Source organism: Plecotus auritus (assembly GCF_963455305.1).
Source record: "Plecotus auritus genome assembly, chromosome: 8".
In the NCBI taxonomy this organism is placed as follows: domain Eukaryota; kingdom Metazoa; phylum Chordata; class Mammalia; order Chiroptera; family Vespertilionidae; genus Plecotus; species Plecotus auritus.
Genome location: NC_137782.1, coordinates 163088677 through 163215853, shown reverse-complemented (window position 1 = coordinate 163215853; position 127177 = coordinate 163088677). Strand labels below are relative to the sequence as shown.

General features: G+C 41.7%; 6 protein-coding genes across 11 annotated transcripts; 5 read left to right on the top strand and 1 right to left on the bottom strand.

Moving 5' to 3' along the window:
• Positions 1 to 20636: 20636 nt before the first annotated feature.
• Positions 20637 to 25780, top strand: LOC308256716 (uncharacterized protein; the record flags this gene model as incomplete). Its single annotated transcript, XM_080684970.1, has 2 exons — positions 20637 to 25488; positions 25767 to 25780. 2 exons carry the CDS (start codon positions 20637 to 20639, stop codon positions 25778 to 25780), a joined length of 4866 nt encoding a protein of 1621 aa, XP_080541096.1.
• Positions 25781 to 26609: 829 nt separating this feature from the next.
• On the top strand, positions 26610 to 31631 carry SPATA31H1 (SPATA31 subfamily H member 1; the record flags this gene model as incomplete). The annotated part of the gene is made up of 1 exon (XM_080684969.1): positions 26610 to 31631. The coding sequence occupies one exon, from the start codon at positions 26610 to 26612 to the stop codon at positions 31629 to 31631; it is 5022 nt and encodes a 1673-aa protein (XP_080541095.1).
• Positions 31632 to 32141: 510 nt separating this feature from the next.
• On the top strand, positions 32142 to 52815 carry ZNF512 (zinc finger protein 512). 2 transcript variants are annotated; one of them, XM_080686959.1, is made up of 15 exons: positions 32172 to 32278; positions 32564 to 32683; positions 32790 to 32848; positions 37310 to 37497; positions 37890 to 37985; positions 38283 to 38366; positions 39029 to 39153; positions 39691 to 39777; positions 40417 to 40515; positions 41354 to 41521; positions 45384 to 45572; positions 46952 to 47053; positions 47944 to 48006; positions 49326 to 49424; positions 51131 to 52815. In XM_080686959.1, exons 4-15 carry the CDS (start codon positions 37452 to 37454, stop codon positions 51440 to 51442), a joined length of 1470 nt encoding a protein of 489 aa, XP_080543085.1. In that variant the 5' UTR covers positions 32172 to 32278; positions 32564 to 32683; positions 32790 to 32848; positions 37310 to 37451; the 3' UTR covers positions 51443 to 52815. The 2 variants fall into 2 exon arrangements, with proteins under 2 accessions (XP_080543084.1, XP_080543085.1); XM_080686958.1 differs by lacking the exon at positions 32564 to 32683 and having other exon boundaries at positions 32142 to 32278.
• A 3876-nt stretch (positions 52816 to 56691) lies between these two features.
• GPN1 (GPN-loop GTPase 1) lies at positions 56692 to 78076 on the top strand. The gene is made up of 14 exons (XM_080685249.1): positions 56692 to 57355; positions 58752 to 58845; positions 60590 to 60629; positions 61433 to 61499; positions 63556 to 63593; positions 65754 to 65832; positions 66014 to 66108; positions 67290 to 67335; positions 68163 to 68309; positions 69000 to 69082; positions 71059 to 71098; positions 71887 to 71977; positions 74122 to 74229; positions 75989 to 78076. Exons 1-14 carry the CDS (start codon positions 57245 to 57247, stop codon positions 76069 to 76071), a joined length of 1122 nt encoding a protein of 373 aa, XP_080541375.1. The 5' UTR covers positions 56692 to 57244; the 3' UTR covers positions 76072 to 78076.
• On the bottom strand, positions 78074 to 124552 carry SUPT7L (SPT7 like, STAGA complex subunit gamma). Of its 5 annotated transcripts, none has more exons than XM_080685253.1 (5): positions 89136 to 89344; positions 85946 to 86556; positions 81846 to 82170; positions 80707 to 80944; positions 78074 to 79121 (listed from the first exon to the last, which is right to left on the bottom strand). In XM_080685253.1, exons 2-5 carry the CDS (start codon positions 86356 to 86358, stop codon positions 78859 to 78861), a joined length of 1239 nt encoding a protein of 412 aa, XP_080541379.1. In that variant the 5' UTR covers positions 86359 to 86556; positions 89136 to 89344; the 3' UTR covers positions 78074 to 78858. The 5 variants fall into 5 exon arrangements, with proteins under 5 accessions (XP_080541379.1, XP_080541380.1, XP_080541376.1 ...); XM_080685254.1 differs by lacking the exon at positions 89136 to 89344 and adding an exon at positions 124366 to 124552 and having other exon boundaries at positions 78076 to 79121; XM_080685250.1 differs by lacking the exon at positions 89136 to 89344 and adding an exon at positions 87980 to 88443 and having other exon boundaries at positions 78076 to 79121.
• Positions 88323 to 114696, top strand: SLC4A1AP (solute carrier family 4 member 1 adaptor protein). The gene is made up of 14 exons (XM_080685248.1): positions 88323 to 89202; positions 89401 to 89596; positions 91175 to 91297; positions 92062 to 92122; positions 92468 to 92607; positions 96563 to 96723; positions 97542 to 97611; positions 97946 to 98132; positions 101346 to 101457; positions 103842 to 104082; positions 109012 to 109098; positions 109918 to 109985; positions 111986 to 112055; positions 113307 to 114696. Exons 1-14 carry the CDS (start codon positions 88396 to 88398, stop codon positions 113354 to 113356), a joined length of 2373 nt encoding a protein of 790 aa, XP_080541374.1. The 5' UTR covers positions 88323 to 88395; the 3' UTR covers positions 113357 to 114696.
• Positions 124553 to 127177: the final 2625 nt, after the last annotated feature.

Genomic DNA, 127177 nt, shown 5'->3' with positions numbered 1-127177 from the left:
TTCTATCTCTCTCTCCTTTTCCCTCTCCTTTCCTCTCTGAAATAAGTAAAAATATATTTAAAAAATAATTATCACCTGCATAATAACTTATAACTGACAATTTACTTTCATACCCATTGCCTTCACAAGAACTTGTGAAGCTAGTGTTATTGTCTGTTTTTTTGTGTTGTTTTTTTCCAGACGGTAGTTTGTCCAAATAAACCCAGTTTTTAAAAAACAACCCATTTCAGGGTACCATGCTTACCCCAAGAATCAGCTTCAGTAATTCTGGAGTAGTGCCCCAAAATCTGTCTTTTTAAAGTGCTTCCCAGATGACTCTGAAGATCAGCCAAGTTTGATTTAAGGAACAACTGGAAGATCTCCATGCCTACATTGTTTGGAATCCTTCATTTCACTTAGTCACAGTGCCTGAAATTAGCATCCCCTGCAGCAGATATATTTTTGGTGAAGGAAAGGCCTCCATTAAAAGGATCATGGTAAAGAGTACCTCAGACTCATTTATACTTTCGTATGAATTATACTACAAGCTCGGGAACTGGGACTTGAAAAAAGTACCTCAGAAGGAACCCAGCTCATCCCTGTCCCCAAGACCACCACTAAGTACACAAAGCTGCTCTTGAGTGATCGACAGGCTTTCTCTGGAATGCCTCCAATGACAGGAAGCCCTCAGCTTTATCAAGTGGCCCACTCCAATGGTTTATTTGCAGAGTTAAGCCTGGCTGTACATCAGAATCTCCAACGGATGCTTTCAAAAAATAGACATTTCAGGGCTTTACCCCAAACCTACCCCAGAGCTCCCACACAAAGGGCTAGAATCAGCTTTCTTTTCTTTTCTTTTCTTTTTTTTTTAACACTCCCAAGGCAGCTCACCCACAGAATCACACCGAGCACTATTGGTTTAATATGCTGACCTTCTCTGAGATCAAAATAGCCATTTAGAGAGAGAAAAAGAGGGATGGGATTTGGCGGCACAGGACTCTCAGGAATGGGGAACACAGAGGGAGCATCTGATTTTAGGTTCTGTTACATCTTGTCTAAACTCCTGCCATTGCATGCCAACTAAAATGTTGTAAATCAAATCCTATTTTCTCATTTCCCTTTTCACTTTAAAATGTGTTATTTCCATCCATTTAAGAGACAGGTCTCTTAAATCAGTAATTATAAAACACCTAAATGGCTAGAGTAGTTTCTGTTTTTGTTTTTTTTCTTTATTGATTAAGGTATTACATATGTGTCCTTAGCCCCCCCCCCTTCTCTCCCCCCCGCCCCCGCTCATGCCCTCACCCCCATGGTGTCTGTGTCCATTGGTTAGGCTTATATGCATGCATATAAGTCCTTTGGTTGATCTCTCCCCCTTACCCCCACCCTCCCCTGCCTTCCCTCTGAGATTTGGCGGTCTGATCGATGCTTTGTCTCTGGATCTGTTTTTGTTCATCAGTTTATGTTGTTCATTATATTCCACAAACGAGTGAGATCATGTGATATTTATCTTTCTCTGACTGGCTTATTTCGCTTAGCATAATGCTCTCCAGGTCCATCCATGCTGTTGCAAATGGTAGGAGTTCCTTCCTTTTTACAGCAGCGTAGTATTCCATTGTGTAGATGTACCACAGTTTTTTAATCCACTCGTCTGCTGATGGGCACTTAGGCTGTTTCCAAATCTTAGCTACTGTAAATTGTGCTGCTATGAACAAAGGGGTGCATATATCCTTTCTGATTCGTGTTTCTAGTTTCTTGGGATATATTCCTAAAAATGGGCTCACTAGGTCAAATGGGAGTTCCATTTTTAGTTTTTTGAGGAAACTCCATACTGTTCTCCGCAGTGGCTGCACCAGTCTGCATTCCCACCAGCAGTGCATGAGGGTTCCTTTGTCTCCGCATCCTCTCCAGCACCTGTCATTTGTTGATTTGTTGATGATAGCCATTCTGACAGGTGTGAGATGGTACCTTATTGTCATTTTGATTTGCATCTCTTGGATGATTTGTGACTTTGAGCATGTTTTCATATGTCTCTTGGCCTTCTGTATGTCCTCTTTTGAAAAGATCCGTTGCCCATTTTTTGATTGGGTTGTATATCTTCCTTTTGTTAAGTTGTATGAGTTCCCTGTAAATGTTGGAGATTAAACCCTTATTGGAGATAACATTGGCAACTATGTTCTCCCATGCAGTGGGCTTTCTTGTTGTTTTGTTAATGGTTTCTTTTGTTGTGCAGAAGCTTTTTATTTTGATGTAGTCCCATTTGTTTATTTTCTCTTTAATTTCCATTGCCCTAGGAGCTGTATTGGTGAAGATATTGATTCAGCATGTGTCTTAAAATTTGCTACCTGTGGATTCTTCTAAGATTTTTATGGTTTCCCATCTTACGTTTAAGTCCTTTATCCATTTTGACTTATTTTTATGTATGGTGTAAGTTGGTGGTCTAGTTTCTTTTTTTGCATTTTTGTTTTGTTTGTTTTTTGTTTTTTAATCCTTACCCAAAGATACATTTATTGATTTTAGAGAGAGAAAGGGGGGGGGGAGTAAATGGAGAGAGAGAGAGAGAGAAAGAGGGAGAGAGAAGAAAGAGGAAGAAACATCAATTGGTTGCCTCTCTTATGTGCCCCAACTGGGAACTGAACGCACAACCTAGGTATGTGCCCTGACCAGGAATTGAACCCACGACCTTTGGGTATATGGGACAATGCTTCAGAGCCACACCAGCTAGGGCTAGTTTCTGTTTAAAGAAGTTTGTGCTGCCTGGCCAACGTGGTTCAGTGGTTGAGCATCGACCTATGAACCAGGAAGTCAAGGTTCAATTCCCAGTGTGGGCACATGCCCGGGTTATGAGTTTGATCCCCAGTATGGGGCCTGTGGGAGGCAGCCAATCAATAATTCTCTCTCATCATTGATGTTTTTTTTTCTCTCTCTCTCCCTTCCTCTCTGAAATAAAAAATATATATATTAAAAAAAATAAGTTTGTGCATCTGTGTATAGAAAGTATTAACTAAAGTATTAACAGTGAATTGCTTTATGTCTCATTTATATATTTCAATTTCATATATGGACTTAAAAAAAAAAAGGAATGCAGTTTCATTCTTCTGCCTTGTTAATCCTCTCCAAAAATTGAGGTGGGCCTTCTAAGCCTCCAGTGCTCCTGTTCATTTTTTCTCTAGATTTGGATGTGTATCCCTAGCATCATCTGCCCTTCCTTTACAAAGGCCTTAGCCCAATCCCTGCTCCTCTGTGCCAGTGATGGGTACATCTGTAACATTCTTCTTCATCTTCCTTTTGTAAGATAGGAAGGCAGGAATTCCGTATTATGCACAAGTTCCGTATCTTTCATCTCCAAGATGCTCATCTCTCCTCCTGTCTGCAATTGTTTACTTTTAACCTCCTTTTCTCAGACACTGGGAATCGAACCTGAGATCCTTTGGTGGCGGGCTGATGCTCCAACCACTGAGCACACCTGCCAGGGCTATTATTAGTCTTTGTTTCTATATTTTTGTAGATATTTTCTATGTAGAGACATTTTACTTACATTTTTATGTAGTCAAATCTATCAATTTTTATGTGTTTTGCTTGATTCAAGTTTTTATCTTTCTAAATAAATGTATTGAAATAAGGAGGCTTCCATGAGGGCTTGTAAATCTTTAGTTGTAGAAATATTTTTGATGTAAACTCCCCCACACTTTCCTTTTGAAAAATTTCAACTTACAGAAAAATTACAAGAATCAGACAATAAACACTCATATGCTTTCCCTAGATTCACCAAACATTAGCATTTTCACACATCTGCTTCCCTCCCCATTGAATCATTTGAGAGATAATTGGAGATATGATGACACTTGACACAAATTACTTGTGTCCCCTACGAACAAGGGCATTTGCCTACATAACTATAATTATCACACAAGGAAAATTACAATTAAGACAATACAATTATCTAATATACAGACCATATTCAAATTTCCCCAATTATCTCTATAACTAGTGGCCTGGTGCACGAAATTTGTGCATGGTGTGTGTGGGGGGGTCCCTCAGCCTGGCCTGCACCCTCTCCAATCTGGGACCCCTTGGGGGATGTCTGACTGCTGGTTTAGGCCCAATCCCTGTGCAATCCAGGACCGCTGGCTCCTAACCACTCACCTGCCTGCCTGCCTGATCGCCCCTAACCACCTCTTCCTGCCAGTCTGATCGCCCTAACTGCTCTCCCCTGCTGGCCTGATAACCCCTAACCGCCTCTGCCTCAGCCCCCGCTACCGTGGCTTTGTCAGGAAGATGTCTGGGCTATGTGGTCTAATTAGCATATTACTCTTTTATTAATATAGATTATTAATATATATGTTTTTATTTTCCAGATCCAATCAAGGATAACACGTTGCATTTAGTTATAGGTCTCTTTAGTTTCCTTTAATCTAGATGAGTTCCTCAGCTGTTTTCTTTCATGACATGGATATTTTGTAAGTCTAGACCAGCCGTGGGCAAACTACGGCCCGCGGGCCGGATCTGGCCCATTCGGCTGTTCTATCCGGCCCGCGGAGCCGAAAGAGTGGAGGGTTCTCTTGCTCTCCCCTCCGCTCCTTTACTTTGAATTTATATTAGTTCACACAAACACTGCATCCATGCTTCTGTTCCGGCCCTCCGGTCCAGTTTAAGAACCCATTGTGGCCCTCGAGTCAAAAAGTTTGCCCACCCCTGGTCTAGACCAACTGTTATTTAGAATGTGCCTCACTTTGGATTTGCCTGATTTTTCTTCATTATATTCAGATTAAATTTTGTGGCAGCAGTACTGCACAGAGGAGGCTGTGCCTTTATCAGCGTATCCCATCAGGAGGTGCCTGATAGCAGCCTGTCCCTTTAGTGGTGATCTATGTTTGATCATTTGGTCAAGATGATGTCAGTTAGATTTCTTCATATGTTATTCCTCAGCAGTCCTTCATCCAATAGTTTTAGCATCCACTGATGATTCTTGTGTGAATCAGTCATGACTATGGTCATTTTAAAATGGTGATTTTTCTATTTTTATCCTTCCATCTACATTTATTAGTTGGCATTCTTCTGTAAAGAAAGCCTTTCTCTTCCCTCCCTACCCCATCTACATTTGTTGAGTATCAGTATAGACTCATGAATTTTTGTTGCTGTTGTTGTTAAATGTGTTTTAATCCATTCCTGTCATTATTCATTTTAATGCTCAGAAAGAGAACTCATTCTAGCTGGCCCCTGTATCCTTGTGACATATCATATCCACATTAGTATTTAATACTCTTTGCTGTGTTTCTTTTTGGGAAAAAAATCCCCTTTTCTCTTATGCAAAGGGTAGCATACTATATTCTTTTTTGCCTTGTGTTTTGCTTAACTGAAAATCACTCCAGTTTATAAATCTCTTCTTCATTATTATTTACGTGCATGTATGTGTATAAGAATAATAGTTTACCCAGTCATCTCCTATGTAGGAGCACAAAAATGATGTCCCAGGTTCACCATGTACTTTTCCTAGTTCCAATCCTGGGAAAAACTATTTTCCAAGGAGCTCTAGTTGTTGTTACTGGAGATTGGTATTTAGAAGCCTAGGGGCTAGGTATGCACACTGCTACTGGTGTGTCCTTGCCTCTAAGCTCTTTCAGTAGAAAGAACAAGGATATTCATATCTATCTATCTATCTATCTATCTATCTATCTATCTATCTATCTATCTTTCTATCTATCTATCTTCCCCTCAGTTCCTTTAATGGACTCCTATTACCCTCAAAGTGTGGTAATAGATGTTATACAAAAGGTTATACAAAGGTATGAAAAGGGTACTACAACTACAGGGGTATAGAAAAGAGGTCTTCAGTTCTGTCTAAGAGGGGAGTCAGGAAAAAGAGGAAGAAGGAGTTCTTTGAATTAGGTCTTGAAGGATGAATAGGAGTTTTTGGGGTCAGGCTGAAGGCTTCTCTCTGCTCTTGCCTCATCTCGTTACAATTTCTGGTCTTGATAACTCCTTTCTATTCTTGCATCCAACCTGGAGGCTTCTGACTTTCACACCGAATGCTCTACTCCTCCAGGGTTCTTCCTCATTGATGACCTCACGTTTTCAGGCTTCAGTTCTCCCTGTCTTTCCCTCATAGGTGATTCCTGCAGTCCTGATGAGCCTCCTAATCTGGTGCTCCCTCCCAGAGGCCCAGGCACAGTGGGCTGCAGCTCCCTCTGTCTGTGAGACTGCCAGGAGCGCCCTCACTGGGCCAGGCGGGAAGTTCAGCACCAACCCCCTGGAAACCCTAGAGCTTGCCCTGCAGTGAACTGGTGTTTCTTTGTGGTGAAGCCCTGCCCAGCCCTGCCAGTAGGAGGTTTTGGGGCCAGAAGTAGATGTTGTGGGAGGAGAGGCCCAGTCTCCAGGGGCACCAGCAGCCCAGGGTGTGGAGAGTCTCTTTACTTTAGGGGAGTTCATGCCCTTGACCCTGTGGCCTCTACTTTCACTGGCATATTTTGATTTCAGAAGTAAAAAACTAAATGTCTTGTTTTGGAAAGTTAACTTTCCAAATTTAGTAGATCAGAGTCAGTATATCAGAAGTGGGACAAGATGGGTGGCAATGGGTTGTTCCCAACATCAGGTTTATTTCTTCCCTGACCCCCAATCCCATTTCATTGTCCACTGACCCAAACCTATTTCAGCATCTCTATATTCCCTGTCTCCAACACGTGGGTTCTCTCTCTCTCTCTCTCTCTCTCTCTCTCTCTCTCTCTCTCTCCCTCTGTCTCTGTCTCTGTCTCTGTCTCTGTCTCTGTCTCTGTCTCTGTCTCTGTCTCTCTCCCCACTCCAAAATAACATAAGGAGAGGTGGGAACTTAGATAATTGTAAGGGAAGAGGGAAGAAGGGAAGAAGTTATGTTCCCAACACAGGTCACCCAGAAAAAGACAGTCCCACTTAGGCATTCCAGGATCTTTATCAATAGAAAGAATGTTACATCTACACATTAGACCATGAATTTGAGAGTTGCAGCCCCTGCCCAGTATTTGTAAGGCGAACATGAGGAACTCTGGGGAGGGGGGGCTGAAACCCTTTACTGGTGGGACCCAACACATACTACAAACCCCAGTGTGTACATTTTAGATCTCCTTTGCCACCAGTTTTGATAAATCAAAGTCACCCTCTCTCATGCCAGCTCTTCAGTGCCTATGATATATTACTCTGATAGTAGAGAGCTGGCTCCCCCTTGTGCCTGAGAAATACCCAACTAATAGACACCCAGGAACTCGGGACAAAACCTCTCTGAAGCTCACGTGAACCTTTTTAGGCAAGGAGGGTGACTGCTAAGTAGCCAAACAGATTTTGGTTTTATGAGTAAAGAGTAGTCAACCTTTTAAAGGCTCTCTACATACCTGTGGGCCTCCAGCCTCTATCTGAACTCTCTTTTTCTTTCTTAGAATATCTACATTTACATTAGATTTTAAAAATATATATATGTTTTTATTGATTTCTGAGAGGAAGGGAGAGGAGAGAGAGATAGAAACATCAATGATGAGAGAGAATCATTGATCAGCTGCCTCCTGCACAACCCATACTAGGGATTGAGCCTATGACCCAGGCATGTGCCCTGACCGGGAATTGAACTGTGACCTCTTGGTTCATAGGTTGATGCTCAACCACTGAGCCATGTTGGCTGGGCTACATTAGATCTTTAACCAATGCCCTTTCCTCAACCACCACTGCTTCCATAGTGCCTTCAGACTCTCATCTCTTTGGTTTTCATATTCTGCAAACACCTCTTCCTAACTCTACAACTCAAGATGGGTAAAATTAGGAAAGGATCCTGCAAAGACTCTCTGTTTCTTTTTACCCACAACTCTCTGCCATGTGCCTTCACTGGGTAAAGTTCTCTCTCAGGTAGGCATCATGAGCAGGGTCAAGTCAGAGAAGAGACCCTGCTTTCTTGGCCCGGGGAAGGCAAAGCAGCCCTCGATCCTGTTGATGAGGCCAACATGTGAAGCAGCCCCACTCCCACGTGTGGAATGGATCTGATACAGAATCAAATTTCCCCAAGGCTAGATATAGGAGGACCCTAGAAATCCAGAAGGTTTTCTTTTTGTTTGCCAAGTACTTGGTACAAAGACATCAAGTGAATTCAATTCTTATACAATTGTATATGATATTCAGATTGTTATGAACAGCATGGAGGACTGCTCACCTTGGGGGACTTTAGAGGCTGGCTACACTCTGCCACTGTGGAGGAGACAAAGATGACTCAGATCTGACCTTTATCCCTAGGAACTCACAAGCACATGTAAGCAATTGCAATATGAGAAAGAGAGAGAGTTGAAGAGGGTTGGGACAACAGGCTAGGTGCAGAGAACTGCCAGACCTGTTTGGGGAGATTACATGATAGGCCAAGAATCAAGGAAAATTTTGGGAAAAGGTGGTGGAGGTGGAGTGAGTGAACACCCAAAGGAAACCTGAAGGATCAAATAGTTCTCATTTTATGCAAACTCTTTCAGAGCATTCAAAAAGAGGAACCATTCCTCAATTCACAAGTCTAGCATAACCTTGACACCAAAAAATCTGAAGAACACAAGAAGAGAGGAAATTTACAAGCTTTATCTCATTCATGAAAATAGGTAACAAAAATCCTATACAAACTATTAGCAAGTAGAATGCAGCAATATAGTTTAAGACAAATACCCAGTTAACTTATGCAAATGTGTACACACGTTAGTAATTATTAATAATCAGCAACATTTAGGTTAAAACCACAATGAAATACTATTACCACATATATCAGATTGGCTAAAATTAAAGAGCCTGACAATACCACATCTGTCTGCCATTCACCACTGGTGGAAATGTCAATATAACCACTTGGGAAAATAGTTTGCCACTGTCTACTAAACTTTAAGTTACATATACTCTATAACGTAGCAATTCCACTCCTAGGTAGATACCCTAGAGCAGTGGAAGGCAAACTCATTAGTCAACAGAGCTGCAGTTTGCCGACCACTGCCCTAGAGCAGGGATCCTCAAAGGATAGTCCCTGGACCAACAGCATCAGCATGAGCATCACCTGGAAACGTACCAGGAATGCAAAATTCCTGCACACACTCCAAATTACTCAATTGGCAACTCTAGGGTCCAGCAACCTGTATTTAACAAGCCCTCTAGATGATTCTGATGCATGTTAAAGCTTGAGAAACACTGCTATGGGGAAATAGGAATGTAAGTCCACCAAGGTACATGAACAAGAATGTTTTTAAGAACATTGTTTATAATAGTCAAACACAGAAAACAAGCCAAATGTTCATCAATATAATGGATAAGTAAGTTATGCCATGGTTATATAATGCAATGAAATAATAAAAACAAATGAATGTCAGCTGTGCAAAATAGCATGAATGACTCTCAAATATAATGGTGAGTAAACATATAAGACACAAAGAATACATTTTTATATACATATAGAAAAAGGTTCTTGTCAAACTCTACTTATATATTTTAAGAACCAAAACTGTACCTCCAGCCATAATCTTTTCTTAGCACTCTGGGCTGGCATATAACTAGTACCTGCCATATAATGTGTGCTCAGTATGACAGGTCTCATTCCTTATCATGATATTATTTTTATCTTTATTTATTCATCTTTTTAAGTTTTGTTGTTTTTTACTTAGGAGTAGGATAATTTTTTTAAAAAATATTTTTATTGATTTCAGAGAGGAAGGGAGAGGGAGAGAGAGGTAGAAACATCAATGATGAGAGAGAACCATTGATCGGCTGCTTCCTGCACACTCCCTACTGGGGAGCAAGCCTGCAACCCAGGCATATGCCCTTGACCAGAATTGAACCCGCGACCCTTCAGTTTGCAGGTCAACGCTCTATCCACTGAGCCAAGCCAGCTAAGGCTATCTTTATTTTTAGTGTTACAATCTTTATAGTGACTGCAGAGTATTTCATACTATGAATATACCATATTATTTAACCTCTTCCCTGTTGATGGGCTTTTCAAGAATATTACTTTGGTTGCCCAATATTTGGTTGCCCCAATATTTTGTCTCCTTGTTTGGGGGCTTTGGGTGCTGTTTTCTGGGAAACAGCACGGAACAGGTGGCAGCAGAGACAGACTCAGACTCAGAGGTATGAAAATTCTATGAGGTAAGAGACCATGAATGTCTTTTTCTAAGACCTTGTCTGCTATTCAAGTTATTTTTTTTAAATATATTTTATTGATATTTCACAGAGAGGAAGGGAGAGGGACAGAGAGTTAGAAACATCGATGAGAGAGAAACATCGATCAGCTGCCTCCCGCACACCTCCCACTGGGGATGTGCCCGCAACCAAGGTACATGCCCTTGACCGGAATCGAACCCGGGACCCTCCAGTCCGCAGGCCGACGCTCTATCCACTGAGCCAAACCGGTTTCGGCTCAAGTTATTTAATTGAGTTGATTTTCCAGGTTAACTTTTCTCTAAGAAAAAAAAAATGTTCTGGCCTGTTTTATTTATCTTTGTTAGAGCATAAATTGATTCCTTGCAAATTTTGTTTACAGTGAATTAACCCCAGAGAATCCAGTCAACTGGCTGTAATGACAAGATAAATGAGACCATGGATTCTGGAATAGGGTGATCCTCTAAGGTCATTTCATTTCCCCATGTTGACATCTCTTGTTTGTCTCAATGCAACAGCAACTAGGAAACGTGTCAAGCCTTAGAGTTAAGAAAGCATATAGCTCACATTTTCTAAGAATACCTACTTAAGACATCCTAGCTTTCTCAAATGTACTTGACCATTTTAACTTGTGATTTGGAACCTATGACACCATACCTGACCTCTAGGGAATAACTGGCTCCAGAGAAGATGCTTGTAGGGAGGACAGGCTGCTTGGGAGTCCTGCTCCTTTGAAACCTTGCCTCCGTACTCTCTACTTAATGACCAGTTTTCCAGCCCCATCCTAGAAGAGTCGTAAAAGCATTGGCTGTCAAAGCAAAGATTGCGGGCAGCTGCTGGAAGGAGCAGCGGGTGGGCCTGGCTCAGAGAGGAGACTCAAGCAGCATGCACGGTGACCTGTCAGGTTTACCTTGCAATGCCCATTGTGATGTCATATGGAGCCACAGCCTTGAGAAAGAAAACTGTTTGACTGAGAGGGGCATGGAGTTGAGTAATGGCGCTGACATGGGGGCTGGCCCTTCCACTGCCATCACATGTCAGTCTCCTACTATTATTTGGTCTCCTTGTTTGGGGGCTTTGGGTGCTGTTTTCTGGGAAACAGAGCACGGAACAGGTGGCAGCAGAGACAGACTCAGACTCAGAGGTATGTGATGCAACACTCTCTTGAAATTCATTGCTCCCTGCCCCTACCCCTGGAGCAATAGAAACTCCTACATCTTGGGCCAAGGCGGAAATTGGATGGGGGAAGGGAGGAGTTGGGATAGTGCTTTTGTATCATTCTGCTAAAAGCAACTAAACCATCAAACTCTCTCAGCAGCATTTCCCAACCTTTTCTGATGCTCAAACTTTTTTTTTATTGTCATAATTTGTCAACCCCCATAGGAATTTAAAAATCATCTTATCCCTTTTCCATAATATATGATAAGTGATTTTAGGTGAATAATATTATTATTTTCAGATTGTTCACTGCTTGTATATGGAAATACAACTTATTTTTGTATTCCATTGATATTGTATCTTGTAACTGCTAAATTAATTTATTAACTCTAATAGTTTGTGTGTATTCATTAGGCTTTTCTGTAAATAAGATTGTTGTCTGTGAATAGAGGTAGTATTACTTTTTCATTTCTAATTTGGATGTGTTTTATTTCTTTTTCTTACCTAATTGCTCTGGCCAGAGCTTCCAGTACAATGTTAAAGAGAAGTAGTGAAAGCAGTCATACCTGTCTTGTTCCTCATTTTAGAGAGAAAACTTTCAGTCTTCCACTTTTGGCCATGGTATTAGTTGTGGGTTTTTCATAAATGCCATTTATCATGTTGAGGAAGTACCCTTCTAATCCTAGTTTGCTGTATGTCTTTAAAAACATAAATGGGCGTTGGATTTTATTAAGTTCTCTTCCCACATCAATTGAAATAATCATGTCAGCTTTCCCTCTTAATATCATTATTATCATTGAAAAATATTTTTATTGATTTCATAGAGGAAGGAAGAGGGCGAGAGAGATAGAAACATCAATGATGAGAGAGAATCACTGATCAACTGCCTCCTGCAGGCCCCAAACTGGGGATCAAGCCCACCATCGGAGGCATGTGCCATCACGGGGAATCAAACCAGTGACCTCCTTGTTCATAGGTCATTGCTCAACCATTGAGCCATGCTGGTAGGGCAATCGTATGTATTTTAAAGTACATATGATTTTTGTTGTTGTTAATCCTCACCCAAGGATATTTTTCCATTATTTTTTAAAAAGAGTGGAAGGTTATGGGAGAGAGAGAGAGAAATACTGATGTGAGAGAGACATATTAATTGGTTGCCTTCTAGGAATCTATTCAGCAACAACATACATGCCCTTAGACAAGAATCGAACCCTGGACCCTTCAGTTCGTGGGCTGACACTCTATCCACTGAGCCAAACCAGCTAGGGCTACAGTACATGTCTTTTAACAATGTCTGTACTGATTGACTGTGAGTTTGTTTATATTGCCCAAGTTTGTCTCTTAGTTTTCAACCATTTAGTCTTATATTTTAGTATTCATGGCAATTTTTTATTGAATACCAGGTATGTTATATGTAAAGTTACTTTTCTCCAGACATTAGAGTTATTTTTGCTTCCAGAGTCATTTATAGTAGAGAAACTCATCTTAATCCAATTAGGGATTAAACTCATCAGAGGCTAACCTTCAATTAAAAAAGTTATTTAAACCATATGAGCTTTCGAGCCTAGTTTATTTCAGGTATATTCTTTTTTTAAGAAAATATATTTTATTGATTTTTTTACAGAGAGGAAGGGAGAGGAATAGAGAGTTAGAAACATCGATGAGAGAGAAACATCAATTCAACTGCCTCTTGCACACCCCCTACTGGGGATGTGCCCACAACCAAAGTACATGCCCTTGACCGGAATCAAACCTGGGACCCTGAGTCTGCAGGCCGACGCTCTATCCACTGAGCCAAACCGGTTAGGGCTATTTTAGGTATATTCTTATTCCTAGGTATAACCCTTTGGGAGTCTCAACTGAAAGTCTGAAATATTTATTAGGTGCCCTCTTCCTTGACCCCTAAAGTCATTTTTTGTTCATCTATCTCCATAGAACCACTGAGTACTTTGTTTAGCTGTTCAGCCATGGAATGACAATTGGTAAACGCTTTGAGGGGGAAATTTGGGCTTGCTTCTCTACAATTCCTTTTTTTCTCTGGGATCTTGGCTTCTCTGGTCCTTGATGCCTTGAAAGCTCTTCAATGACTTCAAATAGATGTTTAAATTTTTTTGGTCCAGTTTTTCTAGATGTTTTCATTTGGAGGATTCAAACAATTATTATAAACAGAAATCCTAGATTAAATTTTTCTCTCTCCATTTTCCCTCTTCTACTAGCTTAAAAGTTATGCACTTTGTTCCTATTTTTCCAGTGGAATTACAATATGCATACTTATCCAATTCTCTGTTCAGAAGTATTTTATTAATGCTGATAAACCCATCCTTTGAGGTTTTAATTTCAGTACTGCATTCTGTTTTTTTAAAAATATATTTTATTTGTTTTTTACAGAGAGGAAGGGAGAAGGATAGAGAGTTAGAAACATCGATCAGCCGCCTCCTGCACACGCCCCATCGGGGATGTGCCCGCAACCAAGGTACATGCCCTTGACCGGAATCGAACCTGGGACCCCTCAGTCCGCAGTCCGACGCTCTATTCACTGAGCCAAACCGGTCAGGGCAGTACTGCATTCTTAATTTTTAGATATATCATTGGATTTTCTTTCAAATCTGTCAGATAACTTTTTATGGTTTTCTGTTCCTTTTTTTTTTTTTTGCTTTATTTTTTTTTAAAAAAATAAATCTTTATTCAGATTATTACAATTGTTTCTCCTTTTTCCCCCCATAGCTCCCCTCCACCCGGTTCCCATCCCACCTTCTGCCCTTACCTCTCCCCCACTGTCCTCATCCATGGGTGTATGATTTTTATCCAGTCTCTTCCTGAACCCCCCCATACCCCTTTCCCCCTGAGAATTATCAGTCCACTCCCTTTCTATGCCCCTGCTTCTATTATATTCACCAGGTTATTCTGTTCCTCAGGTTTTTAATTCACTTGAATTTTAGGTTCACTTGTTGATAGATATGTATTTGTTGTTCATAATTTTTATCTTTACTTTTTTCTTCTTCCTCTTCTTTAAGAATACCTTTCAGCATTTCATATAATACTGGTTTGGTGGTGATGAACTCCTTTAGCTTTTTCTTATCTGTGAAGCTCTTTATCTGCCCTTCAATTCTGAATGATAGCTTTGCTGGGTAGAGTAATCTTGGTTGTAGGTTCTTGCTATTCATCACATTGAAAATTTCTTGCCACTCCCGTCTGGCCTGCATAGTTTCTGTTGAGAAATCAGCTGACAATCGTATGGGTACTCCCTTGTAGGTAACTAACTTTTTCTTTTGCTGCTTTTAATATTCTCTCTTTGTCTTTTTCTCTTGGCATTTTAATTATGATGTGTCTTGGTGTGGTCCTCTTTGGATTCCTTTTGTTTGGGGTTCTGTGCGCTTCCTGGACTTGTAAGTCTATTTCTTTCACCAGGTGGGGGAAGTTTTCGGTCATTATTTCTTCAAATAGGTTTTCAGTATCTTGCTCTCTCTCTTCTTCTGGCACCCCCATAATTCTGATGTTGGTACGCTTGAAGTTGTCCCAGAGTCTTCTTACACTATCTTCAACTTTTTGGATTTTTTTTTCTTTTTGCTTTTTCGGTTGAGTGTTTTTTGCTTCTTTGTATTTCAATTCTTTGACTTGATTCTTGTGTTCCTCTAGTCTGTTGTTGGGTCTCTGTATAATATTTTTTATTTCAGTCAGTGTATGTTTAATTTCTAGTTGGTCCTTTTTCATATCTTCGAGGGTCTCGTTATATTTATCGGCCTTTTCTAGGATATTCTTGAAAAGCCTTATAACCATGGTTTTGAATTCTATATCCAGTCATTTGTTTTCCCCCATTTCTTTCATTTGTGATCTGTTTCTTTGATGATGCATTTTCACTGCTTCCCTGACTTGGTAGGGTAGATTTGTGTGCTAGGTTTCCTATATGGCCCAGTGGGTCGGCCTCCCCAGTTAACCTGAGGTGGACACTCTTGGTGCACTCCTTTGTGGACTGTGTGTACAGCCTTGTTGTAATTAAGTCTTGATTGTTGTTGGTATCACTGGGAGGAATTGACCTCCAGGCCAGTTGGCTGTAAGGATCAGCTGTGTCTATGCTGGGAGAAGTTTGGTGCTGGAGACAGCCTTATAGGATTAGACTTGCCAAATTGCAATAGCCTCTGTGCTCAGCTTGGATGGGGTGGAGTCTCAGGGCGGAGCAGACAGTCTTGGCTTCCAGTCAGCCTTACCCTTGCACGCACGCGCGTGCCTTCAGACCTCTGCCTTCCCTGGCTCCCGAGTCTCCGCCCGAGAGTTCAGGTTCCCCCCGTAATAGCGTGGGTCCCCAGTGGCTCGCCTGGAACTGGGGTTCAGTACAGTCAGAACTGGGGTTCAGTGCGGTTGGGGGCTTCCTTCCCCCTTCTGCCAGAGAAAGTCAGCCAGGCTCTCAGCCATCCTTCCTCTCTGTGCGCAGAAAGACCCTTTGCCGTACCTCCAATGCTCTGTGAGCTTTTCTCTTTCCTTCTAGTTGTAGAATTTTCACTCAGCCAGGTTTCCTGTGGTTCGGGATGGTGTCCGTTCTGTCTTTTAGTTGTAGTTTTGAAATTGTTGTGCGAGGCAGCAGTTTAGGTGCTTACCTATGCTGCCATCTTGGTTTCTCTTTAATGTAATATACATTGTTGTTTCCTACTCTAGATCTGATGATTCCAATACTTGGCATCTCTATAGGTTTGTTTCTGCAGAAATAATCTATTCAATAAAATACAAAATTCATGGATTTTTTTTTTTGAGGCCTAGGATAAAGATCTTCCTTAGACAGTATTTCAATTTGACTATGGCACCATCAATCTAGGACCACTTTATTTATTTATTTTTTAGAATATATTTTTTATTTCAGAGAGGAAGGAAGAGGGAGAGTGAAATAGAAACAACCATGATGAGAGAGAATCATTGATCGGCTGCCTCCTGCAAGTCCCCCACTGGAGATTGAGCCCACGACCCGGGCATGTGCCCTTGACCGGAATTGAACCTGGGATCCTTCAGTCCACAGGCCGACGCTCCATCCTCTGAACCAAACTGGCCAGGGCTTATGGTTTGTATTTTTGAAATTTTCTTTAAAACGTTCTGTGGAACAACATAAACTGATGAACAAAAATAGAACCAGAGACATAGAAGCATGGAGCAGGCTGTCCAACCTATGAGGGAAGGCGGTGTGTGTGTGTAAGAGATCAACCAAAGGACTTGTCTGCACGCATATGAACATAACCAATGGACACAGACAGTAGGGAGGTGAAGGCATGTGCTGGGGGGTGGGAGCAGCCAGGAAGAGGTCAATGAGGGTAAAAGGAGACTCAAGTAATACTTTAAACAATAAAGAATTTAAATTAAAAAAGAAAAGAAAATGCCCTAGCTGGTTTGGCTCAGTGGATAGAGCGTCTGCCTGCGGACTGAAGGGTCCCAGGTTCGATTCCAGCCAAGGGCACGTGCCTGGGTTGCGGGCTTGATCCCCAGTAGGGGGTGTGCAGGAGGAAGCCGATCAATGATTCTCTGTCATCATTGATATTTCTATCTCTCTCTCCCTCTCCCTTCCTCTCTAAAATCAATAAAATATTTAAAAAAAAAAAAAAAAAAAAAAAAAAGAAAAGAAAATAAAGATTTTTTAAAAAGTTCTCTGTGCCCTAGGTAACAAAGAGTTTCTCCTACTTTTTTTTTTTTTTTTATATTCCAGTCTTACCTTCCACATTTTAATTTTTATTTTTTGTTAATCCTCACCAAGAATATTTTTTCCATTGACTTTTAGAGAATGTTTCTCCATTTATTCAGATCATCTTCTATGTCTTTCATGAAAGTTCTATAATTTTCTACATAGAGGTCTTCTGTAGTCTTGGCTAACTTAATATCTTGAAATACTCTATCATTTTTATTGCTATTATGAAGGACATATCTTTTATTATTTAAAATAATATATTTTCCTAGTTTGTTTGCTACAGTAGAGAAATGCTGTAGATATTCATAAGTTCTGATATTTGGGAACCTTGAATTCTTTTATTAGGTCTGGAGAATGTCTTTGATTATAATTTTGATTGCTTTAATACTTATTGGTCTACTCAAATTATGAGTAGACCAATAAGTATTGGTCTACTTTTGGTATTTTACATTTTGGTATTTTACATTTTTACTAAGAATTTAACCACTTTGCCCTAACCAGCCTGGCTCAGTGGATAGAGTGTCAGCCCTGTGACTGAAGGGTCCTGAGTTGGATTCCAGACAAGGGCACGTACCTTGGTTGCAGATTCCCTGGCCCTGGTTGGGGTGCCTGCAAGAGGCAACCAATCGATGTGTCTCTCTCATATCGATGTTTCTCTGTTTCTCCCGCTTCCTTCCACTCCCTCTAAAAATCAATGGAAAAATATCTTTGGGTGAGGATTTTAAAAAAAAAAGAATGTAACCACTTCATCAAGTATTTCTCATTTATTAAGGTATAATTATTTAAACTGTTTTCCTTCTCCTTCCTCTTCTACTCCAATTTCCAAAAAGATTTTATATTTCTTTTTGCCTTTTGCCAGGACCACTTTTATTTTCCTTTTGAGGGTTACTGACTACAAAGTGAGCTTAAATTAGTATTCCAAACCAGTATGAGGATAGACTATTGGATAAAATTCTTTGAGAAGGCTATGAGTTTTTCCCTACCTACTCAGAGGTTAAGCTTCATAAGCTCAAAGGATATTTGTTTATTTTATTCAGCATTTCCAGGTGCTTTTGTATTGGGGGATTATTTAGGTCTGTCCACTGTGCTAGGGGTATTCAACTGAGTAATAAACTGAGTGAATCATGTGGACATTCATGAATTCCTTAATTGTTGTGGAAGCTCTTTTAATATACTCTCAGAGACTGATGTTCTATTTTAAAGGAAATAAATAAAAAATTGTTTTAGGATTTGAGGTTGTAACAAATGTCATTTTTGCCTTTAAAATGACTGGGAACACCCTTGCAAAAACCCAGGAGTTTACTGACTACTGACTGGTTGGGAAATTCTGACCTACAGGACCAAATAAAAATGCTACAATTGGCCCTAACCGGTTTGGCTCAGTGGATAGAGCATCAGCCTGCGGACTCAAGGGTCCCGGGTTTGATTCCGGTCAAGGGCATGTACCTTGGTTGCGGGCACATCCCCAGTGGGGAGTGTGCAGGAGGCAGCTGATCGATGTTCCTCTCTCATGGATGTTTCTAACTCTCTGTCCCCCTCCCTTCCTCTCTGTGAAAAATCAATAAAATATATTTTAAAAAAATGCTACAATTGGCATAATGTGGCTTCTTCCTACCTTTTCAGCTTCATCTCTCATTACTTAGCAAAAGTGCACCGGACAATCATGACCTTCTAATCTCGGTGATGTTCCCACTTGCCTGAAATGCTCTTTCTTTACCTAAAAATCTTCTGCTTTTTCTCCAAACGCTAATACAAATGGCAACTTCTTGAGTAATTCTTCCTTTCTTTCCCAAGTAGTTAATGACTGTTCTTTGTATTCCCTAGCACTTATATTTCTTTTCTTTTTTTTTTTTCCTAGCACTTATATTTCTGTTTCAGCGTTTACCACACAGTATTATAATTTATCTCTTTAGAGATCTGATCTGTTTTCCTTATTAGTGTAAATTCCTAGAATACAGGGATCATTGTAGTCCTGGCACCCCACACAATACCAAGAACTTAGTAAGTACTCAATAAATGATTCATGAATAAATGAATGAGGTGGTAATTTTTGCTGTGATGATGGATGCCAATTAAATCAATATTTGTGTCTATAAGATAAAATGCACTGTCAAATTCTCTAACCTAGAACATTACCTGATTTTTTTCTTTTCTTTTTGTGCTTCTCTAGATTTCAAAGCAGCATAGATTGGAAAAGATCCAGCAATTCACAGGTCAGAAAGACCCTATGCTTTATTCTTATTTTTTTTCCCCCTATGCTTTATTCTTAAGCTCAAGGCTAATGACAGGTCAACTGTTTTTTAAGACTCTATCCTTTAATAGCTGGTGGAGGGCAGGAGGTTGAAAAAAATTATGTTAATGAAAGAAATGTGCTTATTCTTTCTAGCATCTCTACTTCAAAAGAGATGCAAATGGCTCCTTAATTCTTTCCATGCTTCCTTTCCTCATCTCATTTTGTGTAATGCTCAAAGTATCAGTAAAGAAACGTGGTGAAATTGGAGAATGGAGCAGGGGTAATTATCAAGAGTTTGGTGAGGAAAGTTTCTGAAACTCTTTTTTCTGTAATAGACATTGGATAGACTCTTTTGGAGGAAAAGATATGTATTATCACCTCTGTTTCCTCCACTCTAATTCCTATAATCATGATTATCCCTGCTCTTTCCAATGGCTTCCCTCTATACTACACGGTGAAGGCAGCATAGTATAGTTTAAAAAACAAACTTGAGACTTAGGTTAAACCTGAGCTCTACCACTAACTAGCTTTATAATCTTGGGCATGATTCCATCGTTGCTTCCTTATTTGCAAAATAAGGGGTTTGGACTAGGTGATGTCAATTGTCATTATATTAATAGATTCTTCACCTCTATTCCCAGCTCAACAGTGGGAAGAAAATCCCAGCATGGGTTGCATTAAAACTAACCTGACAAAGTGAGTAAAATCCATCTTCACTGTGTCTATTTTTCCTCTCTTCAGCCTATTCTACTGATAAACTATAAAAAATTAGGAGTAAGATACCTGGGACTCTGTTTTTCTTCCCACTCTATCATAGCTGTCTCCTTTCTAAGTTAAGTCTCTCTTTTTATTGGTTTCCTATGTCACTTCTATTACACTGACATACTCTTTTTCATCCAGCTTTTCAGGCTTCCCTGAGCGATGGACCCAGGAATGTATACTCTGTCTTCAACAGATCTTCCACCATCTGGAAAGTACAAGGTCAGGGAATGTAGTTTCTGAGTGGGGACTGAAGGTGGTAGAGCTTTTAAGAGGGAGGCAGGAAGGGAGTGAAAGAGAGAGGAAGGAAGATGAAGAAGGAGAGAGGGAGAAGAAAAAGAGAGTTAGTTAGTTAGATATTTTGGAAATAGGGGAAAGTTCTGGGTTTAAAGGAATTAAAAAACCACTGGTCTATTGATAATTTCTGACCGGAATGGGACAAATGTCTCTCTTTGTCCTAAAGGAGGAATTCTTTCCATAAGTAATTAACCTTTTGTTGTTATTCGTCCAAAATATTTTGCATTTGAAATGGCCATTATTTTTCCCCTTTTCTACTTTTCCTTTTCCTGTTTCAAAGCAAAAATGAGACTTTTCTCTTTATTCCTTAGATCAGCTCTTATGGAACCACATTTGCCTGAACCGCAGGATATTTCTTCCTCCATTTCCTGTGTTTGTGTGACTCAGGAGCCTATTCTACCCTTTTGTGACTGTAAGATGACAACATATTCTACTATGCCCTGCACCTCCTCTGGATCATCAAGCAACAACTCCAATTTGTCTCACTCTTCTGTCTTTTCTGAAAGAACAATCTGGCAATCCCGGAGCCACAGTTTACCTATTTTATCTAAAAAGCAACCACCTGTTTTCAAGAACCAAAGCACATCCCTGCCTCCATTTCAGCTCTCAGAGCTTGGGAAATCAAAAATCTTTCCGAATTTGGCAGCTCTTTCACCTTTAAGACCTCAAAGCTCTTTAATCAACTCTATTTTTGAATCCTCAGATTTCTGCAAGCAAGTGAAAACGAAGTATGAGAGAAGGACGAAGAATCATTTGACATCAGATCATTGGCCAAATTCTGTTTTCAAAGAGAGACCTCGAGTCCCACGGTGGGCTTCAACCCGGCTCTCTCCTTTGGCTAGGAGGGAGTTAGAGGGACATATGGCTTGGAAGGTTTGTACTTTGCAGAAACAAACAGTGCCTTTGCCTGTGAAGGAATCATGGGCAATGTTGAATTATTTAATTGAAGTACATGGAAGCATCCCTGAACCAGAGAAACCCCAAATCCAGTTATCTATGCCCATTAATCAAAGCACTGAGCAAAATATCAACAATAAATACCCAGACCTTCCATCATTTCAGCGCCATGTGAACACTGGAGTGGAATCTGGATTAAATAGAACAGAAACAAAAATTTCACAATCTCTTATCCCAGGTAAGCAGTCACAACCTGGCGGGGGCCCCCAAGTCCTTGGATCTAAGCTGTTAGTTACATCAATGGGCATTCCACCTCCCAAAAGTTTAAGAGTTGACATAATTCAAAAGGAAACCACTTTACTGGAGAAGGACCCAAAACATGTGCTAGAGCTTAATTTAGAACAGAGGGTAAGAGGTCTTCGAGAAAAAAACATACAGCAGCATGAGACCCAAGTGACTAATATGGAGTTGACTCCAAGGCTACCATATCAAGTCACAAATAGCATAAAGGTAACACCATTGGCAATACTTCAAGTCATGGATTCAATGGGGATGAACCCAGAATCACATTCAGAATTGACAGAATCTGTAGGTTTGTTTCCACAGTCAAATGAAGTTGTGAAACCAATAGAAACAGCGAGTGTAAGATCAAAACCTGCATATCATATAATTGAACCTGTAGAGGTAACCCCAAGGCCTCAGCATCAAGTTATAGAATCCATGACCTCAAGATTACTGAATCAAGTCACAGATAATGTGAAGGTAACTCCTGAAGCATTGCTTGAAGCCATGGATTCCATGGGGATAATTAAAAAATCACACCCATATATAACAGAATCAGTGGGAATGACCCCAAGGCTACAATATCAAGTTAAGGAGCCAGTGAAAATTAACACATTGTTGGACCATCAAGTCATACAACCAAGAAAGATGGGTAGAAGGCCACAGCATACAGTCATGGAAAATGTGGAAATGACCCCAGGGCCACAGCATAAAGTTATTGAATCAGTAGGCATAACTTCAAAGCCACAAAGTCAAACCATAAAACCAGTGAAAATTATTCCAGAACCAATATGTCAAAACACAAAATCATTGAACATGATACCCAGGCCATTGCATCCAGTCATAGATGTCATAAAAATAACTCCGGTGGCACTACTACAAGCTATGGATTGCATGGGAATAATTCCACCAGCACAGCCAGATGGTACCCCAGATTCACAGACTCATATTTCAAATTTGACCCTAAAGGCAACTCAACCAGATGATTTGATGTTTTCTAGTTCTCCTACTACTATTGATCCACATGGAATTAGAGAGTATGTGAGTGTACCTTCCAAGCTACCACCTAAAGTCATGGAATCAGTAGGGATGCCATCACTTCAATCCATACATTCTCTGAAGACAACCCCAAGGTTGGAGTCATCCATTGAAATAATCATAGAACCACAGTCACAAGTTGTAGAATCCCAGGATTTGACCCCAAGGCCAATATCTCAAGTCAAGGAATCTCTGGAGTTGACTCCTGGGCCATGTATTCAAGTGCTAGACTCCATGGCGATGACTCCACAACCATATCATCAAGGCACAGAATCTATTACATTAACCCCAGTGTCAACTCAAGACTTAGAATCTTCGAGGTTGACCCCAACGCATCAAATCCTGGAATATTCAGAGATGAGCCCAAGGCAAAGCCATCAAGTTATAGAAACTATAGAATTGAGCTCTGACATATGGCTACAAAGGAAGAAATCTGTAGAGTTGACACAGTCACATCATCAAATAATGGAATCTTTAGGGACAATCCCAAAATCACTGGGTCAAGGTACAAAATCTATGGGAATGAGTCAAAAACCACTGCATCAAGTTACAGAATCCACAGTAATGACTAATACACCACAGCTTCAAGGTGTGAAAAATTTGGGGGCAAAGTCAGTGCCAAAACTTCAAGTTATAGATTCTATGAAGCTATCCTCAGAGTTTCCAAATGTAAAATCTGAGAAACAGACCATAGGACCAGGGTTACAAAATATAAATTCTGTAGATATAACCACAGGTTCAATCCCACAAGTAGTAAAATATGAACAGCTGATTCCAACTGTGAACTCTATAGAATTGGCCATAGAAGTTCAACAGCAGAGTGTAAAAGCTGATAAGTTGTCCCCTATACCACAGTTGCAAAGTGGGAAATCTGTACAGTCATACCCAGGATTTCAGTTTCAAGGAGAGAAATCTATCCAATTGACCCTCGGACCACAACAGCAAAGTGAAAAATCTGCTGAGTTAGCCCAAGTACCACAGTGGCAAAGTAGGAAATCTACAGATTTGACCTCCAGTTCACAGTTGCAAGGTATGGAATGTGTTCATTTGATCCTACCACCAGGGTTGCCAGGTACAAAACCTGTGGAGTTGGCCCCAGGACTACAACAGGAGGATATGAAATCTGTGAAGTTGGCCCCAAAGCCATGGTTACAAGACCTAAGATCTGATGAGACAGACCGAGTGCTATTGCTTCCAAATGTGGAACCTCAAGTGGTAAAATGTAGGAGGTTGATTCCTGAGACACAGGTAGAAGGTATGATATATGAAGAGCAGACACCAGGGATACACATTCCAGGAGTAAAATCTGTAAAGTTGGTCCCCAAACCAAATCACCAAGCCACAGAACCTGAAGTATTGACCCTATGGCAAGCTTCAGAATCTTTAGGGATGATTTCAGAACCAGGATATCAAGAACCAGAAACAAAGTTGACCTCTGACATTTGTCACCACGAGAAAGAATCTGTGGGGTTGATACAATCATCTTTAGGAAATACCCCAAGCTCTGACAATGACATTTCTCATAAATTTATCTCAGAGTCACAGATAGCAGATACAAAATCTATGGAGTTAACTCCTGGGCATCAGTTGCCAAGTCTAAACTTCTCTGAGTTGACCAGAGGACCACAGTTACAAAATATGAAATCTGAATTTATCCAAGTACCACAGTGGCAAGATGTAACAACTGTGGAGTGGACCCCAATCTCAAAGTTTCAAGGTTTAAAATCTGAGGCACTAATACAAGAGCCACAGCTGGAAGATATGAAATCTATGCAGTTAACACCAAACCCACAATTGGGAGATGTCAAATCTATGGTGCTAACCCCTGGGCCACAGGTGGGAGGTGTGCAACAAGTGGAGCTGACTCCAGGTTCAGAACTTCAAGGTTTAAAGTCTGAGTTGTTGATTTCAGAGTCAGAGCTGGAAGATGTGAAATCTGTGGCCTTAACTCCAGGAGAATGCCTGAGATGCCCAAGTCCACAACTGGAAGGTGAGAAATCTGTGGAAATAACCTTAAGCCCACAGGTAGATGTAAAATCTGTAAAAACCACCCCAGATTCCAAGCTTCAAGGTATAAAATCTGTTCACTTGCAAGGTGAGAATTCTGTGCCTTTTGCACCAGGGCCATTGCTCCAAGAGCTTAAATGGCAGGGTACGAAACCTGAGGAATTGACTTCAGAGCCACAAATGCAATACATGAAATTTTTGGAAATTACCCCATGTTTAAAACTTCAAAGTTTAAAATCATTAGAGGAGACTCCAGATCCACTGCAATGTATAAAATCTGTGAAGTTGACCCGAAGTCTAAAGAGGCAGGTAGATATAACCAGAATACAAAAGTTTCAAAGACTAAAATCTGTGGATAGAGCACCAAGGCAACCATTTCAAGAGACAGCATTTGTGAATGTAAGTACTGAGACAGAACAGAATGGTGAGATATCTGTAATCTCACCAGAGCAGCAATGTGTGAATTCAGAGCAATTGAAGAGAGGGTCTAAGTCAGAAGATGGGATGTCTTTGGAGTTAAATCCAGAGCTAAACTTTAAAGATGGAAAATTAGTAGACCTCAACTTTGAGTTACAGTTGAAAGAAATGAAACCATTTGAATTGACCCCAGAATCAAATATTCAAGATGTAAAATCTAAAGAGTTTAAAGTTGAACCACAGTTGCACCAAGTGAAACCTTTGGTATTAACTTCAGAACTACAACTTCAAGGGATGAAAACTGTTGATTTAAAACAAGAGCCACAGCCTGGAAGTATGAGATGTATTCAGTGGATACCAAGACCCGAGTTCCAAAGTGTGAAATCTGTAGGGTTAAATCTTGGGTCACAACCTCAAAAAGTCAAATCTGTAGAGTTGAAATCTTTTATACAGTCAAGAGATGTGAAGTCATCTGAATTGACTCGAGGGCTAAAAACTCAAGGTGCAGCGTATATGGAGTGCAACTGTGAGCCACATTTGCAGAATGTGAAAACCCCTGAGTTTTCCCCAGGATCACAACTGCAAAAAGGGAAATTTTTGGTGTCAACATCAGAGCCACAGCATCAAGGTATGAAAAGTGTAGAGCTAAACCAAGAACCACAGCTTAGAAGTACAAAATCTGTTGAGTGGATACCTGCATTAGAGTTTAAAGGTATAAAATCTCTGCTAAATCTTGAGTTACAATCTCAATGCGTCAAACCAGTAGAGTGGAAAACTTTGATACAGTCAAGGGATAGGAAATCGTCATCTACATTGACTTCAAAACCAGAGCTTCAAGGTATACAATCTTTGGCATCATGCCAGGAACATCAGCCTCAGGGTTCTGATTTGAAACCTTGTTTACAGCTTCAGAAAGATAAACACTTATGGTCATCCCAAGGAACACAGCTTCAAGGTGTAAAGTGTCTTGAACCACAGCTTCTGGAGGTGAAATCTAGGGTATTAAGCCAAGGGTCACAAAGTGATAAAACTATGGAGTCCAGCTCTCTACTACACTTGAAAAGTGTCAAGTCATCTGAGTTGGCTCTTCAAACAAAGCTTCAATGTGTGAAATCTGAGGATTTCAATGTTGGGTCCCAGTGGCAAAGTCTAAAATTTTCCAAGTTTCCACCTAAGATAAAGTCCCAAGATATGAAATCTACAGAGTTAAATCCTAGCTCACAGTTGCAAGGTACAACTTTTTCTAAATCAACTAGAGGGACAGAGATTCAAGGTGTTAAATCTATAGAATTCAAACCTGGGTCATTGTTACAAGGTATGAAATCTCAAGGGACCTCAATCACAAGGCTTCAGGATGTAGAACATAAAAAATTAATCCCTGGCCCCCAGATGCAAGTTGTGAAATCTTCTAAGCTAATACCGGGGACAAAGCTTGAAAAAGCAATATCAGCAGAATTCACAGGCCCACAGTTGCAAGATATAGATTCTTCTAGGTTGCTCATGGATATAAAACTTAAAGATGTAAAATGTATGAATTTAAGGTCTGGACTACACTTGCAGAGTATGAAATCTTCTGAAATGATTAAAAAAAAAAAGCTTCAAGATATGAAATCTGTAGAATTGAAACCTAATCCAAAATTACAAGGTGAGAAATCTGACTTGACCCTGCGGGGGAAGTTTCCAGGTGCGAAATTTGTAGTGTTGGACTCAGATCCACAGTTACAACATATAAAATGTTCTGACTTGATCATGGGTATAAAGCTTCAAGATATGAAATCTTTGGGGTCCAATTCTATACCACACTTTCAAGATACAAAATCTTCTGAAGTGACAAAGCCTCAAGAAATGAAATCATTTTTTAACTCTGAATCACAGATACAAAGTAAAAAATCAGAGTCAATTCAAGGGACAAAGCTTCTAGATGTGAACACCTTAAGGTTCAGTCATGGTCCAAAGTTACAGGGTGGAAACCCTTCTGATTTAACCCAGAGGAAGAAGCTTCAAGGGGTGAAACCTGTGAAGTTCAACCCTGGACCACAGGGACAAGGTGAGAAATCTGATTTGACACTAGAGTGGAGGGTTCAAGATTTGAAATCTGTTGAGTTAAAACTTGTTCCACAGTCACAAGGTGAGACATCTGAGTTAACAACAGAGACAAAGCTTCAAAGTGAAGAATATGTGGAATTCATCACCAGACCAATGAGGCAAGATATGAAATCTTCTAAATCGACTCCAGGTACAAAAGTAAAAGATGTTAAATCTTTGGGGTTCAACTCAGCCCCACACAATAGGAAATTGTCTATGTTGACACGAGGCACACACCTTCAAGATATGAAATCTATGGAATTCAACTCTGGGGCAAAGTTGCAAGGTGCAGAATCCTCTGAGTCGATAAACCTTCAAATAATGAACTCTACAGAGGTCAATGATGGCCCAAAATTTCAGGTTGCAAAACCCTCTGAGTTGACCTTGGAATCAGAGGTTCACAGTGTGATATCTCCTGAGTTCAGTGCTGGAAAGAGGTGGCAAGATGAGAAATCTTATAAGTTAAATCCATGGCCAGAGCTTCAAAGCGTCAAATTTATGGTGTCCAACCCTGAGCCATATTTGCAAGGCGTGAACTCTTCTGAATTAACTTCAGTTTCAAAACATCAAGGTATGAAGTCTTCTGAATTGAATCCAGAGATTCAAAGTGAGACATCTATGGTGTTCAACCCTGGACCACATTGGCAAGGTTTGAAATCTAAATTGATTCCAGGGTCAAAGTTCCTAGATATAGTACCTATGGAATGCAACCCTAGGCTACAGATGCAGTGTGAAAATTCTTGTGAGTTGAATACAGGGACAAAATTACAATGTGTAAATTCTACTAGATGTAACTGTGGGCCACCCTTGCAAGGTATAAAATCTTTTGAATTGACTTCAGATACAATGACAACAGAGTTCAACTCTGACCCAAAGCTGCAAGGTGTGAATTCTTCTGAACTGAAATCAGGGTCAGAACTTCAATGCATGAACTCTATAAAGTTTAATCCAAGGCCACAGATACAAGGCATGAAGCCTTCTGAATTGAACCCTGAGCCAGACTCTCAAGGCACAAAGTCTATTTTATTTAATCCTGGATCACATTTGCAAAGTGTAAAATCTTCTAAATTAACTCCAGGGATAAAGTTTCCAGAAGGCCAAGTTTTGGAGAACCACCTTGGGTCACAGCAACAAGCTGGGCACTCCGTTTTGGATCCTCAATTAAATGGTGCAAAATCTGTGTTATATGTACCAGAGCCACTGTTTGAAGATATAAAGTCTGTGAAGATGAACAAAGAGCCATTGCTTTGTGGTGCAAATTCTATGAACTTGATTTCAGGCTCTGAGACGCAGGACTTAAAATGTGAGGTGTTTGCACTAGAATCATGTTTTCAAAAAGTAAAATCTGTGGAGTTAAATCCACGGTCAAATACTGAAGTGAAATCTGCAGAATTAACCTCACAGCCAACATCTCCATTCGAGCATCCTACAGTGTTGACTCATGAACAAGGGCATCAGGCTGTGAAATCTGTAGGTATAAAAATAAGGCCTCCTCAAGTTATAGAATCTGAGGATTTGAATTTAAGACAGGTATCTCAGAAGGGGAAATCTGAGGAGTTAACATCAGGAGAAGAGTTACAAATAGGGAATTATTTCTCTAGGCTTCTACCCAACTCTTCAAACTCAGTCATCTCAAGTTCTGTCAAAACAACATCTGAATTAGGTCTTTGGGATTCTGAGATGACAAAAGTATCAAGAGCATTGGATATAAAAAACCTTTGGACAGATATTTTGCAGCCTAAAGAGTCCTTTATAGATCCTGCTTCAACTTTTCCCTTGTTCTTTCATAACCAACCCTCTGATAAGACAACCAACTCTGTAGAAACCTCCCATCCTGAGATCTCATGGGTATATAACGTATCTAAGGAGAGGATTCAACTGAGGCAGGTGGCAGAGTTAGAGAACTCACTCCAGGGCCTCTCCCAACATCCATCACAAAGCTGGAGATCACCATCTAAGACCTTCCAGGCAGGATCAGGGGCTCGAAGAGGATTTACCTGGTCTGTTCTGGGAAGACAACAGAATGTCTGGGAGAGTCACTCCTGGAAGCAGAGACTTCCTAGAAAATATCTCTCCAATATGCTAATGTTGGGGAATGTCTTGGGAACCACTATGGGAAGGAAGCTTTGTTCTCAAACATCTTTAACAGAAAGGTCTACTTCTGATACCTGTCAATCTATTCAGAATTTATTTGGGGTTCCTGCTGAATTGATGGAATTTTCTCAGCGTCTGCTAGAGACAGGTCGAGGAACTATTTTTCAGGCTTCAATGGTCAAAAACTACATTCAGAGACATACTTCATGCCATGGTCATGAGAAAAGAATGGCCTTAAGGATATGGACACGTGGTTCTATGTCCTCCATAATACAGCAATACTCTGGAACTAGAGTGAGAATAAAGAAAACAAACTCAAAGCTCAATGATATACCCCAGGAAGTCATTCAGCACATTCCTGTTTCATACACAGGGGGTCAGCTTCCTGACCCAGTAGAGTCAGAGTCTTCCTTCAATATATTTTTCACTGTGAAAGATCCTGTTCCAGTGGAAGAGAGTGAGAACTCACAGAGAGATTCACAGACAAGGATTTTTGAGTCCCAACACCCACTCGAGCCAAGTTTTCTTTCCCAGGACAAGACTGACCTCTCAGAACAGTTCCAATTGCTAAAAGATCTGCAACTAAAAATAGCAGCAAAACTGTTAAGGAGTCAAATACCTCACAATGTACCTCCACCTCTTACTTCAGGTCTGGTCCTAAAATACCCTATCTGCCTACAGTGTGGCCGATGTTCAGGATTTAATTGTCATAAATTACAGACTACTTTTGGACCTTATCTTCTTATCTATCCACAGCTCCACCTTGTAAGCACTCCTGAAGGCCATGGAGAGATTAGATTGCGTCTTGGCTTTAGGTTACGAATTGGAAAAAGATCCCAAGTTCCAAAGTATTATAGAAGAGACAGGCCCTTGACACCAAGGAGCCCTGTATCACCAGCTAAAATCTGTAATCAAGCTTCCAAGAGTCCTACTTCTACAATGGATTTCCTGTCTCAGTCTTCCCAGTCTCCTGCTTCTGTACAAGTCCACATTAGCCGTGACTTAGAAGGAAAGACAGATATTGGAGAGCCTGGGCACTATGAATTCACTGAAGTTCACTCGTTATCAGAGAGTGACTCTGAAAGCAATCAGGATGAAGAGTGGACTAAAGTGAGAAGCAAAAATACCCATGATTCAAAATATCCAATGAAAAGAATCAACAAGAGATTTAGAACACAAAACAAAAACTTCTCTACAAACAGCAGAACCATAATACAGAGTCCCTCTAGGAAATTACCATCCCACTTGAAAGGGAAAAGAAATGGAGCATCTCCGACAACTACTGCCTCTTTAAAAAGACACCCCAAGAAATCCTCCCAACCCAAATTCATTAAACTGCTTTTTCAGGGACTAAGAAAGGCATTCCAAACCGCACACAGAATTATAGCATTTGTTGGGCCAAAGACTGAGGACAGGAAAAGGGCAGACCATTTGTGGTCAAGCAAAAACTGCCAACCAGAACAAAACGCCTCTGACTATAGTTTACAAGGAGATATCAAAAGAGAAAGGATGCCAGTTGTCAAGCTAAAGCCAACAGACCCAACCTCTGAACAGGAGAGCACGCTGTGGGAAGAATTAGAACAATTCTGCTCAGCACAACCACCAAAGACAGATAGCTCTTTCCAATCCATACCTTTCCCACTGCCCAGGTGCAGAGTTTCCCAAAGAAGTATCACCACAATCAGACATCCTTTGGGTACTGTTCAAAGTAAGAGTGGCAGCAGACCTAAGAAGAACTTCTACAGAAAAGAAATCTCTAGCCCAGAGTCCCAGAACTCCAAAAGAGGAATCGGAGTTCAGGCCCAAGGGAGAATCCTACATGATACCCCTAAGAAGAGAACCTCATACAGTCACCTTAAAGAGATACTCATGCCTAAGAAACCAAACCACCACAGCTTCCATAGGGAAAGAACCCCATGTAATTTCTCTGACAGGAGCCATAGCAGCCCCTCTCCGAGGAGACATCGCAGTCCCTCTCCGAGGAGACATCGCAGTCCCTCTCGGAGGAGCCATCACAATCCCTCTGGGAGAAGCCATCTCAGTCCGTCTCGGAGGAGACATAGCAGTCCGTCTCGGAGAAGACATCTCAGTCCCTCTCGGAGGCGACATCACAGTCCGTCTCGGAGGAGCCATCTCAGTCCCTCTCGGAGGAGCCATCTCAGTCCATCTCGGAGGAGACATCGCAGCCCCTCTCGGAGGACCCATCACAGTCCGTCTCGGAGGAGCCATCGCAGTCCGTCTCGGAGGAGCCATCGCAGTCCTTCTAGGAGGAGCCATCGCAGTCCCTCTCGGAGGCGCCATCACAGTTCTTTTCAGATGAGCCATCACAGTCTCTCTGAGAGGAGTCATCCAAGTTCCTTTGAGAGGAGATGCCGCAGTCCCTCTGAGAGGAGATGCCGCAGACTCTCTGCGAGGAGAAATCACAGTCCCTTTACGAGGAGAGGACATAGTCGTTCTGAGAGGAGCAGACACAGTCCATCCGAGAAAACCCGTGGAAGGCCCTCTGAGAGAACTCTCAGTGCCCCTAAGGAGAAACTCAAACACAGCTCGCCTTGGGAGAGGCCCAGACATACTTTTCTAAAGATTTCATGAGTTACTCAAATACCTTCTAGGGATCACACACACAAAAAGCCCCCCAAAGCAGGGCAAGTTTGGAGCCCTGAAGGAAGCAGATGAGATTTCCGCCCCCATTATTCATTTATTCCCTCAAGTCTTCACCAAGCTCGCCTTTCCTAGCTCCTTTCCTGCTCAGCCAACTGACTCCAATTCTTTGCATCCTCAGCAATGAAAGAGCTTATGCCTCTCTACCTTGGGGCTGGGACGGCGGGAATGGGTCTGCAATTTCCGATAAATAAAGGGGCAATAATTAATTTCCTGTGCATGAAGACCACTCGTCGTACTGGGAATGGAGGGTGGACATGAACAGGGAGGGAGGGGATCCGGAGGCCAGGTTAAGGCTCCACTCTCCACTGGGTCCCACAACACAATCCTGGGGCGGGGTCTCCGAGGTATTGGAGAGTGGCTCGTCACGTGACTCGCTTCGGCGGCAGCAGCCCCCTCGGAAGCCGCCAGGCGGAAGTGGGCGTTCGGGACGGAGTCGCGCGGCGCAGACTGCGCAGACTCCACATCCGGGAGAGGAGAGGAGAGCAGAAGTGGCGTTGGTCTGGCTGGAGCCCTGGGGTGAATTTGTTAGGCGTGGAGAGGGAGTGATGTCTTCCAGACTCGGTGCAGTACCCGCCGTGAGTTTCTCGGTTTGGCCGTTATGCTTCAGAGGGAGCGCTGTGGAGCCCGCGACACGCGGTCCTCGCTTTTGTCCCAAGCTCACTGTTGGTTTTATCAGAGCCCATCGCAGGCCCCACCCTTTTAGGTCAGAGCTACCTGTCCTCCTCTTTCTCCCCACTTCTCCGCTGCCTGTTCCTCACCACCTTGGATTCAGTTCGTCGCCACATTGCCATTAGTTTCTATTCTTTTTATATATCCAATGCCTCCCATATCCATTGTCCTCTCTTTTCTCCTCCCTTTAGAGCCTCTATCCAGACAGGGTTTTCAGAATGGGGAAGATGAAGGCTCTGGTGTTGTCACCTGCCCTAGGAAGATAGATCGGCACACTTTTCCTAAAAAAGTCCTGCCTCCTTCGGTTTGAGGTAGTTGCCCCGGGAGAGCTTCATGTCTTCTGGGCACTGGGGAATTGTCTTTTCTGGTCAAGGTTCAGAGATCCCTAGAATTCACTCATGTGCTTGCGTTTGATAGACTTCGGGACCCACATCCTTTAAGCAGCAGAGGAGCACGAGGATCGTGGGAACTAAGACGTAAGTGAGGTTTTCTGAGGTCCATTTATAATTGTGTCGCCGGCGCAGTCCTTTAGAACTATCTGTGATGATGAAAATGTTCTGTATCCGCACTGCCCAGTACTGTAGCTACTAGCCACCTATGGCTGTTGAGCTCTTGAAATGTGGCTAGTGTGAGAAACTATTTTAAGTTGCTTTTAATTTGAATTATCTTAAATTTAAATAGCCACCTGTTGCTAATGTCTACCTGATTGCACAGGGCAGGTCTAAACCCAGAGAAAAACTTAGCTTGCAGAAGTACGACTTATAATAAAAATGGAAGGTAGGACTCAGTGTAGCTCTCCATTTATGTACTCATGGGTACATTGATGAACATAGGAAGGAATAATAAAAATGACTCTAAGACATCTTTGTATTTTCAAACTATTTGGCTTCCAGACTGGTGTATTTTGTATATTGAATGTGCTAAGCTTTTACATATTAATGCAAAAAATAGTTAACTAGGTATTCATTGGAAGGGATTAATTCATTCAGATAATATTTACTAAATATCTATGTTTCAGACACCACTGACCTGTTTTCTATGACTACAGTGGTTTGCATGTTTTAGGATTTTATATAAATGAAAATATACATTATGTTGTCTTTTTGCATGATTTCTTTCACTCAGAATAATGATTTTGAATGAAAGGTAGTTTTTTAATACTGAGTAGAATTCCATTATGGATAGACCATAACTTATTTAGCCATCTACCTTGATGAATATTTGGGTTATTTTCAATTTGGGGGTATTACAGTAAAGCTGCTATGAACATTCTTTACAAGTCTCTGTGTGGAAAAATGTTTTTGTTTCGCTTGATAAATATCTGAGATGGTATTTATTTACTAGGATGGTATTTAGCATTTAAGATGGTTGGGTCATATGTCAGGAGTGTGTTTAACTTTACAAGACATTACTTGTTTTCCAAAACGGTGGTATTGTTTTACATTCCTGCCAGCAGTTTATGAGAGTAAGTCTTTAATTTTAGCTAATTTAGTGGGTATATAATGATGTTTCATTGTGTTTTTGTTTAATTTTTTATTTTTCAGTTACAATTGACATACAACATTATATTAGTTTCAAGTGTACAACATAGTGCTTAGACATATAACTTATGAAGTAATCACCCTGATAAATCTAGTACCTTTTCCTTCATTTCAAATGTGTTTCATTTCATGGAGCATAGTTATAATAGTTGTTTTAAAGTCTATGATAGTTCCAGTATCTAGATTATCTTGGGGTTGTCATCTCTTTATCATCTGTTTCTTTGAGAATTTGCTCACATTTTCCTGATTGTATATTGCATAATTTTGGAATTCTTAAGATTGTGAATGCTATATATATAGACTGTGTGTCATTTCAGAATCTTCTGGGAAATGTTAATGTTTTTATTTTAGTAGGTAACCTGTTTAGGTTCAGACCATAAGTTGTTTTGTCTTTTGAGGGCATTGGTTCAATATCAGTTCAATTCTTTGAGTCTTTGCTATGATGGTTTAGGTATGTTTTGTACATAAATAGCCCATGGGTTAGTCTGAGACTTTTTTGGGGGGTGTTTCAAAACTTGTTTTTTGCTCTCAAAGCTTTTGATACATTACATAGCTCAGGCTAAGCTGTGATTTCTGTGGATTCATACCCAAAATTATGGGATCCTTTTTTTTGCCTATCTCTTCTCTATGACTCCTCCCACCACACACATGCTCTATAGGTATACCTCTTCCTGGTTTCTCTGGCCAGAAAGGTGTAGAATCTATTGGAATTTAGATGGCCATCATGCTCTGCAAGTGGGGTCCACCCTTGTTGCAAAGCCACATGTGAGGGGCGAAAAACTGGGAAGCACACCCTCATTTTTTGACTCTTCTCCACAACCCACGTGATTTTATTTACTTTTCAGAGTCCAGAGTTTTTAGTTATAATCAGCAGGTATGGTGGGCTTATGCCACTATGCCAGAACCAGGACTTCTTTGTATTAAATTTATAATCTTAGAGCTCATGTGCAGAGAGCTGAAAATCATTCTACCCTTTTTGTAACAGTTGACATTATCAGTCCCTGTTATTTTTTCTTATTCCCATTTCCATCCCCTTCCTCCCAATAGACAACCATGTTAACAAGTTTGATATTTACCCTTAAATAGAGGGGTGGGCAAAAATAGGTTTACAATTGTGAGTATGAGTTTATTTTTATATTAGAGGCCCTATGCATGAAATTTGTGCAAGAGTAGGCCTCCTTCCCCCGGCTGCTGGCACCGGCTTCCCTCTGGCACCAGGGACCCGGGCTTCCCTTGCAGTCCTGGCTTTGTCCTGAAGGACGTCTGGTCTAATTAGCTTATTATGCTTTTATGATTATAGATAATTATTTAGTAATTATTATATTTTCCATTCAAACAACTATAAACCTACTTTTTTTTAGATTTTTAAATTGATTTTTAGAGAAAGAGAGAGAGGAACGGAGAGGGAGAGAGAGAGAGAAACATCAATGTGAGAGTGAATCCTCCATCGGCTGCCTCCTGCACAGCCCCTACAAGGGATCAAGCCCAAAACTCAGGCATGTGCCCTGACCAGGATGAAGCCCAACCAACTGAGCCACACCAGCCAGGGCTGTAAACCTACTTTTGCCCACCCCTGTATTTATGAACTCTTGCAAAATAGCTAGTGATATTTACATGTATATTTTTTTTAATTTACTGAATTGACGTACTATAGATCTTGTTCTGTTTCTCTTTTCATTCAATAGTATACTTTTTAGTTATGTTCATGTCTCTGTGTGAAATGGTTTATTACTTCTATCACATTTTACTTACATAGTTTCTTAAGAATGGTCACCTGTATTTCTTCCAACTCCCTGCTCCTAAAACTTCTATCTTTAATTCTTAACAGCTATACCTCTAAAGTGTTATCTTGAATATGTCAGCTTATCTTTACTACGAAACCTTAGTTCATGCCCTCATCATCTCATCCATACAACTTCCTTTATTCATTTTTCCTTTATGTATCATCTTCCATACAGCATCCAGAATGACCTTTCTAAACCATAAATCTAAAGTGGCTTCACACTTAGAAATCAGCCAAAGATCTTGTATGCATATGTACATAACCCATGGATGCAGACAGTGGGGCGGTGAAGGCCTGGGACAGGAAGGCCTGGTGGGCTGGAGGGGGTGGGGGCGAGGGGAAGGGGACATATGTAATACTTTCAACAATAAAGATGAAAAACAGCCGAAACCGGTTTGGCTCAGTGGATAGAGCGTCGGCCTGCGGACTCAAGGGTCCCAGGTTCGATTCCCGTCAAGGGCATGTACCGTGGTTGCGGGCACATCCCCAGTGGGAGGTGTGCAGGAGGCAGCCAATCGATGTTTCTCTCTCATCGATGTTTCTAGCTCTCTATCCCTCTCCCTTCCTCTCTGTGGAATATCAATAAAATATATTAAAAAAAAAAAAGATGAAAAACAAACAAATAAATAAAAACATTAAAAAAATAATAAAGTGGCCTCACACCTTGACAACTGTTGTCCTACCATATCCTGAGCCACCTAGAACATAATTTGCAGTTACTCATTAAGTTTGTTAATGTCATACTGACTTACTTGTCTTGGATTTGGGAATTTGGGTCCAACTGTATACCAGATTTCTTAGCCAGCTTAACCAAGACAAGATAGCACCCTTCCTTTAGCTATAGGAGCTAAGTGTCATGTTTCCTAAGTAAGATAGGGTAGCTCTGACATCAGGGTTTAGGGAGAAGGCTAAGGGAGAAGGCACATGGATCAAAATAGGGCCTACAAACTGTTCTTCTGTCCTTTCATTGTTTTTTCTCCAAAATATATTTTATTGATTTTTCACAGAGAGGAAGGGAGAGGGATAGAGAGTTAGAAACATCGATGAGAGAGAAACATCAATCAGCTGCCTCCTGCACACCCCCTACTGGGGATGTGCCCACAACCAAAGTACATGCCCTTGACCGGAATCAAACCTGGGACCCTTGAGTCCGCAGGCCAATGCTCTATCCACTGAGCCAAACTGGTTAGGCTCTTCTGTTCCTTTATTCTCAGATATATTACCTAGTTACTGACCCTCTGTCTGAGAAATAAGGAGACCTGGACATACCTGGTTACAGATCCAGGGGATTGTCTGGCCACAGAATACCCTATTATTTTGACTACTTTCTTTTCTTGGATGAATCTAGAAAGGAATGCCTTCCTGGGCTGCAGAGTATTCACTTATGTGAACAGCTTACTCTTTCTGGTTATAATGAAGTATAATACTAGTTGTATGTGTTGTGTTAGATTATTGTAATTGCTTGAAGATTATAATTTAAATTGTTTTTATTATCAGACTTCTTTGTTTTTACAAAGGTAACCAAGTTGGTTATCTTCTTAATGATATAAAATAATGAATAGGAACTTTATTCCACACCCTCCTTTACAGTATATATCTTTGTGTCATGTTAGTAGCAGGACCAAGTGCTCCGTAAAGGATAACAGTTTCCAGTACACTATTCCTCACGATGATTCCTTAAGCGGCTCATCATCTGCTTCGTCATGTGAACCAGTAAGTGATTTTCCAGCAACCTTCCGAAAATCTACCTACTGTATGAAGATGAGAAGGATCAAGCCAGCTGCTGCTCCCCATGTTGAAGGTATCATTTTCATATGTTTTTTTAAAATGTTTTTATTGATTTTAGAGACTAAGGGAGAGGGGGAGAGAGAGAGAAACATCGATGAGAGAGAAACGTCAACATCCATTGGCTGCCTCCTGCCTGCGCCTTACTCGGGATCAAGCCCACAATCTGGGCATGTACCCTGACTAGGAATCAAACCGGTGACCTCTTAGTCCATGGGTTGACGCTCAACCACTGAGCCAAACCAGCTAGGGCTATACCAACTTCTTTAACCATGTCACAGGCACTTCTGAGGCCTGTGCTTGCTAATGATCTTTCCCTTTGATGGTCTTGTGAGTGATGTTTTGAAAGCAGGCCCAGGTGTTCACTTCTATACCCTACTTAGGTCTTGTGTGTGTATGATATCTCAGGGTCAGATGGAGTATCAACTAAAGGAAAAAGGAAACCCAGGCAGGAAGAAGATGAAGATTATCGAGAATTTCCTCAGAAGAAGCATAAGCTGTATGGTAATGGTGTAACTTGGCTAGTTCTTCCCCCCTGGGTACCTGGGCTTTACTCTTTGAGGGAGAGAAACTTTAGGGTTTGGCCCTTGAAACACTTTTGAACCCTTTGAATTTTTAGGCAAGGCATGGCTTCCATCCTGCCTTATTTTACCCTCATTTTCCTTCTGTCATTATTTAAGGGAGTCAGTTGGCTAAGGGACTGGGGCATAGGGTGTTGAGGAGAGGAGGGAAGAGATTTTGGTACTAGAGAGGGGTTAGCAAAGGTGATATGTTGGGCTTCAAGTTTCTGTCTTGCGTCAGGGAGGAAGCAACGGCCTAAAACTCAGCCTAATCCCAAATCCCAGGCTCGTCGTATTCGGAAGGAACCACCAGCTTATGCAGCAGGTATGCTTTCTGTTGGAAGCTTTGTGGGATCTAGTTCTCTCATTCTGATTTTTGTTGTTATTGTTGGTAAAGGAATGATGTAGTAAAGCATTTCTTTAAGAAGGCACAGGTAATAGTAGCATGGGTTTGAAGGTCAGACAGACCCTTGTTCAAGTTTTGGCTCTTCATTAATTTTCTCATCTGCCTCAACTTAATTTCTGCAAGCTTCAATTTCCCTGACTCTAAATAGGGATAATAAAGGCAAGCAGAATTGTGAGAATTAAATGGGATAAAAACATTTAACAAAGTCTCAGGCATAGGAACCACTCAGCAAACTGGCTATTACATATTTCAGTATCCCATTATTAAATGCTGCTATGAAAAATGTTGCCTGTTGTCAGTTATATCTCAATAAAGCTGGAAAAGAAATGTTGCCTAGTTGTTTAAGCCATTGGGATTTGGAGGTTTCTTAGATGGTTTTTAATCATGGGGAATTGAGTAGAAGTTTCAGAAACTCCTCACTTGTCTGAAAAAAATTATTTCTAGAAGTTATAAACAATAGGAGTCTCTTCCCCAGGAAGGGGAAAAACCATTTTGTGATACTTTTCCTAAGTGCTGGAATTGTGCTTTTTGTTTCTGGAGAGTACCACAGATTATATCATGTTCTTTTATCTTCTTTGTAGGCAGTTTAGAGGAGCAATGGTACTTAGAAATTGTGGATAAAGGCAGTGTCTCTTGTCCTACCTGCCAGGCAGTGGGGAGGAAGACCATAGAGGGCTTAAAGAAACACATGGAAAACTGCAAACAGGTTAGATATTATGTGGCATTTCATGACTGTTATATTATGATCTTTTACCCAAAGTTTAGATATCTGGCACTGTTGGATATGCTGATTACCGCGGAGAAGAGGCAACATTGTCATAGGGAAAACAGGCTTTGGACTGTGACAGACTTGGGTTTGAATCTTTACTCAGCCACTTACTGGTTGTATAATTTAGCTTTTTATGCATGAGACTCATGTTTCCTCATTTATAAAATAGAAATAAAATTACTACTTTGGGTAGTTTATGAGAGGATAAGAAAGAAATAACATATGCTAAGTTCCTACCCCATTATTTGGCAAGTATTGGCACTCAGTAAATGGTAGTTTCTATTTTGTAAGAAATGAATTGCCTTTAATTCTCTTTCCTTGAGGATGTGACATGGAGTTTGTGGGATTTTGAGATTCATTGACTGTTGAGTTTGGGAAATAAAGGAGATACAGAGGACAGCATTTGAATGGGACTTTTGGCATTCTTTTTCTCTGTTGAATAGTCTGGCACTGAGCAGTATTTTTTCTCTGTAGGAAATGTTTACTTGCCATCATTGTGGGAAACAACTTCGTTCACTGGCAGGGATGAAGTATCACGTCATGGCAAATCATAATAGTTTGGTAAGAGTGTCTTCTGTCCTATATGAGCCTACGTGGTGTTTGGGTGTCTTAGATCAGTGGTCAGCAAACTGCGGCTCGCGAGCTACATGCGGCTCTTTGGCCCCTTGAGTGTGGCTCTTCCACAAAATACCACGGCCTGGGAGAGTCTATTTTGAAGAAGTGGCGTTAGAAGAAGTTTAAGTTTAAAAAATTTGGCTCTCAAAAGAAATTTCAATCGTTTTACTGTTGATATTTGGCTCTGTTGACTAATGAGTTTGCCGACCACTGTCTTAGATGAGTATAGATAACTCAGTGGAGATGGCTAAGGCTCTGGGGCTTTACAGGGGTGTGAGTAAGAAGACCCTTTCAATAGAAGACCTATGTACAATGAAACCTTTGTGGTGGATACATTGGTATTTGTGTGTTTAAGTTAGTCCCAAAGGTTCATATCCTGGGAGGTAGAGGCTTAGAACTCTAATTTCCGTTACATTCACTTTCTTGTCTGTCTAGGAGATAGAGAAAGCCAGGAGTCAGATAACATAGGCTTCATGGGCATCATCTTAGGTGCTAGTCTAGTCCTTGATTCTTCTATGATACAATTTTTTTCCTATATCTGTCTTTTCCATGAATTATCTGCTTGTTTGCTTTCTTGCTTTCTAGCCCATTTTGAAGGCCGGAGATGAAATAGATGAGCCAAGTGAGAGGGAACGGCTCCGAACAGTTCTAAAGAGACTGGGAAAGCTCAGGTGCATGCGTGAGGTAAGAACCCGAGGACAGCACCTCCTTCTGCCTGGAGTCTTAGGCCCATATCTTCCTGTTATTCTCTTCCATTTCTCCTCTTCCTCGCTTGTAGACCTGGTTCGGTTTCTGTACTCTCCAGAAACAGCATAAGAGTGGCTCCCGCTTTTCCAGGTCTCCTGAACTCATTAATAGGTCTTTATTTTTTTTCTTGTCTCCAAAAATTTATTTTTTCCTCTTTATCCTTTGTTTGAAGGGGTTTCTCTACCACCTTTCTTTGGTGTGACGAAGAGGCTCCTAGTAACCTCACTGTGAGGAACTTTGATATTACTGGGTCTTTGATATTAGATCATAGACTAAGGAGGAAGCTCTGACACAGAAGAGATGCACAGTTCTAGTTTGTTAAATGTGGACTGAACATTGAATTTGATGCTTGGTGGTAGACAGAGCAGCTGTTGGGCCAGGGACAAGAAGCGGGTGTGCCAATGGGAAATGCTAGGAAGGGTCTAGCAGCCGTGGGCAAACTATGGCCCGCGGGCCGGATCCGGCCCGTTCGGCTGTTCTATCCGGCCCGCGGAGCCGAAAGAGCGGTGGGTTCTCTTGCTCTCCTCTCCGCTCCTTTACTTTGAATTTATATTAGTTCACACAAACACTCCATCCATGCTTTTGTTCCGGCCCTCTGGTCCAGTTTAAGAACCCATTGTGGCCCTCGAGTCAAAAAGTTTGCCCACCCCTGGTCTAGTGACATCAGAGGGTCTATTTGTGTGGAGTGGTGGTTGACTGCCTGTGGCTGTGGAGAAATTTATGTATCATGTCAAAAAATATAAGATTATAGTTTTGGTTTCTCTCCTGTGTTCAGAGTTGCTCTAGTAGCTTCACCAGCATCATGGGATATCTGTACCATGTCAAAAAATGTGGCAAAGAGGCTGCGGAGCTGGAGGAGATGATCTTGAAGTGTCACCACTGTGGGAAGCCATATAGATCGAAGGCTGGACTTGCGTATCACCTGAGGTCAGAGCATGGGCCTGTGAGTACTGATTACTTTCCATACCCTGTTTGGGGGTATATTCTGTGGTAGCTGCTTAGCCCTACATCTTCCCATACATTCTTGGTTCCTCGTTTGTATACTCATTTAATTATGAAGCTTTTGTTCTCTTTTTCTTTTTCTTCCTTTGTTTTCTTATTTCTGCCTTTTGAATATTCTTAGCTTAGAGAAATCAAAGTTCATTTACTTCTGTACAGTCCAGGCAGAAGTAAACTCATTATTATTTTTTTAAAGCTTAAGGCATTCCCCCTTAGCTAGAAATTTTGTGGAAATCTGTCCGGCTGCTTTCTGTATTCCAATTTATTTGTGTTGACTTTTTTTTCTGATTACATTTCTACATTCCCCTTACCTCATGTTTAAGAGTTAAGTTTCAAGATATAATTTACATATGGTAATTAATATTCACCCTTTTGGTGTACAGTTATAAAAGTTTTGACAACTTCATATAGTCATGTAACCACCACCATAATCAAGATATAGAACAATTTGATAATCTTCCCCAAATTTCCTTATGTCTCTTTGTAATCAGTTCTTCTCACCATTCCCAACCCCTGGCAACCACTGACCTATTTTCTGTCTTTATAGTTTTGCTTTTTTTAGAATATCATGTAAATAGAATCATATAGTATGCAAACTTTTGAGTCTGGCTAATTTCACTTAGCATAATGCATTTGAGATTCATTTATATGTTGGCATGTGTCATTAGTTTATTCCTTTTAATTTGTGTCTAGAATTCCATTATATGGATGTCTCACAATTTGTTTATCCATTTACCAGTAGAAAAATGTTTGGTTATTTCCATTTGTGGGTAATTATGAGTAAACATGCTATAAATATTTGCTTAAAAGTTATTGTATGAGCCTTGGCTGGTGTTGCTCAGTGGTTTGAGTGTCGTCCCATTCACCAAGATTGCCGATTTGATTCTCTGTCAGGGCACATGCCTGGGTTGTGGGCTTGGTACCCAGTAGGGGGCATGTAGGAGGCAGCTGATAGATGTTTTTCTCTCTCCCTCTTCCCCTCCCTCTAAAACAATAAAAACAAAAAAAAGTTATTGTCTGACACTGTTGGTGGGAATGCAGACAGGTGCAGCCATTATGGAAAACAGTATGGAGTTTCCTCAAAAAATTAGATATGGGCCCTAACTGGTTTGGCTCAGTGGATAGAGCATTGGCCTGTGGACTGAAGGGTCCCAGGTTCGATTCCGGTCAAGGGCATGTACCTTGGTTGCGGGCACACCCCCAGTGGGAGGTGTGCAGGAGGCAGCTGATTGATGTTTCTCTCTCATAGATGTTTCTAACTCTCTATCCCTCTCCCTTCCTCTCTGTAAAAAATCAATAAAATATATATATAAAAAAATTAGATATGGAACTGCCATTCGATCTAGTGATCCCACTTCTAGGAATATATCCTAAGAGTTCTGAAACACCAGTCAGAAAGACTTTACATACCCCTATGTTCATAGCAGTGAAATTTACAATAGCTAAGATTTGGAAACAGCCTAAATGCCCATCAGTAGATGAGTGGATAAAAAAGCTGTTGTACATTTATACCATGGAATACTATGCAGCAGTAAAAAAGAAGGATCTCTTACCCTTTGAGACAGCATGGAGGGAGCTGGAGAGTATTATGCTAAGTGAAATAAGCCAGTCAGAGAAAGACAATATCACATGACCTCACTCATATGTGGAATCGAGTGAACAAAATAAACTGATGAACAAAATAGATCCAGAGACATAGAAGCATGGAACAGAGGGAAGTTGTGGGAGGGTGGGTGGGAAGAAATCAATCGAAGAACTTGTATGCATGTATGCATAATCCATGGATACAGACAATAGGGTGATGAAGACCTGGGGGGTGAAGTGGGGGAGGACTAGAAGGGGTCAATAGGAGAAAAAAGGGAACATATGTAATAATTTTAATAATAAAGATTAAAAAAAGTTATTGTATGAAAATAAGTTTTACTTTTTCTTGGGTAAATACTTAGGAATGGGATTACTAGGTCATCAGATAAATATATGTTTAATTTTATAAGAAACTTCCACATTTTTTTCCAAAGTGGCTATGCCATTTTGTCTTCTCACCAGCAAAGGGTGAGAATTCCAGTTGCTTTGCATCCTTCTCAGCACTTGCAATTGTCAGTTTCATTTAAAAAATCCATTCTGAGAGGTATGTAGTGGTATTTTACTGTGGTTTAATTTTGCATTTCCCTGATTTAATGATGTTGATCATCTTTTCATTTACTTACTGGCGATGTCAATCTTTAGTGAAGTATCTTCATTTGTGAAGTGTCTGTTAAAATCCTTTGTTGCCCTGACTGGTTTGCCTCAGTGGATATAGCATCGGCCTGCGGACTGAAGGATCCCAGGTTCGATTCTGGTCAAGGGCATGTACCTTGGTTGTAGGCACAACCCCAGTAGGGGGTGGTGTGCAGGAGGTGGCTGATCAATGTTTCTAACTCTCTATCCCTCTCCCTTCCTCTCTGTAAAAAAAATCAATAAAACATATTTAAAAAAATCCTTTGTTCATTTTATTATTGGAGTTTTTGTTGTCTTCCTATTAAATTTTGATCATATTCAGAGTTTTTTACGTATTCTGGACACAAGTCCTGTATCAGATGTGTTCTGTAAATATTTTCACCCATTCTGTAGCATCTTTTCATATTTTATAGTGTTCTTCAAAGAGCAGATCAAGTACAATTTATCTTTTTTTTTCTTTTATGGATAATGCTTTTGTTTTTGTATCTAAGATATTTTTGCCCAACCCAATGTATAATTTTCTATTGCTGCTGTAAAAAGTATCACCACAAACTAATGGCTTAAACAATACAACTATATTATCTCACAGTTCATTAGGCCAGGAGTCCAGGTACAATCGGTACAGGTGGCTCCCCGGTGTAGAGCCTCGCCAGCCTGGAATCACAGTTTCATTAGGGCCATTCCTTTATGAGGCTTGAGGGGAAAATCTGTTTCTAGGCTCCTTAAGGTTGTTTAAGAATTCAGCTCCATGCAGTTGTAGGACCTCATTTCCTTGCTTGCTGTAGGCCAGGAGTTGTTCTCAGCTTCTAAAGGCCACCTACTTTCCCTGGCTCATGGACCCTTCATTTTCAACAATAGTGTTAAGTTTATCTCATTCTTTGAATCTCTCTTGCCTCTTCTGTCACATCTCTCTTACTTAAAGTCAACTGATTATGGACTTTAATTAGATTTATAAAATACTTTCACATCAGCACCTAGATTAGTGTTTGAATAACTGATGACTGCAGTCTAGTCAAGTTGACACATCAATAAACCATCACACCCCTAATATGATATTGTCTGTTAATTGTAACTGAAAAATACATTTAACACAATTATACTTAGAATCACCAAAAATTTATCCCTTGGTTTCTCCTAGAAGTTTTATTGTTTTATGGTTTACACAGGGTTCTTACCCATTTTGAGTTAATTTTTGTATGTAATGTGAGGTAAAATGTACATTAAGATGGTGGAGCTCTGACTGGTTTGAGCGTCGGCCTGCGGACTAAAGGGTCCCAGGTTCGATTCCGGTCAAGGGCATGTACCTTGGTTGTGGGCACATCCCCAGTGGGAGGTGTGCAGGAGGCAGCTGATTGATGTATCTCTCTCATTGATGTTTCTAACTCTCTATCCCTCTCCCTTCCTCTCTGTAAAAAATCAATAAAATATATATTTAAAAAAAAAAAAAGATGGTGTAGCTTTATGATAGTGATTAGTAAGCTAATGAATAGCTCTTTTGCTATTGAGAGCAGAAAGGACAGCCTTTAATCGCCTCTTTTGGAAGACACTTCTCAGGCTTATGTTTTGTTTGCTATGTTTCATTTTTGCAGATCTTTCCAGGGTCAGGACAGCCAGAGTGCTTAAAAGAGATGAGCCTGGAGCCAAAGAGTGGAGGCAGAGTTCAGAGGCGTTCTGCCAAGATAGCTGTGTACCACCTGCAGGAGCTGGCCTCTGTGGAACTGGCCAAGGAATGGCCTAAGAGGAAGGTTCTTCAGGATCTGATACCTGATGACCGGAAGGTAAGGTAGAAACCTGTATTACTTTTGAAGGATTATGTCTGATACTATGCTTATTACATATAGAAGGGTAAATGCACTTGAGTGAGTGCACGATAAACAATATTTTGCTGCTGCTTTTTTTTTTTTTTTTTTTAATCCTCAGCCAGGGATATTTTTCCATTGATTTTTAGAGAGAGGGAAAGACAGAGAGAATTATTGATGTGAGAGAAACACATCGATTGGTTGCCTCCTGCATGAGCCCTGATCAGGGCCGGGGCCAGGGAGGAGCCTGCAACCAAGGTACATGCCCTTTGACCGGAATCGAACCTGGGACCCTTCAGTCCGCAGGCCGATGCTCTAGCCACTGAGCCAAAACTGGCTAGGGCATATTTTGCTTCTTTATCCTTGGAGATGAAGTACATCTGATCCAGCTCCAGTGTTTCGGATCATGTAGGTTTTAGAGAAACAGTATGTTTCAGAAGCTCCTTTAAGGAGCCTCTTAATTTTGGACCATTCCCAGAGGGTACCTAAATTCCCAAATTAGTTTTTGCTTGGTCCTTGCTTAACATGTTTCCACTTTGTTAGTTCATATGTAGTTTATATTTAACTGAGGTAAATGCTAAATGCTTGATTATGGTGTGTTGTCCAGTTTTTTCCATGGCAAAATTACAATTTTCCCCTTTTTAATTAGTGAATATTTTTTGGAGAGATTGAGACTATATAACTAACCTGTTTTATCTACTTCTACCCACTTACTTTAGTATCCATCAATGATTCAGGCTTGCGGCAATTATTACTGTGGTGTTTGCTTAATGATTTTTTTGTTTCTTCTACAATTATTAAGAGACACCTCTGTCCTTTTCTTCTAATTTGTCTTATATTAGTATAGACTTATGGGTATTTATTTTATTCAGTGGCCTGTGATTCAGTGCTATTGTTATTTATTTTGCTGCTCAAATTGTCCCAGATTTGGCCATGAAAAGCTCATTTTTACATTCCCCTATCATTTTTAAAAAATATATTTTTATTGATTTCAGAGAAGAAGGGAGAGGGAGAGAGAGATAGAAACATCAATGATGAGAGAGAATCATTGATCGGCTGCCTTCTGCACGCCCCCCTCCCCCACTGGGGATTGAGCCTGCAACTGAGATATGTGCCCTTGACTGGAATCAAACCTGGGACCCTTTGGCCTGTGGGCTGACACTCTATCCCCTGAGCCAAACTGGGTAGGGTAGTTTCAGGAACTTTAAAGGGTCTTACATATTACAATTTTATTTTATTTTTGTATATGAAGATATACTTGTGGAACTCCAGAATTACATAACCTGAAGAGTTGGGTTGAAACTTTTGGGGTGTTTTGGAAGTTGGATTCTTCCAATAAAATCTTTCTTATCTTGTAGTTAAAATATACTCGCCCTGGGCTACCTACCTTCAGCCAGGAAGTACTACATAAATGGAAGTCAGACATCAAGAAGTACCATCGTATTGAGTGTCCTAATCAGGTGGTTCTTTCTCATTCATTTATTCAGTAAATGTTTATCAGGCATCTGCTGTTGTTTCAGTTATTTATTCCTTTGTGACAAAGCCCCTGAACCTGAGAGACTTAACATCAATTATTTTATTTGTTCACAATTCTGTAATAATTTTGTCAGGGCCCAGGGTAGTTTTCCTGCTGTACATGGCATCAGCTAAGATCACTCATAGGTTGCATTCAGCTGGAAACTCAGATGGGACCTGAATGTCCAAGATGGCTTCTATGCAGCTAATTGAGCTGGAAGCTTGGCTCTGCACGTGGCCTCTCTCTCTAGCAGGTAGTTAGATTACCAGCAGAGTATATATTCTAAGAATATGAAAGTGGAAGCTGAAGATCTCTTAAGACCTAGTTTCAGAATTTGTTCAGCATCTCTCCATGGCATTCTATTGGTCAAAGGAGTCACAGTGCTAACCCAGATTCAAGGAGAGGATAAACAGACTCCACTTTTTGATAGGAAGAGTGGCAGAGAATTTCCAGCTATTTTTAATCTAACTTACCTATATATATAGTACTTCGCAAAGGAGTAGATATATAAGTAATAGAAGACATATTTGTACTAAACAAAGCAGATTTTTAAAAAAAATCTGTGTAATTTTGTATGTTTAAGTATCAGAAAAATTACCAGGGAAGGGAATATGTTAAGCTTTGTAAATAACTTATTTACCTCTTTATCTTTTTATTTTATTTTATTTTTTACCTTTTGTTGGTTTTCCTTTTTGCTGTTGTGGCTTGCATGTGAATTCTTTCCCTGTTTGGTTGTGGTACAAGTGTAAGGTTGGTCATAGTCAACAACCAGATTGCTGAGAGAAGGATGCTCTTTTGTATAGTCTTCACGTTGTTTTTTCTTCTTTTTTTCAGGGTTGTGAGGCTGTCTACAGTAGTGTATCTGGCCTTAAAGCTCACCTGGGCTCTTGTACTTTGGTTTGTAACTTTTTGAACTATTTATCTTAACATGACTTCTGAAATAGAAGAGAATTCAGTTTAGGTGAACAGCTAATTGTCCTGTTTTCTGTTATCTTCAGAGGCTGATTTAGTTTTTTATGTCCCAAAGAATCTTGGTCTATTTATTGGGTATATCCAAAGTGCAGAAAAGGCCAAGATAGCCATAAGTCATATCAATTGAAGAATTTGGAGAAAAATATATTAGTTCTGAATCCCAACCACACTGGACCTGACCTGTCTTATTGGGCCTTAAACTTTCTAGAGTCAATTTACATCCACTTATCTGGATTAGTGAAGATCCTCTAAATGCATCTGAACTATACTGGCCTCTAGAGGTGGGAGGTGGGATCCCTAGGTGTCAGGCTAAGAGTCATTCACCTCACTGAGTCTTTTCCATATTGACCCAGGTGCTCTACAACCCACCAGCCATGGGGATTGGTGCCACTTTCCAATCCCTTTTAGAAGTATCTCTTCACACAAAATGAACATCATGGAAACACAAAGCTTCAGGAAGGGAGAGAAGTCTCAGTTCAAGGCAATAAGAGGGTTGTAGGCATCTAAACCAGATCGGTCCAGGAATGCTTAAGAGCTTGGTCATCTTGATATTAGTTTCTTTTTTTTTCTTTTTTTTTTAAATATATTTTATTGATTTTAGAGAGGAAGGGAGAGGGAGATAGAAACATCAATGATGAGAGAGAATCATTGATTGGCTGCCTCTTGCACGCCCCCTACTCGCAACCCAGGCATGTGCCCTTGGCCAGAATCGAACCTGGGACCCTTCAGTCCGCAGGCTGACGCTCTGTCCATTGATCCAAACCAGCTAGGGCTTGATCTTAAGTTTCTGAGTCCTTAAACTTTGCGTTATGGATGATACTCTTCTAATCCTGGGTTTCTAAGGCACTCTTTGCAGCAATGGATTATATTGGGGAGAATTATACTTTGGTGCCTGTAGTAAAGTTCAGAAGTTTGATAATTTTGGGGGAGGAACCAAGAGAACCTTGGAAGTGAAGTAACGAACAAGAGAAGATAGAAAGATGTGACATGTCACATAATAAAAGTAGGAGGATTTCGGGTTGTGTTGAGGGGGTGGGAGGTTTTGGTAGAGAATTGCATTAGGATAGATATATAGTGGTGATAGTCTGCCCGAGCTGTTTTTCCTAAATATATTGCTGTTTTGGATTTTCTTCCTTCTTACCTTTGCTGAAGTAGAATCCCTTCTTTTAATCAATAACAGTCCCTGCATGTGGCCCAGGTATGTATTCCTGAGTTTGCCAGTAATACTCTTTTCTTTACAACAGGGAAACTTTGTGGCTGGAAAATACAAGTGTCTTCTATGTCAGAAAGAATTTGTGTCAGAGAGTGGTGTCAAGTATCACATCAACTCTGTCCATGCTGAGGTGAGGGTCCTGCTTTCTCACAGTGTTTTTCTTATCTAATAATATTTCCTTTTCCCATACATACACCATAAGAGAGGTGGATTTTGTTCTGTTTTTGTGGGCTAGGACAGTCAAGGAAAGTAAAGTGGTTACCAGAGACATTGGAGTTCAATCCAATTAAATCAGACTCTTGGGAACCAGGCTGAATTTACACCTCCTTATTTAACAGCAGTCTCTCTACTTCCATTTTCTAATATTCTTTTAAAAATATTTTTATTGATTTTAGAGAGGAAGGGAGAGGGAGAGAAAGATAGAAACACCAATGATGAGAAAGGACCATTGATCAGCTGCCTCCTGCATGCCCCACACTGGGGATTGAGCCTGCAACCTGGATATGTGCCCTGACCTGGAATCGAGCCATGACCTCCTGGTTCATAGGTCGCCACTCAACCACTGAGCCATATCGGCTGGGCTTCTAATATTCTAATGTCTTTGAGTGACATTAATGCTACTTAAAATACCTCCTAGAGCCCAGCTGGCTGATTGATTATTCTCTCTCATCGTTGATATTTCTATCTCTTCCTTCCTCTCTGAAATAAATAAAAACATATTAAAAGAAAATAATAAAATACTGCATAGAAACAAATATAAAGGACATTGAGACAACTGAGGAATTTTGAATATTAACTATTCTATCTAATAAAAGAGTAATATGCAAATTGACTATCACGCCAACACACAAGATTGCTGCCCCCATGTGGTCAAAGATGGCTGCCCCCATGTTACCACAAGATGGCCACCACAAGATGGCCAGCAGGGGAGGGCAGTTGGGAGGGACCAGGCCTGCAAGGGAGGTCAGTTGGGGGCGATCAAGCCAGCAGGGGAGGGCAGTTGGAGGGGACCCAGGCCTGCAGGGGAGAGCAATTGAGGGGGACCAGGCCAGCAGAGGAGGGAAGTTGGGGGCAACTGGGCCTGCAGGGAAGGGCAGTTGGGGGGAACCCAGGCCTGCAGGGGAGGGCAGTTAGGGGTGACCAGGCCTGCAGGGGAGGGCAGTTAGGGGCAATCAGGCTGGCAGGAGAGCAGTTAGGCATCAATCAGGCTGGCAGGGGAATGGTTAGGGGGTGATCAGGCTGGCAGGCAGAAGCAGTTAGGGGCAATCAGGAAGGCAGTCAGGCAAGCAGTTGGGAGCCAGCAGTCCTGGATTGTGAGAGGGATATCCGGCTGCCCGTTTAGGTCCAGTCCTACCAGGATCGGGCCTAAATGGGCAGCCGGCCATCCCTCGAGGGGTCCCAGATTGGAGAGGGTGCAGGCTGGGCTGAGGGACACCCCCCTCTCCCGTGCACGAATTTCGTGCACCGGGCCTCTAGTATTAAATAATAGCAATGTGTCCATGTTAATATTTCAAAATGTGATAATTGTAGTTACACAGAAGAACACCCTAGTTCTTAGGCAGATACATGCTGAAGTATTTAGGGATGAAGTAATATGTTGTCTGCAACTAACTTGCAAATGGTTCAGCAAAAAGAGGGAAGGAAGGAAAAGAGAGAGAGGTGAACAATGATAAATCTAGGTGTTCATTAAATTAATAACTTCTGAAGATTTGTAAATTTTCAAAATAAAAAACTCTGTGTTCTGCCCTAACTGTGCCTTTTAAAATTCTTCCCAAACCTCTTCTCTATGCTTTCCACTATGTTTTGACTGGATAGTGTTTCTGTTTTGCCTTGTAGGATTGGTTTGTTGTAAACCCAGCAACAACCAAAAGCTTTGAAAAGCTGATGAAGATAAAGCAGCGGCAGCAAGAAGAAGAAAAGCGGAGGCAGCAGCACAGGAGCAGGAGGTCTCTGAGAAGGCGGCAGCAGGCTGGCACGGAGCTTCCTGAGCCGGCAGAGCTGAGTCTTAGAGTAGGGAAAGATCAGAGGAGGAATAACGAGGAACTGCTAGTGTCAACCTCCTGTAAAGAACCAGAGCAGGAACCAGTGCCAGCACAGTTCCAGAAAGTAAAGCCCCCAAAGGCTAATCATAAACGAGGAAGGAAATAGGCAGGCAGTGTGAGAGCGCTCCTAGGAGAGTGGATGGATGCTCTTGTCACGGGGACCTGTGCTGGGAGGACTGAGTTATGGGGCTGAGTGAAGAGAAATGTACTCTTTCAGCTGTTTGTGAAAAGCTACAACTTTCTCAACTCTTTCCTCCTGTATAAATTTCACTGTTTTCCCTACTTATTCACTTTGACAACCTCCCTCCCCCAACCCTTTTTGGTAGGTTTTCCTGCTATTCCTCATTGGAGTCTTAATATTTTTCTCTTATCTTGCCCAAAGAGCTCCCTCTTAAGGCCAACTATAGGCCCCTCTTAAGACTAAGAAAACTGGTTGTTTTTTTCTTCCTGGGGTGTAGAATGTTCTTGGAAATTCCATTGATTTAGTAGTCTCCATCATCAAGTTTATAAAACAATTCCAAATTAATTTTTTAAAACCATACTGATTAATCATTTTGTATTTGTGCTATAACAAGCCTAGAAGCTAGCAATGTCACTCGTATAATAAGGTTACCCTCTTTGGAAAACAAACTTTATGGAGGTTGTTCTCTTAATATGGTTTTAGGATTGAAAGAAAGAAATGGGTTTAGGATGAAAAAGCTAGAACTTCCCTACACTAATTCTATTGGGAAGTGTTTCGTCTGCCCCAAGTAGCAGTGACTGACTAAACCCACAGGCATAAAAAAGCAGTCTTAGGAGTAGTGTGCCCCAAACATTAATGTGGCTGGAAAGAAGAAACTAGAAGAAGCAATAAATACTGCCTCACCTTACCTGGGGCTTGAGGCCTCCTCATCTGTCATTATAATCGGTGCCCTCCTAAAGTTTGTTTTGCCCTCTCAGTTCTAAGGATTGGGAAATAACCAGGTTGATTGCCCCTGATTTTTTTATACAGAATCCTAGTGTTCCTGGTAATGCCACTAAGATTGGTAGCCAAGGCACTTGTTCCTTCTCTTTGGGACTTGACCTCACTTGTCTACATCCCACTAAGTCCTCATCCCTCCTTTTAGTCAACCTCTGTCTAAATTTTCTGAGAATATTGCTGTCTATCCTCTTTTACGTGTGTTCTATCGTCTTTAATCCTGAGACTTTGACACCAGATATCGATATTTATCTGGAGTTGGAAAGAAAAATTCTTTTTCTGTACCTCATGTCTACCTGATGTCTAATGGGCTGTTAGATGTTTTGAAATAAGTGAAGGACATGGTATATCCACTGTACATTGTCATTTGCAGTTATGCTCTTAGAGCCCTTTCAGTAGATGAGGATTGTCAGGGAGAAGAAATGAAGAAGCTATATTAATTTCTGGTGAGTAAGACTTGGGAAATGTTTGGCAATGACAAAAGAAATAAATGACTCTGTTAGATTGATGTTTCCAGTTGTTCATTGACTCTGACCTGCTATTTGACTCCTTGCTGATACAGTATATGGGATAAGAAGATTGCTAGAGAGGGGAATGAGTTTGAAATAAGTACCAAATGCAGTTGTCTCAGTTGTTCTTTAGCCCCAAAAATCTGCTGGCTAAAATGAATAATTTGAGATTAAAGTGAATTAAGTGTAGGAAACTTGCCCAATCTCATGCCAGGCCCTTATAGGCACTCTTTGTTCTTCTCCTTTTTAATTGATTTTAGAGAGAGAAAGGTAGAGAGATTGATGTGAGAGCAGTACACCAGATGCACTATCTGGGATGATAGGAATTAAAACTAAACTGAGATGAGATAGAAGTTCTCCATCCTGAGTTAGATAATGCAGCCAGCAATGGTAGGAGGGGAATTAAGAGCAGAAGAGTAAAGAGTCTAATATCTCATCAGCCTGGGTATATATTTTTCTAGGGTTTTTGCATCCAGAGAGACTAAGGTTTCAAATTTATCTTGGATACCATGCTTTTCAAGGGCCATCTTTCTGTATTTTCAGCTCATGAATTGAAGTATTCAGTTTAAAGTACGTGCATGTTATCTGAAGTCTTATTTTCTGCACTAAAATTGCAATTTTATTATTTGTATACTAGTAAGTATAAGACAGCAAAAGTAATGAGAGAAAAGTGACAAAGCAGAAAATATATTGGAACAATAATAAAATCAATGGGTAAATTATAATCCAAGTAGGCTTTTATTTTTTAACAACAAAAACTTGTTTAATAAACTACATATATAACAGAAACATTATTAAAGCTAGAAGTTAAAGGTACATTGATGGAGAGTCCTTTGTTTAACCAATTTAAAGGAATCCATTTTACATATAAATAAGACTAAATTCAAGAAAATTATTTTTAAGTTTTTTTTTGTCTTTTTTTTTTAAAAAATATGTTTTATTGATTTTTTTACAGAGAGGAAGGGAGAGGGACAGAGAGTTAGAAACATCGATGAGAGAGAAACATCGATCAGCTGCCTCCTGCACACCCCCCACTGGGGATGTGCCCGCAACCAAGGCACATGCCCTTGACTGGAATCGAACCCGGGACCCTTCAGTCCGCAGGCCGACGCTCTATCCACTGAGCCAAACCGGTCATGGCTAAGTTTTTTTTATTACTAATAATTTCTGGAGAACAAAGTTGATTATATTTTCTCATAGAGGAGCAATGTTAAAATATGAGGTTTTATTAGGATTCAGCATTCAAAAAAAATCACTGATCTAACCATCATATAAGTGCAAAAAAACAACAACACCTACCCTAAAGGTCTACAGTAATTTAAAATACTATTCCCAGTTCTATTAAATAGGCCTAAATATATGGCACATAATAATTACAAACAGCATTTAATGTATTATTAAGTGCATATGTAGTAAGAAAATATATAGATGACCTAAAACTAAAGTACTTACTATATTTAACACTAAGTAATTTTACTTATCTTAGAATTTAGGATGTTGCTAGGGAAATAATAGATGGCATAAGACTTTAAAAGTTAACCAAATATTTAAAAACTTTGTTTTGATAACATTTTCCTAAAACAAGCAGAGGCATTCAGCCACCTCATTAATTCTTGAAGTATTTCTTCACAATAAACATTTTCAAAAGTAAAAGTTGATATATGTTCTCAAGTTACCCAAAGCTAAAATTCTTAAGGGCTGCATCAGACAATAGGTCACTCTGCAAAGTGTTGATCTTGCTATTTATTACTTTTTCACTAATGAAAACTATAGGAGCTACTTGGTCATTGGCACAAACTTTTTTTAAAAAGCTTAAAAACACTTTGCCTTTGTGTTCTGAGTTGGCCAGAAGGAATGAGGATAAACTTACATTGGTTGTTTACAGAGGAGAAAGCTCTTACTAGTAATAGTCAATCTGAGATGCTATCCTGAAAGGTGATTTTTCTATAAAGAAATCTGACTCAGCTAAATGAAATAAATCACACAACTATTTCCTTTCACTTCCTCAAGGTGGTTTTCTCAACCTGGTTTTATGTATGAGTGTCTGGCAAATGGTGTTAGGTTACCTGGAGGTTTGAGGAACATCCTTATTTACAAGAGCTAATTATAAATCTAAGGAAAGCTGGTTCACACAAGTATCTAATAGTATGGCTGCAAAAGAGCATCTAATCTTTCACACCAACAAGTCTTGATGGATATTTTACTGTAGCATTGAGACCCAAAAGCCTTCCTAACTAGGTTTATGCAGCACCTAAGGAATACTTCTCTAGTCCTTACTTAATCAGTGATATTTAGGAATTACTGAGGATTAATCTTGATTTGGGGTCTCAGTGAGCCGCGAGCATCCTGTTGCAGTAGTTGCCTCCCTTAAATTAAGCTCTCCATACACCACTGTTCCTGCCGCAGCTGTTGCTTCTGACTTTTTAACAGGCTTTGAGCACCTGCAACTCCTGGCATTGCTGAGATTGCTGCAGTTATTCCTTCTGTAACTGCTGGTTCTCTGCAGATGCCACAGCAGAAATCAGAAGTATGCCTCTCTGCTACCACCTCCAAGGCCTGCCCCTTCCTTTTAAAAAAACTTTGCTGCTGTTATGAATCGTAATGTAAATATCTGTGTTTTCCGATGGTCTTAGGCGACCCTGCTAGCAGTTCTCAACCTGTGGGTCGCGACCCACAGGTTGAGAACCGCTGCTGTAGAGCCACAGGGGTCCTCAAACTATGGCCCGCGGGCCACATGCGGCCCCCGAGGACATTTATCCGGCCCGCCGGGTGCCGCTGCCTGTCCTGCTTAGCCGATTTGTCCCGGGCCCGCAGTGCGCATAGGAGTTAGTTCATAGTTTTTTTTTTTAAACTATAGTCCGGCCCTCCAACGGTCTGAGGGACAGTGAACTGGCCCCCTGTTTAAAAAGTTTGAGGACCCCTGGAAGACCATCGGAAAACAGATATTTACATTACGATTCATAACAGTAGCAAAATTACAGTTATGAAGTAGCAACAAAAATAATTTTATGGTTGGGGGTCGCCACAACATGAGGAACTGTATTAAAGGGTCGCCGCATTAGAAAGGTTGAGAATCACTGATTTAAAAAAATTGATTTCAGAGAGGGAGGGAGAGGGAGAGAGAAACATTAATGAGAATCATTGATAGGCTGCCTCCTGCATGCCCCCTACTGGGGATCCAGTAGGCAACCTGGGCATGTGCCCATGACCAAATCAAACCTGGGACTATTCAGTCCGCAGGCCCATGCTCTATCCACTGAGCCAAACAAGCTAACAATTGTCCTTTTTAAAAGCCCCATCGCTGCCTTTTTTTTTGGCTTCCCTGGCTTCAAAAAATTATTAAACTAAGATACCATGTAGGGGGTACTGTTGGGAGTCCTCAGTAAACTTGAAGGAAGAACAAGTGAAACATTCCCCCATCGATTCTTAATGAAAATTTAGGAAACAAACGCACAATTGTACTTTAATTCACACAAGAAAATATTTTTGAGCACTTATTGCGGGACACGGGCATACAGGTAGGGGTAAAAGGTGAAGGACTGTAGTTTACAATTTACAATATGCATTCACTACCACCCCCTATGAAATATATTAATTTTAAAGAGAAGAAAGTTTTGGAGCATTTAAGTAATTTAGCCACGATTTACACTGCTAGCAAGTGGCAGAGCCGCAGTGTGAAACCCAGATTTATCTACTAGTATGACTTGGTGCACAGCTGGCTACAAAGGGCCACAAGAACAGACTCGGTGGTCAGGAGCAGGAATAAATTTGTCAGCTCTTTCACCACCATTTCGGTTTCCGAGGACGCTTCCGTGCGAGGAAACGCCCCTTCAGTACCTACTCTCTCCTGGAATCCTAGTGGTCACCCCCCAGGTGTCGGTGTAGTCCACTGAGAGTGACTAGGAGCTAGTGTCAGGGGCGTGGACATGCGAGGACGGCGTCCCGGTGAAGCAAGTTTCTTGGTTCAACGGGTCTCTGCACCTGCCCGGCAACCCCTAGGTTCTCATCCCACTCCAGTCCAGGCCCGTCCCCCTCTACACCCCCCGAGCGGCTTAACCCCCTCGCCCGGTTCAGCCCTAGCAGTCGGTTCTCCGGAGGCTCTAGTCCTGGCTCCTTTGGGGGCCGAAAGTGAGTCGCACTCTCTTTTTTGTATCGTGGGAGCCCTGCTCTCGGGATCTCATCTCGTCTGGTTCTCCTGCGAACCAGACCTTTGACCGTCCCAGGCCCTGTGACGGTGAGCTTTTCCTGGGCTCGCTCCAGTCCTCCCAGCGCCTCCACTCCCCCGGCATAGTCCCTAGTGGGCTCCTGAGCCCGGTCGGGACAGGAGGATGCTCTTCTGAGCCGGGGCGGACCAGACCCACTCTCTTTCACAGCCGCTGTGGCGGAAGTCTCTCTAGCCACGTGACGTCTCGATGGTCGAGTGGGCGGAGCCAGGAGGAAGATGGCGGCGTCCGCGCCTGCAGCCGAGCCTCAGGCTTCCGGGGGTCCTCGGCCCCCAGTGTGTCTGTTGGTGTTGGGAATGGCGGGGTCTGGGAAAACCACCTTCGTACAGGTGAGGTACATGGCGCGGGCGGAGTAGGTGTGCGCGAGAGGTGGTGGAAGGCCAGGAAAAGGGAGGGGAGGTCTTTCTGAGGAGTGGGAGGGGACCGGCGCGTGGCTTTCGGGGTTCCTTGGCGAGACCTTGCATCGTAGCCTGGGTTCATTAAGGCTCCTTGAGTGCCTACTTGGTACCGCTTACCACGTGGCACTGCAATTGTCCTGCCGACAAAATTGTTGACTTGAAGGCAGAGGCTTACAAGTAACAGGCGACTGATAGAGTAGAGAGTGCTACCACACAGGCTTTTGGTATAGATGGCTAAAGAATTACGTATTTCTTTTGCGCCTGTCATATTTCATGTGTGAACAAAAAAGGGGTCCTGTAATAACTGTAACCGAAAGTAACCTCACAGGGTGATTGGATCATAATTAGTTTTTAATTGAATTTATTGGGGTGCAATTGGTTAATAAAATTACATATGTTTCAGGTGTACAGTTCCATATATAGTTACATCATCTGTAGGTTGTATTGTGTTCTCCACCCCAAGTCAAGTCTCCTTCCTTCACCGTTTATCCACCCTTTACCCTCTTCTACCAACCCCCTACCCTTCTTCCCCTCTGGCAATCACCGTGCTGTGTCTGTGCCCATGAGTTTTGTTTTTTCCTTAACCACTTCACCTTTTTCACCCAGCACTTGCAACCCCACCTCTCCTCTGACAGTTGTCAGTCTGTTCTCTATCTGTGAGCCTGTTTCTATTTTGTTTATTTTGTTCATTAGATTCCACATATGAGTGAGATAATATGAATCATAAATTCTTAACTGGGCTGGTCTTGATGGGCAGTCACACCCCAGGCATACAACTTCTTTGGTAAAAGGTTTATATTTGTTCTAAGCAAGCCCTGTTCATTTTTGCGTGTGTGTGCATCTAGGTTAATTCACCTTTGAAATGCCTCTTTTTCAAGAGAGTTTGTAATCTTATTAACTATCCACTTTCTGCCTTTCTTTCTCCCACTTTATGTAATCTTACGTTACCTCCTTAATTCCAAATGCATAAGTAAAAGAAAGTGTAAAACTTTCATTCTTCGGAGCATTTGAGATCTTGCTGCCTGGTTATTGTTATCATTCTGAGTCAAACACAGGCAATGGGGATACAGTGAAAATGAGGTTGACAAGGTTCTGCTTTCATGGAACTACTGGTTTATTGCAGGTGATAGGTTAAAAACCCCACACAAAGCAAGTAAATAAGTGGTGGAGGGAAGAGGAGGCTCTGAAAAATGGGTAATAAATAAAGGTTGCATTACAACTGAGAGTTGAATGTTGGAGGTGATTATTTCAGATAGAGGGAAATGTCCTTTGTCCTCTTATCATGCCCTCTTTGTCTGGCTCTATCCGGCACCTCACATCTCTGCAGAGGCTCACAGGACATCTGCATAGCCAAGGCTCTCCACCTTATGTGATCAATCTCGACCCTGCTGTGCATGAAGTTCCCTTTCCTGCCAATATTGGTGAGTAAACTACCGTTTTGTATAAAGTTTCTTGGAATGGAAACCCTCCAGCCTGCCAGTTTTCAATGCTTTCATTTTTTTCTAAACTACCTACTTTCATTTCCCTTGGATTTTCTAGAATCCCTGAACAGGCTTCTGCCTTATTCACATTTTCTCTGTTTACTCCTTTCCCTTTGTTTCCTTTCTACTCAGCGTTTTTTCTCCTTTCTGACCCTGAGGTATCAGGCTATTGTTGTTTGGGAAAATGAAGTGGCTTCTCACTTCTAGGCCCTAAACCCTTCAGCAGGCTCTGATATATACACCTTTCTATTTAGTTTCTTTTCCCAAAGTTTAGTTAAGAGTATAAGGGTTCTTGTGTGGTAGTTCACTTAATGATTTGTAGGAACCTTGCTTCCACTCCCAAAGTTACATGGAAAAATATGCATAGGTATGCATATGTGCATTGTTTGGGGGAGACATTCTGTTATCGTAATAGAAATCACCCCACCGGTTGCTCCACAGATGGGCTCTGATCACCGGACAGGCCTAGGGACCCTATCTGTGCACAAATTTCGTGCACCGGGTCTCTAGTAAAAAGATAAGAATGGATGTGATCCAATGTCATGATTCTTCATAGGATCTAGGCTTCCTGATCTAGGCTATCACTGTGATAATCTTATCTCTTCTTAATCCTGGTAAGATGCTTATAACCCAAGCTAATAAAGGAAGGCCTTATATTAAGAAGCAGAGATTGTCTTCTGGCTAGTGTGGCTCAGTTACTTGAGCTTTATCCTCTGCACTGAAGGTTGCTGGTTATATATATGGCAAAGAATTTGGGGAAGTGCCGAAACCGGTTTGGCTCAGTGGATAGAGCGTCGCCCTGCGGACTGAAGGGTCCCGGGTTCGATTCCGGTCAAGGCCATGTACCTTGGTTGCGGGCACATCCCCAGTGGGAGGTGTGCAGGAGGCAGCTGATCGATGTTTCTCTCTCATCGATGTTTCTAGCTCTCTATCCCTCTCCTTTCCTCTCTGTAAAATATCAATAAAATATATTTAAAAAAAAAAAAGAATTTGGGGAAGAAAATCACCCATCATCTCACTTAAAGGATGTGATTCTAATAGTTGATGGGGGGGTAGGTTTATAGACTGGTAGATAGGTTTAGTTAGATATTACTGGATAAATTAATTCCTTTTTTAAAATCATGTCTGCATTACCTTTGTTATCAGTAGCAGTTAATAAGAAATAAACATTTTTTTTTCTTGATTTAGCTCCCTTTTTCTATGCATATGGTTACTGACAAAGGTATTTACGTGCATAAAACGTTTCTCCCTATCTCAGAACATCTCAACCGTAGCTTGAGAACTTGTAACCTAACATTCTTCATGGGTGACTTGACAGTTATCCTTTGTAAGGACAGAAACCATTGTGAAGCTGGTAGAAGAGAATGCTGACAAGAGAATACTAAAAGGCTAGTTTTAGTTTCTTGCTGATAAAGTACAGAACACCTTCTGCCCTTCTATTCTTTTCCTCACAATTTTGCTTCTTTTTCTATCACAGTTCAATGATCTTGGCTTAAAAATTACAAAACAAATTTGAAAAGTAACTCATGCATAGAGGGGAACTTATTTTTTTTTCCTTAGAGGAAGCAGAGATGACTTGGGAGACCTCTTGGCTTAGGATATTATTGGTGGAGAGCCTCAAGCTATATCGTTTCTTACCTAGTATGTGTTAAATTCTAATTATTTCTTCACCCTCTTTCCTCAGATATTCGTGACACTGTGAAGTATAAAGAAGTCATGAAACAGTATCCTTTTTACATCTTCTTCGGTGTTGACTCATCTATGGCTAGTTACCCTCTGAGTATTTTGCAGTTTTGAAGGAATGTTTTTGGGTTTCCTTGTGAAATATACTAGCAAAATAATTTTGATTATTTTAAAGTTATTAATTAGGAAAATGAAAGATGAATCTGGAAAGAAGTATTGTACGTGATTAGAAATATTCTTTGAGCTTGCGATTTTAGTTTTTTTTTACCAAATTCCCAGACTGCGGGCTGTTGTAATTAGAGAGCATAGATAATGAGAGGTTAGCTGGTAGCGTGCCTAGGACCCAGAAAGTAGTATTGTCTTGGAAGCTACATTCATTGGTCATCACCTCTTCAAACTGGGGAACCCAGAAATGAGTAGGATTACCTCTTGGTACATTGCTGTGTGAAATGTGTACTTTTCCTCTAGGTAAGTCTATGTAGGAAATTATAATCAGCAAGTTGCTTGATTAGTGAGGATCAGAGCAAGGAGTGTTATATAGATGATCTTAATAGCTAATGCTAGCAGGCTGTCATTGCCTGATGCATCTGTCTATTATGTTTTGGTTCCTTTAGTTTGTTCATTTTCCTGGCCATTGGTAAAACAATAAATAAATGAAGAAGACCTTGATGATGAATGTTTCCTATGAAGTTACAGCTGTGTGGTACATACTAAATCAAGGATTAGCTTGCCAATATTCATTAATGGACCACTAATATAATGTTTGTGTGAATGATATCCTGTGTATGAACTTTAACATCTGAATTCATCTATAAGCAATTTAAATCCTCAACTTAGTGTCTAGATATGGACTTGGACCCAACGGTGGCATAGTGACCTCACTCAATCTCTTTGCTACTAGATTTGATCAGGTATGCCTGTCTGTTTTCACTCATATAGGCATGACTGTATAAAAACCTGTGGCTCTTAAATACCTTAGTTTGATAATGTTGGGAAAGAAGAGCAATTAACCTGGGATAGAAATATCCTATCTAATAAAAGAGTAATATGCAAATTAACCATCACTCTGCTACACCCACAAGCCACGCCCACCAGCCAGTCAGGAGTGAGTATGCAAATTAACCCAACCAAGATGGCTGCGGCCTTGGAGTGAGCAGGAGGCTTGGGTTTCCCCTGGCAATGGAGGAAGCCAAGCTTTCCGCACACCCTGGCAGGCCCAGGCCTCCACTCAAGGCTACAAAGTTTCAATTATAGAAGATAAATAAATCCCAACAAAAATGGCTGCTGCCACGGAGCTGGAGAGAGCAGGAAGCTTGGGTTGCCCCCGGTGATGGAGGAAGCCAAGTTTCCTGCACACCCTGGCCTGCCTTGGCTTCCAGTCAAGGCTACAAAGTTTCAATTAAAAGATAAATAAATCCCAACAAAAATGGCTGTGTCCACGAGCAAGCAGGAGGCTTGGCTCCGCTCAAGGCTACAAAGTTTCAATTATAGAAGATAAATAAATCCCAGATACCAGGGCCTCTGCTTGGGTTGCCGGGGGGTGTGGCCAGCTTGCAAACCACCACAGGCCCCTCGCCCAGGCCGCCCCACGTCCCAAGGGAACCCCCACCCTGATCTGGGACACCCATCAAGACAAACCAGCTGGCCCCCACCCGTGCACCAGGCCTCTATCCTATCTAATAAAAGAGTAATATGCAAATTGACCATCACTCCAACACACAAGATGGCTGCCCCCATGTGGTCAAAGATGGCTGCCCCCATGTGGACACAAGATGGCCACCACAAGATGACCAGCAGGGGAGGGCAGTTGGGAAGGACCAGGCCTGCAAGGAAGGGCAGTTGGGGGCGATCAAGCCTGCAGGGGAGGGCAGTTAGGGGTGACCAGGCTGGCAGAGGAGGGAACTTTGGGGCGACCGGGCCTGCAGGAAAGGGCAGTTGCGGGGGGACCAGGCCTGTAGGGGAGGGCAGTTAGGGGTGACCAGGCCTGCAGGGGAGGGCAGTTAGGGGCAAACAGGCTGGCAGGGGAGCAATTAGGCATCAATGAGGCTGGCAGGGGAGTGGTTAGGGGGTGATCAGGCTGGCAGGCAGAAGCGGTTAGGGGCAATCAGGAAGACAGGCAGGCGAGCAGTTGGGAGCCAGCAGTCCTGGATTGTGAGAGGGATGGCTGACTGCCCATTTAGGCCCGATCGTACCGGTAGGATCGGTCCTAAACGGGCAGTCAGACATCCCTCGAGGGGTCCCAGATTGGAGAGGGTGCAGGCTGGGCTGAGGGACACTGCCCCCCGCGTGCGCGCCCCCCCCCCCCCCCCCCCGTGCACGAATTTCATGCACCGGGCCTCTAGTAGAAAATAAGTAGGCATTTTGGTAGACACAGAAGTAGGCTATGAGAGGATGATCAGTTTTATGAACACTTGACATTTAATATTTGGGACAGCCAGTAAAACAGAAATACAGGAGACTGTGTTTGTTTCTTAAGCCAAACACTATATTGGCTTATAGTGTTACCCTGAGGATGGAGTAAAGGGATGGGGGTAAGACGGGGTGAGATGGGCTAGCAGATATGGAACAGAAAAATAATGGGGCTTTTTTAACTTGTGACAAATAGTTATCATCATTTAAGTTTTCTCTGTCACCTTCTGTGTTTTAAGAGTGCTTTGTAATCAATTTTTTGCCCTGATGTCACTCCATGAGACAGGCTATTAACATTTTGTGAAGCATCAAGAGAAGTGACTTGACAGTGACAGATCAAGTCTTCAGCTTCTCAGACCCTTTCCCTGTGCTCCAGGGTGCTGCAGGGCTGCTGATGTGGCTGTTTCTGTGGTTCAGTGAGTTTATTAGTTGGTGTCCTAAGATTGAGAACACAGAGATTCAATAGTTGATGGTACTTATGAAGCGGGCCAATGGAGAGGGCCCTGTGATTTTATGCTGAAATCAGCTCCTGTTGTAATTGGCATCTTTTTCTTTTAGGTGATGAAATTTATTGAGAAGGCCCAGAACATGTCTAAGTAAGTGATTTCAGTTTAGCGCCTATTTATTACTCTATAGTTAACACATTTCTAGGCTTTTTTGAGAAATTTTGGGTTAGCATTAAGTTTTGAAAGAGTTTAGATTAAGATGAAACTATTAGAAGTGAAAAAAAAAATAGTCAAGAAAACCCTTAAGATGCTATATAGTGTAGAGCTAAATTTAATAGTATTGTATCCCCAACCATTTTGGTATATGCCCATGGTTTCTTAGGAGATATTTTGAAACTGTCTCTTGGGAAACCATATTTGTTGGCATTAAAATCTCTGAAACATCTTTCTAACCCTATTTAAATGAATATAATTTACATAAATCAGAGAGAATAATTGTTTTTTAATTTTAAAAGTATCAAAATATAAAATAAAATATTTGTTCATATTATTATTACCCACTGTTAATAAATTAACTGTTAATAGGTTTTTAATAGGTTTGCTTTAAAAAAAAAAAGAAAGATAATTATTTTGATAAAAAATATATGACCCTTATAAAGAATTCAACCTGGTGTGGTTCAGTGGTCATGCACCAGGAGGTCATAGTTCGAGTCCCCATCAGGGCACATGCCCAGGTTGTGGGCTTGATCCCCAGTAGGGAGCATGCAGGAGGCAGCTGATAGATGATTCTCTCTCATCATTGATGTTTCTGTCTCTCCCTTTTACTTTCTCTCTGAAATCAATAAAAATATATTAAAAAAACAATTCAAACCATACATAATTTAAAAGGCACATTTATCACCCACTAGAAATAACTATCATTACTATCAGTGACTATCATTTCATATGTTTCTATGCATATATACATAAGTAGAAGAATGGAGGGATAAGGTGTTTTGCAAAAATAGCATCATAAAAGAGGTAGTTTTTAAAAATATATTTTTTGAGCCCTAGCTGGTTTGGCTCAGTGGATAGAGTGTCAGCCTGTGGACTAAAGTGTTCTGGGCACACTGGGACTAAAGAGTCTGGTCCAGGGCACATGCCCGGGTTGTGGGCTCGATCCCCAGTAGGAGGCATGCAGGAGATAGCCGATCAATGATTCTTTCTCATTGGTTTCTCTCTCCCTCTCCCTTCCTCTCTGAAATCAATAAAAATATATTTTTAAAAAATCTTTCTTAAGATATAAACTCACATACCATAAAGTTCACTTCTTTAATTTATATAATTTAGTGGTGTTCAGTAGACTCATAAAATTGTGTATTGATTCCTACTATCTAATTTCAGAACATTTTTATTATCCCAAAAGAAACGTCATACACATTAACAATCTTTCTTTTTCCCAGCTCCTGCTGGCTGCACCATTTTACATTCTCACTAGCAGTGCATGAGGTTCCAGTTTCTTCACGTCCTTGTCAATATTTGTTATATCTTTGTTTTTTATTATAACTGTCTTAGTGGGTGTGTGGGTGTGAGGTGGTATCGTATTGTGTGTTTTTATTCTCCAACTTCTGATTTTTTTTTTTTAATTTATTGTCTAAAGTTTTACATATGTTTCCTTTTTCCCTGATTGACCCCGCATTGTGGTTTTGGTTTGTATTCCCTCAAGGATTAATGATATTGAGCATCATTTCATCTATTTATTGGACATTGGTATATATTTGTAGACGTGTCTATTTAAATTCTTTGCTCATTTTTAAAACAGCTTTATTGAGATATAAGTCACATTCCATGCAATTATCCCATTTAAAGTGTACAATTCACTGACTTTTAGTATGGTCACAGAATTGTGCAACCATCATCAATTTTAGATCATTTTTATCACCTCAACAAGAAACCCTGTATTCTTTAGCTATCACTTCCCTGTCCTATCCCCTCCCCTAAGCAACTGGATAGTTTCCCAAGAGATTTATATTCTGGTTTTTCTTATCTCATTTTTAATGCAGTGTGTTTCTATAACTATCACAGAGTCCCCTGTGATCATTTGCAGTAATTTATGGACTGCTGCTCTTATCCATTAGCATGAATATTGGACATTGAACAAAGCCTGGGGGAATGTGGAATGCATTTCAAAGATGACTGGAGGAAGATAGACTTGGCAGTGTGAAGAGAGCATTCCAATCTTGGATAACCAGTAGTTCGGTGTTTTGTGTAATGGGATATTTTCAGCATTGTACAAGTGTAATACTTCTTTAATGGTCTTTCTCGACACAGATATGTCTTGATTGACACACCTGGACAGATTGAAGTGTTCACCTGGTCAGCTTCTGGGACAATCATCACAGAGGCTCTGGTGAGTATTGTAGGTATTACTGAGAGCTAGACTGGATAAGTCTCTTTATTGTCTGGGACCTATGTGGAAGGGAGTTATAGAAGCTCTGTAAAGTGGTTCTCTCTTGCTAAAGAAGATAGGAAAAATTTGGGGACAGATCATGAGCCCTCTGGCTAAGGCTTTGATTATTTTGTGGCTTTAGGCATCCTCATTTCCAACGATTGTCATTTATGTAATGGACACATCAAGAAGTACCAACCCAGTGACCTTCATGTCCAACATGCTCTATGCCTGCAGGTAACTGATTATTGCTGGGCATGACATTACATCAAGGTATGAGGCCTCCTCTTCTTCTTTGAGTCCTGAGTGCTTATCCTTAGATTTGTGCGCATTCAGGTTTGCCACTCAGTTTAGTGGTTGTGAGTTGGGGAGGGGTCAGAAGAGAAAAGAGGCACATGTGCCCTTGGCATTCTGGGTCAGCAACTTCTCATCTTCCTCCTTGCTTGCTACAGAAAGAGGTAGTGTGTGAATATGAATCTTTTGGTAGTGGCTCCCAGTTCAATGAAGTCCAAGTCTAAATAAGACAGAGCTCCTTTTCTGTATTATGATAGAGAAATTATAACATGGGGAGAGATTATGAGTAAAAAGGTTTATCCATAATTCTAAAATACACAGGTTTGCCCCAAGTGTGGTACGATTAGGAGCAGGCGGACATACCTCACTAGGTTATGTCAGTACATTAGATCTAGGAGCAAGGCATGCCATTACTGAAGCTGAGAGAATTTGGTTTTTAAGGGTACAGAAAAGCCATCACCAACATTTGCCCCTTCTAGTATGATTAGGGATGTCTCTTATTTGATGCAAGAAATCCTAGTCCAAATAGAAATCTGATGACTGATGGCATTTGCTCATTAAAAAAAAAAATTTTATATATATATGTATCTTTATTGATTTCGGAGAGGAAGGGAGAGGGAAAGAGAGATAGAAACATCAGTGATGAGAGAGAACCATTGATTGGCTGCCTCCTGCACGTCCCCTACTGGGGATCAAGTCTGTAACCCAGGCATGTGCCCTTGACCGGAATTGAACCTGGGACCCTTCAGTCCACAGGCTGACCCTCTATCAGTCCACAGGCTGACCCTCTATCCACTGAGCAAAACCAGCTAGGGCCATTTGTTCATTTTTATATTAGTTGTTTAAAAGACAATTATTTGGTAAAAACAAGCAACCACACACACACCCACACACAACACACAATCAGTAGCAAAGCATTCTTACTCAAAGAGTTATGTGTGTGTGTTTGTGTAATGGTGGGGGTGGTTTTTCTCTTGGGAGAGGAGGACATGTGCCTTGTAAGAATGGATACCTTATACTTAGAGTCTGCACTCATTCCCCCTTTCTCAATTCCAACTAACTGAATGGTAAACAAGAGCTGAAGTGTTTTTACTAATAATGTCTTGATGTTTGATTTTTTTCAGCATCTTGTACAAAACCAAGCTTCCTTTCATTGTGGTCATGAATAAAGTAAGTGGATCCTTACTTTTGTGATTCAGTACTGTATTTGTTTTTTATCAGAACTTTGTGTTATTGGAAGATTTGGAATAGGTGGGAAATGCTATTGAGATGCCGGAGAGCAGATTCAAGCTTAACTGAAACAGTCATGGGCACTTCTAGGGAGAAGATCCAGTCAGATTGAGTATTTATCACTGACTTATCCAAAGTTATTTCAGCCTAGATAGAGCAGCCCCTCACTTTTAGGGTGTGGATTATCCCTCAGAATCGAGACTATGGGCGGAGATGGGACTGCTAGTCTATTGGAAGTGGCAACTAAAACAAAAGACAAAACTTCCCTGTTGGTTGGTAGCTAGGATACAGCAGACTAGTTGACTTTAGAGCCTGGGATGGGCTGGCATCCACTGTGGTCATGGTCACTTGGCAGTGGATAGTGAAGAGAACCTATACCTTCATTTAATTAACACTATACAACAGTCTTGGTTCTTTATGGCTTGTTGTAGTGGAAGAGGAACTGGGGAAAGCAGAGAAAGAAAATATATGAATGATTGCTTTCTTTATTTTTACTGAATTTATTGGGTGACATTGGTTAATGACACTATATACGTTTCAGATGTACAATTCTATAATACATCATTTGTACACTGTATTGTGTGTTCATCACCCCAAGTCAAGTCTCCTTCCATCACTATTTGTCCCCCCTATACCTTCTTCTACCTCCCCTCGCCCCTGAATAATTGCTTGTTATTATCACTACTTAATTAAAAAAAAAAGGGGGTGGATTATTTGGTGTCTAAATTCATCTCTGGTTTCTCATAGTTGGCTTCTCTCTGTTGCAGACTGACATCATTGATCACAGCTTTGCAGTGGAATGGATGCAAGATTTTGAGGCTTTCCAAGATGCCTTGAATCAAGAGACTACATATGTCAGTAACCTGACTCGTTCAATGAGCTTGGTGTTAGATGAATTTTACAGCTCACTCAGGGTAAACTTTTTCTTCTGCTCACACCGACAGTCTTCCCAGATAACCTCTTAACCCATAGGACTGGCTTTGAACCATCTTAGGAAGGAAGTTCATTACTTTTTGAAAAGTAAATTTTTAAATATTAACTTATTAAATACAGGAGGTTTATAGATGAATAGATAGAGACCCTACCCTCAGAGAGTTTATGGTCTAGTTAGAAGAGAAGGCTACACACAGAATTAAGAAAGATTGGAATTTGGCCCTGATGGTAGTCAGAGGGAAGATCACTTGAAATGAGAAGTTTTGGAGGATATAGCTTTAGAGGTATGCTTTGAAGGAAGGGTAAGATTTGTATAAGCAAAAGTGGGTATGGGTGGCAGAGCGTATGTTAATTGCCCAAGTAAAGGCACTGAGATACTAATTTTCATAGAGAACAGACAGTGGTTTGATTTGATAGAGAATAGATAAAAAGCCCCGCTACTCGTTCGTTCCTAATTATCTTTCTTGTTCAATTCTCTATTTTCCTTAGACCTATTTCCATGACTTTTTAGTAGACATGCTGCTTTTTGGTTTAGCTTTATTCTTTGCCAGAGAGTTCTTTAAGTATCTAAACTGCTTTATGAAGATTTTTATGAAATTTGAACAAAATAATGTACACCATTAAAAAATACACATCTGTTTGCTCAGTGGCATTAATGTTGCTTTTGTCAGGTGGTAGGTGTATCTGCTGTTCTGGGTACTGGCTTAGATGAACTCTTTGTGCAAGTCACCAGTGCTGCGGAAGAATATGAAAGGTGAGAACAAAGGAAAATTCTATTGTTGACATTCTTAATGACCCACAATTCTGATATGATAGCAATTTTGCCAGGCAAAGCTTTTTGGTTTTCATAGTATATATATATTACCTTTGCCATGTGTATGTGTATGACCACACTTAGGGGTAACTCATCCCCATTAACTTTTTTAAAAAAAATAGGAGTATAAAATCTTCATTGTATTTAATGAGTAAGAGCAGGCAGGAGTCACCAGACTTTTTGTGAAAAGCCAGGTAATAATTATTTTAGACTTTGTGATCTCTGTTGCAACTGTTCAACTCTGTCATTGTAGCAAAAAAGCATCCATAGACAGTTTATAAATGAATGAACGTGGCTGTGTTCCAGTAAAACATTCATTATTTATAAAAATAGGCAACGGACTTGATTTGACCCGTTTTCCACATTGGCTGACCCAGTTGTAGTTCAGGGATTGTTATATTGGAAATCAGCGAGCTGAACAGAAGACGCCTTAGTAAGCCAAATTGGGAGTCTTCATTATGCCAGCGGTCTCAGAGGAGTAGCCTCCAGAGCAGGGGTGGGCAAACTTTTTGACTCGAGGGCCACAATGGGTTCTTAAACTGGACCGGAGGGCCGGAACAAAAGCATGGACGGAGTGTTTGTGTGAACTAATATAAATTCAAAGTAAAGGAGTGGAGGGGAGAGCAAGAGAACCAGATGGGACAGCCGGATCCGGCCCGCGGGCCGTAGTTTGCCCACGGCTGCTCCAGAGTCTGAGCAAAGCAACATGGAGGAAACGTTCCCTTTATACCCCCCAGCCCCTTTGTCTCCTAAACATGGGGTTTCCGGACCTTTTGCAGGCTTCATAAAGAGCCCTGTGTAGATATTTTGCGGGAAGCTTGTAACCTGAGCACAGCCCAACTCAGTAGCCTTGAGCACAGTACAATTTAGATAACTAAAAGGCATGGGAGTAACCAGGGACACCAGCAGACTGGCTGGCAAGGCCAGATTATTGAGCTTATTTTCCTTATTATTCGAGCAAGCATGTTTCCAGAAGCCAAGAATAGCAGAGTTAATTTACAGAACAAAAGACTACCTATGCTTAGTGGGAAATTTCAAACGGCAGTTTTTACAGAATAGAGGTTACGGGAACAAGATTGAGTGCCTGTGCTTTAGGATAATAGCATGTATTGCTAAGGTCGTTGTGAGAATTATTTGAGAAAACATCTGAGCACCCAGTGCAATTGCTGACACAGTAAGCACATTTCATAATAAATGATTGTTATCATTTGTCATAATTAATATTGGATTCCAATCACCTAAAGGAAAGTGGAGTCAGAGCATGTAGATACTTCCCTTAGGTCTGTAGCCTGTTAGTTGCTGCATCCCCACATGCTCCTTTGGTCCCATAATTAGCAAGATCCTGACAAACACATTGTGGTTTTCAGACACATTATTTTGAGTTTGATTTATTAGATAAGGGGTGTGTGCGTGTGTGTGTGTATGTGTGTGTGTGTGTGTGTGTGTGTGCGCGCGCGCGTGCGCGCGTGTGTGTGTGTGTGTGTGTGTGTGTGTGTGTGTGTGAGCAAAGCCTTAGGAAAATACTTCTGTATCCTTTCATAGTTGCCCTGTTAAAACCACATAATTAAAAGCTAATATGTATTGGGCTTCCTGAACCCAACAGTCCTCGCTTCTTTTACTCCTCTCAAATGTTTATCCATTTGAATGCTAATAAGCTCATTAGTTAGTGTCTCTAGAGTTAATCTTTCCAGCTCAACAGTCAGACATTTTTCTTTTTTCTAGTTTCAGGGTGAGGACAGGTACCTTGGCTTTTAGTTCCATGGGGATAGGATTTCAGTGAGTTACACTTTGGTTATGCCTGACATTCAGTTAAGTAAGACCTTTTTTATTTTCAGAGCCCTAGGAAAACAGAAGTGATGTGGGGGCAGGCAGGACATACTTTAAACACAGCAATTTAGAAATTGTTTCTCTTTCAGGGAGTATCGTCCTGAATATGAACGTCTGAAGAAATCACTGGTAAGAGAGGAGGCTGTTTGTGTATTTTAGGGCCACTGAAAAAACCACCTCAAACCATAGGCTTATCCTCCTGCCATTAATACTTTCGTTTCGGCCATCAGTGTGTCTTTTAGATACTCGTTAATTTAAATTTGTAAATGTCTATGTGTGCTGTCTGGATGTAGAAAGGCCCCTTAAATTATTTTTCTTTTCTTTATTTGAAGTTTTAAAAACCAGATTTTTCTGCCCTGGTGAGGAAGCTCAGTTGGTTAGAGCGTCGTTCTGATATGCCAACAAATTGATGTGTCTCCCCCCCACCCCATTCCTTTCCCTCTAAAATTAATATATTTTTTAAAAAAGTTTTTTAAATCAGATTTTCTTGTTATATGTGCTAAGCCCTTATTGCACCCTATCCCTGCCCCTACTCCGAGGTCCATGTAAAAGCTAGTGGTAGAGTTCTGTTTAGGAACAGAGAAATGCTTCACAACTCTTATTTCAGCGGATCAGGTGTCTTGTCCCCATTGGCCGCACTGGGCTCCATATCACGGAGCCGTCCTGCTGTATCTACCTGAGGGGTCTTTTGTGTCCAGTTTCTGAAACTTCTGATTCAGTCTCCAGAGCCCTCCAGCCTGAACTGCTAATCTGGGCCCATACTGCTCAGGGTTTCTATCTCCATATCAGCCATCCCTTATCTGCCCCAATGTTTAGGTAGTCTCTGGCATTTGTATAATTGGTCATCTCCAGTCAGGAGGTACATCTAACTTGGGGCTCTTTTTTGAGTCTGATGATAGTTTTCTCTACATATACAGGCCAGTGCACAGAGCCAGCAGCAGAAAGAACAACTAGAACGCCTTCAGAAAGATATGGGCTCTGTTGCCTTGGACACAGGAACTGCTACAGGTATTGGAGGGTCTCTTGGTGTTAGGGACTGAAAGTGGATATGTTATTTCTACTCAGCAGGAAGATACTTATATTTAAGAGCAGAAAGAGAAGAGGAGGATGTTTTCCTTATGTAGGGTTTGCATATTTCTTATTAAATTTATTTCAAGGATTTTTTTCTTGTTAGTGTTGAAATTAGTTTTTTTGAACGATTATATCTTCTAACTGGTTATGTTTTTGTGCATTAGTCTTTTTATTCTGCTACTTTACTGACTTTTGAGTTTTGTCATTGATTCTCCAGGGATTTCTAGTTAAATGTGTATACTCCCACCCATCCACACTTATTGATGGGCTGGCCTTTAAAGGAGTGAAGTTCTATTCAGAAAAGCTGTTGCTATACTCCTAGTAGAGAACATGCAAAGCTGCTTGGAGGAGATGCTAGGAATGGGCTGGGTTGACCAGTTACGTGAACTTGCCTATGCCGTCCTTGTTGCACACCTCAGCAACATCAATTTCTATGTGCTGTGGTCTTTGGAATCACTCTTGAATACATGAAGTGGCAACTGTTAAATCTGTTGCAGAGGGTCTGCTGTACTTAGGTAACCTGTTAAAAGTTGGAGGAGTTCCAGTGAATTACTTGGGGGAATCACAAGTACAGCTGCGTAATTCTGAGTTGGGCATGGAATGAAGCATTGAAACCATGCCGTTGTCCGTTCTCAGGGCCAGGGCCACTTGAGCTTTGTGCCCCTTGGTGTTGCTGCTTTTTGACACTCTGTTCCCCAGCTCATCTTGCTTGACCTCTTAGGCAGCTGAAGAGAGAGTGGTCATGTCCTGCCCTGGCTTTAGGTTACCTGGCATGGTTTCAGCTTCTTATAGAAACCGACCCCTATAGGCTGACTCCCATGCCTAGGAATGACCTGATTATACTTTTTCCTGATTATTGGAGCCCAGCCCTATTGAGTTTCCTTCCCTAAGTAGGGAATTTGCCTCTTATTATTATTATTTTTTAAAATATATTTTATTATATTTAATCGCAGCTGTACTTGTGATTCCCCCATCGATCAGCTGCCTCCTGCACACCCCCCACTGGGTATGTGCCCACAACCAAGGTACTTGCCCTTGACTGGAATCGAACCTGGGACCCTTGAGTCCGCAGGCCGACGCTCTATCCACTGAGCCAAACCAGTTAGGGCATTGCCTCTATTATTATATTCAGTTTTCCTTAACTCGCCCCACCCATCTTATTTCTGAAGAATACCCTGGTTCCTCTACTCTGGATCATTTTACGCTGTGTTCTTTTCTGACCCTTTCTGAACTTAATTTCCACCAGGAAGCATCCTCGTTGCTCCACACTGACGCTTGACTCACTAGCACTCTGGATCTGCTCGAAGGTCTTCATAAGAAAATCCATAGTCTATTCCAAGCTGTCAGCTATTAAAAATGAATGAGCCTGACCAGCATGACTTAGTGGTTGAGCATTGACCTATGAGCCTGGGGGTCACAGTTCGATTCCCCGCCAGGACATATGTTTGGGTTGTGGGCTCGATCCCCAGTGTGGGGATCTCTCATTGATGTTTCTATCTCTCTCCCTCTCCCTTTCTCTCTGAAATCAATTAAAAAATGTATATATTTTAAAAAGAATGACATTCCTACTAAGAGAAGCTACTTGAGAACTATTTTCCTTAGTTTAAAAATAAGATCTTCAGCCCTAGCTGGTTTGGCTCAATGGTTAGAGCGTCAGGCTGCAGACTGAAGGGTCTTGGGTTTGATTCCGGTTAGGGGCACATGCCCATGCCTAGGTTGTGGGCTCGATCCCCAAAAGGGAGTGTGCAGGAGGCAGCCAATCAATGATTCTCTCTTATCATCGATGTTTCTATCTCTTCCTCTCCCTTCCTCTCTGAAATCAATAAAAAATATATTAAAGAAAAACAAAACCTAAAAAATAAAAAGACCTCTTGACTTATTAGAATAGTGAAAGCACTTTGTGCCTTAGACTGTTGAAATGTTATGTGGTATTAACAATACATTTGGAAGAAGTAGTATCCTGCATTTTATCATGACCACTTTCATCCAGCCAAATGCAAAGTTGTAGTTATTTACTGATTCAGAATCACCTTTTGGAGGAGGCATGTGTTCATGACATGCTGCTGGTGTTTCCTTTGTAGACGGCTTATCTTCTGGGCGGGACCCTTCTGACTTGATCTTGACTCGGGGAACCTTGGATGAAGAGGATGAAGAAGCAGATAGCGACACTGATGATATTGACCACAGAGGTGAGAGGTGGCTGAGGTGGTTCATGAAAACAGACTAGCTGCTTATCCTCACATAGTTTGGTCAGGACCTTCTTGTTAAGAGAAGGTCTTGAATATGCAGATTGAAGGGTCGCAAGTTCGATTCTGGTCAGGGGCATGTGCCTCAGTTGCAGGCTTGATCCCCTGGGTGTGTATGGGAGGCAACCAATCTTTGTGTCTCTCTCACATTGATGTTTCTCTCTCACTCTCTCCCCCTCCCTTTCACTGTTTAAAAAATAAAAAAATCAATGGAAAAAATATCCTTGGGTGAGGATTAACAAAAAGAAAAAATATTGGGGAGAGAGGAGATGGTTAAGGTATAGCACCAGGAAAGAATCCCAGGCATTGGGAGTTCCTGGCCTTCCTGCTGAATGGTTAATATTGAGCTGATGACAGGCCTTTTATTAGTCTGTCTTCTCAAGTTAGGTCCTGATACAGCTTGAGGGATCTAGGATTTGGTTTATTGTAATTGTTTTAAGAATACATAGGGAGGCTTCAGCAGATCTGAAGGGACTGTAACACTTTGAGGTTAAAATGGCTCTGGAAACCCAAAAGGGTTAACTTGGCATAGTTTTATGGAATGTGAACAGAATCTGTTTCTTGAAACAGCCCTTTTAGATCCTCGGTATGACCAAGAGCAAACTTCTCTTTAGTCCAACGCACTGGATGCTAACATGTAAAGTGCCTCATGTAATCAGATTTATTGAAGTGTAATTTATAGACTAAAACCCACCTTTTAAACGTTTCTAGTTTGATGAGTTGTGCTTTTTTTTTTTCTCCTCAAATTATAAGAGAAAGTTTATTTAGAAAGTTACAGAGGTAGTAGAAGTGAGGCTCAGCGAGGCCCTCCAAGAGGGCCCTTGGAGCTTAGGAGAGAGAAAGGCAAAGGTTGAATGGGAGGTGGGGGGTATTGGGGGAATAAGAACACGTATGTAATACCTTAATCAATAAAGAAATAAAAAAAAAAAAGAGAAAGGCAAAGGTAAGGTGCCTGGGGGAAGAAGAGAAGGATGGGAAAAGCTCAGGCATGCGAGGGAGAGAGAGAGAGAGAGAGAGGGGCGGCGCCTCTTGAGGAGTCTTAACACATATAGTCTTGTAACCACCATCATAATCAAGATACAGAACACTTCCATTACCCCCAGAGTTCTCTCATGCCTGTTTTTATTCAGTCCCTTCCTCCATACCTAGTTCCTGGCAATCACTGTTTTAATTTCTGTTCCTATAATTTTGCCTTTTCCAGAATGTCATATAATTGGAATGACAGTATTTAACTTGCATTCAACTTTTTTCACTCGGTATAATGTTTCTGTGATTTGTTGCATGCATTAGTAGTGTTTTTTACAGTTGAGTAATACTCCATTATATGGATCTACCACAATTTGTGCATTCACCACCTGGTTGACATTTGGGTTATTTCCAGATTTTAGCTGTGATAACTAAAGCTGCTATTAACATTCATTAACAGATCTTTGTGTGGACATATGTTTTCATTTCCCTTGGATAAAAATACTTAGGAGTGGGACCTCATTTTAGTTACTTTATGAGGGCGGTTTTTTCCCCACTTACAGATAAAAAACTACATTTTGGACCACCTGGTAAGCATGCTCTGGGAGATTTTTCCTGACTGGGAGAAGGGAACACTTAGAAACAGGGTACTGTGTCTGAGGGACGGGTGGCAGCAGGTCTCATCTACCTGTCTAATGGGAGGGTTTAACAAGAATTGACCTTCCTTTCCTTGCAGTTACGGAGGAAAGTCATGAAGAGCCAGCGTTCCAGAATTTTATGCAAGAGTCAATGGCACAGTACTGGAAGAGAAACAAATAGTTTCTGGAAGTCCAAAAGTTTGGAACTCTGTGAAGAAACTGTCCTTACCTCTGATTGGGGTTACTATAAAGAGCAATTTTATACAGAATAGCAGAGTTTCTCGTATTAGGGAGCTTTCCTGACTCCAGTGAAGCCAAAGATAGAAGAAATTTGGACCTGGCAGGTCGATGTTGATTCCCCGTGGCCTTTCCCTTGGATTTTGCAAGGAAGGATTTTCTGACTGTTCTTGGATGCTGGTATTCCGCCTGTAAACCTTCATGTTGCATCATTTGAACTCAAGTACTTTTGCTGCTAACGGATGGAATAGAGAGAGAACATGTGGTTCACTTCAGATCTCTATTATTAGGCTGTATTTATAGCCTCTATTTCCCAAGCATCTTGCCCTTGACCCATGAGTTCCCCTCCTTTTAGCAGAATGGGAGACAAGAAACATGAGCTTGTCCAGAGTGGCTGTGGAGTCTCCTTGGCAACCAGTCAGTGTTGATATGAAATGCTTGGTAGCTCATTATAGGTTTGTTGAAAGTGGACAAAACATATAATTAATAAGAATCGTGTTTTTGATGGTGACTTGGATAGAGTTTTTAATTTTAACTTTGGTATAAGCCTGCCTGTCAGAATTTAAGAAAATTATATAATTATAAATAATTTCACTTCTGTTGATCAGAGAGGTTTAAAGACACATGTCCAAACCTGTCTCAGTAAGGTGATGTTTACTAAAGTTTCCCTGGTTACACACACGTAGTAACCAGGTATAGAGTCAGGCCCTGTTTGCATTTTACTTTGAACTTAATGCAAAATATGCTTGGTGATTTTTCAAAGGCCATGGACTTGGGTCACGTGTACATTCCATATATAACAATCATGGTTTACCCTGCCTCCATTCTTCATAGTATCTCAAAATATAGTACATTTCTCCTAAGGAATTTTGTCCCTGCCTACTGTCCTCCAATAGTTCTGGAAGTGTGGTCTCTGGGCCAGAAGCATAAGCATCACCAGGGAAATTGTTAGAAACAGAACACTGAAGACCTGAATCAGAAACTGGGGGTGGGGCCCAGCAATCTGAACCACTGCTCTAACAACCCAAACAACCTGGGACAGTTCTAGGCCAGATGAATCTCAGGTATCAGTCATATGACCTGCTTTATCAGAGTACCCTAACTTTGACCATCTGGTGCCTCTTCTCCAATTTAAACATTCTAACAAAAGTATTTTATTTTACTATGAAGTATTAATTTCAATATTCTGTACCGAGTGGGAACCACTGGTCTAAAATTTTGAATCTATAAGAGGAAACCATTTGCACAGCAAAACTCTGAACATACCTGGTTTTCCCCCTAGTACCTCTGAATACTTTTTCCTTAAAGAATAACTTGTATTGCCCTAACTGGTTTGGCTCAGTGGATAGAGTGTCGGCCTGCAGACTGAAAGGTCTCAGGTTCGATTCCAGTCAAGGGCATGTACCTTGGTTGTGGGCACATCCCCAGTAGGAGGTGTGCAAGAGGCAGCTGATTGATGTTTCTAACTTTCTTTCCCTCTCCCTTCCTCTCTAAAAAAATCAATAAAATATATTTAAAAAAAAAAAAGAATAACTTGTATCGCCTTCACTATATGCTCCATAAGGGCAGGCACAATGTCTTAATTTTGGTCTTGATTAAAGGAGTGCTCTAAATTGCACAAGATTTGTAATCTGCATCCATAAACTTCAGCAGAATTTAACATGCCGGCACCTGTTACCAAGGCATAAAGCACGTGTTTGCTAATTACCCCTAATTATTCCAATGCTGCATCGTTTACATAATAAATACTGATTGAGACTCTCAGATGCTAAGTAGGGCAGTACTGGAATGGATGAGTGACAATAGTAAAGTTGTTCAGGATATGATGTAGAGTAGAAACCCATCTAGTAGAAGCACGGTTTGCAGATGCAGAATTCTGGCAAAGCAATGGGACTGCTGGCCTCTGATCGCCAAGCAGATGCAACAAATAAAAAAAGCACAAGCCGGTCTGTGGACAGTTCCTGTTTGTTTTATTCACAAAGGAGAAAATGAAAGAGGCAACTGAATAAATGTACATCGAGAAAATACTTTAAAAATCTTAGTGGAAATAAAGACAAGGATGAGAAGAGATGGAACAGATCTAAAGAAGCAAGAAGAAAATCTGTGGATGAGATAGGAGAGGGCTGTCTGAATAAGCAAAAAGGCTGTGTTACACAGACCTGATTTTATGAGACTTCATGGGCAACAAAAGTTTTAAAAAGACTCCGATGGATAAGTTGTGCAGAGGTTAGCTATTTCTTGCTAGGTGTTAGTACTGGATTCCCAATGACAACCAAAAATGAAGTAAATTAAAAAAACTGACACCTGATACCAGCATACATTTACTTGTGAGTCTTATTCAAGCACAACTTTGAGGTTTAATAGCATCTTGGTCTTCACAGCAGCCCTGCAACATGGGTCAAAGCGGTACAATTCTCAGTTGTGCAAGAGAAATGGCCTTAGAGAAGATAAGCAATTAGTCTAGTCACAAGGACAGCTGTCAAAGACAGTGCTTTGATCTCCTGATTACCACCCCAGCATCATGACATACCTATAAAATGTGACTTGGTTGTTGTGGAAAATTACAAAAATTGAATGCAAAAGTAATACGCAAACTTGTTTGGTTAAGTCCAATTTCACTGAAATCAGGAAAATCCACCGTGTTTAAGAGTCAAATCACTATGGAAACAAATTTGAATATATCAGGTTTTCTATTGGGTTTGTAGGTTTGGACAGAAAATCTCTTTTCCTTTTATATTTTCCTAATCCTCTTCTTGCAGCGCTGGTTGAAAACAGGGGAGGACCCCATGAGGCTATCAGTGGAGTGGGAGCCGTAGCTGCTGTCTGAGTCATCAGGACTCTGGGGGATTCCAGCTTCACTCATGCCTGACATGGGCTCCTCGAAGACATCGCTGCCCAGCACACCGTGCCCAGAGACATTGCCTTCTTCACTCTCTTGAGGCTCCATTTTCACGTGGGCCAGATTCCAAAGTGGGGAAGCATTTACCTCTGTACCTAAAAATGGAAGAACATATAACTACAGGCAGTCCTCGGGTTACGTCGGACTCGACGTACGTCGTTTCGTGGTTACGTCGCCATCTCCCATTTATTTATATAAAAAAAAGGAAGTTTCGTCATTTCGATGTATGTACATATGTGTTTTATGTTTTTTATTATTTATTTACCACAAGTAAAGGTCAGGAATTGTTATCTTTTAAATTTTTTTTACTGTTTCACTTCATTGCTGCTGTATATGTGCTCTATGTGAGTGATGTAGGTGCTTATGTAGGTGGGTTCTGACTTACGGAGAAAATCGCTTTACATTGCGCCGTAGGAACGGATCTCCGACGTAACCCGAGGACCTACTGTACTGGTAAGCCAAGGCTGGAGCTAAGTAGAATGAATATCGTATCCAGGGCAGATGGATGGCCTTTGAGCTCAGCTTACATTCTGACTACTTGGCTGGAGAATATGATTATAATTCTTTCCACTTCTTCCTCCACTCTCCCTTACCCTCCCTCACCCACCCCCATTTTTCTGAACCAGGGAAGTAAAACTGCATGCATGTGGTAAGATTCCCTGTCTCATGGCCCAAAGGCAGGCACAACCACAGGCTCTTGTTCAGTTATGTTTGCTTGTCCTTCCTTCCTTCAATGGGACTGCCTTGTTTTCCTGCCTTTTGTTTGGGTCCCTGGTCCTATCTCATCATGAAAAGTTAATGATCACCCAAAATGCTAGCAGTTCACGGACTGCTGAAAAGAGACATGGCCCCTAAGTCTGCAGCAAGGCCCTCTGTGTGTTCTAGCAATACTGTTCTGTGGTTATTCCTCCATGGTGAAAGGCTCTGCCAAGGAGTTGTAAGAAATGTGGCCTAATTCTGTTCATGCCACACTGGAGGATTTGCTGCTTGCTTCATTTGAGCATTGATGAAATGACAATTTATATTTGTAAAGAACCAAGTGTCTAGACCTGTGATCGGCAAACTCATTAGTCAACAGAGCGGCAAACCGCGGCTCGTGAGCCACATGTGGCTCACGAGCCGCGGTTTGCCGACCGCTGGTCTAGACTAACTTCAATCTAACTGACTTAAGGATCAAGTCATCCTGGTTTGTAAGGTCATCGCAGCGTCTATCTGGACGAAGGGGCCAGCTGCCTGTGCAGCCCCTTGCAAGCACTTTTAGTTCCAATTTGTTGCGTTACTCTAGCAAGGAAGCCCAACTATTCAAATATTCTTGAGCAATTAACACTCCTCATTTATCTGGAAGTTAATTGAGTACAAGCACCAGGAAGGACCAACACAGATACTAAAGGAGGGAGGGGACATCTGCCTACCTAGCTGGGTCAGCTGAATGAACTCGTAATCAGTAGGACAACATATATTACATCCATATCCTAACTGGGAATTATTTAAAAAATGCTTGTCCTCTAATTACAAAGAGAAGGATGTTGGTATCTCTAGATCAGTGAAGCTGTACTTGTCTTTAGACTTTTCATTCTCCTGCCCTCTCCCACTTTTGTTGTTCAGAGTATAATTCCATAAGGTAAATAGCACTGAGATTGGTGGCTAGCCCAGAATCAAGTGTAAGTTGATTTCTCTTACTTGAAGCCTGCGGTGAAGCCTCAACCTCCAGGTTAGATGGGAAGCGCTCACTCTGAGCCCCGAGGACTCCCATGGGCAGTGACTGGTCTCCAGAAGCAAGGTCAGCCTCCAGTTCCTCACTGATGGGGAAGGTGATGTCACTCACAGGTTCCTCCTTGATCTTCACAGGTTTCGTGTCCTCTGTGGCCTTCTCAGGATTGACAATCCTTTCATACTCCTCAGAAAGTTGCTTACTAATCTGTTGGCAAGCAAGAGACAATTTTCCAAGGAAATGCTAGAAACAAGTTAGATAGCATGGAAAAGCCAACAGAAGATGAATAAAGCACCCACTGCCAATGGAAGGAATCTGCTTAAGATGTTGAGTTTGCATTTGTAAACGAAAGACATGTAAAGAAAATCTGTTTGTAGAGAGTGCGTGTGTGTCATTATTTAAAAGTTACATAAAGGTGAAAAATAGAGATAAATCAGAAATGGGACAAAAGATCACATTTTTGGATATAAAAGTAACAGTTAACATATGTACCCCAGGTGGGTAATGAATAGTATAGAGACTCTGGATCACTTAGCAAAGACTTTTTGTTGGGTGTTAAAAATTCCTTATGGCCAAAACCGGTTTGGCTCAGTGGATAGAGCGTCGGCCTGCGGACTGAAGGGTCCCGGGTTCGATTCCGGTCAAGGGCATGTACCTTGGTTGCGGGCACATCCCCAGTGGGGGGTGTGCAGGAGGCGGCTGATCGATGATTCTCTCTCATCGATGTTTCTAACTCTCTATCCCTCTCTCCCTTCCTCTCTGTAAAAAATCAATAAAATATATTTAAAAAAAAATTCCTTATGATATTTTAGATTTGGGGAAACCCAAACAGTGAGCAAATTGCTTGCATAAGGCCACAGTGGTTAAGAGATGAGATATTTCTGGGTCTAACCCAAAATGGTGTCTCTCCCTGCCTTCCCACCCGTGGGCAGTATCACTTCCCTCTGTTTTGTCTGGCCAGGTCATTGATGGGGCCAGTGAATCTCATCTAGGGCCATGAGGAAAGGAGGTTATGTCCTCTGTTCCAAGATCCCGTGCTCTGCATTCTACAGCAATTGTGGGATCCTGCTGAACACGCTAGACTGCGTTCTCCACGGCGTCACCTCACCTGTAGCATGTAACTGTGATAGTCCTTGATGCGGTGCTGCCAGAACTTCTGGAGGGAGAGCACACTGCCAATGCCCACTTCATGGAATACCTGCTCCATGACGTCAGGAAAAGGAGTCTGCCCCAGTCGGGCCTCCCGATCCACAGCAAAGCGTAGCAACTTGGTGAACTTAAGGCAATACTCATGTGCCACATCAGTCAGGGTCTCCAGGACGCTTTCATTTGCACACTCAAAGCCTGCATGGGCCAGGATGGTGGCCACTGCCTGGTAGAGGAGCTGCCGGCAGGAGTGCCAGCTGAGTTCAGTCACAGGTTCCCCTTTTCCACTGAAAGCAGAGACAGGGTAGTAGTGTTACTAGTGCTCCTGCGAAAGGGTGACCTGTCCTGTCTCCCTAGAACAGGGGTGGGCAAACTTTTTGACTCGAGGGCCACAATGGGTTCTTAAACTGGACCGGAAGGCCGGAACAAAAGCATGGATGGAGTGTTTGTGTGAACTAATATAAATTCAAAGTAAAGGAGCGGAGGGGAGAGCAAGAGAACCGGATAGAACAGCCGGATCCGGCCCGCGGGCCGTAGTTTGCCCACGGCTGCCCTAGAAGTTTTACAATCCCAATCAAACCACTGGCCCCGCTTTCCAGGAAAATTCTATGCAGTTACATAGCCCAGTTTTCTTTACTGCGCGATGGGGTATGTTTAAGCAACCCAGTCTTATCTCTGAGCTCCTCCAGTTACATAAAGCTTGAATAAGGCAATACATGCCTATAAGAAACAGTGTAAAAGGGTGTCTAGTAAAAAGGAAGTTTCCTGCCGAAACCGGTTTGGCTCAGTGGATAGAGCGTCGGCCTGCGGACTGAAGGGTCCCGGGTTCGATTCCGGTCAAGGGCATGTACCTTGGTTGCGGGCACATCCCCAGTGGGGGGTGTGCGGGAGGCAGCTGATCGATGTTTCTCTCTCATCGATGTTTCTAGCTCTCTATCCCTCTCCCTTCCTCTCTGTAAAATATCAATAAAATATATTTAAAAAAAAAAAAAGGAAGTTTCCTTCTTATACCAATTGCTCCATTTTGATTACTGTTAGGATCTGACTGACTTTAACAGTAGAGCTCAGACACTGCTCAGTGGTGCTCAGGTTACTTCACTAGAACATGGTTTCCTCACATGCTGGGCAACATACGGCCTTTCAGAAATTTACAGTCCCAATCAGGAGATGCTTATATAACTGCAACAGACCATTTGTAAAACTGGGAAAGCAACTCAATTTTATAAAAGCAACTTAAAACATATACCGTTTACACAGCATTTTTATCCTCTCCTATGCTGTGAAATGGGTAGCATCCATATTATTATCCCTATTTGGCAGGTGAGAAAACAGGTTCAGAGGGGCTCACTTGCCAAAAGTTGTTTGGGTATTATTAATAATGTCACGTGGAGCTTCTGACTCCAGATCCCATGTTCTTCATAATACAACAAGTTGCACTTAATCACTATTGCAGAAATCTTAATCTTTCTAAGAAAAAACTTCAAAAAGCTGTCTGATTTCCAAAAACAATTTCTAACAATCCTGTAATAATGTACCTGTTTCCTGAAATTTCTTATCAATCCTCTGTCTCCCCTTAACAAAGGAAGTAAGTAGTTAAAATATAAAAAGTAGGAAGCAGAAAATGATTCTTCCCTGCTCCATACTTGGCATGTGTCACCATTTGCTGTACAAAGAATGCTTGAGGAGCTATCCACCCACTTTACTATTATCTGCTCAGTAGCAACTACTGCAATTCACACAATAGTTGGATTATAAGAAAACCAACTGCCAAATAACTTTTCACTTACTATTTCCATCATCATTTCCCAGGCCAGTATCTATGCCAAATGCTTTAGGCCTCAGAAATGCCTAATAAACAGACAGCTTCTCTTGAGTAATATATGGACCTATATATTTTCAAAGGAAAATAATTCTTTTGGCACTCCTATACCTGATGCAAATTATTTTTGTTAGACAGCTTCTTAAATATGTATAAAACAAACTAGGAATGAACGTTGGATGTTTATAGCTCTTCTTAACAAAGTTAGAAATTTGACACAAACTGCAAAATTCTAAATAACACCATCAATTTACTATGATGGATGTTATTACTTTGTTACCACTGAATTCCCTCAAAATGGCACTGATGGCTACAGAGCAAGTGTTTTTAAGTTGGGCATCTCTATAAGGATATGTGCCACACATGTTATTACACAGTTATTCCTCCCACATTCACTATTCCAAAGACTCCACAGCGACATCATCTGGCCTTCATTTGGCCCACTGCAACTTTTACATATTATATTTATTCCTGTTCTTTCCTCATTAGTTTGCAACAATTACAATAGTACCATTATCATCAATAGGCAGATGCAATAAGGGATATACAGTATTACTTACGTAGACTTTTGCCAAACAAATTTAACCTGAATCTAATCTTGAGGAAATATCAGCAAATCCAGTAAGTGGCAGATTCTACAAAACGAATGACCTGAACTCTTAAAAAAATAAAATGCAATACATGAATCTTTTATTAGGTCCTGGATTGTGGAAAATTATCTACAAATGATATTTTGGGAACAACTGGTGGAATCTGAATATGGACTTATTATATGATATCATTTAATTAGCATCCATTTACTTCGGTATTATAATAATAAGATTGGGATTATGTAGGAAAATTTCCTTATTCTTAGAATAAGGTGAAGAATTTAGGCATGAAAATGCTTGCAACTTTAAAATATTTGGCATAAAAAAGTGTGTTTGTGTGTACACACACATACGGGAGAAAGTAAATATGCCATAATGTTAACAATTGGTGAATCCAGGTTAAGGGTACTTGGGTGTTCATTGTACTGGTATTTAAACTCTCTGAAGGTCTGGCAAATTTCAAAATGAAAAAAAGTAGTAATTTGGCACCAAATGTAAACATACACACTGACGTCTAGTAGTAGTATGAGGTTATAAGTCAGTCATTTAGAGCATCTGGAGCAGGACTTCTCAAACTGAAACACACGCATGAATCTCCTGGAGATTTGTTAAAATGATGATTCTAATTCAGTGAGTCTAGGTGGGGCCTGACATTGCATTTCTTTTTTATTTTATTTTATTGATTTTTACAGAGAGGAAGGGAGAGGGATAGAGAGTTAGAAACATCGATCAGCTGCCTCCTGCACACCCCTTACTGGGGATGTGCCGGCAACCAAGGCACATGCCCTTGACCGGAATGGAACCTGGGACCTTTCAGTCCGCAGGCCGACGCTCTATCCGCTGAGCCAAACCGGTCAGGGCTGACACTGTATTTCTAACAAGCTCCCACGTGATGCAGATGCTGCTGATCTTCAACCAGATATTGAGTAGCAAGGATCAAGAATGTTTTTATATTATTATTCCTTAAACTATGTTATCAAAATGAAAATAAATAATTTAAAAATCCCAGAATAACAATGCCAGAATAACTCTATGAATCTCAACTTGAGGACACTGAGCTAAAACCACACCGGCCTGTTCTACACAGTGTAGTACCTTGTTCCCTGTAAAGTGCATGGTACATAGTTTGCACTCAATAAACATTTGTGGCATCAGAAAAAAAAACACAGACTTCGGGTTTTGGAGATCAGGATTCAAGTCTTAGACTTCCCATTAATTACCTGCGCAACTTTGGCCAAGTCAGTGACTCTTAGTTTCCTCATGGAAATGTTGTTGCATGTTTAACACGGTTGTTGGAAAGATTTTTTGAGAAAAGTAGATATACACTGAGTGGCCAGATTATTATGATCTCTGAACGCATAATAATCTAGCCACTCAGTGTATATCCTATATAATAAGAGGCTAATATGCAAATTGTCCCCTCGACCAGGAGTTCGACCAGCAGGCAGGCCGGCCAACCGCCCATGTCCCCTCCCCCTGGCCAGGCTGGCCGGACCCCACCCATGCACGAATTCATGCACCAGGCTTCTAATATACACACACACACACACACACACACACACACACACACACACACACTCTGAGTGGCCAGATTATTATGCGTTCAGAGAGCATAATAATCTGGCCACTCAGTGTAGTAAACCCTTAACTTACCGATAAAAGTCACTTTCCGGGTCACTGTGCCGAATCTGGAATGGTGCATTGGGATTCTTACAATCTAAAGGCAGGAGGTCATCAGGAAGAGGAGGTGACCCAGGGCAAGAGGGAAGAGGTTCGCTGTCTTCGGTCTTTACACCCTCTGTCTGTTGCTGATTCTGGGCCTGAGCTGTAGCAATGAGGCTGCGCAGACGTCGGTTGTGCTGGATTAGCTGAATGGTGTGGATGGTGAGGCTGCACGGCTCTGAGGGGATATCCAGCATCGTAGGGGGCTTGGGCTTGTTGGCTGAGGGTTGGTGCAGGGGTGGGTCATGGACTTCCACCAGACGGAACTCCCGTGGCAGCAAATCAAAGGAACTTCTGTTGGTCTGGCTTGATGAGATTGGTATCTCTCCCCAGTATCTCAACATTTTTAAATAAGGAAAGCTTTCAAGTTAAGTGTAGATGATATCCTAAAAGTAGTGTTTTTAACTCTCTGGCAGATATAGTTTATAGGTTTCTGAAGTGAAAGAAATGAAGTCTAGTTGTTATTTACATAAAAAGTAGGCTGTTCAAGACCACTTAGAAAAATGTCAGTGTCAGCAACTGTAGGAATAAAGATGTTCTCCCTGCAGAAATTAAGAGAAATACAACTGTTACATGACAGTCATCAAATCACCCATGATGATAATACCTACTGGACTGAATGAACCACAAGGTGGAATTTGGATTATAGCATCTGCGACTCTATTTTCCATCTCACTCCACTAACTTACTACCAGAATTACCATCTTCCCCAATCCTGAACAACCTGCAAACCCAGTTACTTAAATGAGATCTGAAATATCTCTCAGAGTATCTTGACACATATGTCCTGGATCAGCAGGAGAAAAGGGAGTAAAGTTAAAAACAGGAAGAGGTGGTTCTCATTCTGTGCGTCAGGTATGGGAACTTTTAACTGGTCCTGGTGGAAAATGTATTAACAGTAATCTTAACGTGTTCAATTTCTGGAAGAATCTGAGACATTTCTGTTGACTCCTAATTGGTACTCCCTTCCTCCAGGCTCTCCTTGTGTCTAACTTATTCTCCAGTGCTGCTAAACTTACTCTTTAAAAACGCAGATTAATGGCTTCCCATTGCCTTTTGGAAAAAGCCAGTTAGAATTCTTTGGCCTATCATTCAACAGAATTCAAAATCTGTCTGCAACCCAGCTTTCCAGATTCATTGCTCATATGTTTCTTCAAGTTCAACAAACATTTATCAAATGCCAGGCATTATGGGAGGAAACAAAGACCAATGCAAAATCCCTGACCTGAGGTGAGGGAGAGAAACATAAAAAGAACATTTCAATATGAAAATATGTGATAAGTGCTGTTTTGGAGGCACAGACATGGTGCAGTGGAAGTCATAGGCGCTTCCTGGAGGAAAGGACCCTCTGAGTTCTAGCAATATCATACTACTCAGTTTCCTGAGAATGCCATGAATTCCCACATTTGACTCTTTAAGGAATTTCTCTGCCAGAAATTCCGTGACATCCCTGGTAGACTTGTACTCATTCTTGTATAGCTTAAGTCACCACCCTCCATAACCTCCCCTGTACATCTCCCTCCATTATATTCTCACAGCACGTTGCATGTTTGATCACAGCATTTATCCCTGGATTTAAACTGGTACTTACCTCAACTGATTTTATTTCCCATCTATCTCTCAAAACCATCATCTTAGTACAGTGTCAGGCTCACAGTAATATCTGGAATTTACTGAGTGCTTACTATGTGCCAGACTTGGCCTTTATTGTTTAATTCAACTTTCCCGACTAACCAATGAAGTAGATACTATTATTATCCCATTTTTCATATGTGGCAGCTGAGGCCCACTGTCTTGCCCACTGTCACAAATGGCCAAGGGGGAAAATCAAGCCGGGCTTCCGAGTCTGCACTCGGAACCGCTTCACTATGCTGCCTCAACAACTGGTTTTGCAAAGAATAAAAGGATGAACAAATTAATGAATGAAAGAAGTGAATACAAAGTCGCCCTTTTCCCTAACTTCACCGAAAGAAGTACGAAGAACAGGCACCAAGCCCAAGGAACGAATGCCCCGATGCCTCGGGAGCTCCTCGGCCGGCGCAGGCACAGATCGCAGGGTCCTGGAGTCGCCTGATGGCCGGGGCAGCCGGGAGACAAGGAGGCCTGGTCCCGGACGGAGGCCAGAAGGCGCCACCGTTCACTGGCGCGTCGTGGGAGCGCGGCTGGGCTGCGGATCGACTCCAGGGGCCCGCGGCTACGATTACTCCAGGCCCCGAAGGCTGGTTTACGGATTAGTGGTCCAGGGCTGCCGGAAGCGCTTCTCGTAACTGGGACCTAGGAAGTCTTTAGAACCCGATGTGCAACCTCTAAACACGTCCCCATCTGACAGCATCCCGACCGCCTTTTTTTTGCTTTCCTCCTATTTATGACCTTCCTGTCGAATGCACCTCTTCACGGCGCTCTCTTCACGCACCCGCACCTTCGCTGCCAAGAGCGGGCGCTGGGAGCTGGGGAGAGAGGGGCGTGGGGAGGAACGCAGGGACCGAGGGGTGAGGTTTCCCAGGAGCAGCTTTCGAGGCTGCATCCGATTAAGGATGGCTGACATCCCTTTGGCCGAGCCAACGGCTTCACAAGAACTCAATGGCGACTTCAAAAAGCCAGCCCTGCCGGTGCCCCCGGCGGTGCGGGGCAAGTTCCCGGCCGCCAATCCTTCAAACCCTGAGGAGGTGAAGGAGGGGTCCCCGGCACTGCCGGACCCAGATTCCGGGGAGCCCGACGTCCCTCCGGCTGGGCCGGAACGCGCCGAGACGGGGGGTCCAGCGGAGGAGAAGCCGCGGCCCGCTACAGCGGCTCCTGCTCCCGACGGCCCGGCCCGGGCCCCCCCTTACCAAGAGCCGCCGTGGGGCGGCCCGGTCACGGGCCCCTACAGCCTCGAGACCTTGAAGGGCGGCACGATCCTTGGCACCCGCAGCTTGAAAGGGACCCGTCGCTGCCTTTTCGGGAGGCTGCCTAGCTGCGACGTGTGCCTGGAGCACCCGTCCGTGTCTCGGTTCCACGCCGTGCTGCAGCACGGGGACGGCCCCGACGGACAGTCGGACGGCCACGGGCCCGGCTTCTACCTCTACGATCTGGGAAGCACTCACGGCACCTTTCTTAACAAAGCCCGCATCCCACCCCGCACCTATTGTCGGGTCCACGTCGGGCATGTTCTTCGCTTCGGCTGCAGCACCCGGCTCTTTCTCCTTCAGGTAAGTAGGAAAACCTAGGATGGAAATGTCTGGCGCGCAGCGGGCTGGGTTCCTGAGCTCCGGATTCCTCTCGTCGGTGATTGCGAAAGTGGAGGAAGCTGGCCCCTCTCCTCCAAACCTCACCACACATTGCCGTCTCTCTGAAAGGGACGTCAGCGATCCTGAACTCTAAAAGCATTCCTCCGCTTGGTTCATCAGGGACCAGAGGAAGACCAAGAGGCAGAGTCCGAGTTGACAGTCACGCAATTGAAGGAACTGCGCAAGAAGCAGCAAATGATGTTGGAGAAGAAGATGCTAGGAGAAGACTCAGATGAAGATGAGGAAATGGATACCACTGAAAGGAAGAGAAATACTGCTGGTCAAGATGATGAAATGGGCTGCACCTGGGGAATGGGTAAGACATTAAACTTGCTACTGAGGTTAATGTTTAAAAGTCATTACTGCCCTCAAACTTTTTTTATCAAGCAAGTTTTCATGACTCCGGAGATAGATAGGACAAATACAATTTTCACATGAGGTTACCAAAACCCAGAGAGATTCATTTACTTTTCTGAAGTATAACAATTGAATTATGGACACAATGGATTCCTTTTAATTTGTTTTACAAGTTCACTCCCTTGTTGGAAACTCTTCCTTAGCATACAATTAGTTTGGTATTTTTACCATTTAAAAGTATTTTTTCATTATTGACTTTGATTATCTCTGAAAGGGCTGGAACTACATTTAAAAGAATAAATGGAATATTATTCGAAATAGGATATTACCTTGAATATTTTGTGCGTTGTGCAAATATCCAGAAATGTGAAATATCTAATTAGAGAGAGCTGGTCCCTTTGCCAGAGGAGCTAGGAATGGGTATTCAGGAGCTAGGAATATGAAAATATAGAAAAGGCCTTAATATGTTGTTAGGAGGACAGGATAAATATGAAATTACTGTGGTAAATGCCAAACAAAATCTAGAAACCATGCTGGAGTAAGGGTTCAGAGAAGAGAGCAATCACTGGGGACTTAGCCCTGCACTGTCCGTGGTAGCCACTAGCCACATGTGGTTACTGGACACTATGTGGCTAGTCCAAATCATCATGTGCTGTAAATGTAAAAAACGAACTGGATATCAAAGACTTAGTATGAAAAAAGAATGCAAACTATCTCATTGATTATATTTTTACATTGTTTCTCTCTTTTTAAAAAATATACTTTCATTGTTCTCAGAGAGGAAGGGAAAGGGAGAGAGAGATAGAAACATCAATGATGAGACAGAATCATTGATTGGCTGCCTCCTGCATGCACCCTACTGGGGTCTGAGCCCACAGGCCAGGCATGTGCCCTGACCGGGAATGGAACCCGAGACCTCCTGGTTCCTAGGTCTATGCTCAACCACTGAGCCAAGCCAGTCGGGCTATGTCTCTTTTTTAATATGGCTACTAGAAATGTTAGATTTACACACATGGCTTTTATTATATTTCTGTTGGGCAGCACTGACTTAGATCGTTGGGAAGGTTTATAAGCGGAAGGGTTTTGAGCTGTGACTTGAAGAAAAGAAAAAGTAGCCCTTAGGAAGCTGAGCATTGAGAATGGTGTTCAGGGCAGGGTTTGATGATTTTAAGGGAATAATGAATAGACCAGTCTATTTGACAGATATGAGAAGTATTAGGAAATTATATTGGAGGCAAGTATGAGACCTGGAGCTTAGATTTTTTTTTTTTTTTTCATAGAAAATGTGGTAGGTAATTTTGCTTTTAAAACATAGTGATGGGGGCGGGGGAGAGGGTCACAAAAACAAGTTGTAACTTGTTACACAATTTAGAAAATCGGAAGATGTCAACCCTGGTGGTTTTTTTGTTTTTTTGACCCCCACCTCTTCTTTTCATCCCTGATAACTGTATCTTTATGAAGAAAGGATAGTGGGTGTCATTCAGATGGTCTCTTTTTTATATCTGATTGTTTTTTCTTTCTCTCCCATGTTCTGTAGGAGAAGATGCTGTAGAGGATGAGGCTGAAGAGAATCCCATTGTTTTAGAGTTTCAGCAGGAAAGGGAGGCCTTTTATATAAAGGATCCAAAAAAGGCTCTCCAAGGTTTTTTTGACCGAGAAGGTATGTAAACAGATTCTGACCCTCCTGGTAGAATGTGTCCATAGCAGAGTCGTTTTCTAGATCTTCAGGTATTTAGAAATGCCATATTTTATCTGTCTTCTTTGTTCAGTACTTGCCCTTGCGGTCAGTTGTGTCACATTTATTTTGAAAATAGTAAAGATCTTGTTAGTCTTTCTTAGCTTGGAAAAATGGAAGTTCCTTTTTTCTGACTTGCCTCATTCTTCTCAAAAGATCCTACATTTTGATGGCAGGAGATTGAGCCAACTTGTAAATTTTTTCTTTGTAATTCTTGGCATGGATTTTGATTTCATAGGATTTAAAAAATAATTCCACAGAGGATTGTTTCATTAGAGATTTGTTGAAGAACATCTAAGTGTGTGTATGCATAGATGTATATGTGTGTATATGAATTAGTTGCATTCTGCGCTTACTATTTATACTTCTAAAAACCAGGCAATTGTGACAATTTAACAACTAAGTCTCCAACTTATACAAAGAAGTGAAATCTACTATGTAGTGGACAAAGCTATGTATGGAGAGTTGATTGTTTTGATTTGAGTTTGCTTTTTTTCTGCCTCAAGCTCATCCTAACTTTATTATCAGATAATAGTCCCTAGGAATGAGGACTGAAATGCTTTGAAATTTAGTTTTCAGTGTAGTAGGGGAACTTGATATTCTTATTTAACTTTTGTTCTCTTTTCCCTTTGTATCAACTAGTAATTCTCAGATCCTGTTAAAATTGTCTTGTCTTTCTTCCTCCAAAGGAGAAGAATTAGAATATGAATTTGATGAGCAGGGACATAGCACCTGGCTCTGCAGGGTGAGGTATGTTCTCTTCTCATTAATGTCCATTTCTGGAAAGTGGCCAATTTCAGGTTTAATTTATGGTTATAGATAACAATTCAAAGAGTAACTTTAGTTTTAATTTTAGGCTATTCCTGATTTGGGATCTTGATAGTTTAGTAACACTTATATTATTGAGGTGTGGGGTGGGATGGGTAAGAGGTGGAGAGAAAAGATTCGAAATCTAACCTTGGTAAGACAAAACAAAATGAACCAAGAGTTTGAAAAGCCATCTTAAAAAACATGACTCTTACCATAAAATATGGATTATTTTGTGTGGGGATCGGAGCTTAGTGCTGTGCTATAATTTCCTCTAAACCAATGCAGATTACCTGTGGATGATTCAACTGGAAAACAGCTGGTGGCTGAGGCCATCCACTTAGGAAAGAAAAGAGAAGCAATGATCCAGTGCTCACTGGAAGCTTGTCGAATCCTTGATACTTTGGGATTGCTGCGGCAGGAGGCAGGTGAGTAGGAACACTTTTTTCTTAGTCAGTTAACTGCCACAATATTTTGAATTTAATTAAAAAAGGTCCGCTGCTTGCGTCTATAGATGCTTCTGGTGTGCAAATTGTTAAAAATAAAAAAAAAAGAAAGAAAGAGGGAAGGGAATTTTAACATAAAAGATAATAAAACCTTTTTTTAGGGGGAAAATGTAAATTGTACAGACTTCAATGAAGTGAGAAGAAAAAAATTCCCTATCTCGAAACCCTAAGGTAGCCTTTGTTTATGTTCTTTCAGACGTTTTCTCTGCATACAGATGTGTGTTTTGAACTAGATCCTTTAAAAAACAAACACCTGTACACAAATGCAGTTAAATATTTATACTCTTTTGTGATTTATTTTTTTAACATAAGAATGTATCATGGAAATTATCCACATCATTACATTGCTTATCTCATTTTAAAGTCTGGCACCTGGCCAAGTGGCTCAGTTGGTTGGAGCATCATCCTGGGCACCAAAAAGGTTGCGGGTTTGATCCCCAGTTGGGATGCATAAGAGAGGCAACTGATCGATGTTTCTCTCTGTCTCTATCTCTCCCTTCCTCTCTCTCTGGGGTTGGAATTTCTGTTTCTTGATTTTCATATGCTCAGATTTCTTGGCTTACTCCTTTGTTTTAGTGGGACATATCCTGTGATTTTGGCAGGTTAAAAAGCCGGTACCGCCGAAACCGGTTTGGCTCAGTGGATAGAGCGTCGGCCTGCGGACTGAAGGGTCCCGGGTTTGATTCCGGTCAAGGGCATGTACCTTGGTTGCGGGCACGTCCCCAGCGGGGGGTGTGCAGGAGGCAGCTGATCGATGTTTCTCTCTCATCGATGTTTCTAGCTCTCTATCCCTCTCCCTCTCTGTGAAAAATCAATAAAATATATTAAAAAAAAAAAAAAGCCGGTACCACAGTCGAGGGCATGGAGTCTTCAATGGATTTCACATCTTTTCATTTTTCTTGGCTTGCTCTCTTGTTTTGGTGGACATGCCCTAGTGCAGTGGTCGGCAAACTCATTAGTCAACAGAGCCAAATATCAACAGGACAACGATTGAAATTTCTTTTGAGAGCCAAATTTTTTAAACTTCTTCTAACGCCACTTCTTCAAAATAGACTCGCCCAGGCCGTGGTATTTTCTAGAAGAGCCACACTCAAGGGGGCCAAAGAGCCGCATGTGGCTCACGAGCCGCAGTTTGCCGACCACTGCCCTAGTGGATTCCTGAAAAAAGATATGTATCAAACCCTTCATTCTGAAAATATAATTATTCTAGCTTTACTCTTAGTTAATAGTTTGGTGAAAGAGTTTTCTAAGGAAAGGGGGTACTTTTAAATTTTAACATAAGGGAAGTAAGATGGTATAGAGTAGACAAAAAACTAATAGTTACCATAGTCCCCTGTTGATGGGCTTTATAGATTTTCAGTTAGAAATAATGATGCTTGATTTCTATAGTATAAATTCCTAGAAGTGGAATTGTTGGATCTATATATTTATTGATTTCAGAGAGGGAGAGAGAGATAGAAACATCAATGATGAGAGAGAATTATTGATTGGCTGCCTCCTGCACGCCGGCTACTGGGGATCAAGCCTGCAACACGAGCTTGTGCCCTTGACTGGAATCAAACCTGGGACCCTTCAGTCTGAAGGCCAATGCTCTATCCACTGAGCCAAACTGGCAAGGGCTGGATCAATATATTTTTAATGTTGAGAGATGTTGTAAGATTGAACATAAAAAAGGTTATATCAGTATACATTCCCAGTATACTGTTTGAGAGTCCATCTCCTCATACTCTTGCCAAATTGCTTATTAACCTTTTTTGTTGTTTGTTTTGTTATTAACCTTTTTTTCACCAACATTAAAACAAAATGACTTTATTCACGGGCCTGCTGTATTACATACAAAACTGTTTCTTCAAACTTTTTCTGGGTAATAGAATTATACTTTTTCTTTAATCCTTTTAAATGTACTGTAATGGTGAACATTTTTCACCCCATAAAACAATTTTACAACACCTTAAAATTTTTTTGGGGAGGGGCTCTTTTCTTAAAAATGTGTCTTTATTGTTGAAAGTATTACAGATGTCCCCTTTGTTTTTTTTCCCATTGATCCCCTTCCACCCTCCTCTCCCAGGCCTTCACCACACTATTGTCTGTGTCCCTGAGCTATGCGTATCTATATATATAAAAGCCCAGAGACTGGAATGGTGGAACGACTGGAACCACCGGTGGCTATGACACGCACTGCAGCAGTCAACCAGCCTGATCAGCTCCCTCACCCCCTGGCCAGACCGGCCCCCAATTGGCCCCCAACACCCCAATCAGGGGTAGGGCTGGCCAGCCAACCACCCATGGCATCTCCCCCCCGTTGGCCCGGCCCAATGGACCCCATCAGGGTGGGCTGGCCAGACCCCACCTGTGCATGAATTTGTGCACTGGGCTTCTAGTCAATAATAATAAAAGCATAATATGCTAATTGGATCGGATGTCCTTCCAGATGACCTTCCAGATGAAGCCAGGGCTGTGAGGGAAGCCTGGGTGCCGGCAGCCGGGGGAAGCAAGGCCTACTCTTGCACAGATTTTGTGCATTGGGCCCCTAGTATGCATATAAATTCCTTGGTTAATCTCTCCCCCCACCACAGCCTCACCCCTGCCTTCCCTCTGAAATTGGTCAATCTGTTCCATGCTTCTATGTCTCTGTATCCATTTTATTTATCAGTTTATTTTGTTCATTAGATTGTTATTAACTTTTTAATGCTTTTTTCTAGTCTAATAGGTGAGAAGTGGTATTTCATTGTTTTAATTTGTATTAAATTATTTTTAAAAAGTTTAACATCTTTTTAAATGTTTGTTGATCATTTGTATTTCTTTTAATATGAACTGCTTTTATTCTTTTTCAAATATTCTTTTGGATTATTGGCCTTTTCCTCATTTATCGCTTCCCTTTTTTACTCACTGATTTTTAATCTTTTTTTTTTAAATATATTTTTATTGATATTTTACAGAGAGGAAGGAAGAGGGATAGAGAGCTAGAAACATCGATGAGAGAGAAACATCGATCAGCTGCCTCCTGCACACCTCCCACTGGGGATGTGCCCGCAACCAAGGTACATGCCCTTGACCGGAATCGAACCTGGGACCTTTCAGTCCACAGGCCGACGCTCTATCCACTGAGCCAAACCGGTTTTTGGCCTCACTGATTTTTAAGAGCCTTTTGCTTATCAAATAAATTAGCCCTTTGTTTTAATTTTTTATTGTGGTAAGATATACATAGCATAAAATTGACCATTTTAAGCATTTTTAAGTGTAAAGTTCAGTGGCATTAAATATATCACATTGTTGTACAACCATCACTACTGTCCATCTCCAGAACTTTGTCATCATCCCATAGTGAATCTTTGTATCCATTAAACACTAACTTCCCTCTTGGCCTCTGGTAATCACTGTTCTACTTCCTGTCTCTATGAATTTGACTATTCTAGGTACCTGCTATAAGTGGAATCATGCAATATGTGTCTTTTGTGTCTGGTTTTATTTCACTTAGCATAGTGTCTCCCAGGTGTAGTCCTTTGTTTTCATATATAGTTTGCCATCTTGTTGAATCCTGTCTTTTAATTGATGGTGATATTTTTTTATTACGTTCTTTTAAAAAAATATATATTTTTATTAATTTCAGAGAGAAAGGGAGAGGGGGGAGAGAGAGAGATAGAAACATCAATGATGAGAGAGAATCATTGATCGGCTGCCACTGGGGTTCGAGCCCACAACCCGGGCATGTCCCCTTGACCAGAATCAAACCCGGGACCCTTCAGTCCACAGGCCAACACTCTATCCACTGAACCAAACCAGTTAGGGCAGACGGTGATATTTTAAGCTGCTTACCTACTTGCCTTCTTTCTTTTTCAAAACTTATTTTATTACCATTTATTTTATCTACCTCTAGTATCTCGGAAAAGGAAAGCAAAGAACTGGGAAGATGAAGACTTTTATGACAGTGATGATGACACATTTCTTGATAGGACTGGCCTGGTTGAGAAGAAACGGCTGAACCGAATGAAGAAGGCTGGGAAGATTGATGAGAAGCCAGAGACCTTTGAATCTTTGGCAAGTTTTACTAATAGAAGTAGCTGTGGTAGTTTAATATTTTAAATAAAATAATGTATTTAAGATTTTTTTATAAGTATAATTTTTAAAGCAGTAGCATTGAAATCTAGTACTGAAGTATAACTTTTGTGATCTGCAAATTTGATGGCAACAAACAACTAGTCTTATGCAAGTTGGGAAAAAGTTTGGCTTGCTGCTAGAGTCTCTATCCACCTCTAGGTGAATATTGGTCCGTTAGTGAACATTCTTTGGATATGATGTTACATTCCACCTTTACCCCCCACAAAGAAAAAAAAAAAAAGAAAGGAAAAAATTCCAAATTGGGACATTCTGAGGTGAAATTGACTTTAGGTTTCTGCCAGTCAAAAATCATGAAAGGAATTTTGAGGAGTATAGTTTGATAATAGTCTTTTATTTGTTGTTGTGGATGTTTAATAGTTTTAAGCAGGGTATCCTTCATGAAATTATCGTAAGGTGTTTTCACTATATTAAGTGGTATTCAGAGTTTAAAACATTACCAGCATCTATCCTTTTGATTTATTATTGAAAACAAATAGCTTGAGCTTTTTCTTTTGCGTAAAATAAAGTCTGTGTTCTATACATTTATTCTGTTTAATTCTGAGTTCTTTAATTCAGAAATTAATTCAGTTAGAATTAAATAAATGAAAGAAAAATGTTAACTCTATAAGGAACAGATTTAACCAGACTTTGAATTAATCTTCTTAAAACTTATAATAACAGTGAAAATAAGAGGAGGAAGCTACCCTATTTTGAAAGAAGAAAAACATTTGCTAACCCTGTTACTTTGGGCGTCACAGGTTGCAAAGTTGAATGATGCTGAAAGGGAACTCTCTGACATTTCTGAGAGACTGAAAGCCTCAAGCAAAGGTAAGGCAATGACTCAAACAAATACTTATTGAGTATCGACCATATGTAGTACACTATAGTAGGCACTGGGCTACATTGGTTAATAAGATAAACAGAATATGGAGCCTTTCTAAGGAGCTGGGAAGGACATTATACATTATTTGGTGTAAATTCTCTATTTAATAGATGAAGGGAATGAAGTAAGGTGATGTCCCACAGCCTCTCAGCTATAACCTGTTTCCTTATTCCTCATATCAATAATGTCCTTTTTGTCCAGCTCTATGCTAGTGACTTTGGCTGCATTTTAAAACATTTGCAACCATCTTTCTAACATGCATTATCCCTTTCCTGACAGCTCTATCAGAGTCAGCATCTCAGGACTCTTTAGATGCATTTATGTCGGAAATGAAATCAGGGAGTGCATTAGATGGTGTGTCCCGGAAGAAACTTCACCTGAGAACTTTTGAACTGAGGAAAGAACAACAAAGACTTAAAGGGTTGATAAAAATTGTAAAGCCAGCAGAGATTCCAGAACTAAAAAAGTAAGTCTTAGTTATACTTGGAGTTTTATTAATTTTTTTTCTTTGTAATCATTATTTATTTGTGTTTAAAATTTTTAAAATTATTTTTCAATTGCAGTTGACATGCAATATTATATTAGTTTCAGGTGTACAACATAGTGATTAGACATTCATATAAGTTACAAAGTGATCACCGTCATATATACTTGGAATTTTATTTATTTATTTATCTATCTATTTATTTATTTTTATTTTTTTATTTTATTTATTTTTTTAAATATATTTTATTGATATTTCACAGAGAGGAAGGGAGAGGGATAGAGAGCTAGAAACATCGATGAGAGAGAAACATCGATCAGCTGCCTCCTGCACACCTCCCACTGAGGATGTGCCCGCAACCAAGGTACATGCCCTTGACCGGAATCGAACCCGGGTCCTTTCAGTCCGCAGGCCGACGCTCTATCCACTGAGCCAAACCGGTTTCGGCTATTTATTTATTTTTAATATTTTATTGATTTCTTACAGAGAGGAAAGGGAGAGGATAGATAGTTAGAAACATCGATGAGAGAGAAACATCGATCAGCCGCCTCCTGCACACCTCCCACTGGGGATGTGCCTGCAACCCAGGTACATGCCCTTAACCAGAATCGGACCCGGGACCCTTCAGTCCGCAGGCCGACGCTCTATCCACTGAGCCAAACCGGTCAGGGCAATATACTTGGAATTTTAAATAAGCATGTTTGCATAGATAACATTGAATTATATTTTTATCTTTTTGGATAATTATTTTTGAATAGACATAGAATATAAGAAACACTTTAAAGCACAGAAGGCAGTCATTTCATAGAGTAACTAAAAACTCATTTCATTTGTGAACTATAGACTCCTACAGATTTTTAGAGAAAACTATTAATTCCTGTTTCATTGGAAGGCTCTGAATTTTATACTTCATCTTTTAGTGCAGGGTATACTTTTTAAAGAGCAACATGTGCAAAAGGCCCATTTCCCTAATGTGTAAAGACTAATGAATGATAAGGACACAACCATCCACCTGAGAGAAAAATGGGCAAAAGTTGTCAACTGACAGCCACTGAAAAAGAAATACAAATAGCTCTTAATTACATAAAAAGATGCTCAACCTCATTCATAAGAGAAATACAAATACTATAATGTAATACCATTCTATGATTTTAAAACCACAGGTGAATACAGACTATTTAAATTTTTTTTTCTAAATTAAATTTATTGGGGTGATATTGGTTAATAACATTACATAAGTTTCAAGTGTACAGTTCTATTACACATGATTTGTTTATTGCATAGTGTGCTCACACAGATAGTCATTTTAATGCCTGTATCTCTTATTCCTAAGAACCAGCTGACAACAGTTTAATAAAAATACTTTTTAAAAATGGGTAATTTCTTCCTTTAAAAGGGGAGAAAGCATAATTCCCTGAAGTTGATTCTATTGTGAACTGATTTTGGGGAGATTATTAGAAGACATTAACCCAAATCCATTTATCCATTTGCAGACATCCAGAAGATTTTTGAGTAATTTGTAAATAAGATTTCGAGACTTAATTTTCCCCAGAGTTGGCTAGTGTGTGTGTGTGTGTGTGTGTGTGTGTGTGTGTGTGTGTGTGTGTGTGAGAGAGAGAGAGAGAGAGAGAGAGAGAGATATCCAATCTTTTTTTTCTTCCTTTTATAGAATTGATTGGGGTGACACTGATTTCAGGTGCACAGTTGTGTATTTACAACACATAATCTGTACACTATATCATGTGTTCACCACCCCAAGTCAAGTCTCCATCCCAGTCTTTCAACTTGACAATATTTTTAAAAGATTTATTCTGTGTGGTCTCAACAAATATTGAAAATGTTGAGTAGGTTGTTTTAGAAATAAGCAACTTGTAGTGAACAGAAACCAGGTGGGCATCCCAAAAGTGGTATTGCTTAGATGGGTTCATTCACGTACAAAGGTAGTTAACTATAGAAAGTTTTTTTCCCCTTCAGGTCAGTGTTGTCCAGTCAACACCCCATAATCACATGTGATATTTAAATTACATAAGATTCAAATTTCAGTTTCTCAGTCACACTAGGCAATTTCATGTGCTCAAAAGGCACATGTAACTAGTGGCTACTGTATTGGACAGCACAGAAATAGAACATTCCCATCAATGCAGAAAATTCTGTATTGCTCAGTGCTGCTTGAGATTGTCAGTGTTTATTCAGGCCCTCACCACTGAGTACAAAACATGCACTTGAGGCTGGGTGCATTGCATGGGTGAGTATCTACATATTGAGAGGCACCTCTTTTAAAAAATATATATATATTCTTATTGATTTCAGAGAGGAAAGGAGAGGGAGGGAGAGAGAGATAGAAACATCAATGATGAGAGAGAATCATTGATCGGCTGCTTCCTGCATGCCCCACATTGGGGATTGAGCCTGCTGCCCTGGCATGTGCCCCAACCAGGAATCAAACCATGACCTCCTGGTGCATAGGTCCATGCTCAACCACTGAGCCATGCTGGCTGGGCTGCTATTCTTTTTTTTTTTTTTTTTTTTGTGGGGGGGTGCTCTATTTTTTTTACAATATCTTCATTTTGCCCTTCCTCAACTTGACCCTAGTGGGCTTAGCTTTTATGACGTTGTTAAGCCAATGAGAACATTGACAAACTCATCATTGTAGGGTCTCTTATTAGTTTTTGTCATTACTCACTACGTAAGATATCCTGCCACACACACACACACACACACACACACTCACACTCACACTCACACTCTCTTTTTTTCTTTTAAACAACTGTGCTCAGAGTTGTGTGGTTATAAGTGTGGACTCCAGGTAAGTAAGGTACTTTGAGTCCTGTTCAGATGTTGGTGAAATAGGGCTTTACACCATGGATCCATCTCCTGCCACTTAGTGGGGGTGGGATCATCTTACACATTGCCAGTGACCTTTGTACTGTAAGTATCATTTTATGAATATGAAATCATGTAGCATGTGTGTAAATTACTAGACTAAGGTAGGAGCCTGAGCCTCTTCTTGTCCTTAATAGCTCTGTATTTGACTATCTGTAGTGTCATTGTCCATTCACACTCTGCTGCCCTGAAGTCCTCTTTCATATGTGGAAATTTTTGATTTGCTAAGTGTTTCTTCGTCAGTGTCATTGTGTTTTAGATAAATTCTTGGCCTCACTGGAATAGATGTGTATAATTATTATTTCTTTCTAGGACTGAAAGTCACACTTTAGATGCTGAAAACAAAGCTAAAAAGCTTACATTGCCTCTCTTTGGTGCCATGAAAGGAGGAAGCAAATTCAAATTAAAAACTGGGACAGTAGGGGTAAGTTGTGGGTCAAGGTGTTAAGCTTCTAGCTTTTGAGTTATCTGAGCAAACTTTTCTCTTTTCTTTTCAAAACTCAAATGACTCATTTTATAGAATGAGTCATTTTTTTTTCATAGTAATGTGGAAAAGGGCTGTGAACTTGGTATGATCACATCTTTCCTGGGTCTTGGTTCTTGGATTTTTCTCTTCAGTTTAGGGTTATCAAGAACTAATGAAAAAACAAAAGAAAGAAAAAAGAAAAAGAAAAAAAGAATAAAAAAGGAATTTAAAAAAAGAAAAACAAACAAAAAGAATGAATTGATTTATGCCAATCAATTTGCATGTAACTGAATTATAAATTAGAATACCAGTGGACTAATTTGTGATGACTGTTACATTTAAGAAAGGGTCTCCTGCATTAAATGCTTCACTCCAGGCTCAATTAACACTTGTTAGTAGCATAGTCTATGCACCTGGCTCCCTGTCATGTGGTTTTTCCTTTATTTAATCCTTCCAAAACCTTGTGATGTGTGGGAATTATTACCTCTCACAGGTGAGGAAACCGGGTCAAAGAGATTACATATAAGATTACATCATCAGAACGTAATTGGACTGGCAGTCAAATTCAGGTCTTCTGTCTGTTGAGTTTGTGATCTTTCTGCAATTCTCTAATAGTTCACTCATGTATATTTTTGCTTTAGTTACATCCATCCTCGTTTGTAGTTTCAGCTTTTAAAAGGTTTTCATCAACCCAAAGAGCTACACCTTGTGTATTAGTGTGCTAGGGCTGCCATAACAAAATACCACAGCCTGGGCGGCTTAAACAACAGACATTATTTTATCACAATTCTGGAGGCCAGGAGTCTAAGATCAAGGTGCCAGCAGGGTTGGTTTCCTCTGAGGCCTCTTTCCTTGGCTTATAGAAGGCTGCCTTCTTGCTGCCTCTTTACATGTTCATCCCTCTGTGCATTTGCACTTCTCTTCTTATATTGGATTAGGGCTCCATCCTTATTTTTACTTAGTCACCTCTTTAAAGATCTCGTCTCCAAATATAGGTACATTCTGGGGTACTGGGGATTGGGACTTCAACATATGAATCTTGGGGTGGGGGGCGGGGTACCTAATTCAGCCAACAATTAGGGAAAACTGCCCTCTGGTGGCAGAGGTCTGAAGTCCTACCCATATGTTCTGAGTGAGTATGTGGTTTCCCAGTCTGAGATGGAAGCTTTTCTGTCTTGTGTGTATGAGGGGAGAGGTGGGGTGGGGTGGGAAGGGGTTGGGGGAGGATACTTATGCTGTAGTTGGAAGAAAAACTCTTGACTAAAAAGCTCTCCTTAGATGATTACTGAAATAAATCCTATGTTTAAAACATGATATACCCAACATATACTTTGGTACCTTCTCTCTATTCCTTAAGCTGTGATCTACTTTTTCTAATAATTTTATTTAAAGTTCTTTCCCTGACCTGGTGGCTCAGTTGGTTGGAGTGTTGTCCCATACACCAAAAGGTTGTAGCAGTTCAATTCCTGGTCAGGACACATACCTAGTTTGTGGTTTTGATCCCTCGTTGGAGCACATACAGGAGGCAATTGATTGATGTTTTTCTCTCACATCAGTGTTTCTCTCTTTTCCCCTTTCTCTCTCTTTCTCAAAAACAACAACAACACAAAAACAACAATAACAACACAAAACTATATATATATATATATATATATATATATATATATATATATATATATATATGTTAGAATAGTTGGCCTTATTCTTCAAGAAATACCTTCCTCGGGACCTATTTTACTTACTTACATGTCTTATTTCCTTGAAATTGTGTTAGATCTAAGATGAAAAGATTGTGCAAATGATTTATTTCTTAGAAATGTGTGTTTGATTTACTCCCTAGAAGGTTTTGTAATGAATTAAGATCCTTTAACATCATAAGTGGGTAACAGGACAGAATTCCTGTAGCTGATACTCACCTGGAATAAATGCTTTAGTTCCTTACATGCTGTTTCCAGTACTTAATATTCTTTTTTTTTTTTTTTAATTTTAAGCATAATTTTCTTTTTTTAAAAATTTCTTTATTGATTAACGTATTACATATGTGTCCTTATTCCCCTATTACCCCACCCCCCATTTATGCCCCCACCCCCCTGTTGTCTGAGTACTTAATATTCTTCATATTTGAACTTAATATGCTTTGACCTAGAAACTAACAAAAATACTCATTAAGGGTCCATAGATGGATAAAATTTCAGGTGAAAGTCCTACTTCCATCAAACTTCTGCAGGGCTTATCAGCATATTGAGATTAGACATTCTACACATTTAGCTTAACTCTCTGAAGAGATTTGTTTCTTTCTCATTATGTAGAACAACTTGCTCAGGGTTTTGCTTCCCTTACAGAAGTTACCCCCCAAGCGTCCTGAACTCCCTCCAGCTCTAATGAGAATGAAGGATGAGCCTGAAGTGGAAGAGGAGGAGGAAGAAGAGGAAGAGGAAGAAGAGAAAGAAAAGGACGATCAGGAAAAGAACAAAGTGGAGGCTGGAAGCAGCAGGCTACAGCAGGAGAGAGGGCCAGAAGAAGCAGTGCAGGAGATGAGTCCTCCCATTGATCTCACATGTTCTAAAGAAACAAAACAGCATGGTAAGGTATTTCTTTATATAATGCATTTGCATTAATTGTGGGTAGCTTTGAAAAAGCAGAGCTAATTCTTGCCTGTGCACTTTTTGACTTTGAAATACTTTGCGATATGTGATACAACTGATTCTGTAAACATGCTTTCTTTAACTGCCAGTCATTTTTTATCCTCATTGCAAAATAAGGGCAGGTATTTTGAGTCTGTTCAATTATGGATAATTGAAAGGTAAAGAATCTGAAACTCCAGCTACTGTGGTCAATCCTGAGCTGTTGCCACTATATGATTGGAGAGCAGTGGAATATGGTAGATAGTGAGTCTGGTGAGGTGGTCTCAAGATAAGCCGCTGCTTACTCATTTATCACCCATCCTAAAGCAGATGCTAAACATAATTATACCCACTGGACATACTTCTCAGGAAGCATCATGACATTCATTTTTTTGTCCATGGTGCCTAGTAGAGAACCTGGTGTATAGTATTTACCCACCACAGCAAAGATTTGATGAAAAAGGGAATTGATTGGTTTTTAAAAGTATTTTCTTCAGTTATAAAAGGCATTTATGCTCATTTAGAAACTGAATCATACATAAAAGGCCAAAGAAGAAAATAGAAATCGCCCATGATCCCATCCCGAAAGTTGATTGTTTATCTTTTTAGTATCTTCTTATCCCTGGTCATCTGCAGGGGTTATTTTCCTACTGGTTGGCCAAACTGCTTAGCAAGATTAAGTCTGCACAGAAAATAGGGAGCAAGAGGAAAAAAAACAAGAACTGGCATTAAATGTGTGTGAGAATGTGTGAATGTCTTGTCTGCATAAAACACAGACATGGTATGTAGACCTTCTCTTGAATCACCTTCAGTTGTTTAAAATATTACCATGTTGGGAGAAACCAAGATGGCGGCATAGGTAAACACCTGTACTGCTGCCTCACACGACAATTTCAAAACTACAACTAAAAGACAAAACGGACATCATCCAGAACCACAGGAAGTCTGGCTGAGTGGAAATTCTACAACTAGAAGGAAAGAGAAAAGCACACTGAGACTCACAGGAGCTGCGGAAGGCAGAGGTATGGAGGCGCGCGCGCGGAGAGGGCTGGCAACTGAGTACGCGGCTGGCTTTCTCAATCGGGAGGGAGACAAAAGCTCCCGACTGCTCTGAACTCCAGTTTATTGTGGAGCGAACGTGAGTGAACGACCACTGGAGTACAGACCAAATTAAAATTTAGGGAGCCTTTAATAGCCGGCCGGCGACTGCTCTCCACGCAGGGAGTCCAGAGAGCAGCTGCAACCCTTTGTGCGGGACCACTTTTAAGCACTTTAACCACATCCTGTTTTTGCAGAACAAGTAACCCAAGACAAAACAGTTTTTCCTAAGCAACGTCAGGATCATGCCATTGACGACCATGTTATTTACAGGGTCATCCTGTTCTTCAGAAAGCTGACAGTGTTCTATGAAAGAAGGCTTACATGCTGGGAAGGGGCCATGAGACCGTATCTCAAGGCATGGCCTGGTGTCAGCACTGACAACTCTATCTGGGGCATAGTCCATGGTCTCTCTGGAATGGGCAAAAATTCCCACTCTCCAACACAGTTCCAGGCAAGACTCTGGGGACCCAGACTCATACGGGGAGAAACTGGACTGTCTGGCAGTGGGTGAAACTCGAGGGCGGCTTTCTCTCAGAGGTGCTTGCAGCGATTACTGTGGGACACTGAGACCCAGGGGCCTCTTAGGGCAGGGCTGATGGGAAGCCATTGCGGTTTGCTCCACCCTGAGATCCCACCCCACGAAGCCATTGCTGCTTGTTCCGCCCTGAGACTCCGCCCCATCCAAGCTGAGCGCAGAGGCTTTTGCATATGAATGGCCTGGTCTTTTGAATTCTAAACTTACCTAACAAACTGCAGCTGAGTCAGTGAGACCCAGAACATCCAAAAGAAGGCCCAAGGCCCCACAGCAGCTTGCATTGCTTCACAGCTGGGCCTCATCTGGGCACCTCCAAAACCCAAACAAAGAAGAGGAATCTGCAGATCTCTCCGTAGCTCCTGCTGGGTGGCCTCAGGCAGAGGCTAAATTAGCACCACCTTGGAGATCCAAGAGCCAGTGTACCAAGGGGTCAGTGTGGGACCATCCAGATGACAACTCCTCAGATCCATAAGGGACACACTCGGGGCAGACTCAGTGAGCACCAAAGCCCCACGGAAGCAAGTCTTGTCTCATAAGGGTGTCTCCAGCTCAGAAGTTCTCCCAGCATAGACACAGCTGATCACTGGGAGGTCAATTCCTCCCAGTGATACCAACAACAGTCAAGTCTTAACTACAACAAGACTGTGCACACAGCCCACAAAGGGATGCACCAAGAATGTCCACCTCATGTAACTGGGGAGGCTGAGCCACTGGGCCCTATAGGACACCTAGCACACAAAGCCACTCTGTCAACTCAGGGAAGCAGCCAAAATGTGGAGACAAAGAAACAGATCACAAATGAAAAAAATGGAGGAAAGCAAACAACTGGATATAGAGTTCAAAACCACGGTTGTAAGGTTTTTCAAGAATTTTCTAGAAAAGGCCGATAAATTTAGTGAGACCTCGAGGATATGAAAAAGGACCAACTAGAAATTAAGCATACACTGACTGAAATAAAAAATAATATAGAGATCCAACAGCAGACTAGAGGATCGCAAGAATCAAGTCAAAGATTTGAAATACAAAGAAGCAAAAAACACCCAACTGGAAAAGCAAAAAGCAAAAAGAATCCAAAAATATGAAGATAGTGTAAGGAGCCTCTGGGACAACTTCAAGTGTACCAACATCCGAATTATGGGGGTGCCAGAAGAAGAGAGAGAGCAAGATACTCAAAACCTATTTGATGAAATAATGACCGAAAACTTCCCCCACCTGGTGAAAGAAATAGACTTACAAGTCCAGGAAGCGCACAGAACCCCAAACAAAAGGAATCCAAAGAGGACCACACCAAGACACATCATAATTAAAATGCCAAGAGCAAAAGACAAAGAGAGAACATTAAAAGCAGCGAGAGAGCCCTAACTGGTTTGGCCAGTGGATAGAGCTTCAGCCTGCCGATTGAAGGGTCCCAGGTTCAATTCCAGTCAAGGGCATGTACCTTGGTTGCGGGCACATCCCCAGTGGGAGGTGTGCAGGAGGCAGCTGATCGATGTTTCTCTCTCATCGATGTTTCTAGCTCTCTATCCCTCTCCCTTCCTCTCTGTAAAAAATCAATAAAATATATTTTTAAAAAAATAAAAATAAAAGCAGCAAGAGAAAAACAGTTAGCTACCTACAATGGAGCACCCATACGATTGTCAGCTGATTTCTCAACAGAAACTATGCAGGCCAGACGGGAGTGGCAAGAAATATTCAAAGTGATGAATGGCAAGAACCTACAACCAAGATTACCCAGCAAAGCTATCATTCAGAATTGAAGGTCAGATAAAGAGCTTCACAGATAAAAAAAAGCTAAAGGAGTTCATCACTGCCAAACCAGCATTATATGAAATGCTGAAAGGTATTCTTTAAGAAGAGGAAGAAGAAGAAAAAGGTAAAGATAAAAATTATGAACAAATACATATCTATCAACAAGTGAATCTAAAAATCAAGTGAATAAAAAATCTGATGAACAGAATAAACTGGTGAATATAATAGAACCAAGGGCATAGAAAGGGAGTGGACTGACAATTCTCGTGGGGAAAGGGGTGTGGGAGGTGTGGGAAGAGACTGGACAAAAATCGTATACCTTTGAATGAGGACAGTGGGGGGTGGGTAAGGGCAGAGGGTGGGGAGGGAACTGGGTGGAGGGGAGCTATGGGGGGAAAAAAGAGAAACAATTGTAATAATTTGAACAATAAAGATTTATTTTTAAAAATTACCATGTCCTTCTCTGAAAGGAGTAAATATTTTTTTTAAATTATTTAGTTATTGGCAAAATGCTTAGCTTTTTCAAAAATGGTTCTTATATTTTTATTTTATTTATTTTAATATGTTTTATTGATTTTAGAGAAGAAAGCAGAGGGAGAGAGAGATAGAAACATCAATGATGAGAGAGAACCATTGATTGGCTGCCTCCTGCACGCCCCCTACTGTGGTCCAAGCCCGCAACCCAGGAATGTACCCTTGGCTGGAATCAAACCTGGGACCCTTCAATCTGCAGGCTGATGCTCTATCCATTGAGCCAAACTAGCTAGGGCTATATTTACTTTTTATAACTCTGGTCTTTGAGCTATACAGCAGGAAGGGGAGAAGTTAGTATTGTACTTTTTTATTTTTTTTGTTTTGTCTAAGGGACCAAAGCAAACATGTGTATGTAAAAATAGCAAACTTTAAATTTGGTTTATAAGATACATTAATTAGTAAATCTGTAGCTGATTAGAATTTCTTTAGGCCTTTTTGTTTGTTTAACAACATTGGGATCATATTGTACATGCTATTTTATAACCTATGTTTTAAAATATTCTTTAAAAATATGGTTTAATAAGGGACATAGTGGTCCATTACATGCATGTGCCGTAACTTATTTAATCAACTCCCTGTTGTTAGGTAAGTTATCTGTTAATTTTGGCTATTTTAAATATATTTGTATATAATAAAATCCTAGTGCTAATCTCTGATTATTTTCTTTGAATATGTTCCTGGAAGTAGAATTTCTAGGATATGTATATTTCAAGGAATATGTAAATTTTTAAGGCTTTGGTAAGTATTGCTAAGTTTTATCTTAGAAGTGGCCAGTTTTTAAAGGGGAGAATTGGTGATTCTATGTTAGACATCTGGAGGCACATTTATTGAAAACTTAATTTTAGTTGAAGGTAATGATAGTAAAACTGGATGATTGCGTATTTATTTAGCTTTCCTTCTGTTTTTGTTTTCCTGTTCACCCACCAGGAATTAAGTAATAACAATATGCTTTGGTTCTGCGTTTTATAGAAAACAGGTCTCAACTCAGCCAAGTGGAACAGAATAAAGATGATCAAGACATTAGTGAAACAGCTGCATCACGTGAGGAACCCTCAGGCAAGTAGCACAGCCGACTCCATTGTTGCTCTTCACACAGGCAGCCAATGGATGTCCCAGAGGAGGGGTGGCAGCTGACCTGAGGCAGCACAGAAAATGAGAATTGGAATATATGAGAGGTTTATGTTTGATGCCATCCCATTTGCCTTTCTTTATTCCTCTGGCCATGCAAAGCCCTCCACAATTTTACATTTCCTCGAATTGAATATGTGCCTATCATGGGAGTGATTCCAAAACTTTTAAAAGAAATTGGTTGAAAGTTCGGACTAGTCCAGTGGTCGGCAAACTCATTAGTCAACAGAGCCAAATATCAACAGTACAACGATTGAAATTTCTTTTGAGAGCCAAATTTTTTAAACTTAAACTTCTTCTAACACCCCTTCTTCAAAATAGACTCGCCCAGGCCGTGGTATTTTGTGGAAGAGCCACACTCAAGGGGCCAAAGAGCCGCATGTGGCTCGCGAGCCACAGTTTGCCGACCACTGGCCTAGTCAAAGGACTTTTTTCTGGTTTTCTACTGCTTTTAACTGTAATGGTTAAACTGTGGTAAGTAAAGTCAGCTCCATTTTCCTTCACCTATTCAAATGGAGTGATTATATTCAAGTTTGTAGAATAGCTTTAGGATTTGAAAACTAGGGTTATTAGTGAAGGGGAAATTATCTTAATATATAGTCTTTACAATAGTAGAAGGACTTTTTGAAAATTCGATTGTTACATGTTTTCTTCAATAAATATAATGCTCTCTTGGAAAGAATGTTTTTTCTATTTTATTTATTTTGAAATAGCTATTGCCTCTTTTTTTTCTTTTCCTTAAACTAGTATCAAAGAATGAATATGGGAAAAACAGAGATGAATTGAAGAAAAAGAAAGCTCCTGATCCAGGCAAAGTAAGTACTTTAGTCATAATCTTCACTTCTCTGGAAGTAAAAATGAACCTCCTTGTCGTGGATCACGTCCAGACGAATGAATCTTTAGGGACTGTCTTAGCAGAGCTCCCAACTGCCTTATATCCCCTCTTCTAGAAGCCTGGGCTCTATTCTTATTTTTGAGCATTTACTTTTTGAATTCTCTATTCTTATCGCCATCTACCGTGCTCCTTAGAACTGCTCACATACTTCTTTTATTAATTTGTGAATCTTCATATCCTAGTATGCCATACAAAGTCACTTGAGTGATATATTCTTATATTTCTCCTTTTATTACACAGAAGGTAGGATGTAATGTACTGCATTCTACATCTTGTGTTTTTTTTTTTTTCTTTGTTGTTAATCCTCACCCGAGGATATTGTTTCCATTGCTTTTCAGAGAGAGTGGAAAGGAGGGAGGGATGGAGAGAGAGAGGAGAGAGAAACATTGATGTGAGAGAGACCCATCACTCGGTTGCCTCTTGCACGCACCCCAACTGGGGATTGAACCTGCAATCCAAGTACGTGCCTCTGACCGGGAATCGAACCTGCAACCCTTTGGTGCGTGGGCCAACACTCTAACCATTGAGAACACCGGCCAGGGCTACATCTTGTTTATTTTTTAACCTATTGTGGAAATCATTGTTTATGAACACACCAAGAGCTTCCTACTGTATGAATCTGCTCTATTTAACCAGCCCCCAGTAGACAGGCACTTGTGGTGTTTCCAGTCTTTTATTACAACAGAGCTGTAAATAACCTTGTATATACATAATTTTGCATGGATACAGTGAGTTCTCAGAAATGAGAGTGCTAGGTTGTGTGGGGAGGTCCTTAAGACCACCCTCAGGCTAGGTAATCCACAAGAGGCCTCACAGGACTCGGCATGTGGTTGTACTCACAGCTGTGATTTACTGCAGCAAAAGTATATACCAAGCTAGTCAGCAAAGGGAAAGGCACATGGGGTGAAGTCTGGGGCACAAAATTCCTAAGGTCCTTTTCCAGTGGCGTCACACAGGCTGTGTTTAAGTCCCGACAACCAGTTGTGACAATTTGGGAAATGTTGCTAACCAGGAAACCTCATTAAAGACTCAGTATCCAGGGTTTTTATTAAGGACTGAGATCACATAGGCTCACCCCATGACTGGCATGTGCCCAAATTCCATTCTCCCAGAAGAAAAGCAAGTGTTCAGCATCAATCACATTGTTTTTACTTACAGTTTAGGCACAGTGAGCCACTCTTACAGTTAGGATAGTAGGAACTTCCTGATATCCAAGTTCCCAGATGCCAGCTAAGACCAACTTGCAAACGGGTCTTTCAAAGGATAACCATCAAGTCAGCTATGCTAATTTGTTCCTGCACTTAGATCAAAAGGCAAATGCCGAATTTTCCTCTACAGGAAAGAGCTCAGACCTGTTTTAACTGCCCCTTTTAAAAACATCACTACACTCTCTCTGGCTGAAATCAGCTTGTTGAGGCTTTATAGGGAAAAAATAATCAAGGTTCAGAGAGAGAATGCTCCCCATTTTTTGATCACTTATGTCAAGATCATTAATAGGAACTGTTCTTTCTTTGTTGTTGTTTTTTAAATAGATTTTTATTGATTTCAGAGAGGAAGGGAGAGGGAGAGATAGATAGAAACTTCAATGAAGAGAGAGAATCATTGATTAGCTGCCTCCTGCATGTCCTATGTGGGGATTGAGCCTGCAACCTGGGCATGTGCCCTGACCTGGAATTGAACAGTGACCTCCTGGTTCATAGATCGATGCTCAACCACTGAGCCACTCCGGCTGGCTGTTCGCTCTTAAAAAAAAAATGTTTTTATTGGTTTTAGAGAGAGAGAACGGGAGAGTGAGAGAGAAACCTAACATACAACCTGGGCACGTTCTGACAGGCATGGGACAATAATTCTTAGAGTTAAAAAAATTTTTTTAAAGAGTTAAATTTTTTTTAAATAAAATAACCTATCTTTTCTTTCCAGCTTCCACCAACACTTTCCTCCAAATATCCAGAAGATGACCCAGACTACTGTGTGTGGGTCCCACCTGAAGGTAGATTGTTTTTACTTTTCTTTTCCTCTAAGATTTAGTTAGTATATTTATGAATATGTAATATATAGGGCTGGGCAAAAGTAGGTTTACAATTGTGATACAAATAAATAATACAATATTTAATAAATAATAACACAAGAATAAAATAAGAATATTCGCCTTTTTTCTCAAGTAGGATATCATAGAAATAAGTTTATCTTTTTAATCAACCCTTTCTTTTCACACTATACAAATTTTTTATTAGAAAACGTTGTTGAGATGTTTTCCAAATAAGGCAGAAAGGGGTGTTATCTGGGGTTTCCTACAATAAAATATTTTCTAATAACCTCACTTTGAATGCTTATTCATATAAATGTTTTTCTTATTCCAGATAAGTCAAACAATGTAACTCACAAAATGGGAAGCATATTCTGTGCCTTGCTCTTTTGCACTTATCACTATATAGAGACCCTTCCATGGTTGATGATAGGGGTGTGTGTGTGTATGGTTGCTTAATTCTCTTTTATGGTATGGATAGACCTTTATTTATTTAATGAATGTTTGCTGTGTTTCCATTCTTTTGCCATTACAAACAACTCTGCAATAAGTAACCTCTAACATATGTAATTTTACAAGTGCAGAGTTACATGTGTAGAAAAATATTCATAAAAATTACATGCTGGATCAGAGGCTATGAACATTTTATTTATTTTTTATTGATTTCAGAGAGAAGGGAGAGGGAGAGAGAGATAGAAGCATCAATGATAAGAGAGAATCATTGATCGGCTGCCTCCTGCACACCCCCTACTGGGGATCGAGCCCGCAACCCTGACATGTGCCCTTGACCCGAATCGAACCCGGGATCCTTCAGTCTGCAGGCTGACGCTCTATCCACCTAGGGCTAAAGATATTATAAATCACATTCTATAGACATTGTGGCCATTTGCATTCAGACATATATCCTTAAGGCAATATAGAAGATTCTTGTTTCCCCATATGCTCATCACAGGTTGCTTTTTCTGTGGATTGGGTTTCTAATATATTAGTAATTAATAGAAATTCATCTTTGCTCTTTTGTCTGCTAACGTTAGGGTAAAAGTGAAAAGAGGACCATATTTTGAAATTGTATGCCAAAAGTCAAATGTCTTTGGCAAAAGAAACCTTTATGTGTTTTGTGTTTTACTTTTTGGTCCACTGATGTCTTTTCTTTTCCCTCCAGACCTTGGAAAATTGAATGTCTTTCTTTCTTTCTTTTTTTATACCTTGATGTAGGTCAAAGTGGAGATGGCAGGACCCATCTTAATGACAAGTATGGCTATTAATTGCTTCAGAATCCTAAAGGAAGACCTTGTGGACCATGTGATATGGGATGTTTAGGATAACATATCAAGTTGAATATCCAGAGAAGGCGTTCAGATGATCATTTGTGAAATCTGGTGATTGGCCTTCTCTCCTATACTGTTGGCTTCCTAAATTTATGTACCCATCTGATTTTCTTGAATTTGATATTTATGTTTTAAAATGTTTGTGTATGTATGTAAAAAGGAACCATATATTTTGACACTTAGTAAAGTAAGAGACATGACTATGTTAAAGTGAGAAGGTGAAGATGGCTCATGTTTGTTTAAGGCCACATGTCTTTCATTAAGCTTTAGGGACTGTGCTTTTCCCGAGCGGTAGGGTGCTCTGGCCATTAGACCCCAGGATTCACTGATGTTGCCTCCTCAAAGAGTGTTGAAATATGAGGTCATGCATAGATGTGACCCTGGGGGTCCCTGTCATTCTGGGAACTGAAAAATAGATGCACATGGGGGTTTCTTACTCCCTCCCACTGTAATCCTCCTGCCAGGTTTGAGAACAGACCTGACTTACCAGCACCCGGTTCAGGACCACAGCATACCTCATGCACAGTCCTGATAAAAACTCAGCCCTCTGAATGTCCTGGACTCTGACCAATGCGATTAGTTACTCCTCCAATGGAAAGGTACAAATAAGGTCACAGAATGAAAAGCTGGATGTGTCTTGCCCAGGGTGGGGCTTCTCACCTCTGTGGAGAGAGGACTAGAAGTTCTTTCTCTCTGGAAGCATGAAGAAATGCAAGAGGCTGCCTTATCTCACCGCACCACCACCCCCATCCCCATCATTAATGCCTCACTTCTACAGGAAAGGAAAGCCTAAGCGTGGAAGCAGGTAGAGAGCTTGTGGGCTGGGCTGAGGCAGATATACTGAGCAGGCAGATATGCTGAGCAGGCAGGAGAAAGGCTGTGGCTCAGCAAGAGCGGGCAAGGACGATGCTTTCCTCGTGGATCAGACCGTGTGCATGAGGTAGGCAAGATGCATAAGAAGAAGCTTTAGTTACCCTGATAGATGTGAGAAGTATGGTCTGCTAGGAGTGGTCTTTCATTTCTCAAAAAACCAACATCACCCATCCAACGTGGCTCAGTGGTTGAGCATCAACCTGTGAACCAGGAGGTCACAGTTTGACTCCTGGTCAGGGCACATGCCTGAGTTGTGGGCTCAATCCCCAGCCCTGGTCGGGGGGCATGTGGGAGGCAACCAATTGATGTATCTCTCTCACATCAATGTTTATCTCTGACTTTCCCCCTCCCTTCTACTCTCTCTAAAATAATCAATGGAAAAATATCCTCAGGTGACGATTAACAAAAAAAAAAAAAAAAAAAAAATGCTTGCTGAGTGCCTGCTATAAATATTTTCTCTGGAATTGTCCTAATCTAGGATAGGAAGTATGAAGCTGCACCATGTCCTGGTAGCCCAAGCCTTTACGCATTACTAACTTCACTGGAGTAGCTCTTTTGGGAAATGTGACACCATTCCTAACAACTTATGAAACCGTTAGTCACAGGCTGGGGATCTGTTGCTTTACCATTGACATACTGCCACCTCCCGGATAGGGTGTGACAAGTGACCAGCAGCTGTGGCTGGTTCCTGAGAGAGGGAGCCAGAGGGAAGCCTGCCAGTCCTGTGGCAATCAAAAGCAGGAACCCAAGCCCCTGGTGGGCCGACTTCCCATGCAGGGTTTGGACCCAAGCAGGGTTGATGGACTGCTGGGAAATGGCATCAAGCTCTCCTTGACCTTTGGGAGGCAGGTCACAGCATCAAATGGGTATGGTGTCTTCTTGTGACAGGCTTTTTGATCTTGAGATTCCTCACTTGATGTGGGCATTGAGAACAGTTTCCAAGATTTCTTCTCTGCAATCTGAACCGACTGCCTTGCTTTGGTTTTAGAGGTTTGGCACAACGATAGTAGGGTGAGAATGAGACTTCCAGTCCATGGGAGACCAGAAATCTTTCTCTCCCCATTGGATCTGGCTTTGATGATGCAGGTTGGTGGGCTCAGTGTGTGAGGAGACAGTGGTTCCCACTGAAGGTAGCTGCACCTTCTTCATCCCCCCAGTCAATCTGAACAGGTTCTCTGTAGAGATTTTAGGATTTATCCCTGTGCATCGCCCACTGGCCTGACCCAAGCTTTGCACAACTCTGACTGCACACAGATCTCTCTTCCTCTTATCTGCCTCATCCCTGAAGGGGCCTAAAATACATCTGAATTAGCCTAAAGTGCATCTCTGAGCAGAATCCTTTGATCTGAAAGCTCAAAGGGTTTCATTATCCAGAGAGTGAGGTCTAAATTCACTTGAGGCTTTCAAATCCCTTATCATAGGGTTTCTGTACCTTTTTAAAATAATTTTTTATTTTTCAGTTACAGTTGACATACAATATATTAGTTTCAGGTATGTAACCCAGTGATTAGACATGACTAAGTGGTCACCCCATAAAACTAGTGCCTATCTGATACCATACATAGTTATTACAGTATTACTGACTATATTCCCTATGCTGTACTGTACATCCCCATGACTATTCTGTAACTACCAATTTGTACTTAATCCCTTCACCTTTTGGGTTCCTGTACATTTTTGTGTGTTTGTTAATCCTCACCCAATGATATTTTTCCATTGATTTTTAAGGAGAGTGGAAGAGAGAGGGAAAGACAGAGAGAAACATTGATTGGTTGCCTCTTGCATGAGCCCTGACCAGGGCCTGGGCCAGGGAGGAGCCTCCAACCAAGGTACGTGCCCTTGACTGGAATCGAACCCAGGACCCTTTGGTCTGCAGGCGGATGCTCTATCCATTGAGCCAAACTGGCTAGGATGGTTCCTGTACTTTTTGATCATAATAACCACCCCCTCCCTATGCCCTTGTCCTTTCCTTTCTGCCACCTGACCAGGTGTACCTGATATTGTAATGCTAATAGATTCTTTGCCCCAAGCACTTTTGCCTTTACTTTCTATGTTTTCTATTAATCCTTGCTGTATACATGGCCTTGAGCCTTGGTTTCCTTGTCTATTGACTAAAGAAAATAATACCTACCTCATAACATAGAGCTGGAGATGAAATAACTGATGTAGCTATACAATCCTTAACCATGCTGGGCACATAAACAGCCCCCCCAACATGTAGTTATTATTAGTATCCTGTCTGCTAGGTAAGGCTCTACTCATTTTCAAAGTCCAACTTGAGTGACTCTACTTTTAGGAAACCCCGATTCCCGTGGTGGTTACCTCTCCTTCCCCACCAGCCCTGTAGCATGCTATTTCTATTTCTATGATAGCCCTTAGGCCTGAGGCAATGGACAGTTTCTCAAATGATATGTGAGCTTAGGTTATTTATGCTTGTAGAATTTATGAGTTGGGGACAGGAACTATACTAGTACATCTTATTTTGTACCCACCAGCATTGCACCCCATGGCATCAACCAGTTCACAAAACAAGTGCTCAGTTAACTGTTGCTTTAAATGGGCTGGAGGGCATGTTCTAGTCCTGGCCATCCTACCCTGGGGTTTTCTAGGCAGAGAGGGAAGAAGGGCCATCTTCATTTCCAGACAAGCTTCAGTTCCAGTCAAAGAACTGAAGATGTTAGTGGAGTTAATGCAGACAGAGGCCTGGATTTTTGTCCTACTTGGGCAAAACTCTGTGGAACTGCCCCTTCCCATCAAGGAGCTCTGGACTCCAGCAGCTGCCTTTAATTGGGTTTTAAGTCCTCTGCCAGCCCTGGAAAATCTTGATCTTGAGGGTTGGCTCTGGTTTCCTCGGGCTGTCACGCACAGCCCTTGAAAAGTCACTGCAGCTATTGCAGGGAGTGACCACCAGAGGGCAACAAAGTTCCATTTCTATGCAAAAAACTTGGGCATGGGGTGGGAAGCTGGAAGACATGTTTCAAAGCAGAAAGAATGAAAATCAGAGAATAAAAGCAGGATTCTGAAGGAGTGAAGGGCAGCAAGCTGGTGCAGCTCACCATCATCTTCACAGGCCCAAGACCTGGAAGCAGCAAGTTAGGCCCATATGGTGTTCCCCAAATCTCTCCCCACCTGTTTCTGGTAGTTTTCACTGGAGAGAGTCATTCTGCAGTCATAATGCAAATACTCTACTCAGGAGTTTGGGCATTGCCTATCTAGTACTTACACACTTTATTATAGCTTTATGGTCTTTTACAGAGCATTTTTCACTCCCATTTCCCCCTTTATTGAGGTGTAATTAACAAAAATTGTACTGAATTAAGGTGCAAAACTTGATGTTTTGATATATCACACCCATTTAGAAAATCCGAATCTCCTGTTGTCTTCTTAAAAGGTAAAAAAGAAATACTGTCATCTGTTTAAGGACGCTGGGGCTCAGAAACATGAAGGGGCTTGTTCAAAGGCAAGTTGGTGGTGGAACCAAGTCTAGTTTCTCTGATTCTATCTAGACCCTTGGCTTATTCCTCTAGTTTTCAGTTGTTTATGTTTGTAATCTTTGTTTTTAAGAGCAAGGACTCATCTGATTCATCTTGATACCCTTGAATGGTGCCTCCTTAATCTTCAGGGTTGTGACTGGGCAAGTTGTATGAGGCCTTGCCCCTTAGGAGCTGGATTCTGTGATGTCTCTCTTATCCACCTGGATTCCGTGGTTCTGTGACTTGGAGGCACAGCCCTAACAACAACAGTGGTGGCCCCGAGCGATCCTGCTGGCTGAGCATTTCTACACGGCGGCCACTTAGTGACTGCCAGCCTGTGAAGGTGCATTCTTAGTCGTGCAGGTGGGTGCAGGGCAATGGACAGTTTCTCAACGTGGGCACCAGTCTCCCTGGTGTTACGAGAGTTGACTTAGGGGAGGAGGATGAAAATGTTCAGTTTTAGCAATGATACATATACATACATTATTATTTACACACACACGCACACACACGTGTTGTTGCTTAGAACGAGGTCAATTTTATTTTATTTTTTTAAATATATTTTATTGATTTTTTACAGAGAGGAAGGGAGAGGGATAGAGAGTTAGAAACATCGATGAGAGAGAAACACGAGGTCAATTTTCAAAGTGAATTTATTTAAAGAAAAACATTAAGGAAATAATAGGAGGCTGCTATGCAACAAGGCAAAAGTATGAAGCAGGTATACCAGTGACTGAAGTTCGAGGAACGGTGGTGAGGTGGGAAGATGTAACTAGAGTCATAAAACTAATTTCAAGTTTGGCTCTGACCCTTAAGCCATATAGCCCTGAATGAGCTGCTGACCTGTTTTCTCGTCTGTGAAGTCAAAAGAATTTTCACGCTCTTTACCTCAAATGAGAATAAATGAGCATGCTGATGCCTGGGAGGCTCTGTGCAAATGTCTGGTGGTGCTAATGTCCGATTCCCTCCGTTACCCAGGTCCATCCAGGACCTACTCTTTCCTGGTATTGCTACAGTGGATGCCTTCCATTTCCCAGGATCCCTAGCATCCAGCTCAGTTGGTTGTCCACACCTGGGCCTGCCACTCTGAGCATGGGGAGGAGAGGTGTTGGAGAAGGCCTGGAATCAATGTGGGAACAAGTCCCAGCAGTACATGCCACTGTTTGCTTTGTCATCCTGATTTAATGACCTCATACAAGGAAGGGAGGGAGCAGAAGGAGCTGTTCACTTCCAGATACCTGAGGAGGTTTCTGACATCTACTGTTTTCCTTGGCATGAGAGGAACAGGCACCAGGCTGTGATTTTTAAGGTCTGAGCTAATCATGGAAGTGAAGGAGAACAGCCCCTCCCACAGCTGGCCAGGCGCGGCAGAGCTGAGGAGCAAAGGGCCTGCAGCGGGCATCGGAATCCAGGCCATTGCCCTTGCGCCTTGGCGGGGCTCCAGAACACACAGTGCTATCCCCAGGTTCTCACCAATGTTAGTGCTGCTTGGATGAGGGCTAAGGATTGGCACATCACCGGTTAGGGGAAAGAAGCCTGAGGCTAGGACAGTTCTTGAATTGGTTCTTAGCCTGGTCCCCTGGGGATAGCCAACTAGGGTTGACAGAGGCTTCAGTGAGCCCCAGGGCCAAGGGGTGTCATCCTCATTACATGCTCCTCCATCCTCACATGCTCATGGTATTCAGAGAATATTTCTAGCACCTACTATGTGCCAGGGCTTTTGGGAAAATGAGGCAGCCATGTGTTCAAAAGCTGCATAAGACTTTTTTAAAAATATATTTTTATTGGTTTCAGAGAGGAAGGGAGAGGAGGAGAGAGAGAAGGAAACATCAAGGATGAGAGAAAATCATTGATTGGCTGCCTCCTGCACGCCCCCTACTGGGGATCAAGCCCACAACCCAGGCATGTGCCCTTGACTGGGATTGAACCTGGGACCTTTCAGTACACAGGCTAACACTCTATCCATTGAGCCAAAACAGCTAGGGCTGCATAAGACCTTTTTTGCCATCAGAATTCCTTTTGTCATCCTTTCTTCCCTCTACCACTCTGGACTTAGATTGATATAAATTATCCTGTCAGCCAAAAAGTGCATTTAGCCCGGCTGGCATGACTCAGTGGGTGAGAGTCAACCTATGAACCAGGAGGTCACAGTTTGATTCCCAGTCAGGGCATATGCCAGGGTTGTGGGCTTGATTCCCAGTGTGGGGCGTGCAGGAGGCAGCTGATCAACGATTCTCATCATTGATGTTTCTATCTCTCCCTCTTCCTTCCTCTATGAAATCAATTAAAACAAAACAAAACAAAACAAAAAAAACAACCCCCCAAAAGTGCACTTATTTCCAAGTTTTTGGTAGTCAAATATTTATATAACTGCAAATAAGTGCTTCTGTGAACATGAGCTAATAAGTGGCATTACTACACTGAGTATCCATCAGACAAAAGCAAAGTTGCTGGCAGACTATTTGGAGGGTGAGTTCAAGGTTTTAGAGGTAGTGACATAACAGCTGAGTTTCGAAGAATTAGCAAGAGGTCACAAGCAGAGAGAAGGATTGCTGTAGGCAGAGGGGCAGGACAGGCGCTGAGCCCAACACCTCCACTCCTGGCTGATCAAGTGGATCAGGCTGTAGCTTGAACTCAGTGGGTGGAAGCTGGGGTTTGGAATGGAGCCAATGGTGGAGAAAATGAGAACCAGTTACCTTATGGTTGCATGTTCCAGTCTCTCCATATCATGGGCCTGGGAAAACCAAGGCACAGGAAGCCCCACCACCCCTTGGTTCTCAAGAGCAGAAGGAGAGAGACCTGGCCTGACACCTGTCTCCCCCGCTGGCTGCCTGCACCTTAGAACAAACCATTTTTCTGTGATTTTCTTGGCACACCTCCTAAATGTCCCAGAGTCAGAACAGGCTGTGCCATGGCCGAAACAAACATGCTGAACAAATAAACAAGGCAGGCTGCGGGCCAGGGAAAGCACCAGATGGGGCCCCCAACCCGATCCACGGGTTCCGGCAAGTCTGCCCGAGCCTGGGCCTCTGCTTATTCCTTGGAATGTGAGAGGTGGGAGATGGGAGTTTTGGGGTCCCTTCCAGCTCTGTGATCTAAGCAAGTTGCCCATAGAGGGGGAAACTCCAGAGCTCCTGGTTCAGGAGCCTCCTTCCTTTCCACCAGGTAGTGTGGCTGAGGGCCAGGAGAGGGGAGATCTCGTGGCAAATACTGAAGCCAAAGGACACTGGCCGTTTGTTCACTCATACAACTAGAGTCCGGAAGAGTCCGGATTCCGACCAAGGCCTGCTGGGCTCCAAGGCTCTTCGGTGGGAAGGAGCTCTAGGTTGTGTCACGACGTTCAGCCTTGACACAGGTCCCAGGCAGTGCCAGTTTCCAGCTCATCCCCAGCTTACAAGTGAGGATTCTTCCAAAGTGGGTGTTAAGCCCGGGAGTCTGGTGGGGCCCCAGCCAGGTGGTCCTTGCTCTGAGCAGCCCGCAGGCTGGGAGTGTCCTGGAGGACCTCGGGGCCTCTGCGGCTGCCCTTCAGCCCAGGTGGCAGAACCATCCCCAGACATTGACTCATCAGTTCCCCTCGCCCAGCATCGCCGCATCCATCTCCTGTGCTTAGAAAGGCAGGAAATTGAACTCCGGTATTTGAGAAAGTCTTTCAACAATAAGCTTGATTAAAAGGGGATTTTCCAATTAACCCTGGAGAATTTCAGTTAACCAATGCCTTATTGTGTTCTAGTTCTTTGAAATGTGGTAATCTATGTTCAGTGTGTATTTATGGTAAATCTCAATGATCAGACGATTCCATTAAATAGGATTTCCCCCACCACTTAGGATAAGTCATAGAGCCACAGAATTACCAAGTTGAAAGGCGTTGGGGATCATTTAATAGGATCCTTCATTGTACAGATGAGGAAACTGAGGCCCAGAGAGGGGGTGCAACTTACCCAAGGTGACACAGCTCCTGACTGACATAACCACGGTGAGAAATTCCTAGTCCGCAGTGCTCTGCGCTACATCACGAATACTTACAAGGCAGGAAGCCTTTGTGTCCAGGGCTACCTACTGAATTTAGCTTGCAGTGGTGTTTTGTTTGGTCTGCACCATGTTTTTAAACATTGGGAAGTTTCCTGTAAAAATCCAGATTTGGTGTGTTTTTTGAAAAAACTGGATAACCTGGCCACACGGGGCCTAATGGCAGTGAAGGAGGGCTGAGTTGCAGCAACCCCTGTGGACTGGGGACGTGGGATCTAGAGGCCACACCCCACCACTCCTGTCACTGCACACCTGGCCCTCATCACCCATTTCACCACCTGCTGGTCCCTCTAGGCATTGGGACTTGGACTCTGCTTTCTGGTGAAGGGCACACTCCTTGGTTAATAAAAAAGAGGGCTGAAGTGAGCCAGAATGAAAAGTAGGGGAGACAATGAGGAATCAGAAACCCTTGTGTTAAGTGTCAGGGTGCAGCACCAGGGACGGATCCCGGCTGGCCCTGGGTAAGCTCAGATCAAGGACTGAGAAAGGGCTCTAGGAGCTCCCAGTTAGGTGACAAATGGGAAAAGCTAAATAGCAATAGGAGAGATACCACTTGGCAAGGTAAGATGCACTGGCAAAGTGAATGGACCAGGTGAGGTGTGTTAAAGCAGTTCAAGTGGTTGAGAAAGTTATAATGGAGGGGGGTCTTGACCCAGAAGTTAACTGTATTAAATAATGGAGAGACCAGAGGCAGAAACACCAGCCAGGAAGCTACTGTGGCCATCAGAACTGAGAGCTAGGGTCAGGTGAATGGAGGGAAGAAAGGAAGGAAGAGGTGGATGCCAGATGGAGATCCCAGAGCGGGACTGGACAGGACTTGGAGTTTGCAAGGAGGTGGACAGACAGGAGAGGGAAGAGTCAGCGTTGATGAAACCTTTGTGCCTGGTGACCAGGGGAATGGCCAAGCCCCGAACAGAAGAGGGAAAGCTGGTTTGGGGGAAGATGTGTTGAATTTGAGAAGACAAAGGGCTTACGGTTGTCCAGGGGACAGCTGAAATTGGGACCGGAACTCGAGAGGTCAGAGCTTGTAGCCTGGAGGGCTAGCGAAAGCATCCAGTCCGTGAGAGCCCTCTCCCAAGAGCAGAGGACAGCGGACTGAAGGCAACGTGATGAACTCTGCGTAATGGCCATCCTTAACAAGGCGCAGGGGAGGAAGAGGAGCCAAGCATGGGGAAAGCACAGTCAGGGCCGAAGAGACCACCTGGGTGTCCCTGGAGAAGCTCAGAAGAGCCCTTTACAGGGTCAGAGATCATCAGAAATTAGGTCCCAGAGTCAAGAGCATGGGGCCATCACACTGAGCATGCATATTGCACTCTAGAGGCATCTCACAGGGTGGGAGAAAGAACTAAGATAATAAGCACAGGGCCCCAGAGACATGGAAGGTGGTAGGAGGTGTATCTGTAGGTGTTAGGGAGGGGTCAACAGAGGAGAGATGGAGGATCCCCTTTTAACACGGGAATCAAGCCAGCTTTCCAAGGCTTGATTCCTGTGCTAGCTGCTCTGTGTATGTGTGTGTGTGTGTGAGGAGGGGGGGGGGGGGGGTCCCTGACTTATCATTCTAGAGATTTGTCACCTGACATCGCTTTCTTATTTTGGACTATTCCCTATTTTACCTATCTGGATTAAAAACAAAAAACTATTCAGTGCTGCCCACTCTGAGGGGTAACAGACAAGGTGTGAGTGATTCACAAGAAATGAACTGGTCCTTTCCCTGGACACACAAACACCTGTGAAAGGTGCCTCAGCTGGGACTGGCTGCTCTAGTCCCGGGAGGGAAGCTGCATTCCAGCTTTATAACCGAGTTCCATCGTGCAAGTGAAATGGATGCTCCGGGAGGTCAAGGAACTGAAGCTACCAAGTGTTGAACTGGAGTCTCCGTCCTCCCCAAACAAATACACGTCCTTTTCAACACCAGTCACGCAGGACTCAGGGGCACGCCCAACTACACCAAGTAAGCACTTACCATCAAACTCCCCTTTTACCCACTTGGGGGTGAAATCCCTGCACAAAGACCCATGGATTAGATAGAAGGAGGCTGATCCCACGGGAGGGAGGAGAGGGGGGAGCACTGCATCTGATCCGGAGGAAACTGGCTGGAGGAGGCCATCTGTGGGATTCTAGGGGCCTTTGCGCTGGGTGTTTAACATGGGGTCCTCTCCCCCTAGGGTCCCAAGCACAGCCCTGACATTATAAGCAGAATTGCTGTATCTCTGTGTGCATTTAGGGGGGGAAAGGGGTGCACATGGGTGCTTTCTGGGTGCAGATCTTTCATCAGACTCTCAAAGGGGCCTTGTCCAACAACAGTAGAAAACCATTGATTTGGAAGCATCTACAGTTCCCTCGGTGGATCTGGACACAATGGTATAAATGATACCCAGTCCCTGCCATTTTTTCTAAATCTGCCTAGAAATATATTGTAGCTAACCTCTCACCCTGCACAGGGCGCAGGGTCCCTCCTCCTGAAAACCTTATGGGCGTGGGGGGCGGGGGGCTGTGGCTGATGAGTCCCTGAAGCCCCCAGAGCAGCGCTGGGCCCCGGCGCGGGAGGGGGAGGCAGCGGATGTCACGGCTTACCTCAGAGCCCGAATTAGAAGGCTGAAAAAATCACAGCAGGAAATAATGTGGTGCCTAAAATAGAAGCATCGCCTGGGAGAGAGGCCGGGAGTAGGTGGCATTTGAGGCTCCTGCGGAGTCCTCCCCAGCGGCGGCCTGACAAGGCGTCAGAGGCGTGGATGCAGCGGCCAGAAAAGGCCAGGAAGCCGGCTGCGCTGCTGGGGAAGGAGGGGTCTCCGTCCACACCGCGAGGGAGGGGCTGCGGTTCCGGCCCGGCCCTGCCGGCCTCCCTTCCGGCCCTCCCCCTCCCCGCCCTCCCCCTCCAGCTCCCCACAAGCTGCCTCCCCTCCCCCAAAGCCCCTCCCTCCCTCCCTATCCAAATGTGGTCTCCCACCTTCCCCAAGGCCTTTGGTTTCTCCCTGCCTTTCCCTCTCTCTTCCACTCTCCCGAAAAATCAATGGGAAAATATCCTGGGGTGAGGATTAACAACAACAAAAAGAAATAGTGGCTAAGGCTGCGAGTAAGGAACTAAAAGAAATATCAGAATAAAATAATAATATAGTTAATATTTTTAATCGTTACTAATCACAAGACTTTGTGCTAAGCATTTTACAGGGATGAATTCATTGAAGTGACAATAACCCTATGAAATTAGTAGCGTCGCCCTTTGATAGAAAACTCAAGGTCAGGGAAGGCTTAGAGCTGGGGTTCTGATGAACCGAACCTGCACCCTAACTGCAAATGGAAAGGGGGGTGCTGGTTTCTGCAAGTTTTTTCCTCGTTATGGAAATATCTTCATTTTGCTAGTTATAAAGGTAACTCATGCTTACTCCGAAGAATTAAAAGGATATAGAAGGGTGTAAAGTGAAAGTATTTAAGTCCTCTCCCATAATGCCCCTCTCCATGGATTTAACACACTTCTGCATTTTAAGATCCTTGGTATCAGGGTATCATCTTTGGGAACATCTTTGCCTGGGTCAGTACATAGTTGATGGTTATGTCCTTGATTCTCACAGGGGAATGGGTGGGTGGTCAGAAGGAATAAACATTTATATTTTGGTCACTTGTTAAAATAGACAAGTTATTATTTATTTATTTACATATTTTTCAAGTTATTATTTCGAGTCATGGTATATAATGAAAGGTAAGAATGCCGCAGCCCTTGTATTGCTGCCAACAGTTTAATTAGTACACTCTTAAAGGAAGCTATTTGTTAACAGGTATCAAGAGACTTAAAAATGTTTGTACTTTTTACCTTTGAGCCACTCCACTTATGGGAGTCTGTCTAACCCAAGGAAATAAGTAAATGAAAAAGTAATATTTAGTGTTAGAGGAAAAACTGGGGCATACCTGAAATGTCCTTTAATGAGGGAATGGTTAAATAAGTCATGCAAAAGTTATGACCATTTCTGGGCTGGACGACTATATTGTCATTAAAAATAATGGTTATGAAGACCCTAGTAACATGATGGAAATGCTTAGAAGGTAAAATCGAATGAAAAAAGTAATATACAAAGCTATATGCACATATAATTACAATTGCATAAGAAGAAACTGTAAAGAAATGGTAGTAAAGTTATATCAATGGTTATGTTAGTGTTGGGATCATTGTGGGGTTTTTTTTTTTTTTCATTCTTTCTGTAATGTGGTTTAAATACTGCAACGTAGATTGCAATTAGCAAAGGACTCTGCTTCCTTTCCCCTCTCTGGATTGAGTTTTCACCCCTATAACTGAAGCAGTCAGACTAGAAGTAGATGACTTCTAAGTCATCCCCGTTCTGAAATTGTATGTTCTCTGATACAAGCACGTGATTCTTTTCTGTTACAGACTTAAAGCCAAACTTCAGTCTTCACACTGAAAGTGGACAGGTCAGACTTAACCTGCTTTGTCATTATTAGCTCAGGCTATGCTTTGCATGTGAAATAAGTGAGGCTAGATAGCGGACAGGGGAATCATGTTGTGATTCATTATCTGAAGAAGTGTGTGTGTGTGTGTGTGTGTGTGTGTGTGTGTGTGTGTGTGTTCAGGGGCAAGGCTGGAAGAATGCCACTCTGCTGGCGCAGCCTTCGTCAGAACCCTGAGAAGGGCTGAGTGGGCTCTGACTCAGCTCCATGACTCACTCTGTGCTGCATCTCCGTGCTCTGGGTACATCTTCGGGATTATTTCAGCTCAGCCTCGAGTGGAGGAGGGAGAAATTTGGGCCAGCACCTCTGGATGACTCACCCTGCTGAGCTGGAAGGAAGAGGCCAAAGCGATTCTATCTTGTACCCTCCCCCACCCCCCATCACCCCCCCCTGCCTCCCCAGAGGCTCCATGCAGTCCCAGACCTCCTGGGTAGGGTAGGGCTGCTATAAGGCCCCCACCCAGGCACTTCCCACCCACCCACTCCTCCCTGCCCAAACGGCTATAATTTCCTTGGTTCCTTCCCTTGGTCGTTCCCAGTGCTTCCTGTGGGCATCTGAGGTCAGCTTATAAGGAGGCTTATAAAGCTCCTGAACCGCCTTTCATTCTGTTCTTCACTTCTCACAAAACTTTCCAGTTTACAAATTAGTTTTCCATCCCTTTTCTCGGTTGATTCTCACTGAGACCTTAGGAAGCCTGGCAGAGCAGAATATCACCATTCTATAGGGAAGGTCGAGGGAGGTCAAAGAAGCGAAGGAACCAGTAACGGGACCGATGAAAGGCATGGAGGGCTGGGCAGGACAGAGCTGTCGGGAACTGCAAGGCACTTGGCTGGGCAGTGGGCTGGGGAAGGGGGCTGTGCTGGCGGTGACATGACAAGAAATGTGGCTGCATGCGGGCAGAAGGCAGACAAGGTGTTTTGACTCTATC

What these genes read in the sequence shown, in the direction of transcription:
- SLC4A1AP (XM_080685248.1), top strand. Translation starts at nt 88,396, where the DNA reads ATGCACCTCTTCACGGCGCTCTCTTCACGCACCCGCACCTTCGCTGCC. An exon ending in AGGTTTTTTTGACCGAGAAG is followed by an intron (nt 91,298 to 92,061) that starts GTATGTAAACAG and finishes CTTCCTCCAAAG; the next exon opens with GAGAAGAATTAGAATATGAA. An exon ending in ATCACGTGAGGAACCCTCAG is followed by an intron (nt 109,099 to 109,917) that starts GCAAGTAGCACA and finishes TCCTTAAACTAG; the next exon opens with TATCAAAGAATGAATATGGG.
- GPN1 (XM_080685249.1), top strand. Translation starts at nt 57,245, where the DNA reads ATGGCGGCGTCCGCGCCTGCAGCCGAGCCTCAGGCTTCCGGGGGTCCT. An exon ending in GGAAAACCACCTTCGTACAG is followed by an intron (nt 57,356 to 58,751) that starts GTGAGGTACATG and finishes ACATCTCTGCAG; the next exon opens with AGGCTCACAGGACATCTGCA. An exon ending in TGATGATATTGACCACAGAG is followed by an intron (nt 74,230 to 75,988) that starts GTGAGAGGTGGC and finishes CTTTCCTTGCAG; the next exon opens with TTACGGAGGAAAGTCATGAA.
- SUPT7L (XM_080685254.1), bottom strand. Translation starts at nt 86,358, where the DNA reads ATGTTGAGATACTGGGGAGAGATACCAATCTCATCAAGCCAGACCAAC. An exon ending in CCGGAAAGTGACTTTTATCG is followed by an intron (nt 82,171 to 85,945) that starts GTAAGTTAAGGG and finishes CTCTGCTTTCAG; the next exon opens with TGGAAAAGGGGAACCTGTGA. An exon ending in GGCTTCACCGCAGGCTTCAA is followed by an intron (nt 79,122 to 80,706) that starts GTAAGAGAAATC and finishes TTCCATTTTTAG; the next exon opens with GTACAGAGGTAAATGCTTCC.
- ZNF512 (XM_080686958.1), top strand. Translation starts at nt 32,249, where the DNA reads ATGTCTTCCAGACTCGGTGCAGTACCCGCC. An exon ending in GAAGAAGCATAAGCTGTATG is followed by an intron (nt 37,986 to 38,282) that starts GTAATGGTGTAA and finishes GTCTTGCGTCAG; the next exon opens with GGAGGAAGCAACGGCCTAAA. An exon ending in TCAACTCTGTCCATGCTGAG is followed by an intron (nt 49,425 to 51,130) that starts GTGAGGGTCCTG and finishes TTTGCCTTGTAG; the next exon opens with GATTGGTTTGTTGTAAACCC.